The sequence below is a fragment of the Mytilus edulis genome, chromosome 9, assembly GCF_963676685.1.
Source record: "Mytilus edulis chromosome 9, xbMytEdul2.2, whole genome shotgun sequence".
Taxonomy (NCBI): domain Eukaryota; kingdom Metazoa; phylum Mollusca; class Bivalvia; order Mytilida; family Mytilidae; genus Mytilus; species Mytilus edulis.
In genome coordinates, this window is record NC_092352.1 from 49,802,196 (window position 1) to 49,946,374 (window position 144,179).

At 31.6% G+C, this 144,179-nt stretch overlaps 4 protein-coding genes across 5 annotated transcripts; 3 read left to right on the forward strand and 1 right to left on the reverse strand.

The window, feature by feature from the left end:
* The first annotated feature begins 53,167 nt into the window (after positions 1 to 53,167).
* On the forward strand, positions 53,168 to 87,344 carry LOC139489749 (uncharacterized). The gene is made up of 10 exons (XM_071276517.1): positions 53,168 to 53,300; positions 60,333 to 60,491; positions 67,581 to 67,693; positions 68,137 to 68,275; positions 69,304 to 69,435; positions 73,019 to 73,207; positions 78,027 to 78,182; positions 80,043 to 80,447; positions 81,429 to 81,492; positions 84,645 to 87,344. The coding sequence occupies exons 1-10, from the start codon at positions 53,237 to 53,239 to the stop codon at positions 85,123 to 85,125; spliced, it is 1,902 nt and encodes a 633-aa protein (XP_071132618.1). The 5' UTR covers positions 53,168 to 53,236; the 3' UTR covers positions 85,126 to 87,344.
* Positions 87,345 to 91,187: 3,843 nt separating this feature from the next.
* On the forward strand, positions 91,188 to 94,444 carry LOC139489750 (uncharacterized). The gene is made up of 3 exons (XM_071276519.1): positions 91,188 to 91,737; positions 92,032 to 92,113; positions 92,831 to 94,444. The coding sequence occupies exons 1-3, from the start codon at positions 91,245 to 91,247 to the stop codon at positions 93,522 to 93,524; spliced, it is 1,269 nt and encodes a 422-aa protein (XP_071132620.1). The 5' UTR covers positions 91,188 to 91,244; the 3' UTR covers positions 93,525 to 94,444.
* Positions 93,761 to 100,043, reverse strand: LOC139489751 (uncharacterized). Of its 2 annotated transcripts, XM_071276520.1 has the most exons (5): positions 99,904 to 100,043; positions 98,480 to 98,533; positions 97,064 to 97,114; positions 96,034 to 96,115; positions 93,761 to 95,101 (listed from the first exon to the last, which is right to left on the reverse strand). In XM_071276520.1, the coding sequence occupies exons 1-5, from the start codon at positions 99,983 to 99,985 to the stop codon at positions 94,816 to 94,818; spliced, it is 555 nt and encodes a 184-aa protein (XP_071132621.1). In that variant the 5' UTR covers positions 99,986 to 100,043; the 3' UTR covers positions 93,761 to 94,815. The 2 variants fall into 2 exon arrangements, with proteins under 2 accessions (XP_071132621.1, XP_071132622.1); XM_071276521.1 differs by lacking the exon at positions 97,064 to 97,114.
* Positions 100,044 to 122,318: 22,275 nt separating this feature from the next.
* Positions 122,319 to 135,350, forward strand: LOC139488528 (uncharacterized). The gene is made up of 4 exons (XM_071274233.1): positions 122,319 to 122,775; positions 127,779 to 127,913; positions 132,345 to 133,172; positions 134,373 to 135,350. Exons 1-4 carry the CDS (start codon positions 122,742 to 122,744, stop codon positions 135,308 to 135,310), a joined length of 1,935 nt encoding a protein of 644 aa, XP_071130334.1. The 5' UTR covers positions 122,319 to 122,741; the 3' UTR covers positions 135,311 to 135,350.
* Positions 135,351 to 144,179: the final 8,829 nt, after the last annotated feature.

Sequence of the window (144,179 nt, forward strand, 5' to 3'; positions counted from 1 at the left end):
ACAATCACAAAGTGCGTTTCATACGATTTTGTTAATCTGTAGTGGAATAGCCGAAAAGGTACAAAAAAACTGTCAATTACAATCACAATCATATTCGATTATGTATATAATTCATCACTATATGATTTAAAATTTACTTAATAACTGTGTAAACTAATTGCTCAGAAAAGATTACTACAGCACGTACAAAGGAAGAAATATCAACAAGAAAAAGACCTACATCAAGTACAAAACATGAAAAAGAGGAAACCTCAGCGGAAGAAACCATATTCACGTCAACGTTGATTTTAACCTCGACACCTGAACGAACTGACACAGCAGTACTTTTATCATCGACAATACCATACAAGTCAACAACAATTTCAACAACATCAGTGCCGATCAAATCCACAAAAGTTGTAGCATCTACAGTAATTACAAAGGAGGAAGTATCGACAAGAGAAATATCTACATCAAGTAAAAATCATGAAAAAGAGGAAACCTTATCGGGAAAAATATCAACGGAAGAAATCTCACCGGAAGCAACATCAACAGGAGAAACCTCAGCGGAAGAAACTAAATTCAGGTCAACGTCAATGTTAACCTCGTCTCGTGAAAGCACTGACACATCAGTACTTTTAGCATCGAAAATACCATACAAGTCACTAACATTTTCAGCAACATCAGTGCCGATCAAACCCACAAAAGATGTAGTATCATCAATGCCGATCATGTCAACGAAATTTGATTATAATAAATTTGCCAACGGATCTTTGACAAAGGAACGTCATTTCAGTATCACTTCTACATTTAGTGAGTACATTTATTATTTGTCTGTTTATCCTTGGTGCATCACTGTCATGTCTTTACATACATGTAAAATTTTCTAACGTATACATGCTTCTCTGTATTTTGGTCCTCGGCGATCTTCAACTTTGTACTTGTTTTGGTTTTCAAACTTTTTTCATCTGAGCATAGTTTTGTGTGGATGTAACGCACGTCTGGCGTATAATTTGTTTTTAACCTGGTACCTTTTGATGGCTATTATTCGTTTGTTTTCTGTCCTATATTTTCTCCCATTTATTTATTGTAGCCATGTCGTGTAATGTTGTCATTTTAATGTTATAATTAACATTGCCATTTAAGCGGGAGGTTTGGCATGCCAAAAAACAGGTTCAACCCACCATTTTTTCATGAAATGCCCTGTACCAAGTCAGGAAAATGGCCATTATAGTTCGTTTCTGTGTATGTTACATTTTGGTGTTGTGTTTCTGTTGTGTCGTAGTTCTCTTATATTTGATACGTTTCCCTCAGTTTTAGTTTGTAACCCGGATTTTTTTTTCTCTATCGATTTATATATTTTGAACAACCGTTACGGTATACTACTGTTGCCTTTATTTGTATTGGCAAAACAAAAAACCCAAATTGTGTTGATTACATTCAATATTTAATAAATAGTCAAATTCGCAAATAAAAGAACTGGACATGTTAAACAGAAACAAACAAGATGTGAATAAACTGTGCTATCCTTTCAACAAATATAGTTTTGTTTGTGAAAACAGCTTCAAACACTATTGTTTTTTTCTGTGAATCCTTACTATAATAAGTGTTGCATCTAAGATTTTAAAATGTATGCGGGTTGGTGTAAGTCAACGTACAAACACGAGTTGTTTTACATGGATGATATCTTGCCAAACCATATGTCCATTATAACCTCGTTTAATACACAACGAGAAACAAATAGGACAGCTTACCTTTGTAATATTGAGAAGACGTTGAAAGTAAACTTAACACATTTGGTTTAGGGTTAGGGTTAGGGTTAGGGTTAGGGTTATCTGTATGTTACTTTATAGTATTGTTCAAAAACTTAATTGAATTTTGTGTACAAGGAAAGAAAATACTGTCATTCTATATTCTGGCGTAATGTTACCATATGCTTATTTTGATGAACTAAAATAAACTTCAGTAACATTTTTAATCTCTGTCATTTTCTGAAATAAATTGCCATGAAATTGAATTGGCTAGGGAGAGGGGACAAGACTGCTTTTCCCCGTATGAACCTAAGTAAGTATTACACGTAAACGACATCGGTGTCTGTGGAAAATATTCAAGTGTCAGTATTTGTTTCAATAAACGTCTTGCCATTTTTCTTTAAATGTTCATAGGAAAGTAAAGTAACCTAATACTTTAAGGTTAAGGACAGAAAGGTGTGTTATTTTTCAGATTTTATGTTTAATTGAACGTCAATACTCACGAATTGTTTTTATGAGATGTTTGGCGTTAAACTTGGTAAAACATTATGGAAAATCGACATGTATTGAATATGTTAAGTAGGATCTTTTAAAATTAAGGTAGCAGGGGTATTGTATTGTTTCGGCTGTGCATGCGTCCCGTTCAAAATTTCAAAATTTAAAATCATGTACAGAATTGTGGTTCAATCAACATTTTATGAGTGTTTATACATGTTATATACATTGGGTAAAATGAATCTATATATAACTAGTATTTAATTAATAAAAGCTGCACAACGTATACTTTTTTGTTTCTGTTTTATCGTAGGTATAGCGGTTCTGGTTATTCTTATAGTATTTGTTCTAGTATGTCTCCAAATATCATTGTAAGTATCATTCATTTCCTTGTGTCTTCCTGTTTGCAAATAGTTTAGCCATTGACGTCACATCATTATAATTGGGAAGTATTAGTTACATTAAACAATAAACAAATAGTATCCGAAAGATCAAAAGTGGTTTGCATTGATCACATTTCATTTATATTCATTTGGTGAACTGTATTTTCCCATTGCTTAAATTATGTATGTATGATTATTTACGTATAACATGATTTACCTGCATCATTTCTTCTACATTTAGCATTCACATTACATAAAAAGTCAGCAATAATTTTGAAACTTAATGATATACCCCTTTTTAATTGGTAATTTAAAATGTTATATATGACCATCAGAATGAAGCCGATGAAACCATACAAAAGAACACGTACAATGTAGTTGACTAAAGTACATAAACACCCAAAATCTGAAAATAACTTCAGTTAAGGTAAACAGTCTACAATTTGAAAATGTATAATAACTGGATTAAGAAAAGAAAACAAATTTATGACGACACCGTTCCTAGTGGTGGCTGATAAATGATATGTTTATCTTGCATGATCTTTTTAAATATTTTCGTCTTGATATATATATTTAGTTTTTTGTTCGACATATTCAATGGGAGTCAGTGAGTCAAGTAGTAATTTTCAACACGCTGTTTTGGGGTTGGCTGATGTATCTCTACCATGAAATATGGAATACAAATCTTTAAACATGTTTAAGTTTATAGTTGTTTTGTTTTATCTGGAGCTCTAGTGCATGTTAATTTCAGATATTGCAAGTCACAGACTTTTCAAGCCAGTCCGCATTGGAAAAGATGAAAAAGACAAAAGATCTTTCCATAATCTTTCCATTGCCAACAAAGGTCTCGATAGCGTCAACTTAGGCAATATCCTTCATCATAAATTAGTTCAATCGAAAATACCTCCTTATTTCAAACACCAGTCTGTACCAATCATATCTTATACCTATACCAACCCTACTGCAACTAAAATTTTCTATTGCAAACACGTTTTGCAGGATCTCTATATTGACGACTTCAAGTCTAAACCTCTCGATTGCACTTTTGCTAGTTCCCAATTCACATATAATCCTGCTGGCCACGTTATTACCGGTGATCTCAACATTGTTAATAACACTTCTTTACGAAATGTGTTATCGAAAGGTCCAAAATATCGTGAGCCGAAATCCATCAATTGGAAATACAACTTTAAAATTTTGATTCAGTTGGGGCTTATGCCAGGCAATGGGCTTAACGCGAGAAGGAAGACGCAGACACTCTTTCCGAATGGATTAAGGTAGTGAGGCCGTTGATACAAATTAAATCAAAATTAAGAAACTGAATGGGTCTATCAATGTCCATGCTACGTCAATCTTTAAAGACCCAAATGTTGCAAAACACATATCCTATCTCCATGACAAATATGTTGTTGTCCCCGCAGATAAAGCCCCAAATAACATCTTTTTTTGTGTGTAAAACGCATTACATTAACTGCTTGCTAAACGAATTAGGTATTGACAATTCACTTGGAAACTCAACATATACCCTCACGACACTTACCAAAAAGGAAATCCTGGATAATCGTAGGTCTGTTCTGTGTTCCTTTGGAATTTCAACCAAAGATGAAGAACTGGATCTTCCATCACTGTATTGGATACCTAATCTACATAAGTGTCCTTACAAACAACGGTATATTGCTGGGTCTTCCAAGTGCTCCACGAAACCTCTTTCTAAATTATTAACATCTATTTTATCAGCAATCAAAGACGGGCTTCAAAGTTATTGTGAAACTGCCTATTCTAGAGGTGGCATGAATCAGATGTGGATACTTAAAAATTCCAAAGATCTTTTAGAGTACATACAATCTAACTCTCTTTCATCTTGTAACAGTATTAAAACATTTGACTTTTCTACTCTTTACACATATATTTAACATTCCAAACGAAAGATAAATTAAAAGAGTTGGTATTGCTTTGCTTCATAAAAAAGAATGGCCAACGTAGATACAAGTATCTTGTCACAGGGAGTGATAAATCCTACTTTGTAAAGGACCACTCTGATTCAAACAAAAAATTCTCTGAAACTGATATTATCAAGATGTTTGATTTCTTGATTGACAACATATTTGTTACGTTCGAAGGGCGTGTTTTTAAACAGACTGTCGGCATTCCTCTGGGAACAAACTGTGCCCTTCTACTTGCCGACTTGGTTCTTTATTATTATGAGGCTGACTTCATGCAGGAACTTCTAAGGAACAAAGATAAGAAGTTAGCAATAACCTTTAACTCTACTCTCCGCTATATACATAGATGTTGTTATTTCACTAAATAATTTAAAATTTGGTGACTATGCGGAACGCATCTATTCCATCGAGCTAGGGATAAAGCATACTACAGATACAGTTAAGTCGGCCTCATATCTTGACTAACATCTATAAATTGACAATGCGGGTCGGTTGAAAACAAAATTTTACGACAAAAGAGATGATTTCAGCTTTCCAATTGTGAACTTTCCATTTCTAAGTAGCAACATTCCAGCAGCACCTGCATACGGTGTATATATCTCCAAATAGATACGATATTCCCGTGCTTGCATTTCCTATCATGATTTTCTTGATAGAGGGTTGCTGCTCACAAGGAAGTTATTAAACCAAGAGTTCCAAATGGTGAAGTTGAAATCATCCCTTCGTAAATTTTACGGACGCCATCACGAGCTGGTTGACCTTTATGGAATAATCGTTTCACAAATGATATTTTATATGTTCCTTACGTCGTAACTACCATCCCCTTCCCGTTCATGAATATGACCTACCGAATTAGACTATTTATGGGATTTGTTATCACATAAGCAACACGAAGGGTGCCACATGTGGAGCAGAATCTGCTTATCCTTCCGGAGCACCTGAGATCCCCCCTAGATTTTTGGTGGGGTTCGTGTTGTTTATTCTCTAGTTTTCTATGTTGTGTCATATGTGCTGTTGTTTGTTTGTCTTTTTCATTTTTAGACATGGCGTTGTCAGTTTATTTTAGATTTATGAGTTTGACTGTCCCTTTGGTATCTTTCGTCCCTCTTTTTTTAACAAAATGCGATCAGTTTTACCCCTGAAATGATTTCACACAAGGACCATTTGCAGAGATTCTATCAATATTTTAGTACTAAAATTCACAAAAAGTCTTTATAGAAAGGATGATGAATGTACTTTGAGCTTCAAATAACATTATCATGATAATGGCATGCTTTGTTATACAGTCGAACTTGCAGAAGAGACTACCTGTATTGAGCAACAACCTGTGTTAAAAGATCACTAATTTTACATGTTTTAAATCCGTTTGTAGTAAATTTCATATAAATTGAACCAGTATTTAAATACCACCTGTCTTAACTGTTTTGCTCTCCCTTTAGTGGTCTCTTAAACGTGTTTGACTGTATATATATATTTTTTTATATAACTGGCCCAATTTCGCCATTATGTAAGATTTATGTACATTTTTAAAAGTATTTATGGTTTTCAGGAAAATGGACATGTTTAACCTAATCCAATATGTATTTCAAGCTTATTGAACAGCTATGATTTGTCTCTAAGATACAAATGCATGTACAGTTTGTCGGTTAATGGTGTCCGTCAATGCAAAACGTTTTCAAAACTTACAAATTTGTATCAAAACTTGGAACAACATAAATAATGAGCCAGGAAGAAAGTTTGTTTAGATGAATGTTTTTTTTTTGTATTTCGCATGTTTGTCTAGCATATCTTTCTATTTATTCAGATTCCAGTTTAATTTAATCCAGCTCAATAAGTGATCCAGGGAGTAAAAGAAATTTTTGATAATGTATTCTACTCCTTCCCAGGTGGTACTATTGTACAGCATCTGCTTATTGTTCAGTGAATCTTGCTTAATTCTTACAATCATCCAATAAATCTTCAAACGTAACTTTGTTTTTATCTTAGGATTGGAATACTCCGTCGTCATTGGGGAGCAACACAAGAAGTAAACCAATATGAGCTGCCTTCACCGTTTACGGAACTTAGAATGTATGCACAACCAGAAATACACCTTTACGAGATTGTTGATGACATACCTTCATAATTTAACATCAAATACGCGCCGGTACACTAGATGAATTCGTAATTTTGATAATTTTCTGTATCGTATCAAAGTCAATTTCATTGAGTGAAAATGCTTATATAAATAGTACGATGGTATCCCTCTATGTGCCACAATTTATGTTTATCTTTTTTGTTTGTTTAACAATCTTTCTTATAACCTGCCAGTCATAATTTTTTTTTATATATAATTCTATATTTTCATTTAAACTTGTATTCAGTTATTATAGAAATTACAATTGTTCTACTAATATTTGTATCTTGTTTTAAATTTGTCCAAAATTGTCGGGGCTGTCCATGATGCGTTTAAGTGAACTTTTATCAATTTTGAAATGATCAAACCGCCGGAAGTTTTTTGTCTTAATAGAGGTAACCGGTAAGATCACGAATCGCGTACGAATCACGAATGTATCACCTACTGTGCCGTATGCCACGAAGCGGGATCATTAATTTCAAATTAGGATGCCTAGGTGTCAGGATTTCTGGCTTTGATAATAAGTGCATTTTTTATTGATTGAAACGCGTACTGTTTTTTTTTTGTATGTCGTCGTCAGTCACGGAGTATTTTCTGCTTACATTTTTTTAGAAAAAAATATTTTGATTCTGATTTTATTAAAAAAAATATTCCGGTCAGCACATACAGTAGAGAACGACCGTTTGATTTGTAAAAGGGGGGGGGGGGTGAAATAAAAATATATGCTCTCATATTTTCCATATAGATTATGTCCGAGAAAATTGAACATGTCCTTCCTTGAATATGCCCTCCTGCCCAGTCCCACTTTCAATTTAAATGGCTGGTCCCTTATAGTTCAAAAAGTCTGCCACAAATATAGATTTGCCTGATAATTTTCGCCTACTCATATATATATTAGGCCTGAAATGTCCCCCTAGTCATATACTAAGAATTGAATTTCGTACCAAGTCATGTATTTGACAAGTTGAAAAATTACCAATTCTAGCAGAACGTCTGTATGTACTTTTATATAGGAAGTGACTCCTCCTTGGATGCATGCATGCAAAGCTAAAGAATGAATTAACTGAAAATTTGTATTAATCCGGATCATTGTTTAGGATGAGCTAAATAACAAAAAGGGGGGATACCTTGTACTCTTTGAACTTACGGAAAAAAGAAAATAAAACGAATACCGAATACTTAACTTACAACTTTCTGTTCTTTCGCAGAATAAAGCTATTAACGATTATATACCAACATGACCAAATAAGATAAATTAATATAATTTTATAATTCGAGCGTATTAAGATCTAAGTATTTGTTTGGCGTACTATTCTTTTTTTCCCGGACAAAATATCTGAAATAATTCCAGCAATACATCATACTAAATAGGGGTAAGGGGACGATCCTTTGATTCAAGGATCGGAGCTGGCAGATTTTGTTAATAAATTTATTGGCCAGGAAAAAAATAGTATTAAATATGCAGGTTTCCACCTTAAAAAAACCTGGCCTCCGAATTCAATCATACAGTAAAAGGATACATGTGTATTAGTTGAAATTTGTTTTCTAAAATAAATTATCTGACTGACCACATCTTCCAGGCTGGCCCCTCAGAAACAAATGGTTGCCGCCTTACTGCTATAACTGTGATATAAAAAAATATGTAGGAAAAAGGCGGGAAAAAATGTGGGTAGAGGAGGGGTGTCAAATGATTTTTTTCTATCATTTGTTGCAAAGTTTTTTGTAAAAAACGGTCCCTTGCAAGAAATTTGCAACAAATAATTATAAAAAAAAATGATTTGTCCCGGACCGACCATTTTTAACATGATGATGGGGCGGGGTCATGTTCTTTCGGAAATAATATATTTGATTCTGAATTTGAGAAAACAATTTATCTGGCCAGGTAAGGAAGACAAAACAATCGTATCTTGGATTGATTTGTTGATTGTTGGTTGCTTTACGCCGCAATACCTTATCTTGGATAATAACCACATACAAAAAAATGTTCAATTTGAAAAAAGTAATTTGTCGCGCCACATAAAAAAACCTTTCGATTTGAAAGTCGGTTCCTATGCTAGTTTTTTTTTTATTATTATTGAACAAATATATATTCTATATCTTATATGTTTTTATATGAAACACATGTACCGTGTTACATGTATTTAAGATTGTCCCCTTGATTAAATCATGCTATCATTCCACGTGACTATTTAAAGTGTAGAAAGTGATTACCTGAGGTATACATTTATACGTACTGTTTCTTTTTAATCCGTACTTAGGATAGGCACTTCCGGTGTATGAGTGAAATACATAGTCTTATATATACATCCTTATACTTGAAAGCTCGTATTTTATCTTTGTTTTCTAAAAAAAAAAGAAAACTGTGTGAGGGGTATTTTAGTCGATTATTCGATTTTAATGAGCTTTACCAAATATGAAAATCAATGCTCCCAGTACGTTCGATCGTTATTATTCGTCGGTTCGTTATCTCACCGGTTACCTCTTATAAACACTCCCACTTGTACAATTCTTGCCCTATATTTGTGAAATTTCTATTAAAGGTTTTATCACCATTTTGTTTAACAAGTCTTAAAACAATGCATGTCAAACACCACTTTTTAAAAGAGTTTTATCCTTTGGAAATATATATTGCATTGTAACCGCTTCAAAGTGTGAACTCCTTGCCAACTATTTATCAAATTTACACAAAATGTCTGGTATTAAACTATGGCATTGGTGAAATATTTTTTTACAGAAGTTATTTCCCATTGAAAGTGAATACATTAAACAATGCACAGTTAGCACTTCTACCCCTACATTTCTTGCTGGATTTTAAAAGTTAATATCAAAGGCTAAAATGCATAAATAAAATATTGGAATGTGTCGACCAATTTTTTTACCAGAGCAGATCACTTTGGAAATACATAATGTAGTAGTATATAAAAAAATATGTTTTATCTATGTCATGTGTACTTTTCTTGTGAACTATTAGTAAAACATTATAAGAAAACATGTTGTATTTCAGTTATTGTCTTTTTCTTGTCTGTGACAGTGGTTTAACATTTAACAGTTAAATCACAAATATAGTAGACCGAGGAAAATTCTAAACGGAAAGTCCCTAATTAACTGGCAAAATCAAAAGCACAAACACATCAAATGAGTGAACAACAAATACCAAATAAACTATATAGCAATACCAAAAAACAACATATGACATGAATAGGAATTAAATAAAAGTCAATGTGGTACCTTCTTATTTTATATATAGACTAGACCGTTGGTTTCCTGTTTTGAATAGTTTAACACTAGTAGGTTTTGGGGTCCTTTATAGCTTTCTGTTCGGAGTGAGACTAGGCACGGTGTTGAAGAGCTACTTTGACCTATAATGGTTTACTTTTATTATTTTAACTTTGATGGAGAGTTGTCTCATTGGCACTCGTTCCACATCTTCTTATACCTATATAAAGCTAATACAAATCCACAAAACTACAAAAGACACAAAATACAGATTTGGGAGTGATCGCATTTGGTGTCTAGTTTAAAGCCAATAATTAACATACTATGACATGAATATTTGGACCTCATTGAATCCGTAATCCTGTGAACTTCAATTCAACCAATCAGATACAGATGGTTTGTGCATGCATTAGTCGTGTTCAGCTGTTTAAAGGAACAGAATGTAAACATTTAAAGTGAAATAAAGGTTAACACAAAATTTCAATATTAATATTTCAAACGCACTGCACTTTGGTGGGTTTAATCATTATATTGTGTAACTTGCTTGTCTCTTTTCAATGAAGCATAATTTATCCAAGGGCTTCTACAGAAAGGAGAAAAGAAATCAACCAAGTCTTTTTATTTCACCTTTCGGTATATTGATGATGTACTGTCTCTTAATAATAATAGATTCAATGATCACTTACATTTAATATATCCAAGTGACCTTGAAATTAAAGATACTACCAACACAGGTAAATCTGCTTCATATTTAGACCTTTTTCTCGAAATGACTACTGATGGTAGATTAAATACCAAAATTTATGACAAACGCGATGATTTAAATTTTCCTATGGTCAACTTTCCATTTCTGTGTAGCAACATCCCAGCGGCACCAGCATATGAAGTATATGTGTCTCAATTGATACGTTACTCTAGAGCTAGCTCGAAGTACGTTGATTTTGTTGAACGAGGAATACTGCTTTCTCAAAAGTTGCTAAGACAGGGATATGAATAAATCAAATTAAGGTCATCACTCAAGAAATTTTACGGTCGCCATCATGAGCTGATTGACCATTATGACAAAAGTGTGTCAGAAATCAATATGATATTCTTCCTCAGTCATAATAACCTTCAATCATTACTGAACTAAAAAAAAAAAAAACACGACGGGTGCAGTATACAGTGCAGGCAATGCTTACCATTCCGGAGCACCTGATTTCACTCCCGGTTTTTAGTGGAGTTCTTGTTGTTTCTTATTTATAATTCATAACTGTTGATGTAAATGTTGGTTTTGTGAGTCTTTGTTTACTCCCTGGTTTTGATTATTATTGTCTTTCAAGTATACAGCTTAAAGAGTATCATCTTAACCAATTTAGTTAAGCTATACTGAAAACAAGAACTATCTTTAAAAAAGATATCCGACATATTTAAATTTGAGGATATGTTTAAAACTATCATTTCGATAACCTTCAGAAGCACAAAGATACCATTTAAATAACGTTTTCTCTGTTTGTGTTCAGTATTCTCGGTCCTCGTATCTTTCTGTTTACATTCACCAAATCCCCGCGGAAATCTCACATGCGTAGGTGCGTTCTAAAAGTCATGTACGTTCGTACAACAAAGTTTACATTGAAAATTATATAATTGTCCCGAATAAACAGCTGTCACGGATGCAAAGAGCTATTGGAGAAACAATTATTTTAATAAAAATATAAATCTTTGTAAGATCTAGTCAAATATTTATAGTTTTTCACTTGCTTTCCATCACGATATAATTAACGAGACATTTTCAAAAACAACCAAATCACCCACCATGACAGCATTTTGTCCAATCACAGAGAGGATTTTCGAGCATGCGTATTCTGTTGCCATAGTTAAGCGTCCTTAAGTTCAAAGGGCACAAACCGAAACTATACCGACTACGTCGGAAAAGTATATTTTTAATAGAAACATAACATAACAAGAATGCTAAATCTCGGTTTCTCGAGGAAAGCCTAAGGTTCAAGGATGGCACTTTGGGAGAGAATATGTTTGCGAACAAACATAACCAGTACTGACACCTTATACAAGGTAACAGGTTTGTTTGAACAATACCTGAGTAATATGAAGAGTAAAAAATTTAATGAAACTTATTACACACTATAAAAAAGTGTTTAAATTCTATATCGAGAGAAACAAGAATATTTACAGTAGATCGTTTTGAGACAAAGAACATTTTGAGTTATTATTTGTTCTTGGTACTTTAAAAAAGATTACATGTTAAATATACATAAAAGAGGTTTATAGTACCCGGTTAAGACCATGTGGCTTTTTGCTATTTTGCCTTGTCTGTTTTAATATTTTATCAGGCAAAAAAGCATAGTCGAAAATGTAAAATCCGGAAGTCAAAACACGAAAACCCATGGACGGTTTCACTTACTGGCGTTTTTGCATTTCTGTAAATTATGATGTTCTTTTTGGATGACGATTAATAATTCACAGATAACCTCTCTGGAAAGTATTATTTTTGGATAGAATTATTTTTGAAAAGTTGAATTTTCTCAATAGTCTCATTTTCTCGATAATATTATTTTCCGGATAGTATTATTTTCTCTTAATGGTACGCTTAAATTTTTTTAACGAGTGCGTGTGTATACAATAACGATTAACTATTTATCTAAAGATATTTACTCCCCATTGTGAAACACAACTTATAGAAATTAAAATATATATTCTCCTCTACGTATTGCACTTGTATGTCTTTATAGAATCTTAAGATACTTGTACTAGTATATGAATTTAGGAGATACATGTATGTCTATATAAATGACAAAACATAAAATACTTGTAATGTACTAAAATTGAAAAAGGAAAAGGGAACTACAATGTAGTATATGAATTTAGGAGATATGTCTATATAAATGACACAAAACACAATAAAATGTCAGCATACATTTTACTTGCTTCAATTTCTTACTTGATAATATTCTAAGCGCTAAACTGCTCTTTGATATAAATGCCATCTGTAATCAACACTATTTTTTCTAATGGCAAGATATTACTAAGATACTTGATTCGATATGCATAGGAATCCTAGCTATTAGAATATGCTCATCGTACGAAATGAATATACGAATTTAGTCCAACTGCTTTTAAGAATGTGGTTTATCGTGTTGCGTTAACATAATTTCATGTTTATTGAATTACGCAAAATTGGTATTACTATTCGTATATAGTTTTCGAACTGTTTCTATTGAGTTTTGACTCCAAAGGTTCAACTGATGGAACGTTAAAGAAATTTCACATAAATTGAAGTTTTAATATGGCAATTTCAAATATTTTGATATGAAACTCTGAATAGTAAAGATATTTGACGGCAGTTTACTAATGCATGGTTTTGATTAGTATTCTCCTAAGTTAATAACTAGAATAATAAACCATTAAAATGTCCTTCAACATGAAAAGAATATCGCTTGCTTAATCTTTTAAATTACCAAAATACAGGTTTTCTTAACTCGTAATACGTTTAAAAGTAAACCATGTGATAGTAACTAAATTAATTTTTTCTGTATGACTACAATTTATTTGTATATATCTTCCTGTTAATTGTAGATATGTAAACTAGGTATTGTTTTGAACTAGATCAAGGAGATGAATAAGTTGTTTTCGAAAATCATAGTGTTGTTGATTTCATTTTTACGTCCTTGTAGTTAAGTTCACTGAAAGTAACAACACAATGTGCCGCAGTTTCATGTTTAATTTAGGGACAACATATATTATGAAACTAATTATAGAAGAGGGTTAGAAGAACACCTTCTGGATACAACTTTTGTATGATACTCCATTACAAGATAAATTTCACCTTTTGAAGATCGCATACTGCTAATGATTTATCTTTACCGAGAAATCAATGTTATGATAGTGTTCTGCAATCATCCAATATGATATGTATATATATGTGCTGTAATGTCGGTTTCTCGTTGACATATTTGTATAACTCACACCTCTTATATTCGTCATATGATTTTTAGTTATAACAAATTAGATCAATACATTTAACTCAGCAAATGTGTTTAATTTTGACAATATATAATGATGGTTCTATTTTGACACAAAAGTAAGGTCAACATTAATATGTCAATTAAAATCGCTTGGAATGTTTCCCTAAAGAGTTGGTTTTGACGAGTTTGCAGAGTTGTCTTTTAAAACTATCGCAGGTCTGCTTTGTTTTGTAAACCAACATTATACCTATACTATTGTTTTTTCGTATTTTACAAACAAACTACAAGTACTCGTCTGTTGTCTGCCTCTTTTTGTGAGATATGTTATATTCATAGATATTTTGTTTTGTTAACGTAATTATTACCAGATATGAACTCTATATTTCATCTTATGGAGGCAAAACGTGGAAATGCTACTAGTATAAACACTTATTCCTGCGGTGAAAATGAAATTTCGAAGTAGGCACAAATTGGAGAATAGGGCGGTACATAATTTTAGTATGAGTTATAAGTCTAACAAGTTCGGGGAATATATATGTTGAAAATTTGCAGCACAGCCCTATTTTTTTTTTTACCGATGAATAGCAAAGTAGTCCATATTAACTTTCCATTCCAGGATAAAAAAAAAATTGAAAGTTCATAATAAAAGTGGCACAGTGTTAGCCGCAAAGGGTTATTAATGGAAATTGCATTGTCTCTGTTTACAAAAATGCAACCTATATTTGATGAATAAAGAGAATAGACTGAATAACACTAATTAGAATCTGAGATTTTTATGAAACTAACTCAAATATGAAGTTTCATTAATATTTCACGAAGATTGAGAAACTATGATGACTCAGCAAAATTGCACAGTTCACAGGGTGCATAATTTATTTATAGCCCTGAATGCTAAATGAATACAATAGCATAATCTGTTAATTTTATCTTAAAGAATTTAGCAAAATCAATTAAAAAAAAAATCGATCAAACACGTTATCATTTGGTCTCTGTCGGCAGTTATACAATGACACCAGTACCCATTAACACAAAATGGAATCAGGAAACGGTTAAAAAGTGTCATGCAATTACTACTAGTTTTCACAGACTGAATTAGTCGAATGGATTGGACTATATAATAGTGTTCTTTTCGTTGTTTCTAATTGTGTGCAATGACTTACGTAATGGAAAACGTCAGGCCTATTGATGTAGTATTATTTAAGAATATAAAAATAAAGACGTTGTATGATTGTCAATGAGACAACTCTTCACCCGAGACCAAAAGAAATAGAAATTAACAGCAAAGGTTATCATTCGACCTTCAACATTAAGCGCTTCTGGCGCAAATACAAAATCTCAATTCTGGTATATATGATGAGTCTATTTGACAAGTATAAACAGTATAGGTGTTTTTGAAGTATATACATGTATATTTAACCCACAGTAAGTTAAATGGACATTATTTCTATTTTGATGTTGTTATATATTCATGATAACTGAACATTGGTATTAAATATGTTTTATGTTCGCTTCCAAAGTAATAATTTCCATATATAAATATTTACATCAAATTTAACATGTATTTTGAAGAAAATAACAACGAAATACATTGGTGAACTTACATTAACTTAAGGACACACTAAACCGCTGGAAAAGTTATTGTTTAATTAAAGTTCTTTGGAAAACCAAAAATTAAGCATTCCATTAAACATGTTAAACTGGGTTGCTGGTCCCATTTGATATGGTTGCTTAGATATTTTATCTAACTATCGCAATACAAAAAGAAATCACATTAAGTATTCAAGCTTGTATTTCTAAACGATTGATTGGTACCGTTTATATTATTACTATCACTTGTTCGATAACTCTGCTCTTGGACTGTTAGTTACGGAGGGTTATTACCAGCCTTATGTCCAGAACTTCGATACTGGCATAATTGATTGATTGATATTTTATTAAAATCTTAAAAATCATTTTTAATTAAGAAATATATCTTTATCGTGCAAAGATCTGATTGCTTGTCCAGTTTTGGCTAAACTTCAGGTATGTTCAGTTGATCAGCTCTTCATCGTTTATATTGGGTTTTAGATTGAAACATAATGTGGTCTGGAGAATAGCTTTTTAAATTAGAAACATCAGTTATCAAACAGTGTATTTTGTGCAGTAAAAATGGTAAAAATTTTTATATTATTAAGTTGGATATGTTTAACGTGAAAGGACTAAGATCGGACGTAAGTGTAAGTAATAGTGTAATGTTCAAATATTTTGAAGACATACATGTATTTGGGGCGGGGGAGTTTGCTATATTTAAAAGGAAGGTCATGTTTCTGAATGCTGCAATCATTTTTGTAAGTGTTTTAAAGATTTCGGGCCTTGAACTTACGGAACCTTAAACCAACGTCTTGTATGTTGGATGTTTGTTCTTCTAAATTGCAAATAGGTATGATTTAAGTCATATAACTATTAAAGATATTTAATGGTAGCCAACACAACCAACAAGATCAGTTACCAGGATCCTACACCCGAACCTAGTTTTGGCATACATATTTTACCTTTTATATATTTTTTTAAAAACATATTATAGTTTGTTTTCATAAACTATCCGTACTTTTAAAAGTAAGGCATGTGATAGGTTTTTTTTTTTAACATAGAATGTTATTCTTTAATAGATTTCCTCTTGTTGATTTGAGATGTTTGCAGATTATATTTGTTTGACAGTAGACAAAAACATTAAGTCAATAGAAAAAAATGTGTCATCTATTCACCACTGTTGTATATTCATCTCTACTAAAAGTTGAAACTCTCACCTAAAAAATGTATCGGAGTTTTATTTTTTATCTAAGGATAGCATTTACTGTGATAGTGATTACAAAATCAAGTAGGTCGGACAGCTTCTGGATTCATGAACCTATTTTTTTATGCGCTACTTTTTTTTAAAAGCGTATGCATCCATTTTATCATTTCTTAATATAACAGTTGAGAATCAAAGGCAGTCTTACCATGCACCACGGTCATTTTATATAGTTTGAGTATCCAGCATTTTTTTACTAGTAGCAGTTTCAAGTGTAGAAATATGATCTCACAGAATGATAGCATATATATTCTCTAAGTCATTCATCTAAGTTTGTTTCTATAAAATCACTACAATGAAATAGACCATTAATAGTTGCACTTAGTAAATATAGACAATGCAATTTATCATAGGGAATCCTTTTACTACTACATTTACAGGGACCAGTGCGAAACCAAACCAAATATATATGAATATAATATATCTCAAAAAGGTGCGGTTTGTGAAAGAAGGGTGAAAGATACCAGAGTGACCTTCAAACTCACAGATCGAAAATAAACGGACAACGATATGTCTCTAAAAAAATGACAAACTGACAAATAATGAGGGCCTGGACAGGGTATTGGGAGCATGGGAGAGAGGGGCTGGAGAAGTGAGAGAGGGGGTAAGGAGGGAAGGGACAGGAGAAAGGAGAAAAGGGTATAAAAGGAGACAAAAATGTGTATTAAAATTATTAAAATTTAACAGGAAAACAATTATTTAATAAATGAGTGAATCAAAAGATTCAAAAAAGTGGTAATAAAAAGTAAAGCAACAAAAAAGAACAAAAAAAAAAAAAGAACCCGACGAAATCTAAAAAGGGAAAGTCCTTAATCTAACTGCAAAATCAAACAAATGAATAACAACTGTTACATTCCGAATTGGTTCAGCTAGTATATATATAAAAAAGGAAGATGTGGTATGATTGCCAATGAAACAACTATCCACACAAGACCAAAATGACACACACATTAACACCTATAGGTCATCGTATGGCCTTCAACAATGAGCAAAGCCCATACCGCATAGTCAACTATAAAAGGCCCCGATATGACAATGTAAAACAATTCAAACGAGAAAAGTAACGGCCTTATTCATGTAAAAAATGAACGGAAAACAAATATGTAACACATAAACAAACGACAACTACTAAATTACAGGCTCCTGACTTGGCTTTGGTTACTTTCAATACATTAAGTATTATTTTGCATACATTTTGTTATCCGCTTGTTTATGTAAGTAAAACTTAGACACGACATACCATTTGATAAACAGTACGGATCAAAATTTGATTATAAATCTTTGTTTTGTATCGTCTGAAATAAACTTGAACATGATTATGATTTTTAAGAAGTTTCAAACGTTATGTACATTAACCGCGCGTAACATTACAAGAAGTGATCCCGAAATTTCAAAGGGGAATATTATCCTCAGAATGGAATATGAAGATTTGTCCAACGACATGTACAAATCAAATATTGTTAAAAATATCAATATGTACAACAGTGGAATAATATAGTTTATTCAAGATATTGGTTCTAATAACATAGTACAAATATAAATATTATTATGTAAACATGCTATTATTTTCTTATTATGAGAGTGGCTATACAATTTTAATTTGCCTTTTACAGACAATGATACCGCCACAATCACAAGAGACCAAACAGAACCAGAACACCGCAATACAACAACCAACAAACCAGATCCAACTTTAACAACTTTTAGCACCGAGATTTTAACATCATCGCTGGCGACAATGTAAACACATCTTTTATTGGCAACTTCAGACAATACAACTATTATTCTATCTTCCCAAAATGCAATGTCAACGAAATTTATCTCAAATGAACGCTCGTCTGTATTGTCTAGTTTGAAAACTGTTTATGCTTCCTCATCGCAAACAAGTTTCAGTGATAATATAATCAGTACGCATATGGAATTTACTACCTCCGACTCACAAATAAATAACGATGACATAAAAATGGCAAATGAAACTATAAACAATGGTTTAGTTTATAGTACCATTTTTACATTAGGTACGCTCTCGATTCACTAATTAAAAATCTCGGATGCTCTGGATCGGTAATAAGAAATTTGCTGCACGTTAGTCTTGACAATTCTAATTCTAGTGACTTGAATAAAATCTCGTTTGAGGACAATAACTCTTGCTGGCCATCTTCTGATAAATGTTGAAATATCAAAAGTAGGAAGATACAACGAATGTTATAATGATTGTTAAAAAGATCATGTTTCAGACTAGATACACGGAAGATAATCTGTTCCAAATTTTGTTTAAATCGCTTCTGTGGATTCGACAACACACTACGGACGACAACCTCGACAAATAACGAAAACGAACACTAAGTGATGGCAACAGCACACAAGAACCACACATCGGGTGATGTGACCGAAAATTTCCCTAAAATGGTGTTTGAATAGATAAAGAGTATAGAGTATTAAAATGTTTTTTTTTATAACTAGTAACATGACATTCCTATTTCAGTTCCAGCCACTATTGCATTTGCCATTCTAATAATAATGGCAGTACTTGTAACAGTAGTAAGAAGGTATCACTACAAACTACTCAGAGTCTGAACTGACCAGTTTTTGTGCTCGACCAGTAAAATCAAGCATACATTTTACTCGACTGTACTTAAGTGTAAGGGATTCAGTAAGCTTAATATATATCTAAGGTAGCTGCATAGTTTGATGAAAATCAAAGTTGATTTGAAAAAGTTTTAAAAAAAAAAGTGTACTATCTTTATTTTGTCCGAATTGCAAATTTTTTGACCTAGATTAATTTAATTCTTAAATTTGACAGCAATACAACAAAAAAAAACAAAATGACCTGGGATTCAGTAAGCTTAATATATATTTATGATAGCTGTATACATGGTATAGTTTGATGCAAATCCAAGTTGATTTGAAAAAGTATTAAAAAAAATTAAAGAAGCCTATCTGAATTTATATAATAATTTTTATTTTCACCTGTTGTAAAATTAAATTCTTTCATTTCACAGCAATAAATCAAATACCTAATAAGCTTGAATTTTGTAAGATCAATATTTAATTTAGTTAGATGGGCTGATTTACACAAGTCAAAACTAAATTTGAAGGTCATGACTAGTCGAGAGAGGTTGAGACTGGTTGAGACCGAGTCGAGACTAGTCGAGACAGGTCGAGACTAGTCAAGACAGGTCGAGACTAGTCAAGACAGGTCGAGACTAGTCAAGACAGGTCGAGACAGGTTATTTGCACTTCCATCTTGTTATTATAATCCTTCAGGAGTATACATTTAAAGCTTAGAAATCTGTCTTCAAGGTTATTTCAAGGAGCAGAAAGTATAAATCCATCATGACAACCGTATTTTACGCACGGTGACCTATAGTTGTTAATGTCTGTGTCATTTTGTCTCTTGTGGAGAGTTGTCTCATTGGCAAGCATAACAAATCTTCGTTTTTCCGACGTAGTCGGTGTTAGTTTCGGTTTGTGCCCTTTGAACTTAAGGACGCTTCACTATGGCAACAAAATACGCATGCTCGAAAATCCTTTCTGTGATTGGACAAAATGCTGTCATGGTGGGTGATTTGGTTGTGTTTGAAAAAACGTCTCCAATAGCTCTATGCATCCATGACAGCTGTCTATTCGGAACAATTATATAATTTTTAATGTAAACTTTGTTGTACGAACGTACATGACTTTTAGAACGCACCTACGCATGTGAGATTTCCGCGGGGTTTTGGTGAATGTATCAACAGAAAGATACGAGGACCGAGAATACTAAACACAAACAGAGAAAACGTTATTTAAATGGTATCTTTGTGCTTCTGAATGTTATCGTAATGATAGTTTTAAACATATACTCAAATTTAAATACCTCGGATATCTTTTTTAAAGATAGTTCTTGTTATATGTGTCCTTCCTCATAACAATACAAAGTTGTGTAAGATTGCCAAATGAGACAAATGTGTCCGCTACAGACTAAATTATTTGCAACTGCAGGTCACCAAACGGTCTTCAACAATGAATGAAACCCATACTGTATAGCAAGTCATACAATATCCAGACATTTTAACAAATTCATTTAATAAAAAACGCAATAATCAATTCAAGCACCAAATCTTCCGTAACTGATGTTTTCAGCTCATTCTTATATTTTACAGTTACACCATTGGTCTAGTTAAGGTGAGGGTTATAGTTCCGTTAACATGTTTAAACACGCCAGATTCTATGTATGTGCCTTTTCCAAGTCAGGAGACTGTAATTCAATTGTTGTCGTTTGTTGCTGTGTTAAATATTTGTTTTTCGTTCATTTTTTGGTTCATAGATTAGGCCTATAGTTTTCTTATTTGAATTGTTTTACATTTGTCATTTTGGGACCTAATATAACTGACTATGCGATATGGGCTTTGAGAATATCGGTTTGTCGATATGATAGGCATATATTGTGTTCTGACATCGTATAATTAAAACCTAAAAAAATTGTTTTAATGTGACCAGAGCTTAAACTACTTATACAAATGTACTTCTCGATGAATATGTTTTTTTAAATTTGTATTAGAAAGCATGCAATATGTTCGAGGTATGTGACAGCTTTATTAAAATATTCTAATCTAATATGTTCTCATTTGATACTCGTCTTGTACTTTACTTTAGACAAAGAAGGAAGAAAGCTAGTTCAGAAGGTAAAGACACTCGTTTTAAACTCGGTGGTCGACAACCAAAAACCATGGAATGATTTGAAGATCCTTAACTTTCTGAATGCAAAGTTTATGATAAAGCGAAAGGTCAAAGTAGCCCTAAATGCCCAATTTATAATGTAGCGAAAGATCAATATCACCACCTTGCTTTTGATTTAAGAAGTAAGCAGAGCAAAATTGTGGAAGCGGAATACGATGTGACTATGCCGACAGTATTATTACCAATTATACCAGACATAAATAAACCATCTTCAAACATTGCAATGCACAATGTTGTATTAAAAAGCGAGTAAAATCAGAGTATGTCATTGGATTTTCCTCTAGGTCCTTTGTCAAAGAAGAAGTCTGCAAAAGAAAGTGTGGCATATTGTGATACTGCAATAGTTCACACCAAATGCTTGTATGATTCACCAAACCTATCTGAAGGGTTTGCAAGCATCTCCTAGAAGACTGGATTTTGTCTCGGTAATTAAAAAAACATGGTCAAAATACATGTATGTATGAAATGTTTAATAAATCACATGTATTTATAAAGGCACGCTTAATAATAGAACATTGTTATGTTGATATACTATTTTCATTAAAACAATGTAGTAAAACTATATGCCTACGATTGTATTTTTTTATTGTTTTACTGTTCGACAGAAAACTAAACAGTCTTTAAAAATGCTAGCTGATCGCTTAATTCCTTATGCTTTCATTACAGTCATTTTCATACTAGGTGTTTTTTTAAAGTCAGTCATGTCATGGCTACTGATACTTTTTTTTCTTGAATGTACTTCTATTCTTTATATCTTCCTGTTGATTGAAGAAGTATGCAGATTATAATTGAGAGAGATCGAGAAGATTAAGTTAATAGAAAACAAGTGTGTAATTTGTTTGTCCTTGTTGTAAATTCAACTATACTAAAAGTAAAAAAGCTAAACTAAAACATGAGTAGTTTTCTTTTTTGTCTAAGGATAGTTTGTATTGTGATAGTGATATCAAAAGCAGGTATGTCGAACAGTTTATGGTTTCAACATGTATATGGTTGGTAAAAGACAATTGACACACCTTTTTAGCTCACCTGGCCCGAAGGGCCAAGTGAACTTTTCTCATCACTTTGCGTCCGTCGTCCGTCGTCCGTCCGTCTTCTCCTCTAAAACTACTGGGCCAAATTTAACCAAACTTGGCCACAAACATCATTAGGGTATCTAGTTTAAAAATGTGTGGCGTGACCCGGCCAACCTACCAAGATGACCGCCATGGCCAAAAATAGAACAAAGGGGTAAAATGTAGATTTTGGCTTATAACTCTGAAAGCAAAGCATTTAGGGCAAATCTGGCAGGGGTAAAATTGTCTATCAGGTAAAGATCCATCTGCCCTGAAATTTTCAGACGAATCGGACAACCGGTTGTAAGATCTACAAATAAGGTAATATCATTCAAATGGTCAGTTGACTCCTTCAGGAATTATTGCCCTTTATTGTCATTTTTTACCAATTTTTCGTATTTTTTTCTAATCTTTTACAAAAATCTTCTCCTCTAAAACTACTGGTCCAAATTTAACCATGCTTGGACATAATTATCATTGAGGTATCTAGTTTTAAAAATGTGTTCCTAGACCCTGCCAACCAACCAAGATGTCCGCCATGGCTAAAAACAGGACATAGGGGTAACATGTAGATTTTGGCTTATAACTCTGAAACCAAAGCATTAAGAGCAATTCAGACAGGGGGTTAAATTCTTTTGCAAGTCAAGACCTAACCGCCTTGAAATTTTCAGATGAATCCGACAATTGGTTGTTGGGTTGCTGCCCCCGAATTGGAAATTTTAAAGGAAATTTTGCTGTTTTTGATTATTATCTTGAATATTATTATAGATAGAGATAAACTGTAAATAGAAATAATGTTCAACAAAGTACGATCCACAAACAAGTCAACATGACCAAAAAGGTCAATTGACCCCTTTAGGAGTTATTACCCTTTATAGTCAATTTTTAACATGTTTAATAATGTTGTAAATTTTGTAAATTTTTGTAAATTTTAACAAAATATTTTCCTCTGTAACTAATAGGCAAGTTCATTATAAATTAAGATAATTGTAAGAAGCAAGAGTTTCAGTAAAGTAAGATCTACAAACACATCACCATCACCAAAACACGATTTTGTCATGAATCCATCTGTGTCCTTTGTTAAATATGCACATAGACTAAGGTGAGCGACACAGGCTCTTAATAGCCTCTAGTTATATTTCCGGGTTGTCGCCTTTATTTACAGTTTATAAAGATAACTGCACGTTGAATACTAGAAATGAACTCATTTTTGAGAACGAATACTTTCAACGTCTTTTACGAGTAGAAAAGTAACCTAAATATTAACATAATAAATGGTAGCGAGTATGTGAATCTTGAATCTTTAAAAAAAATATCTTAGCATAGTTAATTATAATGTTTAAGGAAATATAAAAAAAGTAGAATAATTAATTAGTTCAGCTAATTTTTAAGATCAAAATTTATTTTTATAATGACATGCATGATTTAAACCTTTTGTGTGGATAACCACCCTAATCACAGATTATTTAACTGCCACTGGAGTACAATTTATAACCTGGGGCTAAATATTGTAAATTTCCTTCTTAATTAGACATAAGATAATTGAAATAAAAACAAAGTATGATTTTTATTGATTAGAAGACTTTGATCATCTCATTAGTAAAGGCAAGAATATTGTTAAGATTTGTTAACTTCTTCAATCAAATTATATACAAAATATATTTATAGTGTCAAAGGGATACATCTATTTCTAAAAAGAATTGCTATGCATTGCCATTGGTTCATCGTTAAAAGGATCTTGTGTTCTTTTTTAATTTAATTTATATACATGTATATCATAACATTTAAGAAATCAACTGTTTATCTATTCTAAGCTTTAATTTCAAGTTTGATTAAATGATGTTTTCAGGAAATTTAATACAAATAAGCTTACTACTTTTAAAAAATGTAGTACAGAACTTAACGAAAGACAGACACATTTCTTATTTAAGATCTATTTTATTATTTCAAGTCTATTATTGAATTATTGACAAGCACATACATCCATTTGTTTCAAAACCTAGATATAAAGTAAATTTAGGTAGGGGATATGGTTGCTCATAATGCAGCTTGAGACAATAGATAGAAATAAGGCAGTTGCTTAACTCTCAAGTATTGTTGATGCATAATATTTTATCTGTCCTACAAAGTGATAACATACATATTTTCATCTGAAATAGGTTGTTTTTCATCAAACTATTTTACTAAAGTAATCAAAATGTAATCGAAAAGTAATCGATGATTACATCCAAATATTTGCTGTAATCGATTAAATTACGATTACATGTAATCGAAAATGTCTTCGATTACAGATTACTGTCGATTACTTGAAAAAATGTAATCAATTACAATCGATTACGATTACAAATTACGATTACCCCATCCCTGATTGTTTAGTTCTATTTTGATATGAACCAAATTTTGGGTAATATTGTCTGTACCATAAAAAATGTTTGGGGTAAATTTGCTTGACAAGAAACATATGTTTCTCGGATTTGCACGAAACAAAACGAAACAAGAATTTGTAGATTTCGAGACCGAAAGTTGTTTGTAGTACAAATTGTGCAGACTTTAATAAAAAAAAACAACACTTGATTCAAATGAGGATGTAAACATTGCATATCAAACGTTTTTTTTATTGTTTAATTTTTCACAAACAATTTTCAAAACGTCGCCAAGTGTTTTTTTTTTTTTCTATAAAACAATCATTATATCAATACGAAAATTTCCATAGATTATTGCAAAATGGTTTGATTGGTTTTTAATTGTCGATTGAAATTGAATAAAACTATGTATTGCAACAAATTATCAATGACAGGAAACGATTGTTATATTTAAACAACTAAATAACAGGAAATTTGTTTTAATACCAAATGTTATGAATTTTTAAATGGATACAAAACTCATTTGGATGATTTTATTGTTCTTGTGCTTCTTACCTTGGAAAGTCAAAGCAGGTAAATTAAACATATGTCATGTCGTTGAAAATTGTTGCCATTTGACTAGGGATTTTCCGTTTTGGATTTTCCTCGGAGTTTAGTATTGTTGTGATTTAACTTATTATCGAAAGTAAATTCGTTCAATTCTTAAACGAGTATTACGGATATCGCCTGAACATAAGAACAATAATAAAAATACAACGATCATGATTGCCAATGAAACAATTATCTACCCGATATTTACTATAGGTCATCGTGTTGTCTTCAAACGTAATACATGTACAACTTTAAGGTAAGGATCAGTAAATAAACTAGTCCATATATTTTTTTAAAACTTAGAACTCAATTAGATATTGAAAATATACATCAGAAAATGTAAAAAAAAGTATGTGTCACCGACTTGGTTTTCAAGAAAAATCCATTTTTAAAATGGTTCGAGAGGGTACTAAATTACATTGAATATATAGGGTAAATCTATATTTTTCTTCTACAATTTTCGGTTTCTGGTATAAATCACGAAAACCGCTCCATAGAATTTTTTTTTTTAATTAATATATTTTTCCTCTTTGTCTTACGAATTAGATGATATTAAAAAAAATATGGTCACCGACTTCGTTTTCCCTGTAGAAGCGACGCAAACCCAACATTTTGACAAAAAAAAACCATCAAAATTCGTGACGTCGTAATTTTTATTATACAACGTCAAGTTATCATGCTTATAATTTCCAACGTTCTTCGTGTTGATTATGCACGATTATTATGTGTTTCGTATTGATAGATTCTTTTTATCATGAAAGTCTGGATAATTATAATAAATTTTTATTTAGTATTACCAATATTCTTTATTCTTTATATTTTAGCACCTCATTATATTACACTTTTTTTTTTTTTTTTTTTTTGCATTTTATTCTGCAATTTTTGCCCATTATTCTGTATTCCGTAAACCCCAATCAGACCCTCTTTTATGGAACATTTTAAAAAGAAATTATACGTTGTAAAAAATGTGATACATCAATATACATATCTAAAACAATTACTAATTTAGACAAAAATACGTTGTAAGTACATGAACGCAAAAATGGTAAAATCTTAAAATAGAAATCATCAGGGTTACTGTCTACAAGTTGACACAATAAAAGATGTAATTGAAGCTATATATTTTTTATGCCCCCTCAACTACCCCTGTACGTCTGTCCGTCCGTCATTCCGTCTGGCCGCCTGTCCTTCCGTCCGTCCGTCCCCCTTTATAGTTTAAAGTTATTCCGAAAAACATCTACAGTTTGAATCCTAGAACGTACTTTGCTGTCTGTTTGCATGTGGTCAGGGTTTTGATCTTTATTAATATTTGCTCTAATGAGAGATAGTTGAACTTTGTCATTTTTGGGTAACCAATTCATAAATCTCTTCGACTATCTTGTAAGTCATCTGTTTACACCTTTTCTCCGTTCCGATATATGATTTGGCCACTTTTGAAAAAAAAACTGTTTTTTTAGCAGCGGAACATGTAAAAGCTTGTGTTTAGGTACCTCCATATCACGACAGAACGTGTTATGTCCATATACTGCTGCTTTACATCGCATATATAAACAAACATTATATCAATGATTCTACAAATTCTTGAAAGAGTGTGAATGAATGAATGAGTGTCGTGTGATTATTTATACATCTTCAAGTTAACAAGTAAAACACGCAGACAAACTGACATCATTGTTAATATCTTTTTTGTTCTGTATAAAACTTATTGTATACAAGTCTACGTTTTAAAAAGTTTACTAAATGGTTATTGTTCCATAAGTGTACATATGTATGCTCGAAGTATATATAGAATAGTACATGATACACAACATGCGACAAATAAAGGAGGGGGAGGGGTAGTAATGACAGGAAACTAAATTAAATTAAGACTTTGATGAATGTAAACTTTAATAAAACTGGAAGTTACATAAGGGGAACAGGAAAATAAGAATATATTGCATCACTTACAACAACCTTTAAATTGATCAGTGATTTTTTATTCATTACTAACCAGCAACACCGAGATAATCCAACGATTTTTAAGGGTCCATATGAAGTGTGGACCTAAAGGTTCTTTATATTTAGATATAACGTTTATTCTGTAAAATCTTCAATTAACGATTTTGTAAAATTCTGTACATGGTCTACACTATTATATTAAATAATTATTTTATTTTCCGTTGTTATTCTTTATAATTTTGCAAACTTTTTGTTCAATTTTGACATTCGCCAGTATTCCTTATTCTGCAACTCCCTTTGAGATCTAATTATATGTGACAATAAATTATTGTGCTTCTCTCTCCGAATTTCGCTTTCTCGCAAGACATTTGTAGTCTTTGTAGTACTGTGTATTTTCCAGAAAATACATCGTGTAAAAACATTTCCGAGGAAACCAAATTAACGGAGGTTGAGACATATGACATAAAAACAGATGTACATATTTATGTTTGCTATGTCTATAGTTTAGTGCCATCTATGACTGACTGACAGCAGCGGCGAATTTATGACCAGTATTAGTTTAATAATATGTGATTCATTTCCTTTTCTCTAATTTGAAAATATTTTTACTTGTTCCGACTGGTGTGATATTTTTCAAAATATGGGAGATATTATAGTCTTACCGTACAATACTAAGTTTTAACTTTAGTATTAATGTCCCAAACTTGCACCCCTTCTGCTTATTTTCTGCTAGACGATGTCTTTTCCCAATGAATAAAGGGTTTTTGAAAGGACAGTTTTGACATACTACATATAGAATACTTCCGAGACCACACTGTTTTTTCTCATCACAATTATGTAGCAATAGTAGTGAGCAACAGTGTTCACACTTGTTTTAACTGGTCGGCAGATATACAAACTCAACCACCCTACGTCCTGATTTTCATTTTGAAGATCGTCTTCTGGACTGTTTTCATATTCATTTTCAATTTTTAATTTTAGAAAAACAAGTTCATTCTCCTAGAAGTAACATACTTTCTGTCACCGTTGACGTTGTCCCATCGAAAAGTCGCCGGGTGCAATTTTAACATTGCAAAATCTGGTCAAAGGGACGTAATTCGTACAAAACGTCGCAATATTTCGCGGAATCCGCTAGACGGCGTTCATTTACTGTTACTTGACCTTAAGTTATTTTCCAGATATATCTCAGTTGGAAATTGAGTAATATGACATGTTTTCAACAGTTAATACACTTCTATTCTTTAGTTGTAACAGACAAATATATATGTTTTATCTTTGAACATGTAAAAGGCATAACCTGAACAGATCTGAGGTCTCTGAAAAACAAATTCCATAATAGTGATGTGATGAATTTACCGAAGTGAATTCTAACCAATTTACTGAACATAACTTTATAATCAATTGTTTAATTTTGAAAGAGCTGTACTGATCGAAATGGCTGATAAATTTTGTAATTTGTTGACAAAGATTCACAAAAAAAACTTTTATATTATTTTGTATTGCAAAAGTGTGCCGGATTCCTCGAAATGACCTAGAGAAAGTATTTCAATTTAGTATTCATGTTTCGAGTTAGTTATTATGACTTAGTTATAAGGCTTACCACCAGAGTTCAATTTGTTCGTTGATTCATCACTTTCGTCAGTTAAACCTCAAAAAAAGGATAAATATATGTTTAATTTAAAAACACAAACAACATGATTTCAGACTGATTATCAATAGAAACGTCAATACTTGTAATTAGTCAATATACGTATAGTGTCTTGAAATATGAAATTTATTTGTACATGTATGAGGCTTAGAAACGGGGGAAATGCGAGGTTCTACGAAGCATTTCCCCTGTTTCGTGCCGAATGCAAATAAATTTCATATTTGAAGATACTATACGTATATTAGTTTTATACTGAAATCGATAAAAAATTAAAAAAAAATAAAAAAAATTATGTAACAAATATTGTTAAAAAAAATTGTTTGGAACTTCACTCTTGGGGTACCATTTTGGGGTATTTACCTATGACCGTAGTCAAGGCGGTAGGACATTGACATTTTAAGGAATTAGAAAGGGAAAATGAACTTAATTAATAACATTTAATAAACATGGTATATAAAATTACCAATTTGAAGACATAACAAGTTTAAATTCATAAACGTTTGACCATTGTTACTACACGTTGTCATGGTTTTGACGTGACGTTGTTGATGAAATATGAAGTAGTTCCGGTAAGACGGCGGTGCTTACAGGTTAGTTGAGGTCATTGACGCATAAAGCTAACGTTTATACGTATAGCTTTATCTGTATAGTAAAATAGCTGATTGCAGTATAAAAAGATTAAAAAGAATAATCCGTATTTAAAAAGATGACCTCATCAACCAAAAGTAATATGCATTGGGTATGAGATTAATTCAGATATAAGTTGCTCAGTATCCGTCCACATGCCCTCTGAATCGATGATTGGCGGTTACAAATCTGATGTATGGTAACATTTACATTAAATATCTGTTCCTAACCATACGACAAACATTGATTGAAAATTTTGTTTGAGGTAGTAACTTTTCAATGTTTACTATTTTAGGCCATGGCATGACAACAACTCCCAACAGAATGACTTGGCTAGATAGCTTTAGTTACTGTAGCTTAGCTTCTGAAGACAGTATACCCTATTTAGCTGACGGAAAATACAGAGGTTGGGGTGGTGGAATTTATTTAAACTCGCAATGGATGTTTCATAAAGGTAACAATACAATCAATAGGGTAATAGGGTATCAAAGCTAATAGCATTGTTCTTTTATAAGATAGAGGTTATACTAGCTATCTAATTGCTGGGTAAATCCATATATTTATGTCTTTCTTTTATATCTTTAACACTCTTTTTTACGACTTTAATAATGAGCAAAACCCGTATTGCAGAGTTACCTACACATGAAAGGGGATATAACAATATTGAATATATTTTTCAAAAAGCAATAAACCACGTTCAGGTTATAACAGTGTAATATTCAAAACAAATACGGCAAACAACAACAATGAAAATGATTATAGATACAAGTAAGTACTATAAAACGCTTTTCGTCGATAACAGACTCAGAAGTGACGATCCAATAAAAATGTAAGAAGGACAAATAAAGGTTGAAGTTTAAAACGCATTGAAGACTCACCAAAGGTTTTGTCTAATGTGACAGAAAATCCTTGGTATTTCAATATTTATTCACGTTTTGTAAAAAATCAATCTATGATTAGGAATTACCAACTACTGGATAACAGGTACTTTATGCGTTTTATTTTTTCACAAGATTAGAAAATGTAAAAAATAAACAGAATTGCATCGCTTAGAAATCGTTTCATTGACAGTTTGATAGGAACACTTTAATTTATCATACATTTTGGAAGAGATATTACTTAACTGTTGCATACAGATTATCACATGTAACCGTATTTATTGTTATCGTTATTCGAATTGGTTTCTTTATGGGCAAATGCCAGTTTTTCTTTCCGCAACAATGAGTTTACAAAGGTATGTGTGCACCTAATTAACCCAATTTCATCACAATAAATCATCCCAAAAATTTATAAAACATTTGCTGGAGTAACAGATGATGCTTTAATAGTTATGTTTGCTACCAAAAATTACTCATATTCCCCTTTTATAAAATTCGACTTTGACGGCTGATATCCCGCACATCGAACATAAGGATTACATAAAACTCATAATAAAACATATTGAAGGTTGATATCTAGTTACTGAATAAGATACTTCTACAAAGTGAGAAATATTGTAGAGAAGTATCATACAAGAAATACACATTGCATATTATCGACCGAGGACAAATGGCAGATTTTCTTTGTGCCTGCAAGGATTCCATTATTGACTTTTAAAAATTCAAATGACAACTAACTGCAATAAAACAAAACATAAAGGGTTATTACTGTTGCGGAAAAATATTAGGAAAATCAATACCATCGAAAATTATCAGGAAAACTTTATAAATTCGGAAACTTATCATGTACATAACTAACAAATTACAAGGCTAATCTTCTGAAAGTGAAAAATAGCATTACATTGTCACCTACGAACTATGGAAATACAAACGATATTGAAATGTATCCGTCTAAAATGTAATTTCCAGCGACACTCGCATACATGTCCGTCGTCAATCGACATACGACTGTAAGTTATACTTACATGTGACATACGAGTTTAGTTAATAAATAATAGATATAACAGGTGTCTTTTCTCTTCACGAATTCCATTCTCAATTTGATGAAAAACTTGATTACTTTATGGTAAACATTGTATTGTCTTATAATAAATATACATGAGTCCGGAAGTAGAAGCTTGGTTAGTGGCTTTCCTTTACGGAATCATCTCTACTATTGTACCACATGTATCATCATATAAAAAACCATTTAACAAAAGTAACAATGCTTAGTTCTGCGTTTTTTAGATATAGGTTTCGTGAATTTAATTGTTCATATACAATGTTTGTATTCTTTCATTTCAAGGATGTCATAGCAATTCTGGATCATTGAATAGTAATGGTGTCTATGATATTAAAAGGATAACACCAACACTTTGTTCAGAGAAATGTAAAATGGACGAATATTTTGCAATGAAAGTAAGTAGTTCGTTTTCTTTTTTATTTAATGCTATTGTTATCTACTTAAAAGTGACATTGGAAATTTTAAATTTATGTTGCAATTATTTACGGCTTCATTGTCCCTGCTCTCAATATTAAATGTGTATGGTTTTGAAGCCTTTCGATTTTATTTGGAATTTTTACCATGTCAACTATTTCTCTTTTTGTCTTAAGTGTATCTTCTTCACATTACACTTAATCATGTAAATTTCATAAGTTTTAAGATTATGCCATGTTGACAATGTACCATTCTGATACATGACCGACAGCAAAATTCACCCTTTCATTCAGCTAGCACTAATAAAAACCCTATAACCACACAGTTGTGCTATTATGTTATTTATGTAGTAGAGCTTATTGTTTACAAAGGTAACTTATTATACTTGTATTGCAGTACAACTGGTGTCTTTGTCTACATTCCCTTTACAATTTGGAGGAAGTTGATTCATCAAAGTGCACGTACAAATGTGCAGGGTCAAACAATAATGTATGTGGAGAAAGATCTCATTTTACGGTATACCAGCACATTATTGGTACGTGATTTGTTTACACTTGCCTACTACTGTAGCATACAAACAGCTTTTCTTTCTTTTTCACGCTTACCTTTATATACATACATATATATTTATTCATGCAAACACAAATTCAGGTAGTAGATAATGAAATATTATTCATATTGTTCTGACGTTTTCATCCTTCACGAGACTTATGTAACTCAGTAACGTTACCACGGGGTAGTATTTCCTTTATGCATTTAGGTTTGCTTTAAATGCCTCAATGAAGCGCTTCTCCAGAATATTTCTATATACGTCATCATCATCGCTGCGACATTTGTAGAACGGCAACATTTTCAATTTTCAATCGGCACATATGTCTAGGTGTACACTTAGTGGTATTTGCTGTAAGTGTGGATGGCTGGTTTGTTGTTTGTGGACACGTTCTCTTGTACTTAGTTTCCGAGTTTGTTCGATGTAATTTCCTTTACATGTTGGGCATGTTGTACAGTAAATAAATTTCTGAATATGCAAGTCATGTGTGCAGTTACATGAACTATTTATAAAAATATAGGAAAATTTGGTGTGAGTGCCAATGAGACAACTCTCCATCCAAATAACAATTTATAAAAGTAAATCATTATAGGTCAATGTACGGTCTTCAACACGAAGCCTTTGCTCACACCTATAACAAGCTATAAAGGGCCCCCAAATTACTAGTGTAACACCATTTAAACGGGAAAACCTACGATCTAGTCTATATGTCCACTTTCAAATGTGTTTGATAAACACGTTTTAAGATAGTTATAGTTATCTTTACTGCAAATTCCACATCCTGGATCTCTACATGTTTTCACAGAAACATTTGCAATTGATTTGCTCTTTTGGAATCCTTTTTTAAGTTTATTGGTTGTCTCTTACCACTTATTATAGAGTTCGATGGCATTATTTTCCTCATCCTCTAGCTTGCCATTAGAATGGTTAATTCGTTTTGATGGCGTTGAACGCATTTGTGATGCCAGGATCATGCGTATTGACGAACGGAATTATAATTTGTTTTATGTTGTTTTGTTTCGGAATTCAAAGTTGAGTTATACTGCGTTCTTCTGCCTTTTTTTTTCGCTTTTTGATATATTTATATATGTGTGTGCGTGTGCGTATGTATATGTGTGTGTGTTTGTATTTACTCAAAATCATATTCGTCCCGAGTTCTGTAAAAGCGGTTGTAAATATGGATAGCAAAACACTAGACTAAAAGTGCTATCAAAACCAAATTTATGTGCAGATAATGTTCAACTAGTAGTATTTTGGTGTATCGATTTTGCAATGAATAGATAAGTGTTATAGATATTTATCCATTCAAAAGACAGGAAACAATTCAAATTATTGTCATGCATATTCATTGAAATTCATTTAATTCATAGGTAAATTCAAACCAAAGCCTGATGTCGATCAAAGATTTGCCTGCTCTGTTATTATTCCTCGAAATAGTACGTTTGTACTGAAAGCTGTAGTCTGCTCTTATATATACCGGACAGCATGTGTAATAGATGGAGGTAAATCTTCTCAAGAAAAGTTGGGTTACCAATTATCCTTCCTGATTCGTTATTATGAAAATTTAGAATAATTTCTCTTAGTAATCAGTATAAATATACTCCAAACTCAAACTAGTCTGAATAATTATTAACAATTCTTGACATAGTATGAATTTGTCTAATTAGGTTCTTGATTTTTTCGACAAATATCTTGACAGTATGGACATTTTTTTAAAAAATTTCCCGACATTTCTTGTATCATATGATAAGAGTCTTGATTAATCTGGACCAATTCTTGACTGTCTTAAATTTGTCTTGATCAGTCTTGACATATTATTGACACTCTTAATAATGTCTGAATATGTCTTGACATATTCTTGACATTCTAAACAATGTCTGAATATGTCTCGACGCAGTCTTGACAGTCTCAAATGTGTCTTGACACTATCTCTACAGAATAAATTTCGCCTGAAACATGTACAGAATCTGTACGCACTGTTTAAAATTTTCTATTGCTGTTATATGTTAACATGACTAAACTAGACTTTGAACAATCTAGGATTAATTTTGCATAGAAAGATACCCTTTGAGTGCAACTAAGTTGGAACACTCTGAATAATCTTCCATGTAATTTTTTTTTTTTTTTATTTTAAACGTTTAATGATTTTTTTTACTTGGAATATACGTCAAAGTTACTGACAAACAGCAATTAGATTTTTTGCCGTTCGCACAACTGCCAGTCAAATTTACTTTACTTAAATAGGTGACTTGATGCAGTTTTAAAATGTGACTCTTTTGGACCCAACAATTCATCTTTTGCGTTTGTGTAGCTAAAAAGAGGAAGGTTTTCGTTTAGGTCAAGGAATTTGTTCCCATCTGAATTCCAAAACCTTATTCATTTAAAAAAAAAACATTTTTTCATTCAAATTTGCGTCTTATTTTATTATGTATTATCAAAAATCTTTGGGAATTATTTAATCAATATTTTAAGTTAACATAGTTAACTTCATAATTTTGCTGAAGACAATCCTTTTTTATTTAATTTGTTTTAATCAAAATGATAATATTCATTTTCATCTATCAACAAACTTTTGAAATTGTAGTAGCATGGTCGGTCAACTTATAAGTTTTAAGGCTGAGTACAGGTAAAGCAGTACTTTTCCATTTGACAGTTGTGTGTAACATTGGGTGTGGAATACCTTTTTTTATGGGGACATCATGTCCACCGGTAATACTTATATTCCAACAGATGACATTACACACATTTAATCTGTTAAATCAAGGAGTAAGCCTATACAAATCCTTGGAAGCATTATGATACCGTCATACTTTTCTATTTATAAAAACAATATTTTGGTACAATCATTATTTACCATATTAACATTGAATATTATGAATATAGAATGAACTATGTCTACAATATAATTGATTTTAATCATTTAGTAATTATCCATACAAATTAGAATCGAAACTTGTAATTATTTACATTGTTTTATAAGTGTATATCAACATACATTTGTACCCATATTTCTATTGTTAATACTTTAGATTTCATAGCCATATTTGTATTTGTTATACTATTTATATACCCGTATTCTCATTTATTTTACATGCCCAACTTTTATTTTTGTTGTTCGAAGTGTAATTGTAAATGAAACAACAGTATATTATATAAAGAGAAATAAAGATTAAAGTTATATCATGAATACCAAGAATTGTCAAGTAAAATTTAAATACAATTTAAAATGTTCAGAATATGTCAAGCCGTTCTGAGAAAAAATAAGAATGTCGAGAATATGTCAAGAAATTACAAGACAGTATTCAGATGTCAAGAATTTGTCAAGAAATGTTTAGAACATATTCAGAATGTTAAGAATTTGTCAAGAAAAAGTAAGACACAAGTCATACTTTTGGAGAATGTCAAGTAAAAGTTCATGCAAATCAAGACAAAAAATGTTTTTTTCAGACTTTTACACTTTTGTAGTGAATGTATCGAATCATTATCACATTGTGCTGTTTTAACATGACGTTGTTTCACATTCACATTAAATGAAGATATTCTGCGATTGACGTTGGAAAAGTGTCAACTTTAGGAAATACTGCACACTCATTTCGTATAATATATTAACCACAAATCACAAAATGAACTTTTAAAGTGATTATTTGTTTATTAAATGCTCAATGTTGTATAAACATATTTTATGCTAGCCGGAAAAGTCCAAGACAAACACTCAATGCCATTCGTTTATTCGACAATTGTGTCGTCAACCAACTGTTTTCCAGATGAGAACGTTAGTTTACCAAGCTTGATTTGACATCGTTTGAATAGAAATATCATTGATATTAATTCAATACAAGTACACTAAAAAGGAAAAGATGAATAGAAGTATGACTTGGATTAGTAGCTTTTAAAACATTTTTAGACATTTTGCTGCGAGTTGATAACTTATCATTTTCCTGACAGGAATGAATGATTTATAGTTGCATTAAAATATTTCTCATTTTTGTAAGTGTTATTTTGTGTTCCCAATACCTGTCATGAAGCCTTCACACAATTACATTTTGTGATGATGACTCGCGTATATTTTTGACAATTATTTCTTTTTAATAGTGGTAGTGTCCTTTTTTCATCGTTTTAGCTTCGTTATTCTTTTGAAAGTAACATTTGAAACTTCTGATGACACTTTAACGTCGTTATCAGCTATTTTTTTCAAAGTAATAAAGCTGTAATACACAATTAACGGAGCGAATATACAGGGTAATGTAGGTTAAGTAAAGTACGATACATTGATGGTGTACTGATAACTCATTGTGTCGTCATCTATAGCGTGCCGTAAGCCATTTGTGTGTAGGAGTTGCATTTAATGTTGATGGTTTCAACTTTTCATGGTGCGAAACGATCCATGTATCCTACATCATAGATTTATCAGCCCATTAAGTAGTGACGTATATAAATCGCCAACAAATAAAATAGAACATTCACCTGATTCAAACAGGTCTATATCGAGTCATTATATCTTTCAATGATTTTGTATTTTTTTTTTTTTATTTTTAGAACAAGACAAGTTTGTACTGACCTGGAATATTTATCCAAATGTTCGTTAAATGTCAGTGATTGAATTAAAACATCTCCAAGTTTATTTCGATCTATTTCTGGATATAAATGAGTTAATCAGTAATAAATTGTTTCACATGTCTAATGCATGAAAAGATTAGTATATTAAATTATAACAACATTCCGGTCGGGTTGATAGTTTTGCCGGTCACTATTACCTTATCGTCGAGCTCATTAAATTCACATTCTGCTACGAGGTCTTTATACCTATATATATTTTTTTTAATATATGTAATCAGTCTCTTTTTTTTATTTTAGTAACTAGACAACTCGGATTCACAGAAATTTATCAGTCAGTAATTATTAGATGTGAACACGTCTTCCTTAAATTCATATTTTGTTTATGTTACTTTAATATGTTTGTTTCAGTGTCTTCGTTTATTTCATTTTCTTCATTTTAGTTACCAGGCAAATGGGATTCACAGATTCTTATCAGTCGGCAGGTAGTAGATGTTCCTCGTCAAATGGGTCAATACTTAGCACCATCGACAATCTTGATAAATTGGAGGATGGAAGAGAGTACTGGTCAAATATCTTTAGATCCAGATTTCTGAAATGGACAACTAAGGCAACATTCGACGAAGTCTGTTGTAGGTTTATATGTAAATCAATTCGTAAATTCAGAAATTATTGCGATGTTTTTATTATTGCGAAAAATGTGACAGTGTCATATTCGCAATAATTTAAACTCGCATTTTGAACATTTTAATCTGATGTAAATAGGATTTTTTTTCAATATCGCAAAAATTAAAATCGGGTTTTTAGTCTAAAATGACAAAATCGCAATAATAAATGCACGCAATAATTTATGAATTTACAGTAATTGCATTTAATTCGAATTGTTCGTACCACGCAAGCCATTTGGTTCTGTTGATGATAACGATAATAAATCACATTACTCATACAAGTAAACGTTACAATACTCACTCCAAAACGGTTCTCAAGCACATGTTTACTTTATCATTGAGGAGCTCATACGTTTAGTACATGACTGATTCGGGTGTCCCAGTTCAATGTATTCTGTGTAAGACTGATTCAGCGTCTAATGTTGTGAAGGACGATATAAGGTGTCAAATTTGGTGGCTCTTATGTTGTACGGTTTTGTGCTGTTTCGTCATGAGAAAGTTGTTCTTTCTTTTTCATGGTTTTTTACATTACGGATTTTGTCATTTTGTGTTGTCTACTATTTTCATTACTCGGCGCTATGATTTTTAAATCAATGTTCCCTTTTTATGCTAAGCCTGTTTTTTTATTCATTCAAGTAAGATTAGTTTATTCGATACGAATACTGTAAATTCAGAAATTATTGCGAGGTTTTTATTGTTGCCAAAATTGCGATAGAGTTGTAAACGCAATAATTTAAACTCGCATTTTAAAATATTTTATATGAATAAGAAAGGATTTTTCCAAAATCGTAAAAAAATAAAATCGCATTTAAGTCTAAAAATGACAAAATCGCAATAATAAATGCACGCAATAATTTCTGAATTTACAGTATATAACAGGTCGCCACATTAACCTTGACAATTGATTTCGTATTCAAATCAATTTCTGTGAATTAATACTTGTGCAACTTACAAAATATCCTCGATATTTGTGGGTAGCTAAAATAATTGAACATGTTGAATTGATTGATGCTTCTACATAAAACCTACACTGAAAAAAAAAGTAACTGTTCATAATGTCTGAAGGAAAGGAGTATACTTTTCATTCTATTTTAGATCAAACTCATTGTAAAGTCAAAGAATGGAATACTGCGCGAATAATATCATCATATGAAACATTTCAATATGTGAGGTACAAATCAGTTATCAAAGGTACCAGGATTATAAATTTATACGCCAGATGCGCGTTTTGTCTACACAAGACTCATCAGTGACGCTCAGATCAAAATAGTTAAAAAGCCAAACTAGTACCAGGTTGAAGAGCACTGAGGACCCAAAATTCCAAAAAAGTTGTATAAATATATGATATCAAGTTAAGGCCACACGGCACATATTTGTTTTATCTATGATCCAGGGGGCAAAAACACACGAAAAAAATAACCATATCAGTCAAAGGAAAATATGGACAGAATATCCATTCTAACAATAAACTCGTCCTAAATACTAGCTATAGGAATACAAATTAAAAGCAAGATATCTGTTGTGTCTATGAAATACTCATTAGTGACTTCGAATCAAAGCTTGAAAAATGTCATATTGAGTACGAAAAGGATGAGCCTTAAGTACTCAAAGTTTCGAACGGTTTTAAGGAATAGAGGTTACCGTAATGTATTTATAATACTCGGAACGAAAATCTCTACCCTTTTTATCATATCTATAGTTTTGTTAACAGTTAATCCATTATTTTGACCATATTAATGATACATTTGTAATCAATGATAAAAAGTAAAATCTCAACAATACTGAACTCAGTGGAAAATTCAAAACGTAAAGTCCATAATAATATATATATAATTTATTAGCCTCCTATTGGAGACTATATAAAAAAGCAAAGACAATTACAATTGATCATATACAAACAACACGAGTTTTTATTTACACAAAGATAGTTAATAAAGACAGGATCACGACGAAAATTTCAATTATTTACATATGTTCTTTACAGTTTGAAAATAATTTGTGTACTACTACATTGTAGTAGCAGTTGCGGTTCGGCAAAAATTTACAAGAATTGTAATTAAAATTTACACACATGAAGTTAAACTCTTTGCGTTCCTAATTATCTAAATCAAAATCGCTGTCACAGGCAGAATACAATTTATCAATTTATTGTCAGTCATATTTCCTAAGTAAACACTAAATGTAATCGGGTTTATGTCTACAACACTCCTCCAAAATTGATCTCGAGCATCAACTATATAGTCACATGATAGTATCACATAAGTACAAGGATCATCAAATAGTTTATGGATTGTTCATGGATTTATGAGTTTGAACAGCGGTATACTATTGTTGCCTTTTTTTACTACATTTATCACATAATATTCTGTTGTTTTGTAAGTTTTTAACGTATTATACAGCACGTTAATGTAACAAAATGGGCATACCTGCGCATCAGTGGGTGACGTAGTGTTACTCTCCACGCCGCATGTTGTACACAACACGAGTGAATGTCTTTAAAAACAAACAAACCGGGATCCACTGCAATAAGATGATGCCACAATGTGATAAATTGACGACTTGACTATCGATTTCCAAGTTGCAGAACTTTGAAATTGTCCATCATTGAACAACAACTGATCTATATTAATAAGAATTTACAGACTTTTACATGAAAGATATATAAACCCAAACCTATGTAGTATCTAAGTTCAATAACTATATATACGTATAGTACACATGTGCATATAATAACAAGTTATCAGAAACGTCCTTGCTTACATAATGGATATTGAAGTATTCCAAAAAAAATCACATTACAATCTCAGTGACTCTTTATAAAACTCTGAAAGATAAGACGATAAAATGAAACAGGTAAACACAGAAGATTTTTGATATCGTTCATTTACCCTCCTCCTTTGATTATGCATCAACGTCATCTTCAAATATACTAGGAAAATGACAGAGCTGATGTAAAATATTAATATATTTACAGTCTTTTCTTAAAAAACTATAAGATTTCCTAAATTGTAATTCACTTTCTCAGCAATGCACATGCAGGAAATGGATCAACTCGGTCAATTTTTCGGCAAATTTAATGTTAAAAATGAATGATAATCATATTGTACACAAATTTGAGACATATACGATTTTCAAAGAGGGCATTTCCAAAATTGTTAAACTTATTTCAATGTTTAAGAGTTGTTTTGATTAGGTATATCAATTTGTCATCAAACTCAAACTTCGTTTTACTTTTTACTTGAAAGAGATAACCTTTTTGTTTTATTATTTTTTCAGCTGAAGTAAATGGATTGTTAAATTTGGATTGTTTACATTTAGACGTGAAATACAGGAACGTTAAGTATCAGCCATTGCCTTGTAATTACCCGTACACGGCCATCTGCAAGCCAAAACAACCAGGAGATCAAGCTGTCGTTAGACAGTGTCAAACTAGTAAATATTTAAATTTGTATATTTCTTATGTATATAAAACTTAGGTGACATGTTATAACTGTCAATGCGGCAACTTTCCGGCAAAGTTCAATTGAAATGGATTCTACCAACAATAGACAATAGTACGGCCTTCAACAATGTTAAAATTTCCAACCGTATAATCTTAGCTTGCAGGCTGAAACATTGAAACATGAAAAATACGGAATTATTAAATTGAGAAAATTAACGGCACAAAACAATAAACGAAAAACAAATAGGACAAACATCAACAAGCAAGAACCATTAAAATACAGGCTCCTGACTTTGGTTAAACATGTTGTTAAGCGATTAGTCCTCCCCTAACCTGAGGCAGTTGTGTAACAGCACACCATAAGAAAAAACTATCAAAATCAGTTGAAAATGACTGAACTCATCAGATCGATTCGAAGCATTAAACATGTCTTACAAAATCTCAGACCGGACAAAGCAGGGTACATCCCTAACAACAAAAGACTGAAAGTACATATCTGAGGGTACTGTCAGTTGCTGACAGCTAGTTCATCGCCAATATCAACTAATAAAAGAAACCATGTTTCTATGGCTAATATATCAATCAGTACACATACAACATCCAATTAATTTAGTATAACGACTTCATGAACATCCAGAGAAAAACATGACCTTGTGTTATGCCAAAACATTTGTATCGACAGATTGTCGTACTGTACCAGTCCTTTAGAGTTACAAAAAGAACTAAAAGGCATTTGTAAGGGAAAGGCTAACGAGATATTTAAACTAATATGCCAAAAACATTCTGAAAAAAACCCCGACTAAAATATCAATAACACTTCACATAGCACAACATTAACAACTAAATAATGAACATCGCGAGCCCGACCAAGTCACAAGGGTGATCTTCGGTGCTCCAGATTTGAGACATATACGAAATACAGATACGTTAAGTATATTCCAATACCTTGTGAATGCAAGTACACGGCCATCTGCAAACCATCTGCAAACCCAAACAACCAGGAGATCCAGCCATCATTAGACATTGCCAAACTAGTAAAGATATAGTTGTGCTCATAACTTATAAGTTCTCAAAAGACGAATAAAAAGATAGAAACAATGAAATTAGGTTGTTTATAAAGAAATGGCAACAATACCACAGAGATATTTATAATTATATGTTAAAATTAGACTGGCAATGTCATTATAAAAAAAGAGTAAATGTCATTTTCAATTAACAAAATTTCCAAAAGGATAAATTAAGGCGACAGAGTTTTAGTGATGTTCAAATCTCATAATTCGATTTCAAAGATACAAATCAAGGTAACAAACGAAAACCTAGTAAATCCATTGGAAAAAAAACCCGGAGGAGTTGATATTGGAAGAGTTTTCTGCATATAATAGATTAAGGTGTATATCTAAAAAATCTTAAGAAATCTTAAAAAATTACTGGAAAATATTGCCAATATTTTTTTTAATTTTGCATGGATTTTTGTCATTCTTTTATTAGTTGTTGCATGTTCTAAGTCCGATTGCAAACATATCGAGCATATTCAGGTCAAGATCAATCACAACAAAATTAATTAAACAAATATTTTGAAACATTGGAATGGTCGATCAATTTCGTCTAACGATTACACTATATTCATATTTCATAACATAGTAATGTGATCATGTCAGCATGGTATGATATTTTTCATATGAAAATTACCATGATTTCTAAATTAACCCTTTACAGGCAATGGTATCACCACAATCGCTAGAAATCAACCAGAATCAGAGCAGAAACCGGAGCCTACTCCAAAATCGTTAAGTACGGAAACCGTGCATAAAACTAGTTTTGTATCGACGACATCTGACAATAAGAGTACAAATTCAGTCAAAACTTCTTCTCCAAAAGGCACGTCGACAAATTTTGTATCGAAGAATTCAGAGTATACAGACCTTTTCACACACGACCATTCTTTTTCATTGACCAGATCCGTTTTAGTATCCTCATCGTTATCAAGTTTAAGTGAAACTACTGTCATTAAACGCACAGATCATCATACATTAACTATACCATTGGATAATGAAAACAGAACAATTATAAATGAAACTACAAATACTGATTCATTTTATATAACCACTGTTTCAATAGGTACGTGAATTTAATTAACTTCTACTTATATTGAATGATTGTTTTCATAACATCAAGCAACTATATTCAAAATTATAATGTTATCATAAATATTCCGTGCAAGGTTTGAAATTGATTCAACTGTGATGTATACCAAATTACCACATTGTCTGAAGAAAATGTATACAAGACTGGGATAGACATTTAGCTAATCGGAAGCTTTTTGATCATCAAGGTTTTGTGACGAGCTTTACTTAACATGTTGAGAGTTTTCCATTTTCTCAGAACTAAAATAAAGAATGAAACAGAAAATTATAAAGCAAACAAACAAAAATTCAAACATATTTTATCATTACTAAATTACCTATGAGACTAGAAAAATTGAAGTAAACATTATGAACAAACACACGGATGATGTGTATGACATCGTATATGTGCATGAACACTGCGAACGTCAATAAAATTTGTAAGAATAGGTACATGGCAATGTACTGTAAATATTTTCACACAGTATCACACGACAAGAAACGTTTGAACATACCAATTTCGACAAAACTAGCCAATGCCTTATTACATCCGGATATATTGCATTTATTCTGTATGGACTGTGGATATTATTATATATAAAAATAGATATTTTGATTATAGTAGGTATTAGCAATGCAAGTACCATTACAAAATCTAGCAGAATGCCAAGTAATATTGTGTTATTAACTGGTTATTTCTGTATTGGTACTGTTATAGATGCAAGGGTAGCTGAATTGGACCCAAAACCCAAAGAGTCCACGTTATATACGACTGATCGAGAATCTATAACAGGGCCAGTACAGAATGAGTTAGTTCATAACTCTTCCATTGTAACATTTTGATTCTTTGACTTTGATTCAAAATTATCAGAAAATTACCGAAAACAAGATACATTTGTATTTTCGAAGTCCTGATAGATTTTTTATCAACATCTCTGTCACCTTTGGAGGATGTGTTTTTCAGCAATCAATCGGCAGTCCAATTGGAACTAGCTGTGCTTCCTTCTTGCCGACTTGTTCCTTTATCCAAATTAATCAGATTTTATACAGGAACATCTTGGAAAGAAAACAAGAATTGTGTAGTATCCTTCAAGTTTACTATTCGCTATACAGATGATGACCTCAAGTTAAAATTTGGTCACTTTGTTGAACGAATCTATCCAATTAAACTTAAAATAAAGAATACAATAGATACACTTTAGTCTGCCTCATATCTTAAGTTAAGTCAAGGAATTTACATAGAGTCAGTTGAAAACAGAACTAAACGGCAAAGGGATGATTACATTTACCAAATTGTGAACTTTCCATTTCTATGTATCAACATGGCAAATGCGCCTGCATACGGAGTATAAATTTCCCATTTAGTATAAGCTTGTTCTTCCTATATTGATTGCCATAATAGAGGGTTGCTGCTTACAAAGAATCTATCAAATATAGAGTTTCAAGTGGCGAAGTTGAAGTCATACCGTCGTAAGTTTTACGGACGCCAACACCAGTTGGCAAACCTTTGTGGCATATCCGTTTCAAAAATGATAACGAATACGTTCTAAATTCTTAAATACCATCCCGTATCACTTTTCTCGAATGTGACCTAACAATTTACACTTATTACCGGGTTTGTAAAAACAGGAGAACCTGAAATCACGCCCCATTTTTGAAAGGGTATGTGTTGCTCAGTTTTTAGTTTTCTATGTTGTGTTGTGCGCACAATTGTTTATCTATTATTCTTTATTTTAGCCATGGCGTTGTCTGATTACTATTCTACAGATGAGTTTGCCACTGCATAATCACAATAGTTTGAATGTAAAAAAAAAACACCGCCCATACCGAAAGTGCTCCTATACTATTATCATTGTCATATAATTAAGAAACTTGATTATTTTTTATAATTAAGACTAATGTATATTTCTCTGTATTGATTTATAACCATGATAATAGACAAATCAGCATGTTTTGGATTAAAAAAAATCTATACATGGATAAATAACGGAAATGAAATACACACAAACTGTTATCTCAGTATTTCCCTTTGCATACATCTTCAACTATTTCTTTCTTCGTGTTCCTGAGTCTTGAATTATTGGAACATGTTTTACATGGAGCAAGTCTTCACCATCAAGCCATACTATTAGTAGTTAGCTTAGCAGAAATAAGGACATAAGTATAGGGACAAAAGTTTCCCCTTCCAAAAGATCGCAACAAGACCTTATCCAATCCTGTTGAAATGATTATCATAGGTACATATAGTGTGACTTTTCTTTTTTGTTGTTTATCGAATTTAGCATCTCCTTTCTGACAGGATTTTATAGCACATTTATACTAGCCGCACATTTCAACGGTTCCCAATTTGGCCAATGCTTCATTGTCGAAAAATTGCAAAGACAATATATATATACCAAGTTACCATTTTGGTTATAACATAATGAAATAGCTGATCAATTGTTTATTTATCTGTTCATAAAAGAACCCTCAAGATATCAGAATGTTTTATAATATATATATATTTCATCCGATGAATAACTTCATTAATCAAATTTTGACATGAAAGTTCGTGATTCAAAACTGTCTTATTTTTACCATTTTAATGTAACTCTGAATTTTTATTATAGCTGGTGTAGTATTTTTTGGTATGGTGATGGTGGCATTGCTTTTGATTGTACGGACAAGGTATGTGAAATAAATGCGTAAGACTTGTTGCAATGTGTTCATGTGCAATATAACGGACACTTGTATGTTCATGACAATGAACAATGTTGACCTTTAAAAAAACTTGCAATGCTCTATTCAAAATTTAATTTCAAATAAAATGTTGATAAATTGTAGTACATTTGATTTTTATATCACATCTCCGTGAGCAGAATATTTATATATTCGTATCTGTTTTAACAAAATATAGAACTAACGTTATTTTAAAGATATTCAGGTTTTTACGGGAAATTCTTTAAAGAAGAACACATATGTTGCTTTCCCCCTGAGTGGATTAAATCTCCTAATTTGCTGAATATTTCATATACAAATTAACGCGATTGATCAATATTTATATCGAAATATTCTATCCATTTAGTCTATGTAGTAAGGTTTATTGGTTCCAAAATCCATAAAAGCGCTTTGAACGCGTGCAATTTATAAATTATTGGTTTTCGTTGGTTTTGCGTTCATGAGTTGAAAGCTGGTGGGTTTTTTTTTAATCCAAAATAAATAACCGAAAATTCACAAGTTTGTCGATATAAAAAGCATAGTTATCTAGCTGATCTGACATCGTTTATTTAAAAACAAATCATTATAAAGTGAAACGAAACTATTAAGGTCGTTTGAAAAATTGCATAAGCTGCTCGTACATATGAACTTTTCGATGTATATGTTTTAAAGCGTTTTAGAAAGCATCCTTAATTTATTCCAGCGATGTTGTTGCTTTTTAGTGTTAAATTGACATAGTTGTCTTTTTTGTCAATTTGGGATTTTTATCTATTTTTAGAACAAACTGCATATTTTGTCAACTTCTTTGTTATAAATGAACGAAGTACACAACCAAGTTATTTGAAAAGAAAAACATTGATATGGCATTTATATGTTTCTGGTCAAATCATTTCTTGTACCACTCACCTATTTTTCAATAATTTGGCAAATGAAACTGACTTGTTTGGATATAAAATTTCATTACTCAAAAACTACGTATTGCACATACACAATTTTTGCACCGAGTTAGTTTCTGATCACGATATTTTTTTTTTAAAATTAATTGATATTCTCCACTTGTTTAACATGTTTTGGAAATGATACAAGAACGAGATTTCAACGATACTCATACGTCAGAAGAAAACTCCTGAAGCATTTCTCATTTAATAATCAACTTATATTTTTTGTATTACAAAGGAGGAAGAAAGCTCGTTCAGAAGGTAATATTGGTCGACAACCTAATACTAAAAATGAAAACAGGTCATATGAAAAACCATGGGATGAGTTGAAGGTCCTTAATATAGGCATTTCTAACAGCAAAATTTATGATATAACAAAGAATCAAACCAGCCCTGAATGCCAAATTTATGATGTAGCGAAAGATCACTATCACCACCTTGATTTTGATATAAGAAGTAAGCAGTGTAAATTTGTGGAAGCGGAATATGATGTGTCTATGCAAACAGTGACATTGCCCATGCCAGTAATACATAATTCATTATCAAACAATTCAATGCCGAATTTCGTGTTCCAACGTGAGGAAAGAAGGCGTTCATCATTAGATTTTTCTCAATGTTCTCTGTCATATAAGGAGGCTGCAAATGAAAATGTAGCATATTGTGATACTGCAATAGTTCACACCAAGTTCTTGTATGATCTACCAAATCAATCTGAAGGGTAATCAAACAACTAAACAGCTCCTAGAAGACTGAATTTTGTCTCAACAGTTACAAAAATCATGGTCAAAATATGCATGTATATAATTTATAATCAATCACATACTTTTATAAAATCATGACACATAATAAGATATGGATATATTATGTTCATGTTTTAAAGTAAAGTAATTAAACAATGACCATATTATTTACATTTTTATTGCTCAACTGCACATGCAACTTGTTCAACAGTCAATAACACATCTTTACACTTTGCTGGCTTAGCAATTAGCTTCCTTTTGCTTTCCATATAGTTATTTTCATACGGGTAGACTTTTCTTTACCATGAATTCTACAGTTCTCTCTCTTGTTTACATTTATATCAACTAAACAAATAACACATGGTATTTTACAAACGTCATACTTTATATCTCCCAATTGATACGATATTCCCGTGCTTGCATTTCCTATCATGATTTTCTTGATAGAGGTTTGCTGCTCACAAGGAAGCTATTAAACCAAGAGTTCCAAATGGTGAAGTTGAAATCATCCCTTCGTAAATTTTACGGACGCCATCACGAGTTGGTTGACCGTTATGGAATAATCGTTTCACAAATGATATCGGATATGTTCCTTACGTCGTAACTACAATCCCCTTCCCTTTCATGAATATGACCTACCGAATTAGACTATTTACCGGATTTGTAATCACATAAGCAACACGACGGGTGCTACATGTGGAGCAAGATCTGCTTACCCTTCCGGAGCACCTGAGATCACCCCTAGTTTTTGGTGGGGTTCGTGTTGTTTATTCTTTAGTTTTCTATTTTGTGTCATGTGTACTATTGTTTTTCTGTTTGTCTTTTTTCATTTTTAGCCATGGCGTTGTCAGTTTGTTTTAGATTTATGAGTTTGACTGTCCCTTTGGTATCTTTCGTCCCTCTTTTATATGATTCAACACCAATTCAGTGACACATGTTATGCAACATGTGTATGTTTCTCATAAGATAATTGACTGATTACCTCTTTCTGACGAGTTTCGCTCTTTTTGACAATTTCAGAATGCTTCCTCTGTTTTTCTGCTTATTCGCCAAATTGTAGCAAAATATATATTTATATATATTCTATATGTGATATATTTGATACCGCTCTTTACTGATTGGGAACATGATCGGGAAGGAAACGGTTGCGCTTTACTAATTTTCCAATTTTCTCTCATTGTGTAACGTTAATGTATCAATACAATTGTATGATTATGTTACGGATGTGACCTACGATGGTTCAAGGTTATTGAATATGATTTTTTTGTCTTATTCGTTAACTATTGCTTACAACAACATTAAAGCAAAACAACAAGTTGTCAACTTGCGAACAAAATTTAAAAACACCTGGATCGTAATTACAACCCATGCGGCTTACTATACCTTTTCTTTATAAATGTAACTATTTAGGTTATATGTTATGTAAATCTGATTTACATTTTTACGTTAATGTTTATCTATGATTGACTTTGTTTTAATGATTATAAAATGTATTTTAACTCTAGGCGTTCTTAAAAAATAAACATGTATATTAGACATGTTTGACCCAAAGTAATTTGAATGGAAATTGTTTCTATTTTGATGTTGTTTTATTTTATTTTTTTTAAATGGAATCTTAATCATGATAATTGATCATTTGTATTTAACAGGTTTTATGATCGGCTGAATAGTTCGACAACAAAGTAATAATTGACATGTATAAATGTTTTAGCATGTATTTTGAAAAAAATAACGTCGAAATACAATCGCGAAATAGTGTTTTACTTTACAAGTTGTTTAGGGTATTCTAGTATTAAACTTTTATCTGATTTGATTTTTGGGTTTATAAGACTGTAACAAAATAATTGGTGAAGAAAAAAAAACATATGGTGATGCACTTCTTTTTTTGCTACGACCCTTTCACAATTAAACTTTTTTTCATACTTTCTATAAAGATGAAGTGGACCAATCTGAATAAATCTTACTTAAACAAACTATAGGTAAGTGTTAAAACAAGAAAGTTTTATCATATTTTGTGTAAAATTTACCATGCTGTCAATTTTCTATTTTTGTGATTTTTCTCAGTTTTAAGAACAAAATGCATATTTTTTCAACTTTTTTGTTATACATGATTAAAATAATACACATCACAAGAAATTTGAAAAGACCAAAATGATATGGAATGTACATGATTTTCACAAAATTTTGGCTAAAAATACTGACTTGATTGGTCGTAGAATTTGAAAACTGGATTACTCAAAAACCGTTCTTGTAAATGCACAATTTTTTCACAGAGTTATGTTTGATTATAATATTAATTTTAATCATTGATATTTTCCACTTGTGTTACATGTTTTGAAAATAATTCAAAAACGAGATTTCAACGAGACTGAACGAGACTGAACGAGACTGATAAGTCAGAAGAATATTCTTAAGGTGGTATCCAACACTTTGACTAAAATTAATTTGGCTCGTTTAATTTTTATACAATTTTGACAAAATATTAACTTTGACCCTTTGAAAAAAATATAAAAATTCCAGAAAACTTGAAATAATCACTTTCTGGAAAATATTGGTTGGATATATAGCAGTTTGAAAAACACTCAATTTGATCAATGAAAAACTTAATATTTCATACAACGTAATTAAAACGTTTAGCTGATTTTACAGTGTTATCTTCCTGTAGTATTAACAACCACCTTTTCAACTGCTGGAAAATGTATTTGTTTTGTTCATTGAAAATCTTAGGAAAAAAGAAAATGTTTGCATTCCATTAATATAGGTCACAAATTGTATTATGTGTTTTGCCGTTCGCAATTAAAGAACGAACGAAAATTATTTCTTCAAACTAAATTTTCAAATAGTTCAAATATAATGTCAATTTGTTCACTGTTTATTACTGAAAAGCAATCAGTTTCAAGAAAACTGTGTTTACTTATTAATTGTATTAATACAAAAGTTATTCCCCCAATGTAAATGCAAAGATAAAAACACAAAAATACTGAACACCGAGGAAAATTCAAAAAGGAAAGTCCCAAATCAAATGGCAACATCAAAAGTTCAAACACATCAAATGCACAATCGTCGTACTGGTTTCTGTCTATTGAGTTAAATCTAGTGTAATACATGTTACTTAACATGCATATATATGTATGCCATTATAATGATGTACTACTTAATTTTAGAATATTGTACTGCATTTGTTTACTTCAATTGTTGTATTTATATTTATATTATACAAACATGTTGTATGTCTTTTTCGTGTCTCTGTAAACTTGTATTTAATTTTTTAAAGAATAAAATATCTATATATCTATTAAACTGAATGACTTTGTGGCATGATTAATGCGCAATATGTGCAAGAAAATTGGTACCTCTTATTTTATTACTACAACTATTCGATATTTCTGTTGTAAAACTGTTTGTCAAGGATAGTTATTACCAGCCTAGTCATGCTAGTGGCTAGTATTTTGGTACTGGCATGATTAAACGTTTTTCGTGTTTCGATTGCTATTTACTGTAACATTTATAAAACTTTAGAAATCAGTTTCAATTAAGTAGAGGTCTGATTCCTTGTACGCTTTTGGCTCAACTTAAAGTCTTTTCGAATGATCAGTTCTTCAACGTCTATATGAGGTTTTGGAAATGAATATATTATGGCCTGAAGCATCGTTGAAATAAATCAAATTTGTCGAAATATGCATTTGGTGCATTTTTGTTGTTAATATTTATATTATTCAGGTTTACTTAATATTTAACCTGTTTAATACCTGAATGATGGCAGTCAAAGTTTATCGGGAACATTTGTCATTCAAACGTCTATATGAGGTTTTGGAAATGAATATATTATGGCCTGGAGCATCGTTGAAATAAATCAATTGTCGAAATATGCATTTGGTGCATTTTTGTTGTTAATATTCATATTATTCAGGTTTACTTAATATTTAACCTGTGTAATACCTGAATGATGGCAGTCAAAGTTTATCGGGAACATTTGTCATTCAAATGAGAATAAAAGTATATCAGGTGAAAAAGAATTGTAAACAAATCGCACACTCTTTAAGTTGAGTCTTTTGTAGACAAAACGCGCGTCTAGCGTAAATATGAAATTTCAATCCTGGTATCTATGATGAGTTTATTTACAACCACTTGGTGGATGCTACTGCTGGTGGAGATTTAATTCCCCGAGGGTATCACCAGCTCAGTAGTCAGCATTTCTGTGTTGACCTGAGTTATCATTGATATGTTCATAATTATAAATTAACTGTTAACACAATTTGGATTTTTTTAAATGCTAAGGCTTTTCTACCTCAGGAATAGATTAACTTGGGTGTATTTGGCAAAAAATTGATTTCTGGTTAATTCGTCAACAGAAAAACATAGAGAGTAGGAAACATAAACAAAACTAAATATGTTTCTTACATATTTATATTCAGTGAAAGAAACAGTAAACGGACACATTCATATTTTTTTCAAAACAATAACGATATTTACCGACTATGAACCAAAACGCGCGTCTGGCGTAAATATGAAATTTTAATCCTGGTATCTATGATGAGTTTATTGGAGCAATGCAAAACAATACACATCTGTAATCGTGTAAACGAATGACACCCAATATTAATATTAGAAATGCTCTGAGATGTGATGGGTTTTTAAAATCATCATATTGTGTAAATTGCTTGTCTCTTTTCAATAATTTCCAGGTGTACTATTTCTGGAGTATCATCTTAACCAAATTTGTATTAGTTAGCTATACTGAAACAGGTAATACACATACTTTAATAGAAACATAACATAAAAAGACTACTTAATCTCTATTCCTCGAGGAAAGTGTATTGTTCTCGCCATTCAATGATAGCCCTGTAGGAGAAACTATATAGAGAGTATCATATGGCTTTTTCAATATCGCATCCGTATCAACCCGAGACACCAATAAAAGCTCTGCTCGAGGGATTATATTGGTTGAGGGTTGATACGGTGTGTGATATTAAAAACCATATCATATACACTTTATTATATACATTTACCTCAAGTTGATGTTTTTTATGTGACATGACGTCATACAGATAAGGAGTTTTGAAATGACGTCATACAGATTATAGGTTTGACATGACGTCATACAGATTATGGATTTGATAACGCTTTGCAACAGTGACTGCAATCGATGACGTAACGTCATACAGATTAAAGGTGTGATAAAGCTTTTGCAACCGTTCTGATATCGATATCATCACGGGTGTCTGATACAGCACGCTTGCCATTGATTGTATTACACATACAATGTATCTGTATTTACTACTAAGTATATAATAAATATATATACAGGTGTTCTTCCATAAACTCGTAATACATTCAAAAGTAAACCATGTGATATTATCTTAGGATTTTGTTTTATACATAAATACATTTGTATATATCTTCCTGTTGATTGTGGATTTGTGAAGTAGTTATTGTTTTTAAGTAGATCAAGGAGACGAATCAGTTGTTTTCGAAAAACATGGTGTTGTTCATATCTTGTATTCGCCCATGTAATAAAGTTCACGGAAAGTAGCAACAGCTGTTAGCTCTAAAATGTGCCGCAGTTTTATTTTTTATTTAGGGACAATATATATTATGATACTGGTTATAGAAGCAGGTAAGTCGAACACCTTCTGGATTCAACTTTTGTATGATACTTCATTACACGATAAGTTTAACTCAGTTCCCTGTAGCCTTACCTATATTTAAAGCGTTCTGCAATCATTCAATATGTTATGTTTATGCTGTTTAGTCTTTTTTCATTTTGACATATTTGTATAACTCGCACTTCTTATATTCATAGTATGTTTATTAGTTGAAGAAGGGATATTCTTAATATGTACGAGCACAGGCATTCATATTATATCATTTTCTTGTTTTCATTTTAAATACTGCATAAACATTTATTTTAATTTATTTGTTACACGATTGGCACTGTTTAGGAGCTAAGATTTAAACGATCTTGATATTGTTCTCTGTAAAACAAGGTAGCTTTGAGTAAAATTGTAGAACTTTCATAAAAAAAAAAAAATAATTGTAATACATTTTACAACGTAAAACGTAACGTACAAATGTAAAGATTATGGTATTACAGATAAAAGTTATCTTAGTTTAAATAAGGAATGATGGAAGTTTACACAGGTGTAAAAAAATGCATTGTAAAATTCCGTACACCCATAATTTAAGAAATAACCAAATTTATTTTTTATGAAAACTTTTTTTAAGTAGCTTATCTAATTCGTAATAACAACATAGCTAACTTTTCTTAACATATTAGCTTGCTCCTTAAAACAAATCAGCTCACTCGTTTAAACGACTAAGCTAACTCGTTATGACTTTTTTATACCTTTGAATAACATTTGATTTTTTTTTCGGAAGACATTTTTCTTCACATTTTCACATTTGAACACGATGTCACATATATCTTTCTTTCTTGTAACTTCGTTATAGGCATCTTGTTATGTTTATTAATTTTGAATTAAAACCATATTCATTTTGAAATGTAGGTTTTTCTACATGAGAAACCAAAACTTTCATTTCAAATCTAAAGACCTGTTAATTCACAAAAATGTAAATGCGCTTGCTTCTTAAAAAGAATATACTTTATTAAGAAAAAAGGCTAAAATCGAAAGTAAACTAAGCTTTCACACACATCACTAATGGCAGATAATTTGTCCATTTGATGTATCAATAGTTTTCCTACTGCCTTTTAGCAACTCAATGCCTCAATTGTATATTCTTACACTGTATTTCGTTTTAATAGTTGTAAATGGAGACAGTTAAAAAAAAGAATGAATAAAGAAATATTATCACTGCGAATAATTTAAATTAACTAGAAAATTCGGTGTTCCTATTATTAATCGATTCACAATAAAAAAAAATATGTATGAAAAAATAACAGAATATTAAGTACTTTTCTGTCTGAAAGTTTTGAGATGTCACTAATTTCAGTATATTTCTTAACAATTAAATGGGCCCCTTTATTTTTTATGGTCCGTGAAGGGATCGGTATCGGTGTACATGTACGTGTTTGTGATGACGACATTTCGAAAATGTATGTAACTAGGTTTATCATTCATACCATAAAAATATGAAAACACCTAATGTGGTATCGGTATCAATGGTGCTTACGTGTGTGTTATCGAAAATGCTAATTGTGCGGCAAACACGTAACAGTCTATCTTTTTCATAATATAACTTACGTTTTCTGGACAAATTTGTACAATACGAAGTTTGTCCGTTACATCTATCAGACGAATTTGTTGAGTCTGATTTTAATGTGATGGCTCACAAGGCAATACTCTACTAAAATAAAGAACATGTATCGATACAAGAAGACACATTTTATCATGTTTTAACCTATAAGCTCTCACTCTAACTTGAAACGGATATGTCAATAACATGTAAACAAAAGGCAAATGCAATATAATAGTTTTTAGTTCGACTAGATCGATGGCCGAACAAGAACATTTCGAACCTCGCATAGGTATGATTCAATGGTATTCAATTGAGTGATTAAACATTGTATACGAAACTATTATGCTATTTTTATTCAGCAAACATATCAAAATAGCAATTATATCCGGTAAAGAAATAAATGTTTTGCAGAAATACAGAAATTCACCTAAAATAGACAATCTAGCTATAATTTTGATTATTTTATCTGTTACATAACGTTAGTTATTACCTATTTTTAAAAACCATTGTTTCCCAAGTTTTATCGATGTACATATATGTACATGATGTATATCCTGCCGTTGTATCCATTTGTTATAGGCTTTCAAATAATCAAAACAGCTATATAAAAAACAATTAATGAAGTGTCAAATATTTGATTTCCAATACAAAATTGGGATTATTTTAATTGCGTTTATGTATGAATAACAGGAAATTATTATGGTATTTTGTTCAATTGCGTAGAAGAAATTTGATCTAAATCAAAACTATGTGAAACATAATATGGAACCAAAATATACTTGGATGTTTTTATTTCTCTTGGATGTCATACCCACTAAAGTAACAGCAGGTAATAACAACACTTTTTTAACTTGTGTTGTTTTTTATTCATTTATTGTAACAACGACTGACAGTTCAATCATCGACTAAATCATTTATCAATAGTCAGGGTATTTTGAAAATTTAAGTCCCGTTTGAAGGAAGATCTAGCCGATACAAATGCCAAACAGCAAGCTAACATCTCAAACATGGTTTAATCTAATGTAATCCTGGCGATGAACGATTATAAGCTGGTTTTAATCCTGTGTGTTGTGTTGGGTTTGGTTAATGGCTTTTCAACATTTGATATTTTATCATCACCGACGCATTCAGTGTCTATATATGGATAACACCAAGACGCTAAACAAGTTCTTGCCTAAACATCATTGTTAAGAATTAGGCTGCTTGTTTCTATTTGAATTGTTTTCAATGTCATCATGGCGGGATCTTTGATATATGATAATATTTAAATTCTATAAATAATAGAATTGTTTCCAATGCATGTTTATAAGGTTTCATTTTCTGGTTTGTTACTCATTTAAATTTAATACTTCCTTATTTCCAATATTTGTGTATGTGCATATACTAATAATACATGACGTATTACACATACACTTCATGCGGTGCATCAACATGATCAAAGTACTTTCTTATCTCATAGATTGGAATTCGAAGTAAAAAAAATAAAAGATTTGTAAGTGAAACATTAGCGAACATAACAAATAAAAAAGAGGTAAAATAAAACAGATCATATCGTCCTTGTAGGTTTGGCTTTTGGTTTATAGACTACCAATACGATCACAATATGTGATATGTCTAAGGATGTTTACGATATTGGTCATTATGCTTGTTGAGTTTCAAATGGTGTTTAGTTAAGAACAATTATAATACTTGACAAACTGATAAAAAATCATCCTGATATAGTTCAGTCACTTTGTGACAAGGACCGATTTCCTAAAATGTAATGCTATTCTTTTATTAACTTTGATAGGTATTTCACTCGTGAATTCAGATAACCGATTTTTATACATAAAACCTCGTGTTTGTCCTATAATAGTAAAAGGTTTCATTTAAATGGGAAAAATCGCATAACTATATTATCGCCTTATCGTCAGAAGTGTTATCTGATGTTTTATTAACGTGGTTTTGATTGTGCCGAGTCCAGACATGACGCTATATATTTTTTTTGTGTAATAGAAAAAAATCTTTTGAAAAAAATATGTGTTATTGAACGCTTTTGTCCCGGTTCCTTGCATGTTTTGACCCTTTTGTTATATCTGTTTTAGGGGTGATATTTTTTACCAATTGTGTTATTGCTATCGAGAACTCATTTCATATAATATAAGATTACTGATTTGAATGTGTGACCGACTTTATACTTACATGAGCAACAGGAGCAATACAATGGGTACCACACGTGAATCAGATTTCTATTCCCTTTGAAACACGTTAACTCATCCTTCGATTTGTCTGGCCAAGTGTTCTTTTTGTTCAGTTATATATTTTTTTTTTGTATATACCATTTTTGTCTTTTGATCGTTTTTTATATTGTTTGTGGTCATGGCGTTGTCTGTTTGTCGTAGACCACTAAATTTTATTTTATCCTTTGTATCTTTGAAGTCGTTTTTTTAAGTTATACTAATATTTAAATTATCTCACCTTGCCAAATAATCTGCTCCAATATGAAATCCTTGTAACTTTCAAATAGCAATCGACAAATTGTATCATAGGAGAAAACGTTGTATTAATACGTGTCTGAATGTATACATTAACTACGTAGTTGTCTTGTTGTAAACTTGTAACTGCAGTGTATGTTTATCGTAGGTTTTGTTCTTTAAAAAAAAAGCACGCGCGAGCTCAGCTTGAATATAAAAAAGAAAATGTGGTATAATTGCCAATGAGACAACTCTCCATAAAAGACCAAATGACACAGAAATTTACAACTATATGTGAACGTACGGTCTTCAACAATGAGCAACGTCTTTCATGGAATGTATATTGTGAAGCACATTATGGGTTCGTGTTTCTTAAACTTTTTTATGCACTGGTCCATTGTGTTGATTTTCAGTTCTTCTACTATGGGAGTTTAAATATTTAATAACAGATTTTGTCGAGGTGTTACACTTGCTCATAGAACAGAGTTAATAACTCAAAGAAGAAAAAGACAACCACGAACACTGACGAATAAAACATTTCTCAGTCGTGTTAGTTTGTAGTATTTCTTTTTTCGAAAGGTCCGATTCAATGTCTGTCTCTGTGTGATACGGGTTCTCAAAGAACGGAGGAAAAAACTTATAGAAGACAATCTAGAACTCTTTTCTTCAGTGATGCAAGTTTGTAGTATTGTTCTTTTCGAGAGGTGCAAGTTCTGTCTCAGTGTTACACAGGTGCTCCAAGAGAGAAGGAATTTACCAAAAGAAGAAGACAATGATATAATGATTAAACACATTTTTGACGTGGCCCGAGATGTCATAAAGTGAAGACAAATTGAATACACATCTGTTCCACCTTCTTACAAAAAGTAGAGGAACCAACCTCGGAACTTTCTTTGGGGTTTAACTAAATAAGCAATGATAATTAAAGCATATATAAAGTTATAAAGTACATTACATACACTTACTATTTATTAATATATAATATTTTAGACGATCGTCGGTTCGGAGACAAACCGAATTAAAATTGTGGTCTATGAATTTAAAAGTATAAATCACTGGTTAATTTATCAGAAAGGTATTGATTTAAGATATATTATAAAAAAAAAATAAGGTCAATGTCATAGAAATATTAACTTTTTGTATTCGGCACATAACTGGTGAAGTGATATAAGCCTTATACATTTGTAAAACACGTTTATATTTTTCTGACATTGACCTCATATAGAATATCTATTTAGTAAAGTAGTACATAATTGCAGTTCCAGCTTGTTGTACCAGATTGTCTATCATTTATTATTTATTTAGTAAAGTGAAGTTATCAAACGAAGTTACACTAACACATTAAAGATTCATAATTGTGAGTTCAAAAGACACTAAATATAAGAGCATATAATTCGCATTGTTGCACCGCATCACGGTGCGGTTCAGTCAAAATACACGCCATCTTGAATAAATTACTTATCACGTATAGATTCTGGTTGGTTGCATTATAATGAGGCTGAGATACAGCAACAGCTATGGGCTTAAATGAGATAAAGAATTTTCTAAACAAGGATGAGACATCAAATGCGGGAAATGAACTATGTGTATTTCAGTTCCGATCAACTATCATTAATTCATGTTCGTTTTATTATGCATATATTTCACAGATACATTCAATATTGAACTATCAATTATTAATACGTGTTTAATTGATTTGTTACTCTGCAATTTGCACGATTTGCTTTACTAAACAATGTTTACAAAAATGCTTTATCTGTATTTTATAACTTCTGAAAATATAGGCACACCTCCAGAAAGACACACCTGAAGAGTCGTGACTAAATTTATAATTGTTTTAATTTTCAACAAGAATTTTTTTAAAAGCATGGGTGTATAACGCACACTCTTAAGATACATTATTTTATATCAATCAATATCTAAAAATACCACATTTCCAATATTAATTTCACATGCACACATAAAACCTTAAATTAGTGTAGACCTAAGCATTCCAGAGCTTTTTAGAAAGCTAAAACTTCTGTGATTTAGATTTGCAACACTTTTTTTGGTGCTATTTATAAACTTATGAATGAAACAAACGAAATCATATAAACTGACTTAAAAAGAAGACGACGTAAAATCTTGTGGCAAAAGTTGTGTTACTCATGATAAGTACAAAAGCGGATATACGACTTTTAAATTATCGTCTATAATTGACTGGATTGTGGTTTCGGAAATTATTCGTGATCATATGTAGCTCAGATCTTCCATATATGGCCCATCAACTCATTGTGTTGCATTTTGAGGATAATAAAGTAATCATTTGTAAGTAACTTAACAAAACTGCCCACTATTCATGATATTGGTTGTCGTAATTGGTATTCTTATATGACGGAATTTTTTGGCATTGTTTACACAATCGAGTTCTAATTCGCACCTAATATGTTTCACACCGGCCAAAAATTAGAATAATAATAGATATAAAGCAGGACAAGAAATAAACAAATGAATTTGTCGCTTTAATGACGGAATTAAAAAAGGTATCTAAAACAAATTAAACAAGTTGTATAAAATCAATTGTCTCAAATAAAAGGTTTCATTCTGGTTTACTGATTTAACGTTAATAAAAATACTGAATTATTAGAATTCCATAATAACTTCAGTTGGGCTGATAAAATAAAAACTACATGTCATTGTTTCTATTAATATAAACAGTAATACTTATGAGTAAATAAACGCATATTCTTTATTTCAACATACATTCATTGACATACATTATCTAACTTGAAATCAGATATTAGGAGAATAGACGCGCATTATCTAGGGACAGCTGTATATCCCCCTCTATTTTTGTAATTTGACAGTTAAAATATCTGATCCATTAGATATGACAGAAATTCTAGATAAGATTACAGAAAATTAAGTATCGGTATACTAAGCATTTGTATAGTCATATACATATAGGGACTATTTTGCTTTTGATAGTATCTTTTCATTATATTTTTTTTTAATTTAAGGCCATGGAATGACACTGAGCTCCGACAGAATGACTTGGCTAGAAAGCTTTAGTTACTGTGACCTAGCTTCTGATGACAGTATACACCATTTAATGTACGGGGAGTATAGAGGTTGGGTTGGTGGTATTTATTTAAACTCACAGTGGATGGTTCATAAAGGTAACAGTACAATCAAAGCGAATATCATTGTTCTTTATATGAGCTTGATAACATCACTAAAGAGCAGTAGTTCTCACAGAGGCCATTCAATTACAACATATGATTAAACGACATTGTCTGTTTCATGTACACTAATAAAACATAAGAAACAATAACGTCTCATTCTCAATGAACGATACATTCGCATTCTGGTTTATAGTCCGGCGGCTACAAGCATATTTCAGACGAATTGTGCACATCCTGCTTCAAGCATGAAATTTGGCATAGATCTTACTCAACTATAACTCTTTCATTTCAGATAGGGAGGTATTTGAAAAAAATGTCTCACTTCCGGTAAAATCCAAAATGGTGGACATCATACTTAAATCAGCCCTATATCGAAGTCTATTTATTAAGTGAAAAGGTGTTATTATCATGTAACTAACATAATATTGGGTATCAACCTTTGTTTTGTACTACTTTTGGATATATGCTATAGATAAGATGTCTGCAAAAACCTTTCTTCCGGTAAAATCCAACATGGCGGATATAGTACTACAATAAGCTTTGTTTTAGGAAGGGTCATTGAAATGTGTTTTAATGTATTGCTATCATTACACTGGGCAGGCAGGAACCTTTCTTTTGTGCCTCTCATGGATACAATGTATAAGACATATCTCTTTAAAAACCTTACTTCCGGTAAATTTTAGAATGGCGGTCATAGAAATATCAATTTTCTATTTTAATATTCAACTTTTTTCAAAATGTAAAGAAAATGTTTTTTGTTGGGTTTTTTTTTTTTGCTTGTCATTAAACTATTGGCTTCTAGTTATCCTCAAAACCACTAATTTTTTTCTAATGTAAATTTTTAAATCACACTTCCGGTATTAAAAAAACCCAATATGGTGGAAATTTCAAAAATGAGTCCTCAATACATATCTTTGATTTAGAGTTTTAGATAGATTGGTTAAAACAAAATAAAATTACTGAAGTACTCAAACATTTTTCAAATTAATACTATTTGGCTTAAAATACATGTTTATTTACAGTCACCACATGTAATCAAAACGGTGCACGAGAGACCCGATTTTCCACATTAACAACGACCGCGACATCCTCTGTAAATGTATCTGTATGAATGCGTTGTCAATACCAATTCTGGCTTTAATATAACGGTTTGAGAGAGTGCCACCGATGTATTGACGAGCAGTAAGAGCAGATTTGACGCTCTATACGCTTGATGTGCGCACTACAGTGTCGTCTTGCTGATTCGACGCGATCACTGTCTTTACAAAGAATGAGTTTGAGTATTGTGGTGTTTTGCTTAGTGGAATGTCAAAACACTTAGAGTGATTCTTTACTTGCTTTTCCATAATATTTGTTGCGTGGTATTCTTCGAACTTCTTTGCAGTTATGTTTCTCTTAGTACGTGCTTTTTGGAGAAAATTCGTTTGGTTCAATATCGGCAATCAGCCCCTAAACCACTTTGTACATAAATATCAACTTCTAGCTTGTTCGGCTTGCAATTGTCTGGAGGTCTTGTAGTTCCTTTTTGGCAAGCATATTGGAGACACACCCGTCCTCTCTTGACTTGTAACCTATGGTGATAAACCTTGCCGCTTGACGTTGTATCCTTTCTAGCTTATTTATGTTTGTTACCATGTTGGGGTCCCATACTATGGCTCTACATTCCATCGTTGATGAACGAGCGAGATGTAAGCTGTTTTTTGCAATCTTGTGGGCAGTATTTCAAGTTTCTTCTTTGAGAGCCTAGTGTTGAATTTACTTTCTTTGCCACGTTTAATATATGAGTGGTCCATTTGAGGTCTTCCGAAATTTGCAGGCATAGGTATGGGTTATGCTTGACTTGTTGTAGTATGTGTCCATTTAAACTATAGATTTTATGGCTTTTATTTCTGATGCTTAGGATGTAGCATGTTTTGACATTAAACCGCATTCCAAAGTACATCCACAATGTACAAGCTTCTGACAAAATGATGAGGCCTTAGAAAGAGTTATTTAAAAGTTTCCTCTCTGTCCCTTCGCCATTCATAAGCGCTTGAACTGGGTATCATAAGAGTCAATTCCAAGCTCGTCCCCTAAACACCTGTCTTAGTATATTGTACGTTTTACCCTCAATTAGTCTTCCCATATGCGCAAATAGTTACTTTCTTGATTCGTTAACCATGTTTTCCCAATCCCAAGTTTGTGTGCTTTTACAGTTAAGCCACGGTGATTTAGGCTGATCAATCATCATCCTTATGTCAAAGTTACATCTTTAAATGCCATCAATGTCTCCCACGCAGTCTTATTTGCCTTTTCAAGCAACCAGAGAACCGTATCACAACTGGTAAATACATGGAGCACAATAAGTGTGTGTAATCACTCATTGCTAGGTGCATTTGTAAATATATTTATCCAAAGCTTTTTGCCCGCCCAAACACAATCCATAGTTTGTCTACCCTGTCACGGAATAGCGAAACAATAACGACTATTCGAATCATGACTCGTGCAAGTTCGTGGTTCATTGCATCAAACACATGCACCATGATTATATTGTCAGCCTCTTAATGTGAACATGGTGATAAACTTGAAATACATATCGAGGTAGATAAGATAGAATATCCAGAGCATTTGTATAAGAAGCAAGAGCTACATTTAGGGGAAAGGGAATACACTGACGAATCAAGACTCAAAACAAAATTACGACAATAAGAAAAAACTTTGAAGTTTTCATTCGCAACAGCTTGCTCGATAGATTTTGAGGGAAAGGGTAGTGTAGCAACAATTACTCAGGATGTTCTGTGCTAATCATCACATGGTGATGTTTCACGCTTAGCATCATGTTCATGTAAAGAGGTTGACACTTGAATCAAGATGTATGTGTCTGATGCAGTGAAACACAGACTTAACTGAGTCATGACTCGAACATTCGATACTGATGTTGCTGTCATTGCGGTTTCGCTTTTCAGTGACCTAGGGGCAGACAAACTTTGGCTTGCATTTTGAAGTGGGAAAAGCTTCAGATATATATCTATCCATGACCTTTCAAATACACTAGGCATTGAGATATTACACGTTTGCTGAAAAAGGAACTGCGTTGATGACATGTATGGTGTTTAAAGATGTGACTCTATCATTTAGAATGATGATTGATCAGCCAACATCACCAGATATGGATTTGACAATGTCATTGATAGAACGATACGTGATTTTGTTGTACGATCGAACTTATCAGATGGGGTTAACGAAGCAAGATAAAATGTGTTTTTGGAAGAGGAAATACTTATTGAGGCTATTCCCACGACTCGGTCTAGTCTTTTTCAGCAAGTAAAACGTGCAATATACCATGACGGATGTGAATGGGTAACAAGCTTGGTATTGGTTCCTTTCTAACTAGTCCATCCCTTATGAATGGCGAAGGGGAAAATATTAGCCATGGCACCCTTTTCCACAACTCTTTTGTGGGGCCTCTTAATCTTATCAGGAGCTTGTACATTATAGATGTAGGAAACAATATCACGATCTTTGTAAATTTGGAAAATAAGCTCTCCTATTGTGAGTAAACATGTATATGCGGCCATAAATAAGTCATTCTAAAGATGTTTAACAACTTTAGTGATTTTATTTTGTTTTAATCAATCCATCCAAAACTCTACATCGAATATATGGATTGAGGATTCATCTTTGTAATTTTTGCCATATTGATTTTTTACCGGAAGTGTTAATTTTGTATTGAATCATATGCAATTGCATAGAATTAGTGTTTTTGAGGATGACTTAAAGCCAAAAGTTTAATGACAACCCCAAAAAAATCATTTTATTTACAGTTTGAAAAAAGTTGAATATAAAAATGAAAAATTATCAATATTTCTATGTCCGCCATATTGGATATTACCGGAAGTAAGGGTTTTAAAGACATATGTCTTATACATTGTATCCATGAAAAGCACCAAAGAAAGGTTCCTGCACAATATAAAGATAGTAGCAATACTATAAAACACATTTCAATTTACCTTCCTAAAAATAAGCTTATTGTAGTACTATATCCGCCATGTTTGATTTTACCGGAAGTAGTGTTTTTGAAGACATCTTATCTATATCATATATCCAAAAGTAGTACAAAACAAAGGTTTGTACCAAATATTATGATAGTAGCATGTCAATAACACCATTTCACATACTAGCCTTCGATATTGGGCTAATTTAAGTATGATGTCCGCCATTTTTGATTTTACCGGAAGTGAGGCATTTTTTTCAAATGCCTCCCTATCTGAAATGAAAGAGAAATAGTTTAGGAAGGTCTATGCCAAATTTCATGCTTGTAGCAGGATGTGCACAATTTTTCACAAAGCCGCCGTACTATTAGAATAAAACTGTCTGCTTGAAAGAAAGGGTAACTGTGTAACTTTAGAAGACTTTAGATTATAGTTTACAACGGTTTAAATCTCTGGTATATAGTCAAACCACAAAAAGTAACAGTTCGAGTTTGAGATTCGTTTATTTTGAGCGATATGTGCGGAATTTGTGATCCTTGTATATATATAATTGTTTTCATATATTTGCAGTCGGTTTTTTTCTTCTAAATTTCATAAAATTATCGGGCGTATTAGTTGTTTTTTTTTTAATCATATAACACTACGGAGTTACACATCAACAATGCGTTTCCATTTAGCTGATTATGTTTTAGCAGTAGAAGTACCTGGACAATTCAAAAATAAAATCATGATGTGTTACATATTTGTTTTTCGCTTATTTTGCGTACATAAATTAAGCCTTTGGTTTTTCTCGTTTGAATTGTTTTACATTGTCATTTTTGGGCCTTATATAGCTGACTATGCGTAATGGGCTTTGCTCATTGTTGAAGGACGTACGCTGACCTATAGCAGTTAATTTATGTGTCTTTTGGTCTGTTGTGGAGAAAAAAATGTATTGTCTTGGAAGAAAATCCTTAGTATTTCAATTAATATTCACGTTTTGTAAACAGTCAATACATTATGAAGACATAATCTTTCAATCAGTATAATTGAAGTCTGGAGCTGGCATGTCAGTTAACTGCTAGTAGTCTGTTGTTATTTTTGTATTATTGTCATTTTGTTTATTTTCTTTGGTTACATCTTCTGACATCAGACTCGGACTTCTCTTCAACTGAATTTTAATGTGCGTATTGTTATGCGTTTGGTTTTCTACATTGGCTAGAGGTATAGGGGGAGGGTTTAGATATCATAAAGATGTTTAACCCCACCGCATTTTTGGCCTATCTCAAGTCAGGAGCCTCTGGCCTTTGTAAGTCTTGTATTATTTTAATTTTAGTTTCTTGTGTACAATTTGGAGTTTAGTATGGCGTTCATTATCACCGAACTAGTATATATTTGTTTAGGGGCCAGCTGAAGGACGCCTCCGGGTGCGGGAATTTCTCGTTACATGGAAGACTTGTTGGTGCATTCTGCTGTTGTTTTTTTCTATGGTCGGGTTGTTGTCTCTTTGAAACATTCCCCATTTCCATTCTCAATTTTATTAATCAATGACGAGGAGTTGACTACTGGATAACAGGTTACCTAACTTGTTTTATTATATCACAAGATCCAAAAATGAAAAAATAAACAGAATTGCATCACTTTGAAATCGTGTGATTGACAGTTTGATATGAGCACTTTAATTTCTCAAATATTTTGTACGAACTGTTACCTTACTGTTGAATACGGATGATAAAATGTAACCGTATTTGTTTCTATCATTATTCGGATGGAACCTTTTATGATGCCACTTCTGGTGGACGTTTCGTCCCCGAGGGTATCACTAGCCCAGTAGTCAACACTTCGTTGTTGACATGAATACCAATAATGTGGTCATTTTTATAAATTTCCTGTTTACCAAACTTTTCGAAAAACTAAGGAATTTTTTTATCCCAGGCATAGGTTACCTTAGCCGTATACGTATTTGGCACAAATTTTTGCAATTTTGGATCCTCAATGCTCTTCAACTTTGTACTAGTTTGGCTTAATAAATATTTTGTTATGAGCGTCACTGATGAGTCTTATGTAGACGAAACGCGCGTCTGGCGTACTAAATTATAATCCTGGTACCTTTGATAACTATTATGAGCAAATGCCAGTTTTTCTCTCCCCAACAATGATTTTACAAAGATATGTGTGCACATAATTGACCAGACTTAATCACAATCAATCATCCCAAAAATCTATAAAACATTTGCTGGACTAACAGTTCAACTTGATACTTTGATAGTTATGTTTTGCAACCAAAAATGACTCATATTCCCCTTTTAAAACATTCAACTTCGACGGTTGATATCCCTAGCTACGACCAAAAGTATAACATAAATCATAATAAAACATATTGAAATTTGATATCTAGTTACTGAATAAGATACTTCTACAAAGTGTGTAATATGGTGGAGAAGTATCATTCAAGAAGTACACATTGCATATTGTCGACAGTAGACAAATGGCAGATTTTCGTTGTGCCTGCAGGAATTTCCATTATTGGCTTAAATTCAAGTGACAATTAACTGCAATAAATTAAAAACAAAATTAAAGGGTTATCACTGTTACGGGGAAATATTAGGAACCAATACCAATGAAAATTATCAGGAACACAACTAACAAATGACAAGGCTAATCTTCTGAAAGTGAAAAATAGCATTACATTGTCACATACGAACTATGGAAATACAAACGATATTGAAATGTATCCGTCTAAAATGTAATTTCCAGTGACATTCGCATATATGTCTGTCGTCAATCGACGTACGACTTTAAGTTATACTTACGTATGACATACTAGTTTAGTTAATAAAAAATAGATATAACAGGTGTCTTTCCTCTTCACGAATTCCATTCTCAATTTGATGAAAAACTTGATTATTCTATGGTAAACATTGTCTTGTCTTATAATAAATTTACATGATTCCAGAAGTAGAAGCTTGGTGAGTGGCTTTCCCTTACGGAATCATCTCTACTATTGTACCACATATATCATCATATAAAAAACCATTTAACAAAAGTAACAATGCTTATTTATGCGTTTTTTAGATATCGGTTTCGTGAATCTAATTGTTCATATACAATGTTTGTATTCTTTCATTTCAAGGATGTCATAGTAATTCTGGATCAATGAATAGTAATGGTGTCTATGATATTAAAAGGTTAACACCAACACTTTGTTCAGAGAAATGTAAAATGAACCAATATTTTGCAATGAAAGTAAGTAGCGTGTTTTCTTTCATTTAATGCTATTGCTATCTACTTAAACGTGACATTGGAAATTTTAAATTTATGTTGCAATTATTTACGGCTTCATTGTCCCTGCTCTTAATGTTGTCGTGCCGTTGCATTGATAGCTCTCAATATTAAATGTGTATGATTTTGAAGCCTTTCGATTTAATTTGGAATTTTAACCATGCCAACTATTTCTCCATTTTTTAAGTGTATCTGCTTCACATTACACATAAATCATGTAAATTTCATAGTTTTAACATTATGACATGTTGACAATGTATCATTGTGATACATGACCGACTGAAAAATTCACCCATTCATTCAGCTAGCACTAATACAAACCCAATAACCACACAGTTGTGCTATTATGTTATTTATGTAGTTGAGTTTATTCTGTACAAAGGTAACTTATTATACTTGTATTGCAGTACAACTGGTGTCTTTGTCTACATTCTCTTTACAATTTCAAGGAAGTTGATTCGTCAAAGTGCACGTACAAATGTGCAGGTTCAAACAATACTATATGTGGAGAAAGATCTCATTTTACGGTATACAAGCACATTATTGGTACGTGATTTGTTAAAATTTGCCTACTACTGTAGCATACAAACAGCTTTTCTTCATTTTTCTCCAATGATTAAAAACGCTTACTTTTATATACATACAAATATATTTATTCATGAAAACACAAAAGTCAGGTAAGTAGATAGTAGCATTTAGGTCTGCTTTAAATGTCTCAATAAAGCGCTTCTTCAGAACCTTTCTAAATTCGTCATCATGATCGCGACGACATTTGTAGAACGGCAACATTTTAAATTTTCAATTGGCAAATATGTCTAGGTGTTCACTCAGTGATATTTGCTGTAAGTGTGGGTGGCTGCTTTGTTGTTTGTGGACACGTTCTCTTGTACTTAGTTTCCGAGTTTGTTCGATGTAATTTTCTTTACATGTTGGGCATGTTGTACAGTAAATAAATTTCTGAATGTGCAAGTCATGTGTGCAGTTACATGAACTATTTGTAAAAATATAGATATCGGAAGATTTGGTGTGAGTGCCAATGAGACAACTCTCCGTCCAAATAACAATTTATAAAAGTAAACCATTATAGGTCAATGTACGGTCTTCAACACGTAGCCTTGGCTCACACCTATAACAAGCTATAAAGGGCCCCAAAATTACTAGTGTAAAACCATTCAAACGCGAAAACTAATGAATCTAGTCTCTATGTCCACTTTTAAATGTTTTTGATAAACTCAAAGTTGAGTTATTTTCGTTATTCAGCCTTTTTTTTCGCTTTTTGATATATTCATATATGTGTGTGCGTGTGCGTATGTGTATATGTGTGTTTGTGTATTTACTCTAAATCATATTCGTCCCGAATTCTGTAAAAGCGGTTGTCAATATGGAAAGCAAAACACTAAACTAAAAGTGCTATCAAAACCAAATTTATGTGCAGATAATGTTCAACTAGAAGTATTTTGGTATATCGATTTTGCAATGAATAGATAAGTGTTATAGATATTTATCCATTCAAAAGACAGTAAACAATTCAAATTATGTTCATGCATATTCATTGAAATTCATTTAATTCATAGGTAAATTAAAACCGAAGCCTGATGTCGATCAAAGATTTGCCTGCTCTGTTATTATGTCTCGAAATAGTACGGTTTTACTGAAAGCTGTAGACTGTTCTTTAGAATACTGGACAGCATGTGTAATATATGGAGGTAAATCTTCTCTCAAGAAAAGTCAGGTTACCAATTGTCCTTCCTGATTCAATAGTACTACATTTTAAAATAATTACTCTTAAAAGTAATCAGTATAAATATACTCCATCTCAAACTAGGTTTTATATATATTTAATTTATCCATTTTTTACAATTTTGATGTATACTCACAACAAAAGTCAATAAGTCTGAAAAGACCAGTTTTTGTCTGAATTTGCATGATTTTTAACTGGACATTCTTTATTTGTCTGAATAGCTATTAACAATTCTTGACATAGTATGAATTGTCTAATTAGGTTCTTGATTTTTTTGACAAATATCTTGACAGTATGGACAGTGTCTAAAATTTCCCGACACTTCCTGTATCATCTGATAAGAGTCTTGATTAGTCATGCCAATTCTTGACGGTCTTAAATTATTGATCTCAATCAGTCTTGGCATAATATTGACACTCTTAAAAATATCTGAATATGTCTTGACATATTCTTGACATTCTAAACAATGTCTGAATATATCTCGACGCAGTCTTGACAGTCTCAAATGTGTCTTGACACTATCTCTACAGAATAAATTTCGCCTGAAACATGTACAGAATCGTTCTGCACTGTTTTAAACTTTCTATTGCTGTTATATGTTATTTTAACTAAAATAGACTTTGAACAATCTAGGATTAATTTTGTATAGAAAGATACCCTTTGAATGCAACTAAGTTGGAACACTCTGAATAATCTTCCATGTAATTTATTTTGATTTAATTTTTTTAAACGTTTAATTATTTTTTTTCACTTGGAATATACGTCAAAGTTACTGACAAACAGCATTTAGATTTTTGCCGTTCGCAAAACTGCCAGTCAAATTTGCTTTACTTAAATAGGTGACTTGAGCTTTAAAATGTGACCATGTGCCTCTTTTGGACCCAACAATTCATCTTTTGCGTTTGTGTAGCTAAAAAGAGGGAGGTTTTCGTTTAGGTCAAAGAATTTGTTCCAATCTTAATTCAAAAACCTTATTCATTTTTTTAAAATAACTAAAAACATTTTTTCATTCAAGTTTGAGTCTAATTTTATTATGTTTCAATAAAATCTTTGGGAATTATTTAATTAATTTTTTAAGTTAAAATAATTAACTTCATAATTTTGCTGAAGAAAGTAGCATGGTCGGTCAACTGATAAGTTGTAAGGCTCATTACAGGTAAAGCAGTACTTTTCAATTTGATAGTTGTGTGTACCATTTGGTGTGGAATACCTTAATTCTATGGGGGACATCCTGTCCACCGGTAATACTTATATTCCAACAGATGGCATTACACAAATTTTAATCTGTTAAATCAAGGAGTAAACCTATGCAAATCCTTGGAAGCATTAGGATACCGTCATACTTTGCTATTTATAAAAACAACATTTTGGTACAATAGTTATTTATGATGAGTTCATTTACTATATTAACATTGAATATTATGAACATAGAATGAACTATGTCTACAGTATAACTGATTTTTTAAATCATTTAGTAATTATCTATAAGAATTAGAATCAAAACTTGTAATTATTTAAATTGTTTTATACATGTATATCAACATACGCACATTTCTATTGTCAATACTTTAGATTTCATAGCCATATTTGTATTTGTAATACTATTTATATACCCAAATTTTCATTTATTTTACATGCCCAACTTTTTTTGTTGTTGTAAGAAGTGTAAAAAGTAAAATCACAAAAATACTGAACTTAGAGGAAAATCAATTCGGAAAGTCCATCATCATCTGGCAAAATCAAATAACAAAAGGCATCAAAACGAATGGACAAGAACTGTCATATTCCTGACTTGGTACAGGCATTTTCATATGTAGAAAATGGTGGATTAAACCTGGTTTTATAGCGCTAACCCTCTCACTTTGATGACAGTCTCATGAATTAAATGAAACAACGGTATATTATATAAAGAGAAATGAAGATTAAAGTTATATCATGAATACTAAGAATTGTCAAGTAAAATTATAACACAATTTAAAATGTTCAGAATATGTCAAGCCGTTCTGAGAAAAATTAAGTAATTATTAGAACATATTCAGAATGTTGAGAATTAGCCAAGAAAAAGTAAGACATAAGTCATAAGTCATACTTTTGGAGAATGTCAAGTAAAAGTTTATGCAAATCAAGACAAAAAATGTTTTTTTTTCAGACTTTTAGACTTTTGTAGTGAATGTATCGTTTCATTATTACATTGTGCTGTTTTAACATGACGTTGTTTCACATTCACATTAAATGAAGATATTCTGCACTCGCCGTTGAAAAAGTGTCAATTATAGGACATATTGCACACTGATTTCGTGTGATATATTAACCACAAATCACAAGATGAACTTTTTAAAGTGATTATTTGTTCATTAAATTATCAATGTTGTATAAACATATTTTATGCTAGCCGGAAAAGTCCAAGACAAACACTCAATGTCATTCGTTTATTCGACAATGTGTCGTCAACCAACTGTTTTCCAGATGAGAACGTTAGTTAACCAAGCTTGATTTGAACTTGTTTGAATAGAAATATCATTGATATTAATTCAAAACTAGTAAACTAAAAAGGAAAAGATGGAGAGAAGTGTGACTTGGATTAGTAGGTCTTAAAACATTTTTAGACATTTTGCTGCCAGTTGATAACTTATCATTTTCCTGACAGGAATGAAATAATTATAGTTGCATTGAAATATTTCTCATTTTTGTAAGCGTTTTGTGTGTTCCCAATACCAGTCATATGTGTTGAAATCTTCACACAATTACATTTTGTGATGATAACTCGCGTATATGTTTGACAATTATTTCCTTTAAAGAGTGATAGTGTCCTCTTTTCATCGTTTTAGTTTTGTTATTCTTTTGAAAGTAATACTTGAAACTTCTGATGGCACGTTGACGTCGTTATCAGTTCTTTTTTCAAAGTAATAAAGCTGTAATACACAATTAACGGATCGAATAAACAGGGTAATGTAGGTTAAGGAAAGTACGATACATTGATGGATTACTGATAGACTCATTGTGTCGTCATCTATATGCGTGCCCTAAGCCATTTGTGTGTAGGAGTTGCATTTAATGTTGGTGGTTTCAACTTTTCATGGTGCGAAACGATCCATTTATCCTACATCAGAGATTTATCAGCCAATTAAGTAGTGACTTATATAAACCGCCAACAAATAAAATAGAACATTCACCTGATTCAACCAGGTCTATATCGAGAAATTATATCTTTCAATGATTTTTATTTTTTTAGAACAAGACAAGTTTGTACTGACCTGGAATATTTATCCAAATGTTCGTTAAATGTCAGTGATTGAATTAAAACATCTCCAAGTTTATTTCGATCTATTTCTGGATATAAATAAGTTAATCAGTAATAAATTGTTTCACATGTCTAATGCATGAAAAGATTAGTATATTAAATTATAACAACATTCCGGTCGGGTTGATAGTTTTGCCGGTCACTATTATCTTATCGTCGAGCTCATTAAATTCACATTCTGCTACGAGGTCTTTATACTTATATATTTTTTTAATATATATATTAATCAGTCTTTTTTTTATTTTAGTAACTAGACAACTCGGATTCGCAGAAACTTATCAGTCAGCAATTATTAGATGTTCCTCTTTAAATGGGTCAATACTTAGCACCATCGACAGGCTTGATAAATTGGAGGATGGAAGAGAGTACTGGTCAAATATCTTTAGATCCAGATTTCTGAAATGGACAACTAAGGCAACATTCGACGAAGTCTGTTGTAGGTTTATATGTAAATCAATTCGTAAATTCAGAAATTATTGCGATGTTTTTATTATTGCGAAAAATGTGACAGTGTTATATTCGCAATAATTCAAACTCGCATTTTGAAAATTTTAATCTGATGTAAATTGGATTTTTTTCAATATCGCAAAAATTAAAATCGGGGTTTTAGCCTAAAATGACAAAATTGCAATAATAAATGCACGCACTAATTTATGAATTTACAGTAATTGCATTTAATTCGAATTGTTCGTACCACGCTAGCCTTTGGTTCTGTTGATGTTAACGATAATTGATCGCATTACTCATAAAAGTAAACTTTACAATACTCACTCCAAAACGGTTCTCAAGCACATGTTTACTTTATCATTGAGGAGCTCATACGTTTAGTACATTATTGGTTAGGGGAGTCTAAGTTCAATGTATTTTGTGCATGACTGATTCAGTCGCTAATGTTGTGAAGGACGATATCAGGTGTCAAATTTGGTGGATCTTATGTTGTACGGTTTTGTACTGTTTCGTCATGAGAAAGTTGTTCTTTCTTTTTCATGTTTTTTTACATTACAGATTTGTCATCTTGTGTTGTCTACTATTTTCATTACCCGACGCTATGATTTTCAAATAAATGTTCCCTTTTGATGCTAAGCCTGTTTTTTTTATTCATTCAAGTAAATAACAGGTCGCCACATTAACCGTTACAATTGATTTCGTATTCAAATCAATTTCTGTGAATTAATACTTGTGCAACTTATAAAATATCTTCCTCGATATTTGTGGGTAGCTAAAATAATTGAACATGTTGAATTGATTGACGCTTCTACATAAAGCCTACACTGAAAAACAAAAGTAACTGTTCATAATGTCTGAAGGAAAGGAGTATCCTTTTCATTCTATTTAAGATCAAACTCATTGTAAAGTCAAAGCATGGAATACTGCGCGAATAATATCATCAGTGACGCTCAGATCAAAATAGTTAAAAAGCCAAACTAGTACCAAGTTGAAGAGCACTGAGGACCCAAAATTCCAAAAAAGTTGTATAAATATATATGATACCAAGTTAAGTCCACACGGCTAATATTTGTTTTATCTATGATCCAGGGGGCAAAAGCAAAAATAACTATATCAGTCAAAGGAAATGTGGACAGAATATCCATTATAACAATAAACTTATCCTAAATACTAGCTATAGGAATACAAATTAAAAGCAAGATATCTGTTGTGTCTATGAAATACTCATTGGTGACTTCGAATAAAAGCTTGAAAAATGTCATATTGAGTACAAAAAGGAGGAGCCTTAAGTACTCAAAGTTTCGAACGGTTTTAAGGAATAGTAGTTGCCGTAATGTATTTATAATACTCGGAACGAAACTCCCTACCTCTTTTATCATATCTACAGTTTTGTAAACAGTTAATCCATTATTTTGACCATATTACTGATACATTTCTAATCAATGATAAAAAGTAAAATCTCCAAAGTACTTAATTCAGTGGAAAATTCAAAACGTAAAGTCCATAATAATATATATATATATAATTTATTAGCCTCCTATTGGAGAGTATAAAACAAAGCAAAGACAATTACAATTGATCATATACAAACAACACGAGTTATTATTTACACAGAGACAGTTTATAAAGACAGGATCACGACGAACATTTCAATTATTTACATAATGTTCTTTACAGTTTGAAGATAATTTGTGTACTACTACATTGTAGTATCAGTTGCGGTTCGGTAAACATTTACAATAATTGTAAATATAATTTACACACATGAAGTTAAACTGTTTGCGTTCTTAATTCCCTAAATCAAAATATGTGTCACAGGCAGAATACAATTTATCAATTTATTGTCAGTCATATTTCCGAAGTAAACACTAAATGTAATTGGGTTTATGTCTATAACACTCCTGCAAAATTGATCTCGAACATAAACTATATAGTCACATGATAGTATTACATAAGTACAAGGATCATCAAATAGTTTACTACATTTATCACATAATATTCTGTTGTTTTGTAACTTTTTAACGTATTAGACAGCACGTTAATGTAACAAAATGGGCATGCCTGCACATCAGTGGGTGACGTAGTGTTACTCTACACGCCGCATGCGGTACACAAAACGAGTGAATGTCTTTAAAAACAAACAAACCGGGATCCGCTGCCATACGATGATGCCACTTTACTACTTAAACCTGATAAATTGACGACTTGACTATCGATTTCCAAGTTGCAGAACTTGGAAGTTTGTCCATCATTGAAAAACAACTGATCTATATTAATAAGAATTTACAGACTTTTACATGAGAGATATATAAACCCAAACCTATGTAGTCTCTATGTTCAATAGCTATATATACGAGGGTTGTCCGTAAAGTTTGAGGACTATCTCAATAAAATATTATTTACCCGTCCAAAATAAATAAAACAAGTAAATAACTTATTTCATGATTTTTGTATTAAGTGTGCAAAATTTTATTTTAGAACCTGCTTGAATAATCGTACTTTTATCAATTTTAGAATCTTAAGAAACTCTCACCTGGAGCACTCAAATAAATATTTCTGACGTTCCGACGTTCGACGACGTCAACATTTTAACTTTTCTCAACGTAGTCCCCTGTCAAAGCAACTCATTTTTTTTTACATCTTTTTAACCAGTCATTCATTGAATATTTTCTCAAACTGTTCTGTTTTCATTTTAAAGATTATGTTCATAAACTCCTGTCTAAGTTCAAATATATCGTAGAAACTTTGTCCACAGAGAAAATATTTGATATGCGGAAATACCGCAAAATCCAATGGCGCTATGTCAGGGCTATACGAAGGATGTTTCAGACATTCGAATCAAAGTAAATCAATTTCTAGATGAGTATTTAAAGAAGTGAGGGCCGGTGCATCGTCTTTGTGACTGTTGTTTAGTTTCCGGATCGTAGTCATGAAACCAGCTTATGTCGGATGTAATTATTCTGTCTAGAAATCGTATGCCACCACGAGAAACTTTGTTTAATAAATTGATTTGACAATTGCATTCTTTTTGTTAAATGTTCTGCTATATGAAGTCGCGGTACCCATCTATCACATACTCGATTCATATTTAAATCATTTGCTAAAATGTAGTTCGCTGTATACTTAGAAATGTCACATTTTTCTGCAACTTCGCGAACTGTTTGTCGCTGGTCATTGTTGATAGCGTTCAGAACTTCATCTTTTATCGCATCTGATACCCTGAAAGGTGACCATCCTTCCCGCCCATTGTCTTCAAGATCGTCTTTTCCGTCCCCAAACCTTTTGCGCTACTTGAATACCAATGAATGACTAACTTTGCTATGTTTCTCATACTATTTTAAGATTTGTGTGTTTCTTTTGGCGTGTTTCCTATGTGTAAACAAAACTTTATAACCGCCGCTGCTCCACCTTTCCTGTGCCGATTCTGGATTCAATGATTCAAATCGAGATTTCTCCGCTATATATACGAGGGTTGTCCGTAAAGTTTGAGGACTAATAAAATAAAATCACATACTCGATTCATATTTAAATCATTTGCTAAAATGTAGTTCGCTGTATACTTAGAAATGTCACATTTTTCTGCAACTTCGCGAACTGTTTGTCGCTGGTCATTGTTGATAGCGTTCAGAACTTCATCTTTTATCGCATCTGATACCCTGAAAGGTGACCATCCTTCCCGCCCATTGTCTTCAAGATCGTCTTTTCCGTCCCCAAACCTTTTGCGCTACTTGAATACCAATGAATGACTAACTTTGCTATGTTTCTCATACTATTTTAAGATTTGTGTGTTTCTTTTGGCGTGTTTCCTATGTGTAAACAAAACTTTATAACCGCCCGCTGCTCCACCTTTCCTGTGCCGATTCTGGATTCAATGATTCAAATCGAGATTTCTCCGCCATTTCGAAGTTTTGAGCATTCAAATTATCAGGTTTTACGTCAAGACTATTGTCGACGTCACAATATAAGTTTCATGTCTATTTTGGTTGATTTTGAAACTTAAAATAACAAAAATATGAAAATACCAGCCTGCATGTTATGTGATATTTTCGCCATGCTCCGGGTACCTATTGCTTATATCTATATGAGGTAAGTGTTGTTATTTCGCATTTAAAATTGGACAAATATTGATCTAACCGAACTAGGATATAGTTTTAGGATTAAAGATATCCAAAAAGAATTTACCTGACATGCTATTTTTACGCAGACTACAGCTTTCCACGAATTTTAGAGACAACCCTCGTATAGTACACATGTGCATATAATAACAAGTTATCAGAAACGTCCTTGCTTACATAATGGATACTGAAGTATTCAAAACTTGTTGGCCTTACAAACGCAGTGACTCTTTATAAGACTCTGAAATATAAGACGATAAAATGAAACAGGTAAACACAGAAGATTTTTTAATACCTTTCATTTACCCTCCTCGTTTGATCATGCATCAACGTCATCTTCAAATATACTAGGAAACTGACAGAGCTAATGTATAATTCTAATACATTTACAATTTTTTCTTAAAAAACTTAAAGATTTCCTGAATAGTAATTTACTTTCTCAGCAATGCACATGCAGGAATGGATCAACTCGGTTAATTTTTCGGCAAAGTTAATGTTAAAAAACGAATGGTAATCATAGTATACACAAATTTGAGACATATACGATTGTCAAAGAAGGCATTCCCAAAATTTTTAAACTTATTTTAATGTTTAAGAGTTGTTTTGTTTAGGTATATCAATTTGTAATCAAAATCAAACTTCGTTTTAATTTATACTTGAAAGAGATAACCTATGTGTTTTATTATTTTTCAGCTGAAGTAAATGGATTGTTAAATTTGGATTGTTTACATTTAGAAGTGAAATACAGGAACGTTAAGTATATACCAATTCGTTGTAAATACAAGTACAAGGCCATCTGCAAACCCAAACAACCAGGAGATCAAGCCGTCATTAGACCTTGTCAAACTTGTAAATATTTAAAATTGTTTATGTCTTATGTATAAAAAACTAAGGTGACATGTTATAAGTGACAATGCAACAATTTTCCGGCAAAATTCAATTGAAATGGATTCTACTAACAATAGGCAATAGTACGGCCTTCAACAATGTTAAAATTTCCAACACTATAGTCTTAGCTTGCAGGCTCAAACATGGAAAATACGGAATTATTAAATTGATAAAATTAACGGCACAAAACAATAAACGAAAAACAAATAGGACAAACATCAACAAACAACAACCATTAAAATACAGGCTCCTGACTTTGGTTAAACATGTTGTTAAGCGATTAGTCCTCCCCAACCTGTGGCAGTTGTGTAACAGCACACCATAAGCAAAAACTATTTAAATCAGTAGAAAATGGCTGAATTCATCAGATCGATTTAAAGCATTAAACATGTCTTACAAAATCTCAGACCGGACAAAGCAGGATACATCCCTAACAACAAAAGACCAAAAGTACATATCTGAGGGTACTGTCATTTGCTGACAGCTAGTTCATCACCAATATCAACTAATAAAAGAAACCATGTATCTATGACTAATATATCAATCAGTACACATACATCATCCAATTAATTTAGTATAACGACTTCATGAACATTCAGAGAAAAACATGAACTTGTGTTATGCCAAAACATTTGTATCGACAGATGTCGTACTGTACTATTTTTTTTAGAGTTAAAAAATATGCGAATATTAACAATAAGAACATTGAACTAAAAGGCATTTGTAAAAGAAGAGCTAACGAGATATTCAAATGCATATGCCAAAAACATTCGGAAACAAGAATGTGTCCATAGTACACGGATGTCCCACTCGCACTATAATTTTCTATGTTCAGTGGACGATGAAATTGGGGTCAAAACTTTAATTTGGAATATGAATTAGAAAGATCATATCATAGGGAACATGTGTACTAAGTTTTAAGTGGAATGGACTTCAACTTCATCAAAAACTACCTTAACCAAAAACTTTAACCTGAAGTGGGACGAACGGACGCACAGACGAACGAACGGACGGACGGACGAACGAACGAACGAACGGACGGACGGACGAACGAACTAACGAACGGAGGCACAGACCAGAAAACATACTGCCCCTCTACTATCGTAGGTGGGGCATAAAAAAAACGACTAAAATATCAATAACACTTCACATAACACAACATGTATTTATAGCTTATAACTTAGGGTCATCTCTTGCTTAACACAATTTTCAAAATGAAAATCGATTTGGAAGAGGCAAATAAATATACCAAACATAAACTGATGAATTGGCATAAACTCTATAAGTCGAGACCTGATGAGTCGACAGGGTTTCATAATAAAACAGATTAGGATTCTTTTTTTAACTTGAAGTTATCTTTTAAAATAGACTATTAAAGGCAAAATATGGTACAAAAAGCTTATATTTATATCAAGTGTTTTTATTTTTTGTATTAATTGATTCTAAACTGCTTCATGTCCAATTGCAAAATACTTTTAGCATATTCGACTCATACTCAGTCACAACAACATTGACAAAAAACCCAATAGATAAATATATAAAACGTTCGAGTGATAAAAACTGGTTAAGGTAGAAATTTGCAACACATTGAACTATAAAGATATTTATATAAAACTTAATCATGATATTAAAGTTTTAAAATATAGCCATATTTTTTTTCTTCAAATATTTGATTGGTCGATCAATTTTATCTGACAGAACATGTAACAACATATTTTATTCGATGTATTAATGTCTAATAACATAGTCAGTTTATCATGGTATTAAGCTATCATCTATTATATGTGAGAGTGGCTATACAGGTTTAATTCCCTTTTACAGACCATGATACCACCACATTCACAAGAGATGAATCAGAACACAGAACTACAGCATTCAACAAACCAGATCCCACTTCAATAACCCTTAGCACCGAAACAGAGTTAATAACATCATCGCTGGCTACCATGTCAACACATATAATATCGACGACTTCAGACCATACAACTATCATTCCATCATCCCCAAAGGGTTTGTCGACAAAATTGATCTCAAGTGAACGCTCGTCTCTATGGTCTAGTTTGAAAACTGTTTCTACTTCCTCATCGCAAACAAGCATAAGCGATAATATAATCAGTACGTATATGGAATTAACTACCTCAGACGCACAGATGGATAACGATGACAGAACAGTGGCGAATGAAACTATAAACAATGGTTTAGTTTATAGTATAATTTTTTCATTAGGTACGTTCTAAATTCACTAAAACAGTTTCTTACTTATTCCATTTTGAAAACTTTCTAGCAGTTCAAGCCTAGGACTAGCGGTTTCTTCAGTTCCACCCTGAAACTGTTTTAGAATTATGTAATACAGTTCTATGAAGGATAAATCTGTCATTCATAATGACTTGTTCAAACAAACTTGATCTTAACTGACATGCGACTAGACTACAACGTCTCTGTCATTTGTACAACATATTTAGCATTTTATTTTTTTAAGGATGTTCGCTACTCTGTTTAAAAATAACAAGCTTTTTAAAAGACTTATAAATTGAAAGTATATGAATAAAGAATCAAAAAGCAGAAAAAAATGAAGAGTCCGTGTGCTTGTTTTCGAGATATAAGCCGTTAAAATTTGGCGGGAAATAATTCTTTCAAGATTTTTCTTTCCCTCAACATTGGTACCTTTTTTGTTTAAACAATTCCTAAAATGAAAGGCGAAAGCTATCAACGAGATATTCAAAGTCATCAGTCGAAAACACACTAAACACTAGCACTGATAATTGTAATGCATATAGAACAACACATATCAAAGCAAGAGCGACACGAACTATTTTAAACAAAACTGGGTTTCACTGAGATGCTCTGGATTGGTAATCAGAACTTTGCTACACGTTACATGTAGTCTTGAAAATTCTAAATCAGAGTGACTTGAATAAAATCTCGTTTGAGGACAATAGCTCTTGCTGGGCGTCTTCTGATAAATGTTGGAATATCAAAAGTAGGAAGATACAAGGAATACCAGTAAAAATGACTGTTAATAAGATCATATTTCAGATATTTACGACGGACGACAACCTCGACAAAAAACGACAACGAACCCTAAGTGGTGGCAAAGGGTCATGTCACCTAAGATTTCCCTAAAATAATATTTTAACTGGTGATTGAATAGATTATTAGTATTAAAATGGTTCTTTTATAACTATTAACATGATTTTGTTATTTCAGTTCCAGCCGCTATTGCATTGGCCATTTTAATAATAATGGCAGTACTTATAACTGTAGTAAGAAGGTATGTTATAAGAATGTCCATGCCCAAATGTAGTGTACTGTTATACAATACATCGAATATATGCATTGCAATTGCATGAAAATCACTTATTCTAAAAGATTTGTTTTCTGATAGATATTTCATATTGTACAAACTTTGATTAATAACAGGTCAAATGAATAACTGTTGTTCTCCCGTTAATACACCTTATCTTGTAATCTTTTACAAAATGACTCTATCATTCGTAGGAAATTATCAATTATGATATGGATAATAACACAAGTATCTCATTACTTGACACTTCAATCTTGCTTTTATAATCCATCAGGAGTATACATGTAAAGCTTAGAATCTGTCTTTAAAGTTTTTCAAGAAGCAGAAAGTATAAACCCATCGAGACAACTGTAAGGCGACCTATAGTTGTTAATTTCTGTGTCATTTTGTGTCTTGAGGAGAGTTGTCTCATTCAGTCATATACCACATCTTCGTTTTCATATTTGTCCTTCCTCACAACAATACAAAGTTGTGTTAGATTGCCAATGAGACAAATTTCCGCCACAGACTAAGTGATTTGCTCTGCAGGTCACCAAACGGTCTTCAGCAATTAATAAATCCCATACTGTATAGCAAGTCATACAATATCCGGACAACTTCATTTATTAAAAAACATTATTAACCAACTTACTACAATATGTATAGAAATGCCTATGCTTTATAAAAGGAAAATTTCGATATCTGGTCATTATGAACGAAGAAATTGCTACAGCCAGTCATTACGAAATCTCAGTCATGCATTACGAAATCACACCCGTGCATTACGAAATCACAGTCATGCATTATGAACAGATGAAACGGGACATCGATTAAATCAAAATGTCGTTTATTTCTTTAAATAAGTGTGACATTTTTTTAATTTTTTTTTAAACCTAATATCATAAAAACAAGTTTAAATGAAGTTCATTGTTTTGTAACGACTTGAAACGGAAATATGTCACAGCGTTTTTCGAGTACGACTTTCGATTATTATCACTGTTTCATTTCCGTTGTTCAATCCTCAGAATGCAGACTTAAGTCCTGCCATGGCTTTGTTTGAATTTGTTTGTTAGCTTTTTGGTCATGAATGTTTGTCTCTATTATTTAATTAACTGTGCATTTGTATTCAGATATCGCAGGTCAAATTTATTCGTTCATTGTGTAATCATAAGTTTTTTGATTGAGTTAAGTCTGCCAATTGATATTTTATCGTGTGTTTTTCTATGTTGTGATGTTATGCTATTGTTTCAGAAAAGGGGAGAAGGTTTGGATCCATTAAAACGTTTAATCCCGCTGCAAATGTTTGCACCTGTCCTAAGTCAGGAATCTGATGTACAGTAGTTGTCGTTTGTTTATGTAATATATACGTGTTTCTCGTTTCTCGTTTTGTTTATATAGATTAGACCGTTGGTTTTCCCGTTTGAATGGTTTAACACTAGTAATGTTGGGGCCCTTTATAGCTTGTTGTTCGGTGTGAGCCAAGGCTCCGTGTTGAAGGCCGTACTTTAACCTCTAATGGTTTACTTTTTAAATTGTTATTTGGATGGAGAGTTGTCTCATTGGCACTCACACCACATCTTCCTATATCTATTAAGAATAGTTATCTGTCTGATTTATTCCTCCCAGCTACTTTATATTTGCTAGATGAAATGAATTTTAATAGCATAAAATTAAGTACTTGGATGAGAAATCAGAAATTACATCTGACAGTCACAATGTTGACCAAAATTCCATGCCAAATTGAATGCGAAAAGACTGACAAGTTGAAGTTCAGCTATAAAATTCCTGTATCTTCTTCACGGTGAGTTTCTTACTCTTTGTTTAATCGAAGAATTAAAACCATTTAATAAAAAGGTTATAAAACTTGCTTTTTCTGTATTGGTCCTGTTGTAGTACTAGTTTGTGGATAGCTGTATAATTTTGGATCCGAGACTCGAAGACTGTTCTTGAATGAAGTTGCCTTAGTCATGTTAGTTGGTTAATAAAAGTATCAATATATGGACTTTTTCATATTGGCCCTGTAACATACCCTTGATATTAATAATGTCCTCGGACAGTTGTAATGGCCCTCGGCGTTGCCTCAGGGCCATTACAACCATCCTTGGCCATTATTAATACCTCGGGCATGTTACAGGGCCAATATGAAAAAGTCCATACATTAATACTATAGTAAACAAAAACCAAATTAGATATACAACAACAAATGACAATCACTGAATTATAGTTTCTGAAAACTTGTTCAAAACCTATAACAACCAATGAAACACTTAGGAATTCAAGACCACGACTATATTAATCAGTACACATCCAATGGACTAAGTGTAACGACGACTTTATAAACAGTCAAGTGTGGAGAAGATTCGCATCTGTCATTAGGGAGGCTAAAACAAATTTAATTACAATCTGTATATTCTATCAAACCTGAATGAGTTTGATGGCATTTTATAATTAAATACTAGTATTTACTTCGAAAAACTAATAATTTATATAAACTTGGAATCCAGTTTTGCATCTAAGCCCTTCAGAGTGAAAATTTCATATCTTCTCTCAGTAGTCAAATGATAAACTAGTGCTGTAAGTTTACCATGGCATGCTGATAAAGGAACAGATAATATAACTAAACATAGATATGTTCAAAACAAAAATCTGAGTTTCTTAACAGTAGAGATGATAATACACAATGTGTCCAGATTCTGATATTCAAACTCCAGAACAGGAAAAATGAAAACCTGATTTCGACATTTTTATAACTAATCAGGAAATCAAAAATTAAAAATGGATGAAGGAAAGTTTGTGGTGTTATATTTACCTATTTTTTATTTGTCTTATATGTACATGTTTGCAATTAACTAAATATTCAACTTAATAAATATTGATAATTATTATGTATTTATTATTTTTCGATAATTTCTTCCCGCAACAATTGCCACCTATTATAAAAAAAAACAGAACAAAACATGTGGTTATCATCTACAATTAAACTTATAGTTGAAGTGACAAATCTATTTGACAATTTTTTGTTTTCCAAGTGGTATAACTGATAAGTTTATTTTCAATTTCCTTGGCTTAGATGTAGGACTGAATCAGAATAAACAATTGTAGCTTGCTATGTTATTCAATTGCTTGTATTTTTTCTTTAGACGAAGAAGGGATAAAGCCCACCAAGAAAGAAATGGACTTCAAATCGAGCCTGGCGCAATACAACCGATGATTGCATATGAAAAGAAGTCAAACGGTAACCAACAGAATCATTTGAAGACACAAGATAGAGGCAATCCTGATTACCAAATTTATGATAAGGCGGATGATCAATATCAACATATTGATTTTGATGTACGAAGGAAAGAGCCTGAATGTTTCAAAGCGAAAAATGGTTATGCAATGGCAACGACATCATTTTTGAAGCCAGATCAGGAAAATCCACCCACCAATAGTGCCTTAAAAGTTGCCATTGCAAAACGTGCAAAAATGCTACGAACATCATTATATTACCTTCAAGGCCAATTTTCAAAGCAGAAGTCTGACAAAGAAAATGTAGCATATTGTGATACAGCAATAGTTCACACCAAATTTCTGTATGACACACCACAACAATCTATGAAGCATGTCAACAAACCTTAGTACACTGCAATAATTCACACCAAATTATTGTATGACACACCACTACGATCACAAACCTTATTACACTACAATAGTTCGCACTAAATTATCATATGAAATACCAGAATGATCTATAAAACATGTCAATAAACCTCAGAACACTGTCTGAACGATTACAAATTGTGTCATCGAAATCAATTTTAATTTGAGTTGGGAGCTCAAATCCAAGACACATTATCCTAAATATGCTTTTTAAACAATGTCATGACAAACAAATTTTAGTCCTTTTAAAGCAAGATTTTTTACCGTTCTAGAGCACTTGATATCAATCATTACTTAAAGAGAGTTTGAATTTTCTCAGGTTTTTTTTATAGTATGTAGTATTTGTGGCGTGCTGTTTGCCTTTTTGTTGCCATTAATTTTAACGGTAATGATGTTATTTTAAGGCATTCTGATTTTTGTATTTTTGACATAGTGTTTTCCTTTTCTTTTATTTAAAGATTTCAATCGTATATCTTATCGGATTCTTTTCTCAATTCAATACATTGTACAGGTTTCATATTTTTCAAAACCGGCTAAAACTATTAAGGTTTAAAACATTTAAAACATTTTAAATTGTAATGTTTTCCAAATTGTGCTTGCATTTTCGATCACGATAGTGTGTTTAAGCTTTCGTTAGAATGATTATGATGTGACATTTTCCTTTACCTTGTAAAGTTTGCCGACTTTTAATTTTAATAGAAACATACAATATTCATTTTCATATTTATGTTTTATATTTCTTATCATGCTAACTTATTCTGTTGAATATTTGACCATTTGCACATATTGTTATTATATAATATGGTAAAGATGTACATACTAAACGACCTTGACATATCATATCAGATTTTAACGAGAGAAATAAATGTATTACTGTAAAATTATTACACCAGGGTTTTTCGATATCACATACTAGTCAAAACATTTACTAAATTTTATCATCGGTATAAGGACGTCATTCGTAAATATAGCTCAACATGCAGACTTCTTATACGTTCAGGTATTTCACAGCCGAAATTTTATGAAAATATTCTTTATAAAGCACAAAAATGTCAGTATTCACCTCAGAAGCTAACAGAACCTTTAAAATAGACTTATTAAAAAGGGGTATAGTTCCAATACTGTTGTCAGGTCATTAAAGGTTGCATATTTTGGCGTTAATATTGATTCACTTATAGGGTCTTTGCATCGGAACTAAACTCATTTATTTAAAAACCAGTTGTTGGCATGAAACGGTTTATGTTCTTCTCATATATGTTATGATGGTACGATGCTAAACCCCTTACGGGAAGGATTGTGCCTGATATTCATATGATGAAGACATAATCTTTCAATAAGTGTAATTGAAGTCTGGAGCTGGCATGTCAGTTAACTGCTATTAGTCTTATGTTATTTATGTATTATTGTCTTTTTGTTTATTTTCTTTGCTTACATCTTTGACATCAGACTCGGACATCTCTTGAACTGAATTTTAATGTGCGTATTGTTATGCGTTTACTTTTTTGCATTGGCAAGAGGTATAGGCGGAGGGTTGAGATCTCATAAACATGTTTAACCCCGCCGCATTTTTGCGCCTGTCCCAAGTCAGGAGCCTCAAGCATTTGTTAGTATTGTATTATTTTTAATTTTAGTTTCTTGTGTACAATTTGGAGTTTAGTATGGCGTTCATTATCACTGAACTAGTATATATATTTGTTAAGGGGCCAGCTGAAGGACGCCTCCGGATGCGGGAATTTCTCTCTGCATTGAAGACCTGTTGGTAACCTTCTGTTGTTTTCTTCTCTATTGTCGGGTTGTTGTCTCTTTGACACATTCCCCATTTCCGTTCTCAATTTTACCTTGACATATCTTGTAATTTATAAATGTATATATTGTGCTCACCAATCTAATGAAAATACTTAAATTGTATAAAGATAAATTATTAAGTTAATGTATTGTGATACTCGAATAGATTTGAATACAACTATTACAAACGTTTTATTGATAACGCAAAAATCTTACACATTTTTTTTTATTTCTTTACTAAGGTTCTGTTTTACATTTCAAGTCTAAGACGACAGTGTTTGCGCTTTAACATTATATATCAATTGTTTTTGTTTTTTTTATTATTTTAAATTGAAGTGATCACAAATGATTATATACATGTATGTTTTATGTTTGAATGTATGAAATGAATATAAATAAATTGTTTAACCTCGCAATATATAGATTATGTTCTTATTTTCCTGATCTGTACTCTTTTTAGACTATATGGTCTATTTCACCATATCATCTATTTTCCATGTTCAACCAAATTCTTCTTAATTGGTAGTTCAATGAAACAAAAGAAAAATATTAAGTGTGATGCGAGTTTGAAAAATCAAGTCGCTTTATAAACAACAGAAACATGTTTATGACATATGTGATAATAGATTATTAAGCAGAATTAAGAAAAAATAAATTATTTAAATCTGGCAGAGTACTGCATATGCAAACGTACTAGCATATTGGGCCTTGTAACGAATCGAAATGTATCTACCAACAAATCTGTTCAACCTCTGTATTAACCTTAACATTTGCCCATAGACTTACAGTAAACAAACATTCAACTAACTTGTTAAGAAGTCGGCCTATATACATGCAGAACAACCATACCAGTAAAATGGACTTTTAATGTTTTATTTATAAGAACACAATTACAGCATTACATGTAATTCATTCATTTCTGGATTTGCATTTGCATATTGTATTCTTTAAAACATAATAGCAACGAAGCATTCGATATAGATATGGAAGCACTGGTTAATGTAATCATGTTACATTACAATATGATCAACATTGAGGACGAAACTAAGATCATCTACACTGAGAGTTACAGTGGTGTATTTTATAAATGACTGTACTTCAATTGTTTTAACAATCAAATTATTAAAAAGGAATATGATATTTCAATACGATATATATAGACTTATTAAACTGCAGAGTGAATTCTAAAACTTTTTTTCTAAAATAATTCTTTTTTCGACAAATATTATCAGCGGTAGATTAAATACTCATCTGTAATAATTTTTTCTTCTTTATTTTAAAAAAATTTGAAGTACATGTATGTACAAAAATAAATCTAAAAGTCCTTTTATCAAACGTTCATAATTTGTTAAAAGCTGAAACACTTATTTCATCAATTTTAGAAAATTGTTTGTGATCAATTTTCCGAAAATTATCAATTGAGGACAAGGACATGTTAATGTATGCGGAAGTACAATTATAACTATTATTATATTTAATCAAGCACTCTTCCGCTAGCAAATGTTCATCTCTTGGGAATAATAGTCATTGAAATAATCATATCCATTCAGTCTGGTCCTATTCCTAGACACAATTATTAATCATCTTTTGAAAAGGATTTAATGTTCCCTATTTTAAGATTTTAATGACCGCACACAATTTGTTCTGTTGATACATTGACAGAATCATATGGGTGATCCGTTGGTTAGTACCCCCTTTTTTCCGTTTTTTTAATAATTTCTTTTTTCATATAATTATGTGAATATTCAATAGTTTTCCAGGGGGTGACCCCCTCCCCCCCCCCTCCCCTTTTCGAGTCTTAAATAAATTATCTACCTCAGACTATTAAAGAATGAAAGAATCACTTCAGCCCCATCGTGTTCTAAGTGGAAGTTCTGAACCGATACTGTGTTATAGTGTTCACCTCCAAACCTTCAAGATCATTGTAAGTTAAATTTTAAATCCTTTTAATGTTGTTTCCAATGGATGCGATACATTTTGTTACATACCTAGGTTTGTTTTACTTAATAGAATCAAAGACATATTTACTATTATTCGGTCGAAAAACAATGTTAAATGCTCATATTAATGAAACCTCTGGTTGGTTTCTTGGTAGCCCATTGGCGTCTTCTCAAAATCATATGTTGCTGTAGAGAACGAGAAGTAATTACCTTCTTTATCAAAGTTAGTTGGTTGGTTTCAGACCATTGATATTGTAAAGCTTTTTTTTGTAATAATTAATGGTGATATCGAGACATTTTAGAGCTCACAAAATAGTTTTTGTTTTGCCTATTATTCAAGGCAATAGAGTGTCCTGTAGGTGTTTATATTTAGAATATTTTATGTCTGTTGATAAATTACATATACTTATTTTTATATTGAAAACAATTATTAGCTTGAGATTCGTTTTCCGTTTACACTCAATACCACTCGACAACGCTTCTTATTCTCAAAATCGTCCGGATACTCTCCTTATATCTATTCATACTATTTGAATGATAATACAATTTATTGTTGTGTTATTAAATAAAATTAATTTTTAGTTAATATATATTTAACAGTTTTACAAGTGTTTTACATCAAATCTTACGACTAAAACTCAACGTCTTAAAAGTAATGTTTTTCTCGTGAGATGTGTTTGTGATATACGAAGGCCTGGATTCCAGATATTACAACTGCACTTTAAGATGGTTTTACTTATTATAAAGAGAGAAAACATATAGATATAACTAAAACATGTATCGTTTCGAACAAAAATATGAACATAAATTTACATATTTGACTTTAACCACCTGCTCCAGAACCTTCGGATTGGAAAATCACTTACACGTCGGACGCTTTTGTTTATCAGTTGTAGTTTGGCAACATTCAAAACTGTATTTGACTTTGTGTCTTCTATCGTTATATTTGATAAACATGTAATTTATTTTTTCATGTTTTAAAACCTATTACTTTAACATGATAACTCTTAATCCATTGCACACTATGGATGTGTAATGTTTCACATACCTCAGTTTTTACTTTTTATAAAATTAAACTTGAAACTTGAACTTTTAAAAGAATGAAAGTATTAACTTGTATAAGCTGTTTTAAATATAGCAAATCATTTACAGGAAAGACCTACAACGCAACATATGTGATAGTTCGAAAGGAAATATTACGTTGAATATTATCATATAAAATTGTACAGCAAAAATATGGAACGGATTATGCTAATTTATTTATTGATAATCATTCTTTTTTGCGTAAAATCGGGTAAATATTTGTGTATAATATATATTATGCTCTTTTAAGTATTGAGTAACTGATAATTTCATAAATTTACCATAAAAAATCATGCCAAAACAATTCTAAGTCTGAGGTTTTATTCATATTAATGTTAATGATAATAGAAAAATGATAATCTCATTTGTGAGCTCCGGTAAGCGTGCTCACCGTCGTGGGTTCTATACCAGGCGAGTTAATCCAAATCGACTAAGCTTGTCGTGTAAGTAAAACCTTGCTTTAATATGTATTCATCCTAATTAATATGCATTTAGCTTGGCACCGGAGATTAAGCAGCCACCCATTCACCATGGACAGATAACGGCATATAAACACGTAATGTCTGTGTCAGTTGGTCTATAGTGGAGAGTTGTCTCATTGGCAATCATACCATATATTCTTTTTATATTGTACGTTTGTTTGAGTAAAATGTGACATAAAATAAAGCAAACAAATCAAAATACTCAACATAAATACAGTGAACTGTTGTTCAGTGGTTGACGTTTGTTGGTGTGGTTCAAAGATGTTTCTCGTTTCTCATTTTATATAATAGATTACATTTAGACCATTGGTTGACTGTTTGAACTGTAAGTTGTACATAAGTCATTTTGGAGACTTTTATAGCTTGCTATTTGGTGTGAGCCAAGGCTCTATGTTGAAGGCCGTACTTTGACCTATAATTGTTGACTTTTTTTTATACATTGTGAATTTGATGAAGAATTGTCTCATTGACAATCAAACCCCATATTTAACCTGATTCGTAGGTGTGCATTTTTACATGTGTGTTTCAATTTCAAATTTTATATTTAATAATATATTCATGAAATAATAAAAATTATTACTTTGTATAAATACAAGTAATGCATTTACTTCGGTAAACAGTATGTTTACACAATATAGAAAATTAAATTTAAAAATAATGCAACAATTTGAAAGATAAAACTTAATTTTTCAAATAGATTAAATAAAATTCAGATAAAAATGTAAGAAAATTAATTTTTGTTATAGTTATTTTTTCTTCTTTCAACACAACGACAGAATTACATATATCCACAAACAAGGAATCAACCATGTCAACCAAAACTATTTTGAGAACGACAGCTAGTACGCTTACTTACACTGGAACAACGGAATCACCAGAATTGTTCACAAACATGACCGCTACCATGTCAACCGGAACTACGTTGACACATACAACTACGCTTATTAACACTAAAACAACTGCTTCTTCAGATGCCAAATCGAAATCAACATCACCAACAATGTTCCATTCTAGCTCAGAGCTGAACAACATATCGAACAGTGTCGAAGCCAGTATATCGACACAGTCCCTTACTGGAACAGATTCAGTATATTCGACTCTCAAGTTGTCCACGGCTATTAAGAGTTTTAGTGATTTAGGCACCTTCAGTACAACAGAGAACACAAATGGTAATTCTACGTTCGATCAGAGTACAACACGGATTGGACAGAGAAACAAACACTCAATTACTTCATATCAACCTACCGATACTACCATGTATCGGGAATCTAAAGATGAAGGTATTTGGAATCCGTTTACAGGTAAGATTGGTAAATTATATATTTTGTATATATAACACGCATGAATGTCTGATACAATGGAAAAATGATTTCCAAGATATTAGTATAAGGTGGGTGAACAATTATAGATTGATTAAACGATATCATTGTCATTTTATTGTCTTCCAAGATATATCATATATCTATAAATGTTCCATTTTAAATATGTTCATTCGTAATTGAATAAAACAAACTTTACATAAATATTAATATAAATAGAGTTTTAGGGAACTATATTCAAACCAATCGAATTTGTTGATGTTTGTGTGTTTCCAGATGTTCATACACTTACCGCTGCGAGTGCATCAACAGTGATTGTGGTAGTTTTGGTGATTATTATACTTGTTATAAGAAAAAAGTAAGTAGGATTATATCTTAAAATAAATGCTCGTAACCAGAATACTGGTACATTAATAAAATATTGAATCTTGAATCTACATGTATAAGTTATATCAAATATATAAACGTATTTTCAGCATTGGAATAACTACATGTTTTTCTTTTTTTCTGTGTAAATAATTATCATTAACCATATGTTCACACATTTTGCACTTATGTTCTTCCTAATAAAAATGTGGAAAATAAAAGTCATATCAGTAATCCCAATAGCCATTTTTTTCTGGATTTAGGTAAAGCGGATTACGGTATCCTTTAAACAAAGTTTCATGTTAATCAGACCATCAGGGACGTGATTTTTTGCGCACGTAAAACTTAAAATATATGTTCGCGACACATATTTAGTAAAATTTCGGAAACACAGATTTTGTATTAGTTTTTCTGATAGGTTTTTTTGTTTTCTAATAAAAAAGTGTTTTTCAAGATTTGAAAATGGTTTATGGTGTTTTTTACTAGAACATGTAGAAAATATGACATTTATTTAATTTGAGTTAAGCACTTTAACAATGCTAATGATCGTCGTCAATTTTGATCATAGACCATCGACCATAGTTAATTTGTATACAATTGCATTTGGAATGAGCTTTTAATACTAAGTCATATTAAAATGTAATCTACAAATGTACATATTTCATTTCTATTCTATTTTTGAATATATTTCCTTCTCTTTTTTTTACAGAAAGCAAGGAAAATGTCAGTCTGAAGATAATGCGAGGAATGGAGATTACAAATTACCGACAGCTGGTAATAACTTTAAATCATACGAGACACCTTGCGATTTAGATTCTAGTGAATATCACATTCCATCTCAAGTCGATAATACATATCAGACCCTTGATTTTACTGTACGAAGTCACGTGTCTCCTAAATTTGCAGCGGAAAATAACTACTCTATTTCCAACATTGCAAATTTAAATCTAAAAGAAGATCACTTTACAAAAGGCAAAAATGCTATGTTTGATTTGAAGGGCATCGTGGATGAAAGGGATCGAAATCTACAAAAAACACCACTATTTCACCAGAGTCCATCGACAAAGACAATACCATCAGAGGAAACCGTTGCATATTGCGATACAGCAATTTTCCATCAAGAGTTTTTATATGATGTTCCAAAAAACTCAATTATTGATGGTGTCATAAATCCGAAAAATTATTTCACAGGCAACCAAAATGCAGTTGCGACTATTCCTTCTAAGGAAATAAACCAATTAAAAAGTACTCGTATTTTAAAAGATAAAACGGTGAACGCAATGGATTCCTTCAAAGAAAAACTCAATATGTCTCTATCAAAAAAACAATTTCGCCAACCAAATGCGTATCCTGTGAACCCTTTTCCTCCGTCTGATACTGAAATATACTCTTTCGCAAAATAATAGAACATGATATGTTCGTATCATATTAACTTCAATAATTGAGGATAAAGTTTCCCGGTTATCTTGACTGTTTCAAACCTTCACGGAATTTTATGAAATTTAGACAGACTGAAGAACAAAATTCAGTATCAAGACCATTACTGCAAAATTATAACAATCAATGCAACAAATATCCAATAGGAAAACCAAAGTTATGTTTTCCAGAACAAAAGTATCATAAATAAATTATATATAAATTTTACTCACTATATTTTTAATGAGTTTTTAACAATAATAACAAGTTTGGAGACATCGTGAAATTGATCAGGATTGAAAATCAAAGACAGATTGGCAATATTTAGAAAAAAAGAGGAAAAATGAAGATATGAAATGTAAGAACGTCACTAAGTATCAGTCTCAAATCAATTTTCAGTGCAATTGCAAGTTTTATATCGATCGAAGTTGTATGATATAAATGTTACGTTTAGTGAAGTTTAACGGGAAATGACAACAAATAAGGGAAATTGTATCATATTTTACAAGGCTTGAAAATAATTTGAAAATTCAAAACATGATTGTATCAAAATTGAAATGACTTTTGGTAAAGTTTCAAGCATATCATATATTTCTAAATTCATTTAAATCCATTAATATTATGAATCTATACGGACATATAAGGAGCAGGTCTGTCCAAAAGGACATTCAAAATCATAGGTCAAAAATAAACGGCAACGCAGATATATTAAGACCAAATGACAAACAACAGCATACCAAACACAACATAGAAAATTTACAACTGGGCAACACGATCCCCAATCAAAACAAGGGTGATACAAACTGATTCAAGAAACTTTCAAGTCAATATGGTACTCGAATAAAATAAATAAAAAAATAAAAATTAGCTCCATCTGAATGCATTCTGAATAAAAAGTATTCCTGGTTGGATTTTTTTTTTACAGTTCCTAAATGTTAGGCATTACTATAAGTCACTATAGAATAAAACAAATCCATGGAGCCAATAAGAGTCATAAGAGTACTTGTTTCGTATTATGTTCTAGGTTTTTATCATTATTAGTTCATAGTTACATTGGTAGGTTGTGCTGTTTTATACCGACATTTGATTTTTTTCTGTCAATTCAATAAGAAGATGTCTTCTAATGTGTAACAGTATTTCAAAACCGTTTGACGTATTATAATACATGTACACAAATAAATAAATAAAATGTCGATATTTCATATTAAACACATTTTTTTTAAAAAGGCAACACAGCACAAGTACAACCTTTGTGTGATGATCCGTCCAGTTTACTTTTCATAGAGTATTTACGGCATTCCAAGCTAAATGATCTGTTTTTATTCTATGAATATTTGGGAGATCTTTGTCCAACGATTTCCATTTGTCTGGCGATCTATATATTGAGAGTTTATATTGCTCTGAAATATTCATCACTGAGAATCCACGTGCTTTTGATATATTATTCATTGAACTGAAACTTTCGTCATTATGCATGTCGACTCTATTTGGAATATTTGTCTTTGGAATGTTATTCATCGATATTCCGTTTGTTTTGCTGTGTTTTACAGATTGCCGTTCCTTTCTGTAAAGAGAGACAGAAAACAAATATAGTAATACTGTAGATTAAATAGGTACATATATTCAAAATGAAAGCGCCAGTCAAAAGTCTGCCATTAACACTACATTAGAATTCGTAAAATGCCACAACATATTAAATATGATGAAAATAGAACCAGTACAAGTTCATCAATAAGTTTATAAATGAAGTAGTCAAATGTGAAATCATTCAGCACATGTTTGTTGTATTTCTTCTCAACAGTTGTGGTACATGTATAGATATTCAAAAGATTGAGCATACCCTTCTCCACATGTTGCACCCGTTAAAAATTGCTAAAAAGTAAGATTTGATATTAAATAACTATGTGCATGACTCCCTTTTCATCGAGCAGAGTAAAAGTAGTCATCCCAATTCTTTTTAATTATACCTAGGTACAGTAACTTCCTTACTTTGGAATGTGTCTCAATACTCTAAATATGAAAATCTAGTCAATCATTATGGATTACGATGTTTTATTCTATGTTTGTGTCAACGTAAAATTGGGTGTGGTCTAACTTTGAATATAGAGCTTCCATCGTTGAGAACTGGCTTATTGTTTGGAACCAGGGGTGGGGGGAAGGGGATGGGTTACAGTGTTTTCCTATTTTACGAAATGCCGTGGGAAAGTTCGCATTAGTCTGTCCTTGAGTGATATTGAAAAGAGGAAATATTTGTACAAATGTATGATAACATGAACTTGTATTCTTACATTTTTTAATAGGAACCATAAACAAGAGACGGTGACATTCTTACTTTCATGCCAAGGGCATTTTCTTACGTAGTGTTAAAATTGTCATATTGGTTAAATTAGTTTTTAAATTTTCTTATTTTTTTCAAAGTATGTTTTGTTCTGTTTGCAGCTGTCTTACTTTAACAATATTTCGAGGAAATTGAGAATATCATAAACAGTTACTTGCCTTTTCCATATGAGGGACACAGTCAGTCCAAAAACAATGAATAAAGCTATTCCGATCATTGCCAAAGCCGTAAATCGTATTTCTGTCAGAAAGAGACGAACAATATTAAGATGCATCCGTCATAACACAGATACACACAAAATTCGTAATTTTTATGTACTACAAATGTATAATAAATGACAGATCAATATTTGTGGGTTTGATTTAAACATGTTAATTTATTTAGTATTTACAAAATGTACTTAATGAAAGCAAAATTTAAGATTTATGTAAAACACTAAACATGACTAAATACGAAACATGTGTGGTCTTTTATAACTTGTTTTTGTTATGACGGGTCCTTGAATATCTTGCTTAGCGGTATTAATTTTGATCATTGTTGAAGGCCGAACGATGACATATAGACGCTAATATATCATCTAGTACGTCATTTTGTTTGTCTGGTGGAAAAATACCGTTTGTAATTAAAAAAATCTTAACCTTTATGCAATATAAGTATACAACAATTCGATCATGCTTAAAATGATTGACAACTGTACACTTTATCAAATAAAATATTAATTATGAATGAAAACAAAACACATTTTTTTTGTGTTGATGACGTATAATTTGTTGATTGTTATGGTTAGTTTCAGTATCATTATCACTTTATTAAGGAAAACGAATTATATTTGACATTCAGATAAAATACGAACTTGCATTGACATTTACATATATAATAATTATTGTTTATTTGAGTATTCAAAGATTCCGCAAGTTAATTATTTATATTGAAAACATAGTTTCGAGGTTAACTAATAACTTAAAGATTGAATGTTACGATAAGGATTTTAATATATATACGTGTGTGTTGGTGTTTGTATATCAGAATGTTTCTTCCTATTTGTTGAGTATTTCAGAAAAACCTGTCTAACCTGTTCACTGCTAATTAAACATAACTTACAGAAATTGTTTTGTTTTTCTTGTTAAAAAAATAGCATATTATTTTTTTTTTATTTTTTTACTACCAACAAAATAAGAATATTTATACCTGTATCATGGTCTCTGTCCATTTCTCCATATGTTATGTTTTGTTTCATGTCTGAAACGATATGTCTGTGATTTTAACACTATAACCGTTAAATATTTAGTTTTGTTTTTAATTCTTGTAAAAATATGGTTCATGTTTGAAGTAAAATGTAGGTACATAATCAGGGTATGAATGAGTAGGGGGTCCTTCATTTCTGTAGTTTTTAATTTTCTTTCATTATTCTTTATCTCTTAAATAATGGCTTTTCTGTAATTACTTGTTTCTCTACCGATATCAAGTCGTTCATAACTACTAATTGTTTTTATATTTTTTCCCCCTTAAATATGCCTTAGACAAAGGGTTAGTTGTACGCAATGTTTGTGTTGCAAGTTTTCGTCAGCTTAGTTAAACTGTCCTTTACAGCCGAATTCATTGAGTGTGTGTGACAATATGATGGGCTTAAAATATATATATAACACTCATTAGTGTGTTAACGTTACATTCTTAGACACTTATATAATTTAATTTAGTAACTGCATCAGTTTATTTACAAAGTGATCCACACCTAGATAGATTGAATGTTGATTGTTGCTATTTTTAGACACTATATAAATATATATTATATATATTTATATTTATATTTATGATTATATATATTTATATTTATATTTATGATTATATATATTTATATTTATATTTATGATTATATATTCTCAAAATGTCTATTAAATTGAATAAAATAAATACTGGGGAATATCTATTAAGATGAACATGACCTTGTAAAAGGTTGTTCAATTGACCGATGGGTTGCATATATATAACATGTTTACATGCAGACCAAGTAGTGACATGTAGCAATTAGTTAAAACACGGGAAATATGTGTATTCTTTGACCATTAATCTCCAGGTTGGTCAAAACATGTCAATTAAAGTCAACTTAATAGATATTCATCTCTGTATCTTTTGATTTAAGACTTTAATGGTCAAATTAATAGAAACCTTGACACCGTTATATTCTGTATATATTATATACTTGTGTATTTTATTGTATGGGAGACCGTCCGTTATGGACACTGGTCCAGACGGGCTTTAATAAACTACTGTTCCAAATAACCATGTGTTGTGTTACATGTGAAGCCAAAGGTAATATCTTTCAATTGGTAAGATTGTTTGTTAGCTGAACCGAGAAGTCATTACAAAATGTATAAGGTAGGATATACTACCCTCCTTTTGAAGTAGCCTAGTCCAACAGACAGATAGATTGGTCTACTCTTAAAGGAGGGTACTTTACCTGACACAACAATGACTTCACGGTTCAGCAAACAAGCAAGCTTACCAAAGATTATACCTTTGGCTACACACTCAATGAAATTGGCTGTAAGATTAATGAATATAGTGACACAGAGTGTATAATGTTGATTCTTTTGAAGTACTTACCCATATCAAAGCTTCCGTTGGAGTTTTGAAAGTTGAGAATGTCAAGATGTATATCTGAAAAATAGTGTTAAAATCAGATATAAGACATATACTAGTCTAATAACATGAACATGTTCGACTAAGTATATACGTCGTTATCTATAATAATTTTAAAATTGTAAGGGTTTATTTCTACCATATGCATTTAATGGGTTACACGTTAAATGTGTTCTACTGAGACAACAGCGTCTGAAATGTGTTTGTTTGTAAAATGGGAGTCTTAGCGAGTGCTAGATATTCACAATTTATTTAACGACGCATGATAAACAAATAATTGATTGATTAGTGTTTGTTTTAAGCCCAGCGTCATATTATATTACACGCATGTTCAGGACGAGAAATAATCTGCGCGTTACGTTTTCGCGGATTCGTCCTTCATTTGCGCGACAAAACGCATTACGTTTACCTGTTGAGAAGTTACTACATGTATACAAAAACATATGAAAATTAAATAACTTTTTATAAAATTAAAATTACTTAATATTGTTAGAATAAACTGAAATTAATTTGAACAAATTTACTTGATAAAATAATAATAAAATAATTAACTTGGACTATTTCATCGGTCCACTTACATACACATGTTAATGATTGAAGTGTACGTATTAATTGTCCACCCTGGCATATGTAAGTGGGAAAGTCCACTAACAAGATGGACTTTGTTTTATCTCTGAGTCAAATAAAGGATAAAATTCCTTAATTTTTTATGCATTTTATTTCGGTATAGATTTTTATGAAAAAATGAAAACATTTCCTGGCGATGCACAAAAAAAAATGTTTTCATGTAAAATAATGGCTGAGCGAAAGTGCAAAGCGTTAATGACAGGAACAAATGATTATAACTATGACACTATGGACGTGAATTAAAAAGATATTAATGAAATAACAAGATGTGGTATGATCGCTAATGTATGTTCAAAACAATAACCGAAAAACAAATTACCGGTAAAAAAAAACCTCAGGTACAAAAATGTAAACTACAGGTAATTTCGCGCAAACGTAATACAAATTCTCCGCGCAAATATAATGCGTGTCATGTTCATTTTTCCATAGTGTATATTGTATTGTATTGTTTGTATATGACTTCAACCCCAAGGGGTATAAATGTGCGTTTCATGAATAAATAAATAAATAAACTTTTTAAAAAAACGCGCAAATATAGCTTGCCCGAAAATATCTCATGAAATCAAGAAGATGGTCGACAGGTATGATTGACAGGAAATATGGAAAGCCATCAGAAACGGAGGGTATAATGGATAGTGTAAGAAATTAAGCCTTGTAACATGCCACATAAGGACCCCCCAGCCTATGGAATTGGTATCAATTTCGACATTTACGCTTGGGATATTTCTTCTTTAAAACTAAAAGGCATAATAAATTCTTACCTGGTGGCATTTTGGTTTCTTTTGCTATGAAAATACGTTCATAATGTAAACAGGAAACCAATAGTCTGTCCTTCCTATTCATATAATTGTCGAATTACTATTGACTAGACTTTGTTTACTTTTTCATTGTATTTTATATCAGAATTAAACGGATGTAACCTTCCTTTAAAATGTTATGAAAATAATAAACTTGTATATACATGTACCTGACAGACATCATGTTCTACGTAGTACAATCAATATAATGGATATATTATTAATAACGCATAAATGATATTGTTAATAATTCTGTACTCCAGACGCGCGTTTCGTCTACAAAAGACTCATCAGTTACGCTCGATGCAAAAAATTTGAAAGGCCAAATAAGGTACGAGGTTGCAGTAATTTATTCCTGGTGTTGAGACTGCTGAATATTTCGAAAAATTTAAAGTTGTGACCGTGTAGAAGTGTTAGTTTTAAAACCAAAATATCTGACGCATCGAACACTGACTATATTAGAAACAAAAATTTCCAACAGAATTATTCAGCATTAAATGAACATGATGAATAAAAAACGGACGTAATTTTTTTGGGGCCAGGGGTTTGCATGTAAATCCAATATCTGACCGGAATATTAATGTCTGTTTCGCCGAACTGATATTTTTTTTTTTCAAGACCCAACTGCAACCTGTCTGCTGGGTGTAACCTTTATGTCTCATTTGTCGAACGTCATTCGTAAATTCGTTGTCATTTTAGACTCATTCGTAGCCTATGGTTGATTGGGAACCCCTCACTTCCCTCGTTTGGGTGAAAAATTTCAACCAAACATTTTGGATAAAAATTGCTTCTTTGTCTTTTTTAAATCATTTCGGTCGTATTGTAAATTTCATTGAAAAGCCCGGCGTAAATCTTGTTTGCAACAAGAAATCTGTGAGGTTATGCTAATTAAACATGCAACGAACGAGAATTTTCCATGTCCATTTTAAAGTCCTACTTAAAATATATGAGTCCACATAGCTTTGAATCTATCCAATCAATTTATAATAGACAATTAATGGGGAAAATACGGCATCAAAAATGTCCAACCCTTATACTTTAACTTTAATTAAAATATAGTATTACATGTCTCACGTCAGGAACCGTTTAAAACAGGCATCATACACTTATTTTATGTTTTTTAGCCAAAACAAACCTCGCTCCGATCGGCAAAAATTATATTCTTCGCCCCTCTTTCAAAAAACCTGGATCCGCTCCTGTGGTGTGAGTGCCAATGAGACAACTCTCCATCCAAATAAAAATTCATAAAAGTAAACCATTATAGGTCAATGTACAAAAATGTACGGCCTTCAACACGGAGCCTTGGCTCACACCGAACAAAAAGCTATAGAGAGCCCAAAATTTACTAATGTAAAACCATTCAAACGGGAAAACCAACGGTCTAATCTATTATATAAAAACGAGAAACGAGCAACACGTATAAATTACATTAACAAACAACAACTTCTATACTGTACTAGGTTTTCATTTTAGCAATGTCGGTTATCTTGGCTGGTAAGCAGGGTTATCCAGCTCACTTTTTAAACTAGATACACCAATGATAATTGTTGCCAAGTTTAACTAAAACTGTCAAACGACTTCCTTTAAGACTCATTCGTAGCCTATGGTTGATTGGGAACCCCTCACTTCCCTCGTTTGGGTGAAACATTTCAACCAACCATTTTGGATAAAAATTGCTTCTTTTTTTTTTAACTCGTGTCGGTCGTATTGTAAATTTCATTGAAAAGCCCGGCGTAAATCTTGTTTACAACTAGAAATCTGAAATCCTTGGTAACATTATGCTTAGTAGTTTCAGAGAAGATTTTGGGAAAAGTTAAAAAGCCGAAAACGGACGACGGACGTCACGCGACGTGAAAAGCTCGCTTGGTAGGGCCAGATCAGATTTTAAAAAAAGACTCTCACTAATGACTAAAACCAGAAGAAAACGAACATGACAGACCATTAACACTGAATGAACAATTCAATTTATATAACTACATTAACTAAGAAGACATCAACCAAATATGTACCACTAAAAAAACCGTTAAATCCAAAATGAAAAGACAATATAAGTAGGACGAGAAAAAAAATAGAATATGGACTCAATACATCAAAAGTATGAAGGCCAAGAAAAATAAGCCAGAGAATGTCTAAAAAATATATAATGAATTAACAGCTAAACATGTTATCGTTATTCGCTAATTTTACAACAATCATCAATACCAGCTGAATTCCTGATGAATGGACAACAGCGTTTGTACATTTGCGCTATCATTCTCTCTAAGATGCTCTAACATATAGTATGCCCCAACATAATGCGTAACCGGCTGGTATATTATAATATCAATACTTTTCGTAAATGTCGCAGTTACAACAAAGTTTATGTTGAGTTTTGTGTACTATTGTTTGTTTTTTTGTCTATTTGTTTTTTAGTTTTTTTTTTGTCTCTTTTGTGTTTTTAGTCATGGCGTTGTCAGTTTATTTTTTGACTTGTGAGTTTGAACGTTCCTATGGTAACTTTCACCTATCTTTTAATATTTTTAATAATAGTAAAACATCGTACTGAATGAGTGAGCCTATTTTACATTGTAAATTTTTTTTTTTAAATCACGGCTACTTGAGAGGGACTGATTTTTCAGAGAAGAACTAAGCGGTATGATATTTAAAGCAGACTGAGTGTAAACATTTTGAATCTGAAAGGCCTAGGACGTCATGACCATGACTATCTTGGTAAGGAAACTGTGCAAATCGTATACTAGTATCCATGTAGGCTACTAGTTTTCCGACACTTGTTTCACATCAATGCATATTTATTAGTTTTAAATTCTAGGAGATGCATAGAATCGAATTCATAACAGTGTGGCTATGGACATTGATTGGCGCACTTTAATATCCCATTGACTGGGACAGATTAGGTGAACGTTCGTCTATAACGCCCATTGCTCACGACGTCCTTAATGTAAACATTTAAACCGTGGGGTCACCAAAGGTTCTCAACGCCTATATAAAATAATTCGAAATACTTATCAGGAATTTGTGTTTTGATTTATATTGATTAATTAAACGTCCTTTACTTGTGTTTTTATTATGTTTCGACAATTAATTTTCATAATAAGATATCGTAAAGCCATGTTCTTTCAGAAAAAAGAATGACTTACTGGCTTTAAAAGTTGCAATGCATGTATTGATTGATTATCTTTTTCGGATGTCAAAGCGATTTAACAATTGCGATTGTCGAGTTATGTAATCTTTTAACTTTTATCTGGTCTAATTATATTAAAGTTGTGCAAATATGAAACATAAAGACAAAATATACTTCTGCCCTGTCTTTTTCGTACTTGAAAGTTATTGGATAGTAAGAAAGCTATTTGGATTAAACCTTGTGAAATTTGCATGCATTTACGTTATTGTATTGGCAAAATGTATCATTTGGTGTATATAGGAAACTTAAACCGTTCTGCTATACTGTTACTATACTTGTGAAAAACACTTGGCAACAGAAATGCATTCATCTTATCTATATAAAAAAATCGACCCAATTTACATAGAAATAGATGTCTTCGTGCATTTGTGATCGCAAATAAAATATGTTCCGGACCTTATGAGTATTTGGACCATACGCGCATGACCATACCCGTCATTCGCGTACGGTCGGACCATACTGTATGGTTGGACCATATTAGTATACCCTTATGGTCATGATAATTATATGCGTATGGTCCAAATACTCATATGGTCCTGAACACATACATGATATTCTGTGCGTTGTCGGTCGTCTATTAATTTTGTTGATGGATTTGACGTCTTTCTGTGAGTGATTATTTGTTCATGACTTAAATCTTACTTGCAAATAATTTAAAACCAAGACTTGATTTATAAAAATGTCCAAGAAAACCATGATTTTTTTTAAACATACATCACATCCATTGCAAAAGGCTAAAATTCGCCAGGTCTTTAATTTCAACTAAGTGAGTTGACTAAATTAATGTTGCGGACCATTTTCCAATTTCCATGCGGTATCCCTATTTTTTTTTCTCGCTCATCTTTTATGTTTGTTTTTTCATGCCAAGACCTCTTGGAGCTTTCATTCTATAAAGTGTGTATTTGCTAATGGTCAAAGGCCATACGGGGACCTATAGCTTGATAACGCCTGTTGGTCCCTGGAAAGAATGTGTCTGATTGTCTATCACACTACATATTCTTATTTTAACATGCAGTTATATCTATGATAAGAATGAAAATTGAAATATCATTGAGACAAAAACCCAACCAAAGAACAAAAAAAAAAAAAAAAAAAGCCCAAGGCAACATGTAGATCTTTCGTATCAAGGGAATTGCTATAAATATATTTATTTCAGGTTAATAGTATTAGGCCACACTCAAGTTATAAAATAGATCTTGTCGTCAACTTTTGCAACCAGCTTCTATGTTTCTATAATGCACTGTTCATCTTTTTTGGGCTTCGACTTTTCCATTGGACAGACAATTTTGTTTTCGACTATTTTAAAAAGTTGCATTTTTTTACAAAATCATACAAATAAGGAGTCTCTGGCCTTTGGTAGTGTTGTATGTTAATTAATTAATGTTTGTTTGTTTATTTTTTTGTTTAGGAAATAAGTATGACGTACATTTTCACTGAACTAGGACACTTTTTATAATAGTTTTTCGATATCGCTCGGGCAAAAATAATCACGAATATAATGGCTACCCATGTTAAAACTACAATAAAGTATAGTTTGCATCAATTATTTCTTGAACCTACCATTTTTTATGTCTGTGTTGGATTTGTGTGGCATTAAAAAAAAAAGACTATATTAAACTACACAGTGCAGCTTCCAACAAGAATACAAGATTTATTGATTTTAAAAATGCGACCAAAATTAAAAATTTGCTCGCAGCGGAAAAATTCAACAGTTTGATTTTCATTGAAATAAAATAATTGTTATGATTTACACACCGTTACTTTTTGCAATATAAATATTCGAACTATTTTGTTTGTTGTTTCCTTTATAAATTTACATAATTTTTAAAAAGACCACGTGTCTTCGATATTTAGAAGACTATAAAAGCGATGTTCATTATCTTTCTTCTGCTGTAAGTTTAATTTAGTTATTTTGTGTCATAATTGCCATCTCGTATATTTTAAATTTGAATAAAAAAGATTCAGGTTGTCTTATACGTCAATGATACACACAAAAAAAAAACGATAACAAATAAAATAAGGTGCAACATTCATTCTCCATGAAAAGAATACATCACATGGATGTAATTTTTGTAAGAAAAATACCAATTTCGTGAAAAGTTGTGTGTTGGACTTGAAGAGCCAAGGCAAACTGACAAATATCTGAATGAACGAATCGATTTATGGTATATAAAAAAAACAAAGCCCACATGGTTAGCATTGAATAAATAGAAGGCCACTCTTAAATGATCACAACGTAGAAGTTTTTGTTCTCTTAATCAATAAGATATTTTCTGAAATAACGCGGGTCCCCATTAACTTAAACGTTTTTTTTGGTCTTTTTTACCATTAATAAACTTTTTTTTTATTATTATTTATTGATATCAGCTCTGGACATTAATATTCTTAAAAGTGAAACTGTTGTAAGTGATGGTATAACAATTATTTAAAATAAATTCCTGAAAGGATTTGTGAAAAGAAAGTTTCATTTTATGTATCAAAATGTGTAACAAATGATTATTTAAATCCCCACTTGAAGGCCTCCGATAGACTGAGTGAGCATAAAATCATCGCCCACGACAAACAAGTTATAGGTAAACTTTTCAGTACAATTACTAATAAACGTTTTACTGTCGACCACACTGTTATGAATTTCATTCTATTTGCTTTTCCAACGTTTATACCAAACAGCGTACTTCAATATTTTAATCAGGTGAGAAAGGTTTGTATAGTGAGTGATTTTGTCAGTTAAATTATTTTCTACAAAAAAATAAAGACTATATTCTAGTTCCCGGGTTTCCTTATCGGTCGTTGTCCATAAATCATTGTCCCATTAGGTTTCTTTTTAGTTTTTTGTTCCTTATACACGAAAAGTTACAACGAAAATCACTAATGCATAACAACGCAACAAGATACACCACATCAAAATTCAAGACAATTAAAAATGAAACAAAAGAAAAAAATCGATGAAAAACATTTCCCCCAAAATGTATTACTTCATAGCGCATCTATAGAATCGAGGCCAATGTCCATCTTTTAAGGCCATATGAAGATTTATTTTTATGCTGTTGGGTTACTATCTTATTGACATTTATTCAGCTTTTTTAAATAAGAAAAGTAGAACCGATTACTGAATCATTCACATAAACGACGTATGCATGATCTAGCCTGGGATCTTGTATTCCAAAATCGTAGTCTCATCATGATATGTCCTGCTAATTATTTCAATACTTTATTACTTCATGCTCTAAAATCTTTTATTCTTAATTTATTCCTCTGTTTTTCTTTCTTGTAATAAAATATGTGTTATACTTTATAAAACAAGCCTATGTAGATGAGATAACCAAAAAGAAAAGATGTCAATTCTTGCAGTTTCCGTTTCCGTTCCGTATTCCATTCCGTTTTCCGTTTCCGCCGTTTAGCAACACCCATATTCATTCTGTACATGCCTATGATTTCTATCTGAAATGGACATAAATTATCCAGAGAGGGGTCTAATTCCTTTGAATAGTAATGTTTCGGTTTCTTTTGTCGAGAACAATTGAATTTTGACCCAAAATAATGTTCCAGTTAGGAAGAAATCAAACAGTTTCAGAATATCTTAAATTTACTTAAATGTCCAACTTTCTTAACTTTTATTTAGTACATATATCTTTACGATTCTGTAATAAGAAAATAATTATAGTACTTTTAGTACATGACCCTCTCTTGATGCAACAGGTCATCCACTTAACGCATTGGTTGTCTTTAAACTGATAATGGGGGTTCAAAAGGAGGCCGATGTCCGTTTGCGTCAAAATTACGTCCATTAATTAGCACCACAATCTATTCACATATTACTTTCCGCCACTTTGTTTCTAAAACTACATGTATAGGCGACAGTGGCACCATTTAAACTTAAATGACAAATGTATTTGTTAATAAACAAATGATTCACTTTCCTCCTCCTTTAGATAGACGTGCAAATAGTACTTAACATCGCTGCTTTTCTGTGCATGCTATCTTCGAAATTTGCTTTTGTAAAAATGCATAAACGATACTTCACATTCACTTGGCTTTAATTTCTAAAGATATTTAACCTAAAAGTTATGCAAAGTTGAATTGTGAAGGTTCCTTTTACAGCATGTAGGAAGTAAAGTCAAAATCAATTTTCTTTTTTTTGTTACATGTTTTAAACCGCAAATGGAAGGAATATATTTATTATTTCCCATGATTCCCACGTATAAGGGAAGCATAATAAAAACTAGAATTGCTATTGCAAGCAATAGAGGATGTCATCCTTTCCCCACTAAGTTATTTCAAACATTGCCAACAGTGAATGCACATATACAATGTATATGTATGGCTATAAATCTTTTTGTAGAATATTTGGAACATTTTGACAATTTACACATTATTACTGTTTCCATGGCAAAGCGTCCATCTGGGATATAACTAAATCAAAATTATCATCTACACTTGTTAGCTGTCTACATTAATATAATGTTTCATTAAGTTTAGAGTATTTTACAATTATTTGCATGTTTCCTGTTTCCATGGTTACAAAGACAATTTCCATAATTTTAATAGTAGTTACCCCATTGGTAGTTACAAGGGAAAGTTTCACTAGTTTTACAGCCATTTAACACTTTTTGCATTGTTTTCATGGTAACTGCAGCCATTTTGGAACTTCCAAAGACAAATGCCACATTTACCCATCCCAGTCTACATTATTGTGAAGTTTTATCAAATTTGGAGCATTTTAATTTTTTTTATAATTGTTGCAGTAGTTTCCATGGCAATATGGTATTTTAAACAGAAATATTTTGAACGCAGAAAAAAACTGTGCATCTTAAAATAAGCACGACTTTATCAAATGATGATACTGACAATACAAATAGTAAAAACAAGTTGCTTTCTTTAAAAAAAAGAAAAGCAATACATGAACCTAAGACCGGTGAATGCCGTGTCACCAAACGGTTGTTGCTGAATTTGTGTTTGCTTTTGAATTGAAATAATTGACTGTGAATATAAGAAGCCAGTTGAAAGTATATATTTACAGCTTCTATTTGAATAGTTATTTTAAAGCTCGACTGTTTTATTTATTACTTGGAAATGTACATAACTTTTCCGATTATAACCCTTTGGCAAATCCCAATTTCTACTAACCGGATGACTTATGCAAATTGCACAAACCTACTAAGTTTGCTTTAAAATGTGGAATTCTGGATGCATTTATTTTATCTATCATATCTTTATATTTTGTTTCCTACATGAATGCCTTTATATTCTCAACTCGTATTTGAAGCTGTCTTTACTCATGGTAGATGTTGTTTGCGGTGAAACCTGTGGCATACAATTGATTGGGACCTCTTATGAAGAGACTGATTTTGGTCTCATAAAACATCTCAAAATTTTTAAAAGGATTTCCTGATTTTACTTAAATCCATTCAAACATTCTACAGTGAAACTTAGTTTTGCCGAAGAATTTCTTAATTCAGAAGTTTATGAATACCTGTACACACTTTCAAAATAACCAATTTATATAAAAAAGTATGTAGATATAAAAAGATACCAGAAATAAAATGATGTACGCCAGACACGAGTTCAGTAGACACAAAAAAGCACCATGCCAGTGACGCTCGAATGAAAAAAGTTAAAAGGCTAAATACATTACAAAGTTAAGGAATCTATTCCTTGTTTAGACAATCCTTAGCTTTTCGAAAAGGTCAAAGTTTATAATAGGACAGTAACTCAAAAAAGAAACAAAAGAGAAACAACTCGAAGTCAGAATACCGTTAGAAATGATGACCATGCTTGAAAGTCATACGTGAAGCTCTTTGTTCCGTGTCCTGAATTTAGATAACAAAAACGAAAATAAGCTTTCACGAGTGAATTTAATAGTATTGCATGCAAGTAGTATCTTAGCGCACGAAATAGTAAATAGAAAGCATCTCACTGATACTAAGGAAAAGAATACGCATTTGCATCATCACATATCTTAATCTAATAGTTGAATTCTAATGTGAAACGGCCTACATTAAATGTTTTGACTCCGGATTCATTGACATTTTATCCGGAATTTTTGAGAACGCAAACCGATAGTGTGCTTTTGAAATGTGATCTATAAGGTGAATGCATCAAGAGGTGTAGGATAGTTGGTCAACACATTGAATACAATTTTCAAAACCCTACCATATAGTACAAATATGTAGATGCTATACGGTTAAACTATTAAAACAAACAAACAAAAATTGAATTACAATTTTATAAAAAAAACTAACGTTCCTGTTATTATTTTATTTTCAAATTCTTTTGAATATACATTGTATATAATATCAATAAACACGAACGTCAAGTATTTACGGATGGACTGTTTGTTTATCGAATGAATCTACTTTTAAATTCTAACATTCCACTATCGGCCTAGCCAAGATCAGATGTGCATTTCATATTGGGTCTATGTTATAGGCTTGTAAAGACAAGAAGATAAACTTTACATAAGTAATACATCTTTGAACTGAAGAAGAGAATGATGGGCTTCACAATGAATATCAAATATCTTGTATAGGTGTTACCGTTTTGAAAAAAAACACTAAAATACACGCTGAAAATGGGCAAAATTTCACGTTATGTTGTTTCATTTAAAATTTCACTGTTTTTATCAATTGATAGTTAATAAGTGAACTTAATTTGAACTACATTATTGGTTCACTGTTATAGACAATTTATTCATCTTTCTTTTACTGGCTGTTGCAACAAAAAATCTTCAGTGGTTACAAAGTTATGATAAAAAGTTGAATACTATACGCTTGTTATGCAATTTTGTACTTTTGTTTTTAGCTTGCTCAGTGTAGTGATAAAAGAGAAAAATAAATCAAATTTATGCTATTATGTGTTTTGTTTTCTCTTCCAGTATATACATTATCAAAAACTACCTCATTTATCAAAATTGCAGTACCCTAGCTGGAGATATATGCCATCAAAGTTGGATATACAAATAAAGTGAAAAAATGTCTTGTCTGTAGACATGCATTCCCTAGTAAACTGGAAGCATAATTACATTAATGTTGCATTGCTAAGTTCCTGTTCTTTTGTAGATATGAAAACACTACTAACATTTTTTTCTACCATCTATTAATAGAGGAAAAAATTCAAAAATATGTCAGAATGTCTTGTCCGTAGACACATGTCTTGTCCGTAGACATGTCTTTTTATCAATATTGCTTGGCTTTATGGGTCTTAATTAGTCCTATGTGTTGTTTAAACTTAGAAATATCTTATAGTTAATAAATAAATGGTAATTCAAGTGTTCTCAATTTTTGTAAAATTACTTTACAGGAGTGGATTTCAAAAAGTGTCAGATTATCAGTCATAAAAAGCATACCTTATTTTACTTCAATATTGTTTATTCCAGTTGCTGCATACCTTAAAAGATTAAGTAAATCAAATGAAGAAAAAGTACTTCTCTCTCTCTAACTTTATCTTTTGCATTTCAGTATTAACAGCAGACGAGGAAGTGTCTACGGACAAGACACTTGTACATAACAAGTATTAAATTCAATTATTTGTCTGCTATGGAACTTAAATCTTATTTATAGGTGATGAAAGTTATCTATTCAAATTAAAACTCAGTATTTTCAACATAAATATAGTCACAATTAATTCTAACAGATTTTTTTTTAACTGAAATTGTCTTGTCCGTAGACATTACCACAATATATTTGTATCCAATTTCCTTGAGTTCAGCCTAATTTGATAGGTAAAATGTATGTTATTTTTTTAAGAGAACAAATTCAACTATGTCAAAATTGAGTTTTAATAATAGTTTGATTGTTTTAAACAGTCAGATATATGGATTTTAGTTAAAAGAATGTGTCTTCATTTTGGCTTAATCAATAAATTATTGAGATATGTAAAGAATTATGGCTACATTTTTATATTTTCCAAAATTTAAAAAACACAGCTTAAAATTTAATTAGTAACTTTTAATCTTAACTTTAACAATCATCTTTGAAAGCATTTAATTGAATATCAATAAAATGTCTTGTCCGTAGACATTATCACAATGTATTTGTTTCCATTTTCCTCGAAGTTAAGCATCATTTGATAGATAAACCTGATAAAATGTATGTTTTTTTTTTCAAGAGAACACTTTCAGCTATATCAAAATTAGGTTTTAATAATGCATTTCATTAAATATGAATACAATGTCTTGTCCGTAGACAAAACATATAAATTGTATTGCTAAGTTTGATTGTTTATTGTAAGAATATGCATCAAGTTATTTTAATGTTCTATACACCAAAAGAAAGGTTTTTTTTTAAGTTTTGTTATTTATAGATAAGTTTAGATACAGTTTTATCAGATAAGATTAATGATCAAAGAAAGCTACTGTTGTTTGAAATAACTGTGAGTTAAACATGTTCTTATCATTTTTTTTTCAATTAAAATGTTTGATATTCAATAATTCTAAACATATTTTGTTGTCTTTGTCATTGACCAAAAATCTGACACTGGTGGCCATGTCTTGAAGGCAACCATTAAAGAAAATTATACAGTTTTTAAACACCATTTATTTAATAAAAATATTAAATATTTCTTTCAAAAACTGCATGTAATTATATAAATGCTTCCAGTGTTAGCCTAACGATGGCAATTTTTCATAATTTAAACCATTTTTGAACCAAAATATCAAAAGAGTTTTTCCCTGAGGTGATACTCATTTTTGACGTCATGTGAAACACAAAATGCACATCTGATTGTGGCTAGGCCGTATGTGAATATATTACTATACAGAATATAAGCAAAGACTTCTAAATCCATACTAAAACGGTATGAAATAATCAACATTATGGTTGTAATTAAATTTTGTTGTGATTATTGTAAATTATTTTTACGGTTGTTGTGAGTTGCAAGGATTTAAAATCATGCTTTATGAATTGAAAACACACAAGTATTTTTATTCACGACCGTTTAAAATTTAAATATTTACTAAATTTATCGTACTTTCCGTTTTATGGATATATTACAGTACAAAAAATAAATAATAATTACTCATAAAACCTAAATACTAAAATGGTATGAAATAATTAACGAAATATAATGATTATTGTTTATAAACATTTTCTTTGTAGGATGCAAGAATTTATTTAGATTTAATTTTTATGTTTTCTTTACAAATGAATATTTAAAAATACCAAAGCAGAGTATCTTGTAATATAAAATACTTATTTCTTAATTGCAACTCTGAAAATATTCTGATTTCAATCATTGTTAGTTTCTTCAGAAACATAAATACAGTATATATTTTGTATATATTTCTTTGATTCCGATTGAATACCTTTGATAAGAATATTATCTTTCTTTTTTCCGATCTAATATTAATATGTTAACCAGAATCTTCTCTCACATAAGTCTATGATGAAATACACACTCAGTATCTCGTGGTTAAATCTTCAAACATAATTTGTTCACATGTTATGGAGACAACATACATTACCACGTTATAATTGACCCAGATACACACAGTGTACAGTGGTCGTTTTAAAACAAATATAATTGCGTCGTCAAGGGCCATCAATTAAGGGACCATATCAAAGACGTAGATAACAACCTGTTAAGACCTGTATAAATGACCGAAAACTTTCGAGACGTTCCGAGAATTTTATTCTGACTTCCGGCTGAGAGATATCGAGTGGCCCATAGACACATCCAAAACTCGCCAATATATAAGCATGAACCCCTCAGGGGGGGTTCATGCAATAAAGCATAATAGGTCATTCACTCACATACACGGGATGTATATAGGATTTGGTCTGAATTACGCCAATACTTCATCTTATTTCCACACTCGACATGACCAATTTTCATTAATTTTTAAGAGGAAAATATATAATCGTATCAGTATAAGGGGATGAGAATTGGTATATCATGAGATAACAAACGCATATCTTATTTATACTTAAGCACTTTTGTATTCGACCATCACCAAGGAGTCTTTTGTAGACGATCGAGACACGGTTCTGGTGTGCAACATTTTAATCCTGGTATTGACAAAAACATATTAATGGCTAGACCCTTGTGAAATTCATAATTTCATTCGATTAAAATAGCTTTCATGGCAGCAATGATGTCATTCGTTAACTATAAATACCCAATGTATCAGCCTGAAAGAAGCGACTGCATATGTATTAACCGACTCGACTATACGCTTTACTGTACATGTACGGTAAATCTACAAGCATAATCTATGATTACTGCTCCTTGGAAATAAGTTGCGTAGTTCTACAAAAATAAAACGAAAGATACAAAGAGGACATTCTTTATATATTGAGAGAAACAAACAAATAAAGACGACAAAATTAAAGGCAACAAAGATCACGAACACTATAATATAGAATGTACCGACCGAGCAAATTATTTTCAAAACCCTACAAAAAACTGTGTGTGATTTTATGTGCTTACATCCGGAAGGATAAAAGTAAGCATATTCGCCCCGCTAGTAGCACCCATTGTTCACCAACTCGTGATTCAGAAAAAAAAATCTGAGTTATCATGTTAATTAAATCAAAAACCAAAAAATACTACTGACAACACGTGCAATTTCTTGTATCTTCTTTGAAATAAATTAGTGGCTAAATGCTCTCATGGGAGATTAAAAATTTACTGATTTTTCCACGGTTGTGCCAAATTCTATAGTATTTATTCCAGTTTCCAAATCTTTTGACCTAAGTGTTGCTGAACAGACGGTCTACTTCGATTTGTCTAACTCGGGTTTGCTCGAGTTATAAAATCAGTGTTAATGAGCATGTGCAAAACCTTCCAGAATTGAAGTGAAAACTCAACTAGAGTTTAGTCAGATTCTCAAAATGGAAGATACAAATATAGCAGTAGTTGTCAATTTTCTTTTATGGACGTCGACAATAAACTTTATATTAGTAACATAATGGAATGTAAAACTAGTGCTTATTTAGTCCCCCTTTCCCCTCGTTTTTTTTAGACTTTTCTATCCTTTTCAATGACAACACAAATTCTTGTATCTTGAAATTGGACATGTTGTGGTGTCAATTGAAAATAAACCCGTTGAAAATGATGAAAATCGCTGAAATCTTGTTGACGTCGTGAAAAATTGATGAAAATCATGATGACGTCGTGAAAAATGATGAAAATCGAGAAAATCGTAATGACGTTGTGAAAAGATGATGATAATCGCAAAAATACACGATTGTCACAATGAAGTTTAGAATGAAATGGAACTTAATTGACTCTTAAAATGTTAATAGTCACTTAATGGTCTATAAGGTAATAGTAGCATTAAAGGTGATGCTTGCAACGCTATTAATAACATTAACGGTACCAATTTCCCTGCACCAGATGCGCATTTCGACAATACATGTCTCTTCAGTGATGCTCGTGGCCAAAATATTTGAAATCCAAAGCTTATATAAAAGATGAAGAGCTATAATCCAAAATGTCCAAAAAGTATAGCCAAACCTGTGAAAGGAATCAGAGCTTTGCTCTATTAACTAATTGTCAATTAGATATTTAATAGTCTAATAGAAGTTAATAGTCTATTAACTTAATAGATGTTTGTGCAACCCAGTCCTGGGGTCGGTAACAAGAATCTTTATTAAGAGAGGTCGTAAGTATTGAATTAAGGGGAAGATAAGATCATTCTAAGATCATTCAAAGAGTGTAAATCAAAGCTCCCTCAGGTTGTTCGTAGATCGGTCTCATCGTAATAGTTTTCAAGTTACGAGTTCTTAATAATTTTCTGGCATCTCCGGTTTCGGTTCCTCGCATAGAAATTAGAATCACCTTATATGAATCATAAAAACGTTTTAATGAACGATAAAATGCGCATAACAATCAACTACCCATTTAACCTAAGGAAACAATTCTGGCCTCAGACCACCATTATTCATTCTTCTCCTTTTTTGATAAAAGTCAAATTGAATTAAAAAATTTGCACCGCTTCAAACATGAAATTAATTCAACTGCTTATAGACCATTATTATTTTAATAAAAATATGCTTGTCTCAGGACAATCCATCAGTACTTTTTCTTTTGAGTGCCCTATTATTCACCAGGCCAATGGTAGGATTTATATCTTGTATAAATGACGAAGGCTTATCTTTCTATCCTACTTTCATTTCGGTAAAATCACTACTATAATGGTTTCCTTTTTTAAATTGTTATTTGGATGGAGAGTTGGCTCATTGACACTCATACCACATCTTCCTATATTTTTTCACTTTATAACAATATTTTTCTTTCTTTGAAAGCCTTCTTACAAAAAAATAAAATCACAAAAATACTGAACTCCGAGGAAAATTCAAAACGGAAAGTCCCTAACCAAATAGCAAAATCAAATGATAAAACACATCAAACAAATTGGCGACACTTGTCATATTCCTGACTTGTTACAGACATTTTCAAACTGTGAAAAATGATGGATTGAACCTGGTTTAAAAGGCTGAACAAACTCATGATGGCTTCCGTAAAATTTAAGAAGTGGTGATTTAAACTTCACGATTTGGAATCTTGGTTTAAAATTGAAAAAGGTCACAAATTTCTCCTTGCTTTATATTTAACACTTTTCTCAACAAGCCAACATTGTAATGATTTACAATAAAGAGAAACTACCATCCTCCACACACATGGCCAAGAAAACACTGATACATAATTTCCTATTCAGATGAATTAATAATTAGAATAAAAAAGTTCTAAGGTTCACGTATTAACTTTTTTAAGCAACATGTTCTAATATTAACAAGTGAATGTACAACTAAGAGTAGTCGGGACCACTCTTACAAAAAATATCAAGTGAAGCTATTGCGAATTATCCTTGGTACACCCCTAAGTTGCTAAGTTTGTTTTAAGAACACTTAATAACTGACCAAAATTTAAGAATGATTTTGTGTTACCGGAATTAGTAAGATCGCTTTAAGGTAGGTGTAAGAATCGTTCTTAAATCATGCACTTTTTCAAAACATTAAGGGCTGTCAATCATTCTAAGATAGGTCTGAGGTTGGGTCTTGTTACATTCTTAAATCTTAAGACGCCCTTTAGAAGTTCGTAAGACATAAGAATGCTTCTTGTTACCGGCCCCTGGACCGTAAATAAATAGAATATTGATGCTTACAGGGAAGATGTGTCCATTGGACATGATTATTAATGTCTAGTAAAGAGAGCACAAAAATTCGAAAACAAAATAAGCTGCACCTCATACATGTAATGATGTTTTACATCTTTTGTTTTTAATGTCTAAGTGAATTAAAGGTTTAGTCCAAAAATCGAAATATACTGCATATTATAACAGGTATGGCGTATGTTATGTTAACTTTGGTACGGGTGTGGCTGTTTTCTGCTCTTTGGTCGGGTTGTTGTCTCTTTGACACATTTGCCATTTCTGTTCTCTATTGTACTTATATAAATAGGATCACTGTTTTCGTTGCCTTGTTTATAGGTTGGCAGCTGTATCGTTGATGCCACACAACATATATGTTCTTGATAACTAGAATAGTCACCAAAAGCATAGGTACATTTGTACTGATAAATGTCCATGTGGAAAATGATTTGTGACGTATAAAAAGTGTTCATTAAGTTTTTTAATCGTGTAAATGGAAGATAAATGATACTGTGATGTTTTCCCTACATAAGCGTTCATTGCAACAACTTCCAAATAAAATGAATAAACCATGTATACCACCTGCTGTTGTATATAAATAAAGTCTACGAGGTGGTCAAACGACCAACAGCTATGCAAATTGATGATGGTATTTAAAGGTTAAAATTAGTATGTAAAATTAACAGTATAAAATAACACATATTGTCTCTGTAGTTCAACCTTATTCGATAACCCGTTTGTAGACATAATCATTTTTCTTTAATAATGTACGTTTAATTGACACAGACGTCTCTTTTTTTTCTGCTACAGATCCATAAGTACGGATTCTTGGCATAATTTATGTACCAATATAGTGATTGTATCCTTATTTTACTGCATGTTGCTTATTCTTTCGCCAATTCAGAAGCAATCATCATTATACCTAAGAGAGTGAGAGAAGTGACGATATTTCAACGCCGATATAACTTATTGATTTTTATAGTGCTGGGATTAGTATTAAAAGGGATTCTTTTTAAAATCCTGTGGACTGAACTGATTCGCATTGTCAAGAAGTTGGAATGGAGATAAGGGAAAGATACTATGATTTTAATTTTGTTTTTGTATTCTATACTCCAGTGTTCGATATAAATGTACTGAGATTTCCTAGGTACATGTAGTTGGTATTAACAATGACTATGTATTTGGCAAAGCGGCATAACTCAACTTATTATTTCAGGATTTTCTACCATAGTCCATTCTAATATTTATCAATGTTGATTTCGGATTTAATAATTTTAGTTATTTTCCTAAAGTTTGACATTGTCATTGTGCCTTTTTATTCGGCTTTTAGTGTAACAGTTGTTCATACACTGGAATCTATTTTTCTATGACGTAACTGTCTTACATAAAGTTAAAGGAAATATCGAAGTAGGGATCGAGGTCTTTTGTTAAATTCTAACTGGCAAATATACCACATATGCTTATATTTCTATAAAACAAATTTACTGGTATATTATAGTATACGAAAATTCAAAAGTTATCACAAAAACAAGCAGTTTTTATTTGTCATTCATTTTGCTGTGAGCAAATCCTGTATATATTTAAAGACAATAACTCCTACAAAGAGTCGACAGTTTTGGCACATATTCGTCCCTTTTTTATGCTTTCATATTAATCTAATTTTATGAACTTTCTTTAACTTAAACTTCATATTTTGGCTGACCTCCCTAGTGAAAGTTATCTATTGGTAGGCATAATAAATTTGTGAAATTTAGATTTGAAACAGGTTGGTCTATACTCTGTTTATTATACTTTTAAGAATATAAGACAATTATATTACTGGCATTTTACTATATTCATTTTCTATTTTTAGCAAAGATGATTTATAAGATGTGATAGGATTGGCAATGAGACAAATGTCCAAAAAGACGTAGATGTTAGCACGTTTTATATCACTTAATTAATTTGTAGGCGGGGACGAAAAAATCAAGATAGATGTACATGTATATATGTTACAGGGAATTTGTAAAACCAGAGATTTTGTAAAATCACTGGACATTTTAGTGATTTTGTAAACTCACTAACAGTTTCAGTGGTTTCGTAAAATCCCTGAAATTGTTAGAGATTTTACAAAATCACTGAAAATAGAGCTAGGGTTTTTGTAAAATCCCTGATTACAATTAAGTATAACTTGCTTTTAGAAATGTGTTTTTCTTAATATAAAAATAGACTAATGATCACTTATGATTTTGAAATATATTTGTTTAATAAACACTGTGAGCTAGAACTAGTGTATAATGATAATGACTAAAAGGCATATCAGCAGATATTTAGACCACTGTGAATTTAATTATTTATGCATGTGAGTTCATGGTCTTGTGGTTAAGACCGATGGCTACAGTGCTGAAGGTCCCGAGTTCGATTCTCACTTGGGGTGCTGAAAATATCAGTACATCAAAAGGGTAATTATCACCCTCTCACACACATCTCTGGTACCCAGAGCTGAGTTTAAACTAGAATGGATACTTTGGGGCCTCTGTTGGTCAAAGTTGTTATTAACAGATATTTCACTTTGTGGTAGAATACAAGTAACTGATATATGACCAAAGTAAGTAAAACTATTTTCAATTTTGCTTGGTTAGAACATATTCGTAAACTTGCAAGTACAAAACAAAGTATTCTTACCTATATTTTCTATTGTCTTTTTATTTTAATATATTTTGTGAATGTAATTGTTATTTTGTAGACAGCAAAGTTTAATGATACCACACTTGTTTGCTTTTTATATATCATTGTTCATGCAACAACAAGATGCTCTTGCTCTGATATGTATTTTTTTACAGAAATTCTTATAAAAGTGAATGAATTTATTTTACAAATTCCCTGAATTTAATCAGTGAATCTGTAAAAAACTTGAGATCTTAATTAATTTAGGGATTTTGTAAAATCACTAGTTCAAATCAGGGATTTTATAAAATCACTAATCAGTTCAGTGATTTTACAAATTCCCTGAAATTTCATTGATTTTACAAAATCCCTGATTTCACAGATTCCCTGTAACATATATATATTATAAATGTACAAACATATACATGATTGATCAGTCCAGTGAAAAATAGTTCATGCATGTCCAGGACGATACATGTATACATGTATGTTACATGTATAATGTATTAAAATTACTATAAAACTTTATAGTTTTAATGATCCTGGCTTAAAATAATATTATATTAAGCCAGGATCATTCAGACAAAATATGACCTCATACATATAGTGGAGATTCATTAGTTTCAAGTATAAGTGACTGTATATATTAATTTTATACAAAATAGAAACGGACAATGTGAAGTAAACTACGGAAGCCTTTTAGGGCCATGCTAGTCTAATTTTTACAATTTTATATAACACATTATTAATTTGATATAACAAATTATTAAATTTATATAACAAATTATCAATTTGATATAACAAATTATCAATTTGATGTAATAAATTATTAAATTTATATAACAAATTATCAATTTGATATAACAAATTATCAATTTGATGTAATAAATTATTAAATTTATATAACAAATTATCAATTTGATATAACAAATTATCAATTTGATATAACAAATTATCAATTTGATGTAATAAATTATTAAATTTATATAACAAATTATCAATTTGATGTAATAAATTATTAAATTTATATAACAAATTATCAATTTGATGTAACAAATTATAAATTTGATATAACAAATTTTCGACTTCGAGATAACAGATTATCAATTTAATATAAAAGATTATAATTATTTGATATAACAAAATTACATATGCATGGATTAGGGTTATCCTCCTTCTCTATTTGACATAAAGGATATATAAGTGAAACGTTTTGACTATTTAGAGATATAGACCTAAATGTTTTTGCATTGCTCAGGATCAGAAATCCTTATTCTATATATACAACGTTATTAAGGTGCTCAGATTATACTCATGTGGTCTTTTTAAACAGAAATTGAAAGTTCACAATCATTCAAAATCTCACGCATGTTTCTTTATTTTTAATCAAAAATTTCAAAATCAAAAATTAATGTTGAAACAAATTTATTTAAGACAAATGCAGTGATGAATTGAAGGATGTTTTAATAAATCCTTTCATAGATATAGGAAGATGTGGTATGAGTGCCAATTGAGGCAACTCTCCATCCAAGTAACAATTTATAAAAGTAAACCATTATAGGTCAAGGTACAGCCTTTAACACGGAGCATTAGCTCACACCGAACAACAAGATATAAAGGGCCCCAAAAATTACTAGTGTAAAACCATTCAAACGGGAAAAGCAACGGTCTATTCTATATAAAAAAAATGAGAAACGAGAAACACGCATAAATTACATGAACAAATGACAACTACTATACGTCAGATTCCTGTCTTAAGACAGGTGCAAACATTTGCAGCGAGATTAAACATGTTCCTATTGAAATTAATAAAGCAACATGCCAGGTCAGATGAACAATCAATTAATACACGAAATGTGCCAGTTCGGGTTATTCAACTTTTAATTAATCATTATTATAAAATCACCCTATTTGTAGAGAAAAATTGATAATTTGTTATATTATTAATTCGTATATTTTAACAAATTTGATTCGTCTAGGGATAGTCACATATATACTTTGTTACGTCATGTAATGAATTTCAGGATATTGTTAAACGATCTTAAACGTTTTGAAACAAATGATATCTGTGATCGATTATTTAACGAAAAAATCTTCAAGTATATAAGTTGACAAACAAACAAACAAACAAACAATTGGAATAACAACTAATATTTTGTTATTTTCAAGGAGACCGTGAATATGATATCTATTTGTTATATATAAAATTCCAACCTTGAAAATCAAATGACGATTTTGATACAAATATGGTAGGAAATTAATAATATAAAAAATATAGCCTGTGTATGAGGTCAATACAGGATATATATAGAATAATACATGGTAAAATCCGTATCGCATGCTGTATCATCACGAGAAACCAATATCAGTCCCGAGGGCTGATATTGGTCGAGTGGTGATACAGCATGCGATACGGATTTTGCCATGTATTATTCTGTTTATCATATATTTTAACAGAATTAGATTAATGCAATATCCGTTTTTTTTTAAATCGTCCGAAAATATAAGGAAGAAAAGAACATTATGATTTTCCTGTATTTTTCAGCTGCCTTTTTCTTTTACAGTTTTTTACAGCCATTTCTACATCTCATTGTATTTTTTTTTTTATGGAAACCGCTAGTAAAGTTACATGTACTGGGTAATGATTTTTTTTTAAATATCGATTTAGGTTGAAATGATAGGACATTTTTTTAGTAGGAACAGCAACTAGACGTCAAAGGTCAAATGTTGACGTCATTCGAATTGTGACGTCATGCCAGGTATGCGATACGGAATTTGCTATGCGATACGGGTTTAGCCATGCGATACGGGGTAGGCGATACAGGGTAGGTGATACAGACTGGAAAAAAGAACATTTATTAGATATACAAAATTGCTGTATTTTGTACTAAACATATGATAAATCAGATTATTAATTTGATATAACAAATTGCCAATTTGATATAACAAATTGCCAATTTGATATAACAAATTGTCAATTTGATATAACAAATTATCAATTTGATATAACAAAATATCAAATAAATAATTTGTTAAATCAAAATCGAAAATCTGTTATATCTAATTGATAATTTGCTATATCAAATTGATAATTTGTTATATCAAATTAATAATTTGTTATATCAAATTAATAATTTGTTATATCAAATTAATAATTTATAAATTGTTATATCAAATTAATAATTTAAAATTGTTATATCAAATTAATAATTTAAAATTGTTATATCAAAATAATAATTTGTTAAATCAAAATGTAAAAAGTAGACTAGCATGGCCCTAAAAGGCTTCCGTAGTTTACAAATGTTTATGATCAGTTCTATATTTACACTCGCGTCCTAATAAATAAATTAATTAAGATATATCCCCAAAATATACGCATTTTCTCCGCCTAAAAATATTTAAGATGAAGCCGGAAATTAAGCTGACGTCTAAATTGCATCCAACCTTCGTTCCGTCGATGACTAATTTCGTTGGCATCTAAATGTGACAATTACAAATTAATTAACACATCTACCGATAATGAAAACAATATTCTATTTAAATAAAATGATGCGTCTGAAGTGATATTCTAAATTTATTTCATAAATGGAATCCCCAAAATTTAAAAGAAAAGGATTTATAAAAACCTATTACATATTATATTTGATGAACTTGCAAGTAACATTTGTCTGTTGCAGATAGTATGCTCTATATATATATATATATATAGGGTCATTTTTTAGCACGTTATGACGTTTATCTTATTGACGTATTTACCAACAGGTCATCGTTATTTATAGGAATTATAATATATATATTATATATGTTAAAGGTAGAAATCCACCGAGTGGTCAGTTACATATATAACGTAGATCAATATCCATAGTTGTGTGTTAAAATCTTACAATGGGAACAACGTACAGCCACGAAAGACAAAAAGGTAAACATACATTTATTTATTGTTTATGTTAATATTGTGTACACATGTACCTGCAAATGTAATGTATTTGTGTGAATTTTAAATTGTTAAGATTGATCACCACGCCGATACAACAGCAACCCAACGATATAACAAACAAACAAAAAACGACAACATATATATAAGCCAGTTTTCAAGCATGCATATGTAAAAATTCAGAAACTACAAATTAATTGTCAACAATCTGGAAATATTACAAATACAGGATCGGATCCAGTCATTTTTTTGGTAGGGGTGAGCAGCTGAGACATCAAGTACCCTACCCTACCCTTTTCATATATTTTGTTAATCAAAAATATATACCTTGTCATATATTAATTAACAAAAAACAAACCTATAGATATATTTCAATATTCATCATGTTGTTAAGAAGCAAAATAGTCGCAATAAAATCTTTCTTTTCAAATAAATTCGTCATATCTTAAACAATTTTTTCTTATTGACCATTTTACATCTTTCATTATGAAGATATTTCAATTCTAAAATACAATACATATAAAAGACGTTTGGTCAGATCATAGATGTAATATCACCCCAGAGTGTAACACCTTCACTGATTTTAACATGTTTAAATATTAATTAAAAACTGATAAAAAGTTTCCTTGCCGTTCCCTCGTAAAGGACGCTGTCACAATGGAATTTCTTTAAATAATTGTTATCATGCTTTATGTATACAAACCCTTGAATGATAATTAGGTGCAAATGTCAAAATAGTTGGATTTATTGCATCTATCACTGGCATCAGTGGAAATACCACATCAGAATAAATAGAGTTTAATTGGTTTGACAAATAACTGATGCATTTACGACTGTGGTTTAACTGCATCAAGAATAAATGCGGACAACTGATTAGTTTCAGATACTTATGATATAATCAAGCAAGTGATAATATCAACCTATTGATATATTTTATCTGAATTTCTCACCCTTTTCATATATCATAGAGCATGAAAAAGTGACCTTTTCCAGCGGCTCATCCCTACCACTAATTATATAGCAAGTGCCCCCCCCCCCCCCCCCCCCCCCCGAGGTGATTATGTATACAAAAAACTTAAATGACAAAAACATTAAGATATGTATTGATTTAACTTAGACGGTAAATGTATAGTTGATATATATGACATATTTGGTATTTGGGCGTTTTTCAATAAAAGCGTAACTTTCAGACCTAAAAAAAATGGAAAATCAACTTGTCTAAAATTTAATTTCAAAAGTTATTTTGAATACCTCTATAACAGACCTGTTTGTAAACAAAAAGTGCAATCTTAAATATTCTTTAAAATGATATTATTTTCATAATTTGTGTACTGTTTCGTAGGGGACTTTTGTCCCCTACGAAACTTCTTCTAAACACACACATATTTTTTGCAATTTTAAATGTTTCCTATAGACATTCCAGTTTGTTTACTTTAAATACTAGAAAAATATCAATTTTTTTCTGAATTAGAAAATCATTTTTATCGATACAGATTAGACAGTACTTCACATATGAAGGTTCAACTCATGTTACGTAGTGGACATTTTGATGCGTTTCGTAGTGGACAAAAAGTTTAGTAGTTAACATCAACCCTATTATATGTTAATAAAAACATAATAAAAATTACATGAAACTAACCCTTGTTATTTGTTTTGCACGAATATAATTGAAAAAAGATTAAAAAAAGACTCCGTGGTAGTGGTAGTGTCCACTACGAAACGTTTTTCTCCCATACTTGTTTCGTAGGGGACCGTTTCGTAAGGGACGTATTCGCATGCTTTATTTTTCCCCCACAATCCCTATATTGCAATAGTAACAAGACTGATTGTATTCATCAAAGCATTTATCAAGCTGTACACTGATATTTTTTTCATAATTTTAAAACCAGATACTGAAGGAGATTTGACCCGTTTAGTAGGGGACATTATCAAAAATACGGTATCACTCTGGTCCATTTGATGTGCTCAATTTTTCTTACCAACAATTTAATTGCCGTGATAAAAGCATCACTTCTTTTGTAAGACCCTAATGTTTATATCTCTTGCAAACAAAAATTACATTGATTTTATAAAACTGTTTATTGGCAAATTTTAATGACTTCGTTTCGTAGTGGACAATTTGTGAGGGACACACCTTCTGAAATTAAAAAACCTATATTGAAAGCTGTTTATTAGAATATGTTGAGGGACACACCTTCTGAAATTAAAAAACCTATATTGAAAGCTGTTTATTAGAATATGTTGGCTCTGAACATACTTTTGAATTATTAAAGAACTTATGTAAAGTAAAAAAAAACATTAATTTCTTCATTTTTTTACGATATTTTAGAGTATGAATGTTGCACAGGCGGTCTAGGGACATGCCATTTTGGTTGTTTTGGACCATTCAGGAGTCAATATCTTATCAATCCCTCTAAAAAATAAACTGTTTCTTTGCTTAAAAATGTTAAATCTAATTCAATGTACTGACTGCACAAAAAATTACTTGCAAAGATCAAACACATTTTTTTTTAAAGTGGCTATGACAAGAAAATACGTTTTTATTGAAAAACGCCCATTTATAGAATACATATACTACTAGTCTACTACAGTTCAACATGCTTTAGTTTTTAGTTAAATTTATATATGGATGTATATATAAAATTGGTATCAAATCTTTTAAATTTTTATAATATTACAAATAGTTTGGTTTGCAGTATCTTTTTACCATCATATCTTGTGTCTAATTTCTGAATTCGTTTTTAATGTTTTAAGGGTAGAAGCCGGGACCATTTTTGTACTTTGTAGGAGTATCGGGACAAAGAATTATACACTTTTTATACGACCGCAAAATTTGAAAAAATTTTCGTCGTATATTGCTATCACGTTGGCGTCGTCGTCGTCGTCGTCGTCGTCGTCTGCGTCGTCGTCGTCGTCCGAATACTTTTAGTTTTCGCACTCTAACTTTAGTAAAAGTGAATGGAAATCTATGAAATTTTAACACAAGGTTTATGACCACAAAAGGAAGGTTGGTATTGATTTTGGGAGTTTAGGTCCCAACAGTTTAGGAATTAGGGGCCAAAAAGGGACCCAAATAAGCATTTTTCTTGGTTTTCGCACCATAACGTTAGTATAAGTAAATAGAAATCTATGAAATTTAAACACAAGGTTTATGACTACAAAAGAACGGTTGGGATTGATTTTGGGAGTTTTGGTTTCAACAGTTTAGGAATTAGGGGCCAAAAAAGGGCCCAAATAAGCATTATTCTTGGTTTTCGCACAATAACTTTAGTTTAAGTAAATAAAAATCAATGAAATTTAAACACAATGTTAATGACTACAAAAGGAAGGTTGGTATTGATTTTGGGAGTTTAGGTCCCAACAGTTTAGGAATTAGGGGCCAAAAAGGGACCCAAATAAGCATTTTTCTTGGTTTTCGCACCATAACGTTAGTATAAGTAAATAGAAATCTATCAAATTTAAACACAAGGTTTATGACCATAAAAGGAAGGTTGGTATTGATTTTGGGAGTTTTGGTCCCAACAGAATAAGGGGCCCAAAGGGTCCAAAATTAAACTTTGTTTGATTTCATCCAAATTGAATAATTGGGGTTCTTTGATATGCCGAATCTAACTGTCATGACTGTGTATGTAGATTCTTAACTTTTGGTCCCGTTTTCAAATTGGTCTACATTAAGGTCCAAAGGGTCCAAAATTAAACTTAGTTTGATTTTGACAAAAAATGAATCAGTTAGGTTCTTTGATATGCTGAATCTAAAAATGTACTTAGATTCTTGATTATTGGCCCAGTTTTCAAGTTGGTCCAAATCAGGATCTAAAATTATTATATTAAGTATTGTGCAATAGCAAGTCTTTTCAATTGCACAGTATTACGCAATGGCAAGAAATATCTAATTGCACAATATTGTGAAATAGCAAATTTTTTTTTAATTAGAGTTATCTTTCTTTGTCCAGAATAGTAAGCAAGAAATATCTAATTGCAAAATATTGTGCAATAGCAAGATTTTTTTTTTAATTGGAGTTATCTTTCTTTGTCCAGAATCAACTTAAATCTTTATTATATACAATATACAATGTATATTCACTTTTTACTACCAACTGATAAATTAAAATAATCTTTACCATTCAGTGATAACAAGCAGTTTTTTTACATCTTAATATTTTATGATGTATTTAAATGAGTAGTTATTGTTGCAAACTCCATTAGAAATTTTAATTGAGATTAGTTTTGGAATAAGGGAAAGGGGGATGTGATTAAAAAAATTGGGTTCAATTTTTCTCATTTGAAATTTCATAAATAAAAAAGAAAATTTCTTCAAACATTTTTTTGAGAGGATTAATATTCAACAGCATAGTGAATTGCTCTAAGAGAAAACAAAAATTTTAAGTTCATTAGAACACATTCATTCTGTGTCAGAAACCTATACTGTGTCAACTATTTAATCACAATCCAAATTTAGAGCTGAATCCAGCTTGAATGTTGTGTCCATACTTGCCCCAACCGTTCAGGGTTCAACCTCTGCGGTCGTATAAAGCTACGCCCTGCGGAGCATCTGGTTTTACACTGCTTATATTTTTTCCGTTGGTTTTAAAAGGAGAGGCTCTGGCACTCGTTTCTAGTCATGAGAATGTCGTCAATACGGAAAGTAGACTTTCACGTGGTTAGAAAAAAGTCCCTGTGTTGAAAGGATTAAAATTCTAAAATTACTCTTTAAATAAAACCACATGTATGTGCCAACACACATTTGTGACGCCCTTTAGCTACATGTAACTGTTAACGAATTCGGGATCCCATCACAAATCCCAGGCTATTTTTATTTTATGATGATACATGTAATTATAATAAATGCTGAAATTTTTTCTTGTGCATGTCAGTTGTATGTGTAAGGTTATAGGGCCCTTGGTGTACACTGTAGTCCTTTATTTGAATTCTGAAAGGAGTTGGGACTCGGTTAAACCTTTTTAATCAATTTATTGTATTTTTTTCAGAATGGATACATATAAATAGAGTATCACGCCAAGAGCAATATGATTGGTTCAAAACATTAAGGGATGCAACAGATGATGATGTAATAAAAATAATGAAATCATCTCCACAAATGATTACTACTGTTATGTTTTTCGGTAAGCCTTATCTTTGTACTCTAATCACATGACAGTATTTATACTAATAGTATGTTATTCGGTATGGCTTGTCACATGACAGTATATCCATACTATGTTGTTCGGAAACTAGAGCCTTAGCATTGTACTCTTGTCACATGACAATATCCGTACTATGTTATTCGGTAAGCCTTATCATTGTACTCTTTGTCGCCGTCAAAAATATAACAGTCTGCTGTACCGTATTGGAAACAGCTTTGTCTGGACTCTGTAGTATCTTGTTCTGTAATCGTCAGGAATCTGACTTGGGTATTATTGCCGAATATTAACTGTTAACTCCGAAACATATGCAGTTTGACTTCGGCAAGATCTGGATGCAATCTGGACTCGAGCTGCCAAAAAAAAAGCACTGACAAATTTCTCCAGATCATTCACGTTCAAGAGGACACCGTCCGAACCACAGAACATCGGTACGAGTTTGATCCGATACAGCAGAATCTATAACGACATCGTCATAAGTGTAATCGACTGCTCAAATTCGATTGACGGGACGCCCTTATTGTCAGGGGTGCTTGGCCTACCTCTTCGAGACATGCCCGAGTCACAGTAATCTATTACGAATGTATACGACTGTGTTCAGACAATGATAGTACATTCCAGATCATTAAGGATAGTAGTCTGACTTTTTTTCACTTTTCGTGTCTTACCGATGTATGATCTCAAACGGGAGCCAGAATCGGTCATGTGTGAACGCCGCATTTAAGTACTATACTTGCATTGACAATTTTTCATTAGGCAATAACTGTTTAAAATAAAAAATAAAATGACTAAATATTCAACACAAACAGTTGAATTGTTACCGTATGTGACTTTTAAACAGTTTGTTTGGTGTGACATTTGTCATTTCATTTCCGTGCCATTTAGTACCAAAATTACCATTTTCTACCATGTGCAAAATATCATTTAATACTATGTAGGCCAACTGCATGAATACCATTTCGGACTATACAAATGCTTTAAGTCTTATATGTATTGTTTCGTTTCATCAAATGTCTTGTAAATCTTTCAATTGTTGTACTAAAATCATTAATTTTGTTTATGTTATATAATTAAAAAATAAATAATTTAAAATTATAGGAACGAAAATACAAAGGTATGCCCTACCCTCGACCCTTTGGTTTATTGTGAGTAATATAATTTGTATTTATATATGTCTCTAGCTCAAATAAGCATAAATGTTTAATATTTAAAGTATTACTGATCTATTCAACCAGTTAGATAGTCGTATGAACCATTCAAATTAAGAGCATTAAATATTAAATACTAATAAGTATTATATATACCACGCTATTTACGAGTTAACATATACTCATACAGTTAACATATGGCGACCTGTGAATTTTTAGAACAAATTATTCCGGCTCTGATTTGTCATAAATATATCTTTATAAAAAAGATTTTCCCCAACAAAATCGTATTGCAACAAAATTGTATTGCATTTACGAAATACAAATATTCCGGCTCAGGTATAACCCCCCCCCCCCCCCCCCACACACACACACACACTCCGAGTCGTAAGAGGTGTGCCTAGAAAAATTTCGTTGAAATTATTAAGTCAGTGACGGAAATTGGAAATCCTATTTGTAAAACAAACGAAATCCTTGTCCTCGTGCGTTTACTAAACTGTCAATCACATGTAGACGTAACAAATTAAAATGGCGGAGTTTAAATCATGGTTTAACATAAAAAAATATCAGATTAAACCACTGTGACAGTCCAAGCTCCGCCTATCTACATGAAGTTGCAAGGACAAAGTACGTCATGATTCGTTTTAATGGAATAACATATCAATCTATATATTAAACCATAGTTTTTCAAAAGCCGAACTATTAAGCAGATTATCATGTAAAAACTTTAAAGGAAAAATGCCGTATTATGTTACAATAAGTTTGTAGCAAGTGTCATTAACCTATCGTCGATTTTATTCCGTATTAAAAGCAAACAAATTCAAAGTTTAATTATCAATAAGCTTTAATCGCGGCAGGGTCTATGTTGTGTCGTGTGTACTATTAGTTACACAGTGTGCAATTGTCCTAATACGAGAATTTATCGGGTCAATAAAATTCATATCGGGTGAGGCGAAGCCAAACCCGATATGAATTTTATTGACCCGATAAATTCCGTATTAGGACAATTGAACACTGTGTAACGAATTTATCCTAATTTTGTTATATTACATTTTTTTATATTCAAATTCAATGTTAGGGCAATATCAATAAATATATTTTAAATATTAAATAAAAAAAATGTGAAAAATAAAAAATATTATGACTACAAAGCAACTCAATTGTTTTTTGGTTTTTTTTTATTAGGTCAATGGTATAAGGGAGATAATTCCAATTGACGTAATAAATAAGGGAGATAATTCCAATTGACGTGATAAAAAATTGTACTGAAATTTATTCGGACAATATCAGCCAATCAAATTGCGAGAAATTACTCTAAATCAGGATAATATTGTCTGTCTGTTTGTTTGTTTTTATATTTGTTATAGCCATTCCGTTGTCAGTTTATTTTCAATCTATGAGATTGACTGTCCCTCTGGTATCATTCGCCTCTCCTTCATGAACAATTTTTTAAAGAACCGACTCCTGTAATTCAGTGGTTGTCGCTAGTTGTCGCTTCTTGATGTCTGCTAAAACTTTACGGGTTGGTTTTGATTATTTTTGATTGCCGTATTGGTCCTTTGGTGATCTTAAGTCTATGGTGAATTGTTGTCTCATTGGCAATCATCTCCATATTTTAACAATATGAACATAAGGAGATGTGATACATGTATGCTTGCCAGTAAGGCAACTATCCGCCAAAGTTTAAATGAAGTGAATGTAGTCAAGTCTACTAGACAATAAACTCATCATAGATACCAGGACGCGCGTTTCGTCTAAAAAAGACTCACCAGTGACGTTCGAATCCAAACGTTGACTTTGCTGATATTCGTAAGAAGCATTTCAATGTCAATAATATGTATGATTTATTTAATAATGTTCCATTTACAAATATTGTTGCTTTTTTAAAAGAAATTGGAATTTATTATAAAATATAAAATAGTTATTATATTTAAATCGATTTTAATTTTTATCACGTTATTTTACTGTTGATTTTTATTTGTATATAATCAATTTGCTTTAGTCAAGAATTTTAGTGTATTGAAGGACCTTTTGTCTTATTTTAAAAATATGCTTTAAATTGTAAAAATATTCGAATTAGCTCTCGCCGCGATATAGCCTTTTCGTGCTAATGCGGCGTAAAGCAACCAACAATCAATCAATCAATCAATCGAATCCAAAAAAGTTTAAAATGCCAAATAAAGTACGAAGTTGAAGAGCATTGAGGACCAACATTACTAAAAGTTTTGCCAAATACAGCTAAAGTAATCTATGCTTGAGGTAGAAAAGCCTTAGTATTTAAAAAATTACAAATTTTGGTAAACAGTTAATTGATAAATGTAACCATATCAATAATAATTCATGTCAGCACAAACAGCACAAACGTGCCGACTACTGTGCTGGTGATACCCTCGGGGAAATAAATCTCCACCAACAGTGGCATCGACCCACTACGACCTAACAAACTAGATTACCTATAAGTCTTCCATAATCTTATATTCAGTCAAGAAGGAAGTCATTTATGTTAATCAGGGATAAACCTAAATGAAATTTCAAGGGTGGAGCTGATGAAATAAGTATTCGAATTGTTAAAAAAAATATTCAAAATTATATATTTTTATGATCTTTGTGCAGTATCATATTAAGTTGTACACATACATTCGTGAGTATGGCCTGAATGGGAGAAAGCAAATTAAAACTTATTATGGTCTTTCAAAATTACTTTGATTAAAAACTATTCAAACTTTTCTGAAATAATCTCAAAATTAAAATAAGTGCTGATAAAATCAATAGTGAGGCTTAATAAATAAGGGTTGTGCAACAAATGCAAAGTCGGATGCCCTCTCTTAAATATGTAGGCTGTGGCGATCCCTGTTCATTTTTGTAAACAATATTTGTTGAGGCCTATATGATACGAACTGGCAAACTTATAAGTCATTCATAAAGTATATGAAATAGATGATGCATTCTATTAACTAGTTTTGGAGAAAAAAAATATACTATGATTCGTTTTATGTCGCATGTCAGTTCGATAATACTATAACGTACAATGTACGTATAACAATCAAGTAATGGCGACCCACAGTTAAAACGTACACATATAGTTATTAAAATTGAGAATGGAAATGTCAAAGCTACAACAACCCGACCAAAGAGCAGACAACAGCCGAAGGCCACCAATGGGTCTTCAATTTAGCTAAAACTTACCTATATTCGTTTGTATAAGTATAACACAATTAATAACAAAATATATCCTTTAAACTAATCATTCCGTGTTCATTTTCAGATATATATGTAAAAGATCACAAGCCATGTGATTGTTCATTTGAGTTAGAAAACTGCGTTTTACCAAAGAACAGTGAACCGAACGACAATATCAAACATCGTCTGGAAAAGTCTGTGGCTACGGGTGTTTGTCCGCACATACTCTTGGAAGAAAACAAACCAAATATAAACGTTCTTGAAGTATCAGACGAGGAATTAGATGCAGCATTCGATAATTATTCGCCAGATAGTATGGACAATACACCGACTTCAAACCGACAAGGCTTTGGCTATGGATTTTATTGGATACATCTTGCAGTAATATATAAAAGAACAAAAGTTATTCGAGATATGCTTCCGGTGCTAACAGAATATGTTTTCCCGTCATTTGTATGGTATACTCTACAAAATGGATTTTCTCCCTTGTATCTTGCTCTTCTTTCAGAAGACGAAGAAATATCTTCACTACTAAGCAAATACAATCCAAAATTTCTACAAGATAAACTTCGGCAAAAATTCTTCCACATTAATCCCATACAGTGTAATACTGTTCCGATGATATTCAGAATAGCTAGTTTAGATAAAGTTGCAGCATTACAAACATTCATCAATATTGATCGTACAAAAAACCGCCAGTTATTAAAAGCAGCACTCAAAGGAGCATTTTCTACTCATGCAACGTCATGTATTTTGTTTTTAATGGAGAAAGGAGTCAAACTTGATTCTGCCACTTTAAAGGCAGAGATAAACAGCGCTGTGTTTCGAGGTGATGCTGAGACGCTAGACGTCTTGCTGAAGTATCATAAGTTCAAAGTCACGTCGCTTCAGGTGAAGTTAGCAGTGAAAAAAGGTAAGATTGTTACTTCTATGTCATTTTTTTTATTTTTATAAGACACTATTATATGAGGAGATCTAAAAATATATATAGTTTTAATGCAGTCCATTTTTCCATGTTGTAATCTTGTCCGTCATGGGTGCGTAGTAATCTTGCACGGTACACACATAGTAGAAAAATTAGACGTAACTTTCTATTTACATGATACATGTATCTAAAATATTTGACACTAAAGCCTGTGGATGACGAACACAACATTTTATAAATTTTGTGCAACCGAAGCGTTTTTCCGAACTTATCCTCTATAAAGGAACGCTCAAACCAAAAGGCCAAGGATATGTATACTACGTAGAAACATGTTTAGATCTTAAAAGAATCACCAAATTTATATTAGGTATTAGGATTAAGGAGAGAAATGTTAGAAGAATGACAACATGTAGATTTTGTTTCGATAAGTTATTTGAGTCTCGCCACATAAAAGAATAAACATTTTAATGTATGTGCTATATATGCTTAAAAGATTTATGAGAGACTATATTCATGAAAATTATAAAATTTTAATACAAATTATCCATATTTATAATAGAGTTTTTCTTATTTAAATTTTGTAGCAGCTTTGGCAACAATGTCAAAAATCATCTATTTACTAAATAAAAGTATGAATTTATCTTCATCAGCTAATTCCATAAAATCATTATTAAAAAGTGACACTACAGCGAACATATTTTGTCTTGAATCGTTATTATAGATGACATGATTTTGAAATCACATTATTCAAGTAAGGTCGACTATGCGGTCAGGATATGAATATATAAGTAATTGAATCATTTATATGATAACTATCTAGTAAGATTGATTTGAGCTATAATATATTATGATAAAATTATGACAGGAATAAAAAAAAAACAGTTTCTTCGCTTAGTAGTTGATTTACATGTATGTGACTTTGTTTTCGAATCAAGCCCTTGTATCTGTTTTAAAAGAGATACAAGAAAAACTTGACGTCATAATTATAATGACAAAAAGAAAAGCTAGTTGTCGTGGGTATTTAATAACAAATTAATTTAAAATTCAGATTTATTTTCATTATATACGTCACGTGTTTTTGATGAGCACTTACTATTAAATTGCCACTTTATTTGTAGTTAAAATCTTCTTTCATTTACAGTTTTCATATTGTTAGTAAAAAAAAACTATATTTACCTTATTTTTTAGGTAAAATTGATGTAATCAAAACTATACTCGATTACTTACCGCGACTTCATCCAAATTACAGGGATTACAAAGAATATTCCGAATGTATTATAGACGCAGTACTGAATAACTCCAGTCCAATATTACAGTTACTTATACAGAAAAACTTTGATGTGAATGCATGTTTAAAAAACATGAGTGCTTTAAAATGGGCTGAGATCTTCGAATATAAAGACATAGAATATCTGCTTACTGAATCTGGTGCCAACAGCTTTCTAGAAGATCAGTCGGAAGCCATTAGCGTTTTTAATTCAGTTTTAAATATTAATCAGCGTAATGATCACATGATCCGACGATTACTAGAAATTGGACGTGACGTGAATGACGCGAGTGATGGAACACCTCCTTTTTACACAACAATGCGCCTGCGTCGGTACGATTTAATGCACGAAATCTTGTTATGCGGTGCCGACCCTTATTTGCAACCAGAAACCTGGAAGTATTTTTTGATAAGACAGGAGACTGCAGAAAATTGGAAGTTACTGTTACATGTATTTGTTAGAGCGAACGCTAATTTAAGTATTGACACTAAAATGACTCTTATTCAGTATATCTGCGATCGGGGCGCTAGCCACTTGTTCAGAAATGATGACCTAATTCTCATTATAGTATTGAGCGCTCATACCATAACCGAAAACGATAAGATACTATTGAGGGAATATCGACATAAATGGAGCGATAATTTAAAGTCTAAAATAGACGAATACTTTCAAAAACCTTTATCACTGCAAATAATGTGTAGAAATTCGATTAGGAAACAATTCGGACAGAATCTTCATAGATTTATACAAATAAATAGAGATAATCTACCTACAAAATTTGTGAGCTTTTTGGAATGCAGTGATGTGCTGGAACTATTTTTTACAGACCATGACAGAAAAAAATTTGATACCCAGTGAACGTTTAATTAAAAATAAAGGCGTTGGATGTTAAATTGTATATAGTAAAGTGTTTCTATCTTGAATCCGGATCAATACAGTTTTCTCTGCAATTCTATAATGATATATAATTTATTGCCCTGGTTTTGTTTTACTTTTTCAGGTCGAAAATTATAAAGTCATATGATATAAAAAGAAGATGTGGTATGATTGCCAATGAGACAACTGTCCACAAAAGACCAAAATGACACAGACATTAACAACTAAAGGTCACTGTGCGGCCTTCAAACCAGTTTCTGGTGATTATAAGGTCAAAGAATGTGTTATACCAATGCATGCATATATATATATACTGAACCAACTTGAAGTCCTCTGTACATTTATTACGAACAAATAACCTTAAACCGACAAAAATATCCATTCGGTGATCGATCATAATTACTCAGCAGCTTTAAGCTGTGGTCACACCTTACCGGATAGCTCGAACGGACGCCAACGTATATACGCTAAATACATTGGATTGTTAAATGATTACTGATTGATATTTGAGTCTTCCACACATGCTTTCTGTTAGTAGTCGCTATTTCCTTTGAAATAGCTTCTTGTTACTGCAAGCACTCTCAGATCTGTACTTTGTGTCTTTTCGTGGTCTTTTTGGGGGTTTTGCTTAGACTGATCTTTTTTATCGAGCTGACGAGTTTTAAAAGTCCTTTACAACATTTTTTGTATTATGGTTTTTGGATAATATATATTGTCACACCATTAAATCCGGTTATCATGGTTATGGGGCCGGGGCGACAAGGGGAATGGGGACGTCGTCGATAATCTGGTTTGAAATGTTTCATATTTTGTCATACCAGGGTCTTTGAAAGCTTAAGTTTTACGGTTTATGTTGAATCATTGTTATTATAGTTCTTTGAGTACTTATACATACTTTGCTATCTGGTGTATATCTGTCTCAATTGCAAACATTAGTCAATGACATCGCCTTAACTTTATATAGAGTGTGTAGGTAGTGTAATCTATTATACATGTTTTAAGCACCATAAGTCTAGTTATTAAGCCAGTACACACATAATTTTGCATATACCAGCTGGGTAGTTTATATTTAATGATTGTCAAAATCAAGGCAAATTGAATGCGATTGTGGGAAACCGAGTAAAACGAGACGAAATTGTGGTGGCCGGCTTCTCAATCATACTGGAATGCTAAACCATCCAATAAAAAATATGTGATTTTAGTGGAAATGTCTTAGAATCAACGTACACCAAGTATGAGCAAAGCACTACAGGATTAACAAGTTTTTATACAATACAAACATGTATATGGTAAAACAAGAAAATATAGGAAAACTACGTGTGAATAAATTGTATATGCAACTTTTGTTTATTGAGGTTGATGTAAACATATATTGCGCATAATCTAATATAATACAATCCTTTCCTCAATGGTTGGCATCTAATTTAAATAAAAGCCCAAACTTAATTTTGAAAGTCTAATGAAGGAAGATTGTCGGTGTTTAACTCATGTAATTGACGTATATAAATATACAATATATATTTTTGCAATTTTTACTCGAACTTTAACTTTATCATGTTTATAGTCTCGGAATCATTCAGAGCTTGCCATATTGTATAGATACATGTTTACTGTTAAAGACAGTTATTTTGCCTCAGTATGCAAATTTCTGTGGTTTGTTCCGTTGTGTTGCTGTCTAATCCTGCACCTGTTATATTTTTTAAACAATAAGGACGATGTGTATAACCTTTGCAGCCGAATGTATTAAAGAAATGAAGTTCCAAGTGTATTAAAGGAACAATTTTAAAGCCAAATATAAGGAATCGGAGCTTCATAGATATAGGAAGATGTGATAAGAGTGCCAATGAGATTTGAACTCTCCATCCAAGTCACAATTTGCAAAAGTAAACCATTCTATATAAAAATAATAAAAAGAGAAACGGCAAACACTGAGCATCAGGTTCCGGACTTAAGACAGGTGCAAACAAATGCAGCGGGTTTAAACGTCTTTTATATGTTGATACATGACTTGTACATAATGTATACAGATATAAGAAGATGTGGTATTAGTGCCAATGAGACAACTCTCCATCCAAGTATATAATGTATGCATGAAGGAGATGTATTCCTTATCATAAAATATAAAAGATTCAATTAGATATATCAAGTTTATTATTGATACATATAGCATACATGATTTTCAACTAATGAGGTTCTAACGATATAATATAAAAGAAGAGACATAAGATATTACTCATGTCAATGATTTCGACACTGCTCGTTTTGTTTTCAATACACGAGTTGTAGTCATATTAGCGACAGCAATAACAAATCCTTGCAATCCACACAATATGGTGAAAACATAATCAAACCATTCAGATTCCGAAATTGCAGCCACAATACCAGTTACCCAAAAAACTCCCGATAAGACCACAATTCTTAGGTAAATTTGAGCATCTTCATAGATATTCAGCTTCCGAATGTGTCTCATCCCCATGCGTACCCTACAAATCTGAGTTACAATTTGAACCATACAGATACAATCAACTGCAACACCAAAAACTACAGGTCCAGAAAAGAAAATTATATTTGCAGGATACTTATTAGGAAAGCATACTGATCCACCATACCCAAGAGACCAATATTCTGGACCAAACTGATCTACAACGATCCCTGGTATAACGATTAACAACGGGATAAGGAGTCCTACAAAAGTTACCATACAACGCTTTTTTACAACGTCTTCATGTTTGATTGAATTCCAAGATTTTGGTTGTGAAATAGTATACACGGTGTGTGCGATAGCTATTGTCATATACGAGAAAACAGTTAACAATAAATAACGAAGAATTATATCAGGAACCTAGCAAACTCTAGAAATCCTGGATGCACCAATACCAAACATGAACACAATATTGGCCAAAAATAGAGACGTACACAAATTTCCCATATTTGAACCGGGAATACTGAAATGAAATTTATGTTTCCTATTAAAACTGATAACAATTAATATTGCTAACGAAATAAAAGATATCGAGAAACAAACATAGACTAGGTGAGTAATGCTAAATTGCTAGTACTCTCTAACACTTAAAATAAAATTGAGAAAGGAAATGGGGAATGTGTCAAAGCGACAACAACCCGACCATAGAGCAGACAACAGCCGATTTGTATTCTGTCGCATCGATTTTTATCGGAATCGATATAAATTCCTCCATCTGGGAAACTGTTTACAAAGACCTTGTATTTTGCAAAACATAGGATTCATGACAGGAGTATGAATATTGTTAGCTTGTACAAACCTTGATAAAAATCCATTTTTGGCGCCAGGACTGATATGCATACGCAATATTACGTAGAAACGAGTTACTAGTAATTCATTTTCTATGCCTGAAATATTATTTCGTTTTAACCACAGCGACGTTCTTGGTGCTATTGTCTTTTATAACAATATCGAGTTCTTGTTCATGGAAGGGTGCTATTGTCTTTATAACAATATCGAGTTCTGGTTCATGGAAGGATTTTTCAATTTCACGTATTTCGTTACAAAATAACTTTTTCATGACAAGTACATATGCAGTTACTTTCGCTAGCTTCCAGAATAATCTTTCTTGAACACTTTGTAAATTTTGTAACCACAAATTTCCATAAAGATAACAGTCCTATTCCAACAAGTTCGCTCTTTGTATAATTCTTAGGTGATACTATATTACATTCCAGGTTTATTACATAATTGTCATATGTTTCCAAATGCGTGCACACGAGTTACTTCTTTCGATCTACAAAGAAAAATTAAAAAAAAATGAATCATTTATATTGTTTCAAATTATCTGATGTAGCTATGAATACACTTTGTGCATACATCATTTGCTTATTGAAATTGTTTGCATAGCTACAATCAAAACTTAACTATCTATTTATAATAATAAATCAAGTATGGCACACGTTTAAATTTTGCGGGTTTTATAAAGGTTATGTTTGTCAATTTAATTGCATTTCCATTTGAATATTTATGTATAATAGACTTTTGCGAATTTAACTATAATATAAACATTTACATGTTAGTGCACCCTTCGCTATACTATGATTTGTACACACTTTGAGGGAAGGAGAATGTCTTTGCAATTTGGTTTACATTATTGCAAAACAAGAGTAAATAGTCTACTGCTTAAAGTTACCATTCAAACGGACATTTGACTTGCAATTATACTATTCAAAGAACATCTGCTAAAACATATACCATACAAAAAATGTAGAATGATCTTTTAATTACAGTTGAATGAAATATGTATAGCAGGGAAAGTTTAAGCTGGTTCGTGCATTTTAAAGTTTTAGACTAAGTGCAAGAAGTGCAGAAACAATGGTACCAAACGAATGAAATAATTTGGGATATTATAATATTACAGGATCAACTAGATACAGATTCACCATTTTGTTTGGCCACTTTGATACAGTTTCACCATCTTGTTTGGACATTTTAGCGGTGGATTAATACGTTCACCAGCATTTGCATAACATTCCGTGGGTTAAAATGATTTATAAAAATTGACACACAGGATACCTTACAGTTATTCCGAGACCACAATTATTTCGTAGTGCATTTCTTTTAGAACATAAATGAAAATAACAAAAATCCCACCTGCGCTTTCTCAAAGAAACTTTTACAGTGTGTTGTACTACTTTTAGGACAAATTGTATCAAAATTATAGAAAACTTCATCGTCTCTAACTCAAAATATAGACAATTTTAGGTTTAGGGATCTTGAAATCTTTTGACAGCTTCCGCAGTGCGAACTTTAAACCTTTTGCAGCTGGACCAAATCACTACTTTCCTTTAAAATTCTGGACCCAATTTTTTTTACAGTGTAATTTCACCCCCCTACTTGCAATTTGAGGCATTAAACATGGAGAAATAAATTTGGAAGGGGGGTATAAAAATTAATGGCAAGTAACCCACTGTCAACACTAGGGACTATATTTGTCGACAATGGTGGTCTCGGACCTAATAAAAGCTGTAGCGGTTAGGCCGTTGTTTACATCATAAGTGCAATAAATCTATTTTCAAATGTACAGAAAAAGAGGAGGAGAAAACTTTGTATACGGATAGCTTGACAGTATTGGTACTTCAAGACTTGCGCGACGAGTTAAAGCCGGGTAGAGAAAAATTAAACAATGTATTACTACGTATTTCTCGTTGCTCAAACTGAGATTTGAGATTCGATTTATCTATATTTGTCCAATGCAATGCATATTGATTGATTGATTGATGTTTGAAGATATTACCTTTAGTTGCATAGATCCACATCAGTTGGAATCTAGTTAATATTATCACAATTGCAGTCATAATTATTGCATCTCCGAATTTCATATGCTAAAGAAGAAAATGGCATTGCAATGATATTACAAGTTAGCATAAAATAAACTCTCAAATATTATACATAGGCGGATCCAGGGGGCCCTGAGGGGCCCGAGCCCCCCTTTAGTGGGAAAAATTTGGTTGATTAAATAGGGAATCATTGAAGCATGACTGGAGCGGCCCCTCCCCTTTAGGTCAGTCAGCGCCCCCCTTAGGAAAAGTTCTAGATCCGCCACTGATATATCAGTTTTAAAACAGTCTCAAAGGATGATAATTATGATATTTACCTCTTCAGACCATTTTTGACATGTGATCTTCCCCTCCTTTTCCAACTTGGTTTATTTGAACGAGAATATAACAGATAAGGTGTGAATATCCATCACTTTCCACAACAATCTCATAAGGCTTACAAAACAATCGAAATTATTCTGTTTGTCGTAGTCAGGCATACAGAACTCATTTCTATACACACGAACATCCCTTCCTTCTATTACTACTATTGGATTTATAAACCTCTGACAGTGGGTTTGACTGTTGCCTATTAAGTTAACTACACATATTCTAAGATTAAGACTTGGAGGTGGTACCAGTTTGTAATCAGCGCTCATGAACATATAACTAAGTTTTGGCTTTCTGGTTTGATTTTGAAAATATGCATACTCTTCAGAAGTCATTTTTACATTGTAAAACTTAACTTCAAAAGGAATGTATTCTTTTACATCGTAACAGAGCGCGCAATATTTGTTCTTAAACATAATGTTGTTGCCAAAAGCAACTTGGCGGACCACTTTTTGCTAACTTGCCGCTCATACATTTTTCGTCAAGTTTTATTGCCATATCCCAAAGGACACCTTGATATGGCTTGAAAACCTCTATAAGCCGTTTGTTCAGTATCCAGATTGATACACTCATAGACATGGTGATCAGTTGCAATTGTTAAATTATGCTGAAGGCAGCAATCTTTGTAAGTTTCACAGTCCGTATCGTAGTTGCAGTACCAATCGGAATAACTTTTAGTCGCCGGTTGGTGACATACACCTACTGAAAAACAAAAATCATCATTAATGTCTGGATACTTAGTTGTTTCTACTCCTGATTGGGTTGTTATATCTGTTGATTTTATTTTACTGATACGCATTTGTTCTTCTGTTCCTGTTTGTCTCGACTCTTCTGTTCTGGTTACTTGTAGCGTGGTACTAATTGTTGTTGTTTCATATCTCCAGCGCTTACTTACTAGTTCTTGCTCTTGCAGCGAAAAAGGTAAACGCAAACAAACAATTATCTCCAGCAGAATGAATGCTACGTTCATTTTATAGATAGTTTCTTATAATGCGATGTTCCCGTCTCATGGCCTCATTTTATCTCGTATATTAGATATACATTGACCATAGTAGTAGGAATATGAAACGTTTATTCAGAATAAATCAAAAACAATCTTTTGTCTAAAGTGAGAATCACCATTATTTTTAATATCTCGTAGTTATATAATCATCCCATTAATTAAAACAAACAAAATCAAATAAAATCAAATATTTTATTATAGTCTCACCTCTCTACATGTACAATACAAACATGAATACAATATATACAGCATGTTTTAATTAAAAGTACAAAACAATCTTAAAAACATTCGAGAGCCACTCTCAAAAGATTTATGAGAGACTTTACATAAAAATGGACAAATCGATAAAAATAAAAAACATTTTTTTTTTATCTATATAAAACATTCTTCCTTTGAATTAGAATATCATGGCAAACAGTATTGTATAGCTGACCATACGATATCATTGACCGCAGTAGTATGAAAACAGAAATATTTATTCATAATTAATCAAATAAAACAATCTTTTGTCTAAAGTGAGAATCAAAGGTACCTTAATCACCATTATTTTTAATTTCTCTTAATCCTCCCATTAATTAAAACAGTATTTTAAAGCTGACCATATTACGATATCCTTGACCGCAGTAGTATGAAAACAGAAATATTTATTCAGAATTAATCAAAAACAATCTGTTGTCTAAAGTGAGAAGCAAAGGTACCTTAATCACCATTATTTTTAATTTCTCTCAATCCTCCGATCAATTAAAACAGTTTTTTTTTTTTATAGCTGACCATACGATATCTTTGACCGTAGCAGTAGGAAAACAGAAACATTTCTTCATAATTAATCAAAAACAATCTTTTGTCTAAAGTGGACATCAATGGTTGCTTAATCATCATTATTTTTTTAACTCCTATTCCTCTCATTGATTTAACGGTGTTCTATAGTTCAGTAAACGGAATGGGTTTTTCTTGTTTTTGGAAACCATATGACGACAAAGAATTGCTTTTTCTTTGTTATTTGAACTCTGTTGAATAGTTATTTTCATTGACATTCGTGCCTGATCACCGTCTTTTTATTTTGTTTTGACACTATATTTAAGAGAAGACTATAAAGTATTATAATTATTCCATGTAAATGTATTACTAATCTTTTTGGTATTTAGGCTTTTATTCTCATAATACATATCTTAACACAAATATCAACTAAGTTTTCAAATCCCTCAGTCAAAGTTTATCTAACATGATTGTATTTGGATATTTCTAAGGTTCTTTTTTGTAATATTATAGCTCTTTATATGTTCCGATTATTGTATATCCTAGTCTTTAAATGTTCGCCCTTCAGCGTTCCCGATGGAAGAAAATCCTGAAACTCGCTTCGGACACATGATATTTATCAAATGTCATCTACATTGTTGTTTTTTTTCATAAGCTAACATTCTGTTTCCCAAGATAGTCATGATGGTTTTAACCGATCATGAAAAATGCAATATTGATTTTTTAAGAAACAAAAGATGAAATCTTTTCGATGGTGAATTTTTTTACGTTGGAAAAAAATATCTACATAAATAAGGCCGTTAGTTTTCTTGTTTGAATTGTTTTACATTGACATTTCTGGGCCATTTATAGCTGACTATGCGGTATGGACTTTGCTCATTGTTGAAGGCCGTACGGTGACCTATAGTTGTAATTTCTGTGACATTTTGGTCTCTTGTGAAGAGTTGTCGCATTGGCAATCATACCACATCTTCTTTTTTATATCTACTTATAATCAATACGTTTATTAATAATGGTGTTTCAGAAAAATTGATCCACCTAGTTATAGATATAATTGAGAATAAGACTTTATGTTAAAATCCCCCATCCCTTAAAAAAATCCCCCCCCCCGTAAAAAAAAAACCAAACACCATATACTATGTCTTTTTGTTTTTTGGAAATCAGAATATCTTAAATAACTATGCAGAGCCACTTTTACTCAACAACTTAATATACGTAAGCGTATAAATCAACTCAGATGCTACTATATTCTGAATGTACCTGCCTCGTGACAGGAGCCTCAAAATCTGTGGATTTTATTGGTCGATACATGTATGTAAAATATTTGGTTTCTGTTTATTGTCTACATGTATCAGTAAGTTTTGCATTTTAATTCTTGTTTGGAGCGAAATGTACTACTTTTTAATGGAAATGTTTTTA

Excerpts from the sequence above, each read along its gene's own strand:
- LOC139489749 (XM_071276517.1), top strand. The coding sequence starts at position 53,237 with ATGTGCCGCAGTTTTATTTTTTATTTAGGGACAATATATATTATGATA. Across the intron at positions 67,694-68,136 it reads ACCAATATTTTGCAATGAAA|TACAACTGGTGTCTTTGTCT; the intron begins GTAAGTAGCGTG and ends CTTGTATTGCAG. Across the intron at positions 81,493-84,644 it reads CTTATAACTGTAGTAAGAAG|ACGAAGAAGGGATAAAGCCC; the intron begins GTATGTTATAAG and ends TTTTTTCTTTAG.
- LOC139489750 (XM_071276519.1), top strand. The coding sequence starts at position 91,245 with ATGTCAACCAAAACTATTTTGAGAACGACAGCTAGTACGCTTACTTAC. Across the intron at positions 91,738-92,031 it reads TATTTGGAATCCGTTTACAG|ATGTTCATACACTTACCGCT; the intron begins GTAAGATTGGTA and ends GTGTGTTTCCAG. Across the intron at positions 92,114-92,830 it reads ATACTTGTTATAAGAAAAAA|AAAGCAAGGAAAATGTCAGT; the intron begins GTAAGTAGGATT and ends TTTTTTTTACAG.
- LOC139489751 (XM_071276520.1), bottom strand. The coding sequence starts at position 99,985 with ATGAATAGGAAGGACAGACTATTGGTTTCCTGTTTACATTATGAACGT. Across the intron at positions 98,534-99,903 it reads AGAAACCAAAATGCCACCAG|ATATACATCTTGACATTCTC; the intron begins GTAAGAATTTAT and ends ACTATTTTTCAG. Across the intron at positions 97,115-98,479 it reads CAACGGAAGCTTTGATATGG|ACATGAAACAAAACATAACA; the intron begins GTAAGTACTTCA and ends ATATCGTTTCAG.
- LOC139488528 (XM_071274233.1), top strand. The coding sequence starts at position 122,742 with ATGGGAACAACGTACAGCCACGAAAGACAAAAAG. Across the intron at positions 122,776-127,778 it reads CAGCCACGAAAGACAAAAAG|AATGGATACATATAAATAGA; the intron begins GTAAACATACAT and ends TATTTTTTTCAG. Across the intron at positions 133,173-134,372 it reads GAAGTTAGCAGTGAAAAAAG|GTAAAATTGATGTAATCAAA; the intron begins GTAAGATTGTTA and ends CTTATTTTTTAG.